The sequence below is a fragment of the Salmo trutta genome, chromosome 31, assembly GCF_901001165.1.
Source record: "Salmo trutta chromosome 31, fSalTru1.1, whole genome shotgun sequence".
In the NCBI taxonomy this organism is placed as follows: domain Eukaryota; kingdom Metazoa; phylum Chordata; class Actinopteri; order Salmoniformes; family Salmonidae; genus Salmo; species Salmo trutta.
The window spans coordinates 25,899,855-26,021,750 of NC_042987.1; the positions used below are offsets into that span (position 1 = coordinate 25,899,855).

A 121,896-nucleotide genomic window follows, 5' to 3' on the forward strand; every position below is an offset into this window, starting at 1 on the left:
GTTCAGCGCAGTCTGGCCACTCCGACGACTGTTGACTGGCGGGCAGCTCCGACAACTGTTGACTGGCGGGCAGCTCCGACAACTGTTGACTGGCGGGCAGCTACGACGACTGTTGACTGGCGGGCAGCTACGACGACTGTTGACTGGCGGGCAGCTCCGACGACTGTTGACTGGCGAGGCTGGGTTTACGCACTTGAAGGCTAGTGCGGGGAGCGGGAACAGGACGAGTCGGACTGGGTTGACGCACTTCCGGGTCCGCACGAGAGACAGGCGCTGGAAACCCAGGGCTATGGAGGCGCACAGTCGGTCTAGATCTTACCTCCTGCACAACCCGCCTTGGCTGGATGGAACTAGTAGCCCTGTACGAGCGGGGTGCTCGTACAGGGCAGACTGGGCTGTGCAGGGGCCTGATGGTAGCCGTGCGTAGAGCGGGAGTTGGGTAGCCTGGTCCTCGGAGGCGTACCGGCGACCAGATGCGCTGCGCAGGCATCCTCCTACCAGGCTGGATGCCCGTTCTAGCACGGCACCTGCGAGGGGCTGGAATAACTTGCACCGGACTGTGCGTGCATATGGGTGAGAGTGTGCTTCTCAGCGAAACATAGCGCTCTCCACCCCATACGCTCCTCCATATAACCACGGGTAGCTGGCTTCCGGCTCTTCCTACGCCTAGCCAAACTACCCGTGTGCCCCCCCCAAATTTTTTTATTGGGGGTGCCTCTCGTGCTTCTCCCTCAGCGCGTCCATGGCCTCGTACCTCCGCCTCTCTGCCTTGGCTGCCTCAATTTCCCACTGCGGGCGGCGATAATCCCCAGCCTGGTGCCAAGGTCCGGCCCCGTCTAGAACTTCCTCCCAGGTCCACTTCTCCCGCCAGTCCAACTCGAAGTCCCTCTGCTCCTTCCTCTGCTGCTTGGTCCATAGTTGGTGGGTGATTCTGTCACGGTTGTCGTCGGTTAAGGAGGACCAAAACGCAGCAGGTATGTGCAGGCTCATCTTGACTTTTATTAACTATCAAAAATGAATGTACAAAAAAACATGAACGATCAACAAAAACAGTCTGGTAAGGCACAAGGCTAACACAGAACAATCACCCATAAATAACAAACACAAACACACCCTAATATATGGGACTCTCAATCAAAGGCAGATAGACAACACCTGCCTTCAACTGAGAGTCCCAACCCCAATTAACCAAATATAGAAAACGACACACTAGACTCAACATAGAATTCATGAAACTCACCCAGTGCCCAAAACCCCGGAATACTAAATCAAATGCCCTCCTAACTCATACAACACCCCGAACCACATAAAACAAATACCCTCTGCCACGTCCTGACCAAACTACAATACTAATTAACCCTTATACTGGCCAGGACGTGACACCGATGGTCACTTTGAAAGAGCTCGAGAGTTCCTGTGTGGAGATGGGAGAACCTTCCAGAAGGACGACCATCTCTGCAGCACTCCACCAATCAGATCTTTATGGTAGAGTGGCCAGACGGAAGCCACTCCTCAGTAAAAGGCATATGACAGCCCACTTGGAGTTTGCCAAAAGGCACCTAAAGGACTCTCAAAACATGAGAAACAAAATTCTCTGGTTTGATGAAAACATGATTGAACTCTTTGGCCTGAATGCCAAGCGTCACGTCTGGAGGAAACCTGGCACCCTCCCTACGGTGAAGCATTGTAGTGGCAGCATCATGTTGTGGGGATATTTTTCAGTGTTAGGGAGACTAGAAGGTTCACCTTCCAACAGGACAATGACCCTAAGCACACAGCCAAGACATTGCAGGAGTGGCTTCGGGACACGTCTCTGAATGTCCTTGAGTGGCCCAGCCAGAGCCCGGACTTGAACCTGAACGAATATCTCTGGAGAAACCTGAAAATATCTCTGCAGTGATGCTCCCCATCCAACCTGACAGAGCTTGAGAGGATCTGCAGAGAAGAATGGGAGAAACTCCCCAAATACAGCTATGCCAAACTTGTAGCATCATACCCAAGAAGACTGGATGCTGCCAAAGGTGCTTCAACAAAGTACAGAGTAAAGGGTCTGAATACTTATGTAAATGTGATATTTAAGTTTTTTTAAATATATAAATTAGCAAAGAATTATTGGGTATTGTGTGTAGATTGATGAGGGAAAACTTGAATCCGTTTTAGAATAAGTGTCACGTCCTGACCATAGAGAGCTTGTATTTTTCTATGGTAGAGTAGGTCAGGGCGTGACTGGGGGGTTTTGTCTAGTTTATTTATTTCTATGTTTGGTTCTGCTACAAGACCATGGTGCTTGCCTACGGAGCTGTGAGGGGAACGGCACCTCCGTACCTTCAGGCTCTGATCAGGCCCTACACCCAAACAAGGGCACTGCGTTCATCCACCTCTGGCCTGCTGGCCCCCTACCTCTGCGGAAGCACAGTTCCTGCTCAGCCCAGTCAAAACTGTTCGCTGCTCTGGCACCCCAATGGTGGAACAAGCTCCCTCACGACGCCAGGACAGCGGAGTCAATCACCACCTTCCATAGACACCTGAAACCCCACCTCTTTAAGGAATACCTGGGATAGGATATAGTAATCCTTCTAACCCCCCCTGCCCCCCCCCCAAAAAAAGATATAGATGTACTATTGTAAAGTGGTTGTTCCACTGGATATCTTAAGGTGAATGCACCAATTTGTAAGTCGCTCTGGATAAGAGCGTCTGCTAAATGACGTAAATGTAAATGTAGTTTATTTTTTCTATGTTGGGGTTTTTGTCTAGTTTAAATTTTCTATGTTGTGTTCTAGGTTCTTTTTTCTAGGTTGGGATTTTTGTATAATTCCCAATTAGAGGCAGCCGGTCATCGTTGTCTCTAATTGGGGATCATATTTAAGTTGTTGTTTTTACCACTAGTGTTTCTGGGAGATTATTTTCAGTTAGTGTATGTTGCACCTCTTCGTCACGGTTTGTTGTTTCTTTGTTTATTGTAAGTCTTGCATAGTTTCACAGATAAATAAATATGTGGAACGATACACACACTGCACCTTGGTCTCATTCCAACAACAACCATGACAATAAGGCTGTAACGTAACAACATTTGTAAAAAGTCAAGAGGTCTGAATACTTTCCAAAGGCACTTCTGGAACAGGTTTATCTATTTTGAATGCAATTTGAATGGAGTTGATGGTGAGCGAGAAAGACTGCAAGAGAGTGCTTGATATTTGCGTGTTAGGCTGTTTTAAAACTTATCCGCTGCAACAACAAAAGAAATTACTAAATCTTTACAATTACAAAATAATGTCAGATGGGTAAATTAGAAGCATATTCTGTCTTTATATTACTGTAGCATAGACTATGCTGCAATGTAGGCCTAGCTGTCACCAGAAAAAAAAATGGGAAAAGAAAGCGATTTTGGGCATAAATCTCAATAACCAGGTTCCCGCCATTCAACCCTAACCTGGTGCCTACTACCATACCCCGTTCAAAGGCACTTAAATATTTTATCTTGCCCATTCACCCTCTGAATGGCACACATACACAATCCATGTCTCAATGCTTAAAAATACTTATTTCACCTGTCCCCTCCCCTTCATCTACACTGATTGAAGTGGATTTATCAGGTGACATCAATAAGGGATCATAGCTTTCACCTGGATTCACCTGGTCAGTTTATGTCATGGAAAGAGCAGGTGTTTTTAATGTTTTGTACACTCAGTGTATGTATAACGTTCTGAGCTGGATTACCTGTCTTTGCAATTAGTTTATTTTTGTTTGTGCTCATTAGCACATTTAGCTATCAGCCTCCATGGAAATTCGCTATCACTTGTGCTAATTTTGTTAGCATTCTGGTAATAGACTCCCACTGTTGTTTTTTGCTGTTTTAAACCGGTAATTCCGCAAATCCAGGGATGAGAGAACAATATGAAAATCTGGATACTGATCAACCCTACTATTTGGTTTAAATCTGACTTCAGACCAAACCTCTCCAACCCTGTTCTTGGAGAGCTACCATCCTGTAGGTTTTAACTCCAACCCTGTTCCTGTAGAGCTACCATCCAGTAGGTTATAACTCCAACCCTGTTCCTGTAGAGAAACCCTCCTGTAGGTTTTAACTCCAACCCTGTTCCTGTAGAGAAACCCTCCTGTAGGTTATAACTCCAACCCTGTTCCTGGAGAGCTACCATCCAGTAGGTTATAACTCCAACCCTGTTCCTGGAGAGAAACCCTCCTGTAGGTTTTAACTCCAACCCTGTTCCTGTAGAGCTACCATCCTGTAGGTTTTAACTCCAACCCTGTTCCTGGAGAGCTACCATCCTGTAGGTTTTAACTCCAACCCTGTTCCTGTAGAGCTACCATCCAGTAGGTTTTAACTCCAACCCTGTTCCTGGAGAGCTACCCTCCTGTAGGTTTTAACTCCAACCCTGTTCCTGTAGAGCTACCATCCTGTAGGTTTTAACTCCAACCCTGTTCCTGTAGAGCTACCATCCTGTAGGTTTTAACTCCAACCCTGTTCCTGTAGAGCTACCATCCTGTAGGTTTTCACTTCAACCCTGTTCCTGGAGAGATACCATCCAGTAGGTTATAACTCCAACCCTGTTCCTGTAGAGCTACCATCCTGTAGGTTATAACTCCAACCCTGTTCCTGTAGAGCTACCATCCTGTAGGTTTTAACTCCAACCCTGTTCCTGTAGAGAAACCCTCCTGTAGGTTATAACTCCAACCCTGTTCCTGGAGAGCTACCATCCTGTAGGTTATAACTCCAACCCTGTTCCTGTAGAGCTACCATCCTGTAGGTTTTCACTTCAACCCTGTTCCTGGAGAGATACCATCCAGTAGGTTTTTGCTACAACCCTAATCTAGCACACTTGATTCTAATAATTATTTGATAAGGTAGGTAAACTGAATCAGGTTAGTTCCAGGATGGAGTAAATCAGTTAAAAGTGACAGCAGCTCCTCCAACCACCATAGAAACCATGGGAAACTCCACTGCCTGTGTGATGTAACCATGTACGTATGGGCATACATACACACATATGTAGGATCTTCATTTGAGCCAGTTTGATACAGCAGGAAAATAATCCTACAGCAACAGGAAATGTAAATTATTATGTGGATTATAATTAATGCACATTTTTGTAGGGGTAACGGAAAATCAAGTATTACATTTCAAAGTGGAAATTACAAACTTCAGAAGCCTTTTTAAACCTCAAATACACTAAAACTTAAATGTCCTGCATTGCGGGGAAGTTCTGCACAGGGTGATCAAAGTAAGATCCTACATCTGTACCATCTAGAGACCATCTCAACATACATGTATACATTGTTTTGGCTCAGACAAGCTTACCATCTCAACATATAGGACATATTAACATTCCAGTGCCAATGCACTCAATGTCGATGATATGAGACCAATCTTAGTGGTAGCACGTTCTCGACTTCAGTAGGCTACAGCCTAACCTTCCTCTCTTACTCCAACATTTCCTGTTTTATCTGCCTCCTGAGAGTCACGCTGATGGGACGGACTAAAGAGTGAAGGTGTTGTTTTGAAAAAAACTCAACTGTGACACGACACTAGCTAATTCCCCTGTTGACGGCCTAGGAACAGTGGGTTAACTGCCTTGTTCAGGGGCAGTTCGACAGAGTTTTACCTTGTCAATTTTTACCTTGTCAGCTCGGTGATTCGATCTAGCAACCTTTCGGTTACTGGCCCGATGCTCTAACCACTAGGCTACCTGCCACCCCTGTATGTGTGTACGCCATGAATAGATTTGATTAGAGTTTTGGTGCTCTGAACTCGTTGACAGTGGACCGTTGCGTCCTCCTGACTGTTCTTGCAAACAGCCATATAAATTATCCAGCGTCGTCGTCTTCTCCTGACCTGTTAATTGATACCATCAAATGCTAGCATTGCATCCTTGCAGGATGACTGGGATTATGGGAGTCAACAGATTTTTGATTGATTGCAGAGAAAGCAAACAAGTCTCCTACAGATGCACAAGGCAACAGTCTCACGTCTAGTGCTGGTGAATTGTGATTGATGACAGCATTCTCCGTCTTCAATGTGTTTAGTTTCAGCTACTGAATACAAAGTGAAAGAACCAACTATATGGCTGTGTCCCCATTGGCAACCTATTCCATATATTGTGCACTACTAGTTCACAAAAGTAGTGCACCATGAAAGCAATAGGGTGCCATTTGGAATGTACAAAGTGTTCAAAGGTCTTTCTCTCTGGTTGAGTTTCAGCTACTGAATACATAGTGAAAGAACCAACTATATGCTCAAGTTCCTCTCTTGTTCTGCTGACCATCAACCATGGAAGCAAGTTCTCCAGTATTAGTTAATAAAAACAACACTACAGTATAAATGTGTTTCTGCACACAGTATCATCAGTAAAGGTGTTATATCTGCACACTGTTTGTTTAATCAGAGCAGCTAGCTCCTGTATTCCTGGGTTCCTGGGTTCTGGGTTCTGAACCTGTTGTTCAGAACCCAGTCCTCAGTGTATTGGGACTGTCACACAGCAGTCTAGCGTCACTAAAGTACAGTCCTGTCCTCCTGCACACTGGCTCACAGCCTGTACACAAACAAAAAGCTGAGCTACAGAGGAACAGTGTACAGCATGGGTAGACCAACAAACAATTATATAAATATATCACATCCAGGGGTTCATTGAGTTCAGTATCACACAGTGCGTCCAAAATGACACCCTATTCCCAATATAGTGCACACATTTTTTACCATGGCTCTGGTCAAAAGTAGTGCACTACATAGGGAATAAAGTGCCATTTAGGATGTCTCTCCATGAAGTTGGTAAACTCACAAAACCTCTCCCTTCAGGAATGAACTCCATCTTCATCTGTACTTCCTAGGTTTCCTGTTATTTCAACATAGTTTCTAATAGCTGTCATACCCCCCTCAGTCAACATGAACCCTTTATCTCTTCTGATCTGACTGTATGTGTCTAAATATCTGTCTGCCTTGCACACTCTCACTCTCACTCTCTCTCTCTCTCTCTCTCTCTCTCTCTCTCTCTCTCTCTCTCTCTCTCTGTCTCTCTCTCTCTCTCTCTGTCTCTCTCTCTCTCTCTCTCTCTCTCTCTCTCGACCTCGACCTCGACCAAGGGTAATATTTGCTAATGACTGTCCTGCTGCTATGGCAACGGGCCTAGTGGAGCTCCACTCTGAGCCCAAATGGCACCCTATTCCCTTTATAGGGGTTAATGGGCACTGGAGGCTATTGGCCCTGGTCAAAAGTAGTACACTTCATAGGGAATAGGGTGTCATTTGGAATACACATGATACCACCAGCAGCCAGGCTGTACAGCTACAGTAGCTGATCACTGGGCTGCTGCCTACCACTACCGTGATGATGCATTATGCAGCGGGATCATTCCCCACCACCACCCCATCCCTCCACAGTCAGTCATCCCATGTGTTTTAATCACCTCCACTGGTCCTCCAGTGCCGGTATGGAGGGAGGGAGTACTAGCCTCGCGAGCCACCATGATACAGTCAAACTGAAATTTGCAGTGTAAAATAATCAGACCCTATAGCAGGCTGCGGTTATCCTTGATGATGAGTGAAGGAGGCCTCATTGAGGTGAATGCTTGACTGTTGATAATTATTTTCATTAGGTTGTTGGCTGTTACCCAGCTGTAGCACAGCAGGTATACAGTAGCAGTGTAGCCTAGCCCAAAGCCTCCATCCCCCGTCTGATCACGTGAAGGTTACGGTTGAAGGTCCCTGTCTGGCTATTTCACCCTCAGCTGCCATAGTGACCAGATGACATGAGCCACTCTCCCATCTGTTTCACCCTCTTGACACGTGGCCGAGCAGAAGCAGCACAGATTGTGGCACCTGAATGACTTCACAGGCCCAGCACTAGAGGATGGACTCTGGGTGATCATGATGACTAGTCCCAAATGGCACCCTATTCCCTACAAAGTGCATTACTTTGACCAGAATCCTATGAGCCCCGGTCAAAAGTAACCATTATCACCCATAGAACAATGACTGGTCAGAGTAGAGCAGTGTGTGGATGCTCTGTTTTCAGACTTTTCAGGCAGGAAACAACTGCCATATTTCACTGTAAGTGGGACTTCATCTGATTATTTAAGCATGTGACATTTTCCTTTCCAATGTGACAAAATGAATGACAAAAAAACAACAGTTAGACACTCAGTTGTTTAATTAGAAACGATTAATATTTCATCATGGGACATTGTTTTATTACATATAAAACACTATTTATCTTAAGCCGCTACAAGTTCCATTCTATGGTTCCCTCCCTCCATGTTTAATCTCTCTTTCATTAAGACCATATAACAACACTGTGATACAGTGCAATCACTATGGCAAGGATCATAAAACACAAGCATGTAGGGTATTAATGAGAATCTGCCCATTAGTAGACCCTGTTGTTTAATGACATGGAAGACCTCCCTATAACATGCCATAACTCTGCTCATATAGCTTTTAACTTGCCTCAACCCTGGAGCAAAGAACTGTATCTGCCCTAAGATGTTAGATGACAAGGGACCCCAGGAAGACTAGGGACTCAATTAGATCCGCATCATGGAAGTTCAGCGCTATAGTGAGATTGAAATGTAAAGGTAATTTCAGATTGAGCCGACATATGCAGCGTTTACCGTGAATGCAGTCTCCGCAAATGCGAGAACATTGCCTTTAAATTTAAATTGAGCTATAGAGCTGAATTTACGTAATGAGGAATGAATCAAGCCCTAGCTGTCTCCATGGCTTCAGCTAATGGGGATCCTTGATGTCAGCTAAAGGGGAAACAGCAGGATGCTTGGCGGATGATACTGAGCAGAACCTCTGAAAAACATACAGAGAAATGTATCAACTAGACATCCAAGAGGAATATCAACCCATCAAAGTCCTTTGTGGGAGTTTTTCATCAACTGAAATAGGAGAAGTTCTTCCCATTAGCCGAAGAGAGGAAGAAGAGCTAGAGAGGAAGAGCTAGAGAGGAAGAAGAGCTAGAGAGGAAGGGTTGGAGAGAAAAATTGGAGAAGGGCTAGAGAGGAAAGGCTAGAGAGGAAGAGGCTAGAGAGGAAGAGGCTAGAGAGGAAGAGCTAGAGGGGAAGAGCTAGAGGGGAAGAGCTAGAGGGGAAGAGCTAGAGGGGAAGGGCTAGAGAGAAAAATTGGAGAGGAAGAAGAGCTAGAGAGGAAGAAGAGCTAGAGAGGAGGAGCTAGAGAGGAGGAGCTAGAGAGGAGGAGCTAGAGAGGAAGGGCTAGAGAGGAAGGGCTAGAGAGGAAGGGCTAGAGAGGAAGGGCTAGAGAGGAAGGGCTAGAGAGGAAGGGCTAGAGAGAAAAATTGGAGAAGAAAAGCTAGAGAGGAAGGGCTAGAGAGGGAAGTGCTAGAGAGGAAAGGCTAGAGAGGAAGGGCTAGAGAAAAGAGCTGGAGAAGAAGGGCTAGAGAGGAGGGGCTAGAGAGGAAGGGCTAGAGAGGAAGGGCTAGAGAGGAAAGGCTAGAGAGGAAGGGCTAGAGAAAAGAGCTGGAGAAGAAGGGCTAGAGAGGAGGGGCTAGAGAAAAGAGCTGGAGAGGGAAGGGCTAGAGAGAAAAATCATAGAAGAAGACCTAGAGAGGAAAGGCTAGAGAGGAAGTGCTAGAGAAGAAGTGCTAGAGAAGAAGGGCTAGAGAAGAAGGGCTAGAGAAGAAGTGCTAGAGAAGAAGTGCTAGAGAAGAAGTGCTAGAGAAGAAGTGCTAGAGAAGAAGTGCAAGAGAAGAAGGGCTAGAGAGGAAGGGCTAGAGAGGAAGGGCTAGAGAGGAAGGGCTAGAGAGGAAGGGCTAGAGAAGAAGGGCTAGAGAGGAAGGGCTAGAGAGGAAGGGCTAGAGAGGAAGGGCTAGAGAGGAAGGGCTAGAGAAGAGGTGCTAGAGAAGAGGTGCTAGAGAAGAGGTGCTAGAGAAGAAGTGCTAGAGAAGAAGTGCTAGAGAAGAAGTGCTAGAGAAGAAGTGCAAGAGAAGAAGTGCTAGAGGGGAAAGGCTAGAGAGGTAGGGCTAGAGAGAAAAATTGGAGAAGAAGAGCTAGAGAGAAAAATTGGAGAGGAAGAAGAGCTAGAGAGGAAGAAAAGCTAAAGGGGAAGGGCTAGAGAGGAGGAGCTAGAGAGGAAGTGCTAGAGAGGAAGGGCTAGAGAGGAAGGGCTAGAGAGAAAAATTGGAGAAGAAGAGCTAGAGAGGAAGAGCTAGAAAGGAAGAGCTAGAAAGGAAGAGCTAGAGAGGAAGTGCTAGAGAGGAAGTGCTAGAGAGGAAGGGCTAGAGAGGAAGTGCTAGAGAGGAAGGGCTAGAGAAGTAATGGAGAAGAAGCGCTAGAGAGGAAGGACTAGAGAAAAAAGCTAGAGAGAAGTAATGGAGAGGAAGGGCTAGAGAGGAAGGGCTAGAGGGGAGGAGCTAGAGAGGAGGAGCTAGAGAGGAGGTGCTAGAGAGGAGGGGCTAGAGAGGAGGGGCTAGAGAAAAGAGCTGGAGAGGGAAGGGCTAGAGAGAAAAATTATAGAAGAAGACCTAGAGAGGAAAGGCTAGAGAGGAAGGGCTAGAGAAGAAGTGCTAGAGAGGAAGAGCTAGAGAGGAAGAGCTAGAGGGGAAGAGCTAGAGAGGAAGAGCTAGAGAGGAAGAGCTAGAGAGGAAGAGCTAGAGGGGAAGAGCTAGAGGGGAAGAGCTAGAGAGGAAGAGCTAGAGAGGAAGAGCTAGAGAGGAAGAGCTAGAGAGGAAGAGCTAGAGAGGAAGAGCTAGAGAGGAAGAGCTAGAGAGGAAGTGCTAGAGGGGAAGAGCTAGAGAGGAAGGGCTAGAGGGGAAGAGCTAGAGAGGAAGGGCTAGAGGGGAAGAGCTAGAGAGGAAGAGCTAGAGAGGAAGGGCTAGAGAGGAAGAGCTAGAGGGGAAGAGCTAGAGAGGAAGAGCTAGAGAGGAAGGGCTAGAGAGGAAGAGCTAGAGGGGAAGAGCTAGAGAGAAAAATTGGAGAGGAAGAAGAGCTAGAGAGGAAGAAGAGGTAGAGGGGATGGGCTAGAGAAGAAGCGCTAGAGAGGAGGAGCTAGAGAGGAGGAGCTAGAGAGGAGGAGCTAGAGAGGAAGTGCTAGAGAAGAAGGGCTAGAGAGGAGGAGCTAGAGAGGAGGAGCTAGAGAGGAAGGGCTAGAGAGGAAGAGCTAGAGAGGAAGGGCTAGAGAGGAAGGGCTAGAGAGGAAGGGCTAGAGAGGAAGGGCTAGAGAGAAAGTGCTCTAAACACATTGTCCTTAAGCCACTATGAAACACTTCTATCTGTATGCACAGCTGGTTATATGATTGGGATTCCTAAAGTATACCTAAAGTAACACCTACGATGTTGATCTGGCTGGTGGAAAATAGTGTTCAATCTAAATGAGAGAGTGAACTAATGAAAAAGGTAGAATGACATTTCAGTGTGACATGTGTGACTGCTCAGTGCCGTGACATTTAGAGAAAAGCCCGGTAGACAGCCTGGGAGAAGGGCCTTATTGGTGTGGGATTGATACAGAATGAGAATGTGAAGCCTATCCCACCATGACTCTTTCCTCTCAGCTCTGGCTCTCTCGCCGCATGACCTAGCTATCTCTCATTTCTATCAAGGCCCAGTATGGTAGGACAGGATTGTGTTTCGCGGTGTGGAAAAGGCTATATTGTCATGAAGGAGTGTGATGGAAGGGAGGCAATAGACTGAACTGAAAGGCTAGTGTATGTGTGTGCGCACGCTCGCGCATAGATATGGGTGTGATGGACAGAGGTTCAGCGGATACAGACACAACAAAAAGGTCAGAGAGCCCGAGGAGAGGTCTGTCACATGGGGGGTTTATCCAGACACTCTACAGGAACACTGTCAGTCCCAGGAGAATGGATATATGACTGGGGCTGTGTCTAAAATGGCACCCTATTCCCTATTTAGTGCACTACTTCTTACCAGGTCCCATAGGGTCAAAAGTAGTAGGGTCCATTTTGAACGCTTCCTGGGTGTCCCGGCCTGCTCCGATAAACTCGCCTGCATCTCTCTGTCTGATGATAGGTAATAACCATGTAGTGACACTAGAACACAGTCAGATGGGAAATATGTAACATATGTTTCATATATCATTTGTTTGGATTTTCAACACTGTCATATCGGGGTAATGAAAATACATGACTGAAACAGGTTCATAAATTGGCTACATGCACTTTCTCAAGGTTGAGTGAGAATGATGACTATTGCATACAATGTTATAATGTGATATGTTTGAATCACCTGTTTTTATCACAGAGCACAAACTTATCATGGTTTAAGTCATATGTGATAAACTTCCAACCATTTTATACATTTGGTGAAAACAAATCTAGTCCTCTAGCTTGGCACTTCTCACAACATTGTCTCTGAGGAAATAAAAGAGAGAAAAGAGAATTTTGTATTGAGGTTTTATTTTGAGCGATGACTTGTTGGTTTATCTCTTTCTTTCTTCGTGTCCATTAATTTGATGGATGAGAAATACGCTGCTGTTACAGATCCTGTCTGAACTCAGGGGTAACGTCTCTGTGTTATTGTGTCATGAGTCATGTTGTCTGTCTTACAGAGGGAAACGAGGAGCAGTGAAGAAATGGTTCCACGGCTGTTCATTCCTCAATATACCCCCCGACACACACGCATGCACCCTCCACATGCACACACACACGCATGCACACACCATCCACACACACACACACACACACACACACACACACACACACACACACACACACACACACACAGACGCGCACACACACTCTCGACTAAATGAGTCATCTGGTGGGCTTCATGTTTGCCCAGAGAGAGCAGTTTGCTGCTGTTGCATTCTGGAGATGAGAGGGGCAAAGCCTCTCAATCCTCCTCTCTGTACCAGAAACCCATTTCAAGGTCCCCTGGTCTTAAACACCACAGGCTGGCTGTCTGTCAAATAGATATGCTGAGGTAGGGTGGACTGGAACAGGGCTGTGTCTCAAATGGCACCCTAGTGCATTATAAAGGGAGTAGGGTGCCATCTGGAAGGAAATAGGGTGCCGTTTGGGACACATCCCATTGTTTACTAGAACAACGGCAAGATGACACACAGACATGTTGACACAGGAGATTGGTTGACACACTCACACCCTCTAACTCGTTTTCTGTTCTCCTCTCTCCATTTCTCTCTTTCTTCATCTCTCTCTCACTGAACTAGGAAGGGATGGTGTATGTTTCATACATAACAGAATTGACAGAGTATTTGTAACCATTGAAAGTAACAATCACCAAAACCTGAATAGTGGATTTTCCAGGTGAATTTTGCTAACAAGTTGACAACCTTCACAATGTGTGTGTCTGATCTAGTTTATGTATGTGTTGCGTGAATTAAAGATTAGAAGACAGGTGGCAAGGTTGATAAGGAATGTATGTGTACTGTGGAAAAATACAGCTGCCTAAAGCGGGGTGGAGTTCTCTACTCGTGTGTGTGTGTGTGTGTGTTAATATAAAAGGCTTTGTACATTGTAAGGATTTCAGAGCTCTCATAAATAAAAGTTTTGACCCTTGTAGGCTGGCTATCCGTCTGTTTCATTCAACCAGAATCTTACATCCTCTGGGGGGCAGACTGAGTAGTTTAATTGAAGTTCGGTTTAAGAACATTGATAACTTAATTCACGTAACAGTATGTTCTTTATGTAAACATCACAATGTGTGTGTCTGATCTAGTTTATGTATGTTCTTCATGTAAACATCACAATGTGTGTGTCTGATCTAGTTTATGTATGTTCTTAATGTAAACATCACAATGTATGTGTCTGATCTAGTTTGTGTATGTTCTTTATGTAAACATCACAATGTATGTGTCTGATCTAGTTTATGTATGTTCTTTATGTAAACATCACAATGTGTGTGTCTGATCTAGTTTATGTATGTTCTTTATGTAAACATCACAATGTGTGTGTCTGATCTAGTTTATGTATGTTCTTTATGTAAACATCACAATGTGTGTGTCTGATCTAGTTTATGTATGTTCTTTATGTAAACATCACAATGTGTGTGTCTGATCTAGTTTATGTATGTTCTTAATGTAAACATCACGGAGGTGGACAGAAATGTCAAGTAAATGTCACAGGCATGATGTCATGCACACGGCAGCCTACAAGTGGATACTGATAAAAGCGATTTAGGGCTGCCGTGAATGGATGCATATTTGGCACAAGGGAAGGTCATATATTTGTATTGGGACTGGTGAGCTGACATAATTAGAGGCTACATTTATCCAATGTGCACTTAGCTCCACTGTATGAGTGTGTGAGCTTATACCATCTCAGGATAGTTTGCTTTCCTGATGATAGAGTACAATAAGCTTTATGGTGAGATGTCCTAACACACCCCTCATCATCCATTCTGAATACAGATGAAGACCTCGCTACCTCAGGGTTTTCCTGACTGGGACTGTCTGGACTCCAAACCAGTATTAACCCTGAACCCGACCCTTCTGGGCTCCTGGTATTGAGGTCCATGTCATCTCTGTGTTGAACTGTCAGTGATGTGGTAAATAGCCAAACAACATTCTAATGTTCTAGAAGGCCATCTGCTTTCAGAATGGAGACGGTCCTTTCCACAAGCCTTTACTGCTTGGCCGTCATTGCCAATGCATTCATTAGTAGTATAGCAGTATGGTCCATAAAGGAAATGTACACTTAAATGTCCAGTCAATGACAATAGCATCACCACAAAATGAGTGTCAATTTGCTTTTGTTAAGAGGTGTGGCAGAAAATTGCAATGGCCATCTTAAGTAACTGTAAATGTCATTCTCCTCAATGTTGAGTGTTGGGGATGAGTGTGACAGGCAGGCAGGGGTGATTCTGTAGTAGGCTATAATGAGTGTTTGTGTCCCAAATGAGTCCCTATTGGCTATGTGGTGCCCTACCTTTGACCAGGGCCCATAAAGCTCTGGTCTGAAGTAGTGCAACAGATAGAGAAAAGGGTGCCATTTGGGATGCATCCAATCTGTTCTCTTCCCTAGTCTGGTGTGTCTAGCTAGGTAATCACACTAATGCAACAGCCATGTACATACCTGTCATGTTGAGAAATCTTCCATGACATTTTTCATTCCATCATTCCTCCACTCTCATCAGTGGTCTGAGCGCTCCTGCATAATCCCCAGAAATGGGAAGAGGCAAAGGCTTAGTCAAACGATAGTGAATGTCATTATCACTTGTGACCAAGGGGAGATTTTTAGTGTGTGTGTGTGTGTGTGTGTTAGAGAGAGAGATTGACAGTGGAGGATAAGCTCGTGAGGGTTATTGATTGGAGGCCAGTAGAAGCTAGTCAATCACCAGTGGCCTAGATAGTGTTAGCAAAGCAGACTGTATTAATAAGATATCGGTCTTCTACTTTAACCACCTTGAGATGAGCGCTTTCAGTTGATTAAATACTCTTAAATTCAATCAGGGGTATTGATATTCTATATAATTGATGTAAGGTTTGAAATGAATGTTTTTTTACCAGAAGAATAGGCTGGACTATGGGAAGTAAGAAAGAGAGCAGCAAGAGAAAAATAATTAACAGACAGGTGGACGGACGGACAGACAGACAGACAGACAGAGAAAAGACCTGCAGTAGACATAAGGGGAGAGACAGAGAGGCAGTGAGTTGGGTGAGCAGGTTGAGTGAGAGGGCCTGAGTGACAGATGCTCCCTGAGGGAAAAGCTGGAGCTGGTGTGTGTTAACGCTAGCAGCTGATAGCACTGAGTGAGCAGACGGAGGGTGGTGTGTATTTGAGTGAGTGTGTCTGCTCATGTCCGTGTGTCTGTTTGTGCGTGCGCGCGTGTGTGTCCCCTACTATAGTATGAATATTATGAAGAAAAAAAATATTCAAGGTGTCTGAATTGTGAAAAACTGACTTTAAATGTATTTGGCTAAGGTGTATGTAAACTTCCGACTTCAACTGTATATCCCAACTATAGACATATATCCCTACTTTAGACCTAGATCCCTACTATACAGACATGTAGCCCTACTATAGACTTACATCCATACTATACAGACATATAGCCTTACTATTGACATACATTCCTACTATAGACATATATCCCTACTATACAGACATATTGCCCTGCAAAAGACATATTGCCCTGCAAAAGACATATAGCCCTGCTATACAGACATATAGCCCTATTTTAGACATATAGCCCTACTATAAAGACACATCGTCTACTATAGACATTTAGCCCTACTGCAGACATATATATCCCTACTATATACATATATAGCCCTACTATAGGCATACATAGTCCTACTATAGGCAGTCCCGTGTGGCTCAGTTGGTAGAGCATGGTGTTTGCAACGCCAGGGTTGTGGGTTCGATTCCCACGGGGGACCAGTACAGAATTTTTTTTATGAAATGTATGCATTCACTACTGTAAGTCGCTCTGGATAAGAGCGTCTGCTAAATGACTAAAATGTAAATGTAAAATATACAGTGAGGGGAAAAAAGTATTTGATCCCCTGCTGATTTTGTACGTTTGCCCACTGACAAAGAAATTATCAGTCTAGAATTTTAATGCTAGGTTTATTTGAACAGTGAGAGACAGAATAACAACAAAAAAAGCCAGAAAAACGCATGTCAAAAATGTTATAAATTGATTTGCATTTTAATGAGGGAAATAAGTATTTGACCCCTCTGCAAAACATGACTTAGTACTTGGTGGCAAAACCCTTGTTGGCAATCACAGAGGTCAGTCGTTTCTTGTAGTTGGCCACCAGGTTTGCACACATCTCAGGAAGGATTTTGTCCCACTCCTCTTTGCAGATCTTCCCCAAGTCATTAAGGTTTCGAGGCTGACGTTTGGCAACTCAAACCTTAATCTCCCTCCACAGATTTTCTATGGGATTAAGGTCTGGAGACTGGCTAGGTCACTCCAGGACCTTAATGTGCTTCTTCTTGAGCCACTCCTTTGTTGCCTTGACCGTGTGTTTTGGGTCATTGTCATGCTGGAATACCCATCCACAACCCATTTTCAATGCCCTGGCTGAGGGAAGGAGGTTCTCACCCAAGATTTGACGGTACATGGCCCCGTCCATCGTCCCTTTGATGCGGTGAAGTTGTCCTGTCCCTTTAGCAGAAAAACACCCCTAAAACATAATGTTTCCACCTCCATGTTTGACGGTGGGGATGGTGTTCTTGGGGTCATAGGCAGCATTCCTCCTCCTCCAAACACGGCGTGTTGAGTTGTCAAAGAGCTCCATTTTGGTCTCATCTGACCACAACACTTTCACTCAGTTGTCCTCTGAATCATTCAGATGTTCATTGGCAAACTTCAGACGGGCATGTATATGTGCTTTCTTGAGCAGGGGGACCTTGCGGGCGCTGCAGGATTTCAGTCCTTCACGGCGTAGTGTGTTACCAATTGTTTTCTTGGTGACTGTGACGTAGAAGTCCGTCACTGGCCGCGGGAAGCATTTGGTACTTTAACGCACGCACACATTCATCACTCCTCCCTGCTCCGTTATCAGATAAGTTAACAATGTGGGTCGACACACATGTTAACTTCTCTATCTTAGTACATACATTTCACACTTACGTCAGTAACCGGTTAGGGTATAAAGAAATAAACAGACAGTGTTCATATTTAAAATAAGCAATATTTATTATACTTAGATGTTATGGATGAGCGCGTTGTTTGTTCTGTTCCTCTCTCTCTCCATCTCTGTAGCTTCCGGGTATGCTGGAGAAGGACCCGAGCTAAGGGAATTGGGCTGACTTTGTAGTGCCTGTCCGGAATGGCTCATTAATGTAAATGGGCATGTTGGTTGACACTGTCAGTAGTGATGTAATTTTGTAAATGTTATATTGTGATGTTGTTTCATAAACGTGTTGCAATGTATATATTTTGGTATGTGTAGATAAATGGAAACTGTAGGTTGAATAGGTAATTGCTTAATTAATTAGTGTTAATTGTTCTGAGGGGAGGGGCTACCCCTAGAAAAGGAGCCTCTCTTTCAGTTCATTGAGAGGCATTTTGGATTGAGCTGTGGATGGGGCAGCTTTGTTTTTAAGCTGTCCCATAAGGTATACGTTTGATGGCAGTACTGTTGTTTTTGTTCCGGAATCACTATGTAAATAAACACCTTTGCACAGAAGAATTTTTGCGGCTCCGCCATCTTTTTATTTTTTATAGAGGTGAGGTTTTCCAGTTTAGCCTTCTGGCCTACTGTACGTGACAGTGACTATGGTCCCAGCTCCCTTGAGATCATTGACAACATCCTCCCGTGTAGTTCTGGGCTGATTCCTCACCGTTCTCATGATCATTGCAACTCCACGAGGTGAGATTTTGCATGGAGCCCCAGGCCGAGAGAGATTGACAGTTATTTTGTGTTTCTTCCATTTGCGAATAATCACACCAACTTGTCACCTTCTCACCAAGCTGCTTGGCGATGGTCTTGTAGCCCATTCCAGCCTTGTGTAGGTCTACAATCTTGTCCCTGACATCCTTGGGAGAGGTCTTTGGTCTTGGCCATGGTGGAGAGTTTGGAATCTGATTGATTGATTGCTTCTGTGGACAGGTGTCTTTTATACATGTAACAAACTGAGATTAGGAGTACTCCCTTTAAGAGTGTGCTCCTAATCTCAGCTCGTTACCTGTATAAAAGACACCCGGGAGCCAGAAATCTTTCTGATTGAGAGGGGGTCAAATGCTTATTTCCCTCATTAAAATGCAAATCAAGTTATAACATTTCTGACATGGGTTTTTCTGGATTCTTTGTTGTTATTGTCTCTCACTGTTCAAATAAACCTACCATTAAAATTATAGACTGATCATTTCTTTGTCAGTGGGCAAACGTACAAAATCAGCAGGGCATCAAATACTTTTTTCCCTCACTGTATAGCCATACTATAGACATATATCCTTACTATACAGACATATATCCTTACTATACAGACATATTGCCCTTCTATAGAGACATATATCCTTACTATACAGACATATTGCCTTACTATACAGACATATTGCCCTTCTATAGAGACATATAGCCCTACTATAGAGACATATAGCCCTACTATAGAGACATATAGGCCTACTATAGACCTATAGCCCTACTATAGACCTATAGCCCTACTATAGACCTATAGCCCTACTTTAAAGACACATAGCCGTAATATCTACATTTTTCCCTACTATAGACATATAGCCCTACTATAGACATATAGCCCTACTATAGACATATAGCCCTACTATAGACGTATTGCCCAACTATAAAGACACATAGCCCTACTATAAAGACATATATAGCCCTACTATACAGACATATAGCCCTACTATAGACGTATTGCCCAACTATAAAGACACATAGCCCTACTATAAAGACATATATAGCCCTACTATACAGACATATAGCCCTACTATAAAGACACATAGCCCTACTATACAGACATATAGCCCTACTATAAAGACACATGGTCCTACTATAGACACATAGCTACACTATACAGACTTATAATGCAGATCACCAGCAGGATAAGTGTTTGACATTGATATAAACAGGAGACATTACTGATAGACTGTTGGTCACAGTGGCTTGAGGTGAAAAGTAAAGAGTCTAAGCTTTCCCCTTCAAAAAACATAGTGATGTTGGACTTAGACTTATCTGTAAATATGGCTTATTACCTTGAAGACAGTAGTCAAGCTTTAAAACCACATTGCAATTCTCCAATAAAACAAATGGAATCAAGTAGATTATCAAAGCATTTGTTTCAGACTCAAGAGGAGTTCCTTCCTCCTCTTATTCCTCAGTTCTAAGAATAGAGAAATCAAAGGTTTCCCAATCGCCCCAGTTTTTGCCAAAATGTAATGACTTTCCTTTCCAGGTGACCTTTCAGCAGTGGCTAATATTAGCGCTGTACTCAAATCTCTGCAGGTCTCTTTTGAGAGGGGCGATGGGGGGAGATACCTCTTCTCTCCCCGTGGAGCATCTGTATGAACCAGACACACAGCAAGGGATAACGGCACAATGTTACGAACCGGCTCAGAGTTCGCAACAAAAGGGAGACAACGTGGAGACAAGGAGTATCAAAAATATATATTTATTAGATACCATAACTATCACAACCAAAAACAAGTTGTCTGCATGGAGAGAGTCTCCCCAATGACTGTGGAAGAGGTCTATTTATCCTGGGACACACCCGAGCCCAGGTGTTTCCCATCAAGCTGACGACCCTTCCAACTCCGCCCACCGGCATCCTAATAAGGAACAAGAGCAAAGAGAGAAAATACAGCAGACAGAGCGGGAGGGTCGTCACACACCCCCCCCATAAAACCGGGGACCAACAAGGGCCCCGGAACAACGTACCAGCCTCTGCGTCCCAAATTGACACAGGCCTCTGCGTCCCAAATTGACACAGGCCTCTGCGTCCCAAATTGACACAGGCCTCTGCGTCCCAAATTTACGAGAGGTTACATGTTCACCTTCCACTTGCCCCAGCCAACCTCCTTCTCCCCAAACCTCAGCAACCTTTGCGCACAGGAAGCAACGTTTAAGAGGAAAGGAGAACACAAGACCAGGAGGGAACAGACAGGAAAGTTAGAACATGACAAAACCAACCAATGGTCAGTCACATAACTCTCAGGAACAGGGCACACAAGAGACCGTATCTCCCAACGGTTCATAGTCACTTCTCAACGGTTCATAGTCACTCCAACGGTTCATAGTCACTCCAACGGTTCATAGTCACTCCAACGGTTCATAGTCACTCCAACGGTTCATGCTGAGCACACCAGACCACAACAAGAGAAAATACAATCACACCGGGCACCACAGAAAAGAGATGAGATATGGAGCTTCCCCAAAACCTACAATAACTCAACCCTAGTCTTCATGCAGATTTGCGGTGGGTAATTATGCACTGTAGCCCGCTGGCGAGGAAGTAACCCCCCAGCACGCTGGTAGATTCCACCAAGCCACGGATGTGCCCCCGAGACAACTGCTCAGTCCACAGACACCACACAAAAATAACAAACATTAACAATGCCCAACATATTCCAAAATGAAACACGTCGCTAAGCCTATCAGGGGAAAAAGGCTATAGCTCCGGGTAGTAAGTTTCACTACCCTATCCAAATCTCCCACTGAGGTACACAGCTGATTGTACTCACCTCAGACCAATGTTCCAACAGCGAGTAGAACAAGCATTTTCAGGCTAGGCAGGACCTGGAAACTAACCAATGTACTCTCTCCAATGCAGCACACAAACAAAATAACCAAAGGCAACCAGTACTGAGCACCAAACTCAAACTAACAAAATATACAAACAAAGCACCTCAATTTAACATACCTCCACGTTTTCTCCCAAACACAAGTTCAAGATCCCGGATGAGCTCCCACTTGTTACGAACCGGCTCAGAGTTCGCAACAAAAGGGAGACAACGTGGAGACAAGGAGTATCAAAAATATATATTTATTAGATACTATCACAACCAAAAACAAGGTGTCTGCATGGAGAGAGTCTCCCCAATGACTGTGGAAGAGTTGTCTTTATCCTGGGACACACCCGAGCCCAGGTGTTTCCCATCTAGCTGACGACCCTTCCAACTCCGCCCACCAGCATCCTAATAAGGAACAAGAGCAAAGAGAGAAATACAGCAGACAGAGTGGGAGGGTCGTCACAACAATGCCACAAAAACCAGGGGGAACCTTCCAACTATGGGTATCATACTGTATATCTGCCATTGTGCCTCTCAATACCCAGTAGTTATTGGTCCAATTTTATGTTAATATTGTGGCAGACGGCAGAGGGAGGTGAGGGGAGTTGTTATTGAGGGGAGATATCTGGCAGCCTGTTGACTCCACCCCCGGGCCTTATATGGAATTCCTGCCCCAACGAGGCAAGGCTGTGATTCGTTAAGCCAGGGAATGCTTGGGGATAAAGGTGAAGCAGCCTGCACAAAGGGGCAGAGTAGGCAATACCTGTGTGATTACCCGTTGTGAGCCCAACTTGGCCAGCGATCTCCAGCAGGTGACCGTAGTAGACGGAAAGCCCGTGGAGGGGGTAAGTCAAATAACCTACCCCCATTTTGCTATAAAGAAGAAGTTGCTGTATCAGGTCGTGAAGAAGAATGACAAATGTCTGGAGTTGTTGTTAGTGCCTCATCCCTTTGTACCATCTGTCCTGCAGTTGGCGCACTCCCACCTTCTATTGGCTCACCTAGGGGTGGAAAATACCTTAGACAGAATCAAGGCACAATTTTACTGGCCAGGGGTGAAGAAAGCAATGGAGGAATACTGCTGCAGTTGCCCGGAGTGCCAGCAGGTGGCTCCAAAACCACATTTCCGTAGTCCCTTAATTCCCCTACCCATTATTTCAGTTCCTTTCAGCAGGATCCCAATGGACCTGGTGGGACCTCTACCCAAGAGAAACTGAGGGCACCAATACATTCTGTTGATTTTGGATGATGCCACCGGGTACCCAGAAGCCATTCCCCTGCACACCATGGCCACCAAGGGATTGGCACATGAGTTGGTTATGCTGTTCTCCCGAGTAGGCATTTCTGGTGAGATATTGACCGACCAGGGCACCCCGTTCATGTCACGAATCATGAAGGAACTGTGCAAGCTAATGAGAATAACCCAGTTGCGCACCTCAGTGTATCACCCTCAGACCAATGGATTGGTGGAAAGATTCAATCAAATCCTGAAGCAGATGCTAAAGAAAGTGATGGAGGCAGACGGAAAGAATTGGGACCAGCTGCTACCCTACCTGATGTTCTCGATCCGAGAAGTTCCCCAAGCTTCAACAGGATTCTCTCCCTTCGAACTCCTGTATGGGAGACGACCCAAGGACTGCTGAACATGGCTAAAGAAGCCTGAAACAGCAACCATCACCCCATCAAACCTTGGTGGAGTACGTGGGAGAAATGAGAGATTGGATGGCAATCCTGTGGCCCCTGGTACGGGAACACATGGTGGAGGCCCAGGAGGCCCAAGCGAGGGTGTACAACAGAGGCACAACGAAGGGACTTTCAGCCAGGAGCCCACCTCAGAATGTACGTTTTTGGCCCGATGGAACGGGCCATATGAAGTAATTGAGAACGTGGGTGAAGTTAACTATAGGGTCAGACAGCCGGGACGAAAGCATCTGACCCAGATTTACCATGTGAATCTGCTAAAGAAATGGAATGCATGTGATGTACTCTACTCTATTTCCCCGAAGAAGGCTACCACAGAGACCGAGCCGGCAGAGGTGACAATGGCAGAGCAGCTGAGCCAAGCCCAGAAGCAGGAGCTGAGGGAGTTGGTCAGCTGAAACCAGGATGTGTTCTCCAGTGAACCAGTAGACAATGATCTGGTACAGCACCACATCGTCACTGAACCCGGGAAAAAAGGTGAAGTTGAGACCCTACCGCATACCAGAAGCAAGGAGAGAGGCTGTCAGGACTAAGGTAAAAACGATGTTGGAAGCTGATATAATCGAAGAGTCGAATGGTGAGTGGTGCAGCCCCATAGCATCGGTGCCAAAACCAGATGGCACCATTCAATTCTGTAAGGATTTTAGAAAATTAAATAAAATCTCAAAGTTCGACACCTACCCCATGCTCCAACTTGATGAATTAATCGAATGGCTAGACTGCCCTATTTATCAGCACGCTCGACCTGACAAAGGGTTACTGGCAGGTGCCGAGGCATGGGAGAAAACTGCTTTCGCCACCCCGGATGGTCTGTTCCATTGCAAGAAGCTGCCCTTTGGACTGAACGGGGACCAGGACACCTTCCAGAGGTTGACGGACCGGGTTCTCCGACCCCATCGGAAGTACGCGGCAGCATACATCAATGATATTGTGATCCATGGAAGTGAGTGGGAGACCCATCTAAACAAGGTGAGCACAGTAGTGCAGGCCTTACGGGAGGCAGGGCTAACAGCAAACCCAAAGAAATGTCGGCTTGGCCTGTGGGAGGCTGAGTACCTGGGGTACATGATTGGGAGGGGATGTGTCAAACCCCAGGTGAAGAAAGTGTAGGCGATTTGGGACGGGCCCCGCCCCCTCACCAAGAAGCTGGTACGCATGTTTGTGGGGTTGACTAGCTCCTACCAGAGATTTATTCTCCACTTTGCCTCCCTAGCCAGCCCCCTTACAGATCTGACCAGGAGCCGTTTGCCCGCCCAGGTGAAGTGGACCGAGGAGGCAGAAAAAGCCTTCCAGGACCTAAAGGGAGCACTGTGTTCCGGACCCGTGCTGGTGACACTGGATTTCTCCAAACCACTGGTGGTTCAGACCGATGCATCTGAAACAGGGGTGGGTCCCGTCCTATCACAGCTCCAAGAAGGTGAGGAACACCCAATCATGTACATTAGCTGGAAGCTGTTGCCACGGGAACAAAGATATTCCACGGTGGAGAAAGAATGTCTAGCAATCAAGTGGGTGCTAGAAACGGAGTATTACTTTTTGGGACGGCACTTCACCCTCGTATCGGACCATGCACCACTGGTTTGGATGTCACGGAATAAGGACAGTAACGCCTGGGTCACCCGCTGGTTCCTATCCTTACAGCCCTTTGCTTTCTCTGTCATCCACAGATCAGGTGCAGCCCATGGAAATGCCAATGCCCTCTCCAGGAGGGATGCTCTAGGGAGCTGGACGGCAGATGGCAGGGAGAGGTGAGGGGAGTGGTTATTGAAGGGAGATATCTGGCAGCCCGTTGGCTCCACCCCTGGGCCTTATATGGACAAGGCAAGGCCCCAACGAGGCAAGGCTGTGATCGATAAACCAGGGAGTGCTTGGGGATGAAAGAGGAGGCATCCTGCACAAAGGGGCAGAGTAGGAGAGAGCTAAGTGTGATGAAGAGTGGAAGAAGAGAGCAATACCTGTGTGATTACCGTTGTGACCTGGACTGTCGGACTACCTCCCTTGTGTAACGGACCGGATTGTCTGAGAACCCGAGTGTGATGATTACCCCTGGAAAATGGAACGACTTGTGGACTGTGAGGTGATTGGTGAATTTCCCCTTCTTCCCCGTGTTCTAAAATCCATAATCAACTTCCCATTTGCATTCTATTTGTGCTAATGGTGCATGTTTTGGTATTGAACTTGGTGACATGGAAACCCCACGCCCTTGAGCCTGCCACAATATATAGAAGGGATGGATACAAAATGATCATTGTGTAAATCAACATGAAAACATTTGAATCAACTACTATAGTAGTCATACTGTAGCACAGAAAGCACACTTGACATTTGGAGTGAAGAGCTTTGCTCTATGAGTAACAAGATGTTTGGAATGGAAGCACTGTGGTTATTTCTCGTCTTGAGACACCAGAGGACTTTGAATCACTGAGAAGGCCTTTGCTCCATCATTACTCCCTTCTGTCCAATCAGCAGTCAACAGTCAGGCTGTAGTAATGTGCTTCCCAAATGGGACCCTTTTTCCAACATAGGGCTCTAGTCAAAAGTAGTGCACTGAAGGAAGAGGGTGCCATTTTGGACGCATACGTAGTGTACACGGTCGCCATGGAGCCCCTCAGCTCATGGGGAGCCGCAGCCGTGTTCCAACGCCAGGTAGAAATTCCCCATCGTCCTTCACGCCATGCAGTGTTAATCCTTAGAGCAAACTTCCATATGTCTGGACAAACTTAATTAACACCAAACACTTCCAAACAGAGCTGCATTAGTCTAAGCTGATTTTTTTTCTTCTTCTAATTAGATCATTTTTATATGTGCGACAATGTTCAGGCGATGTTTAATGGCCATCGAATACTACTAACGTATATTGTGGTCTTCATTTCAATTCCTCCTCTGGCTTTTGCATCAGCCATCAGTCATCAGCCATCAGCCCAAGTGATGCAAAGCCACAGCACCAAGGCAATTAATCACTAAGTCATTAGCTATGCATCAATTACTCAAGACGCCTGCCACGTTTTTGATTAGAGTGAACGAATCATGGAAGGCTGACTAACTGAATATTTAACAGTCCGCTCCAATACGCTCTTTAATCCCTCTCTGTCTGTCGACCCCTGACAGAAGGCAGAGCACATCTGTCCATGATACAGGAACGTATTGATCAGAACAACCCTATATCGATAGACTGATACACATACATTCCAATGGTGGGTTCCCCAGTTCCTTTTGTCAGAAACTTAGTCCACTTGCTGCATGGTGCCCGCTCAGTATACCTGTCTGCCAGATACCTGTATGCTACTTCTTGTAGATTAAATCACATCTTTAGTTGGACAATAATCAGATCTGTAGCCCGTAGACTGTATGGTTCAAGTATCACTGCCCCTCCCCTGGGATGTGTGCTCACTGTGCTGCTATGGGCTGTGGTGCTATGGACCCACTCAGTACTCAATAGTGGTATGAAACATAACCCTGGGTATTTGTGAATAATTGTTCACTAGCCAGATGATAGAAAGTCATTGCTCATCAGTAGGGCCATAAACAAAAACAGATACATTAACAGTAAGGCTACATCCCTGGCACCCTATTCCCTATGTAGTGCACTACTTTGGACCAGGACCCATAGTGGGGTGCCATTTGGGACACAGTCATTGCTCACCAGACAAATTCATTGCTCATCAGTAGGGCCATAAACAAAAACAGATACATTGTATTACAATTTGATAATAGGACTGGTCCTGCATGAAATGGAATCTTCAACACCAATGGCTTTTGCAGATCAAAATGCTAATGTAGATGTGAATATGAAAATATAACTGTTGTAAAGCGGTAGTAATAGAGGACAAAAAAAACCAGAAATCTGTGGCTCTGTTCATCCTCATGTATCCCCCAAGGCCAGTGATATCCAAGTAGTGGTCCAGTGTAGATTGGATGAAGGGCACCTTCCGCGTGAAACACAGTTGGCGTCTGGGAATTGTCTTGCTTGAAGGCTTTAATGAAATTGATGAAAAGTACAGGCTTCAGTTCAGAAAAGTGTTTTTAATAAATAGAGCAATGGTTGACATGAATAAAGGTTCTCAAACATTAATTGGCACTCCCAGGTCTATTAAATACGTGGCAATAGCCGGGTGTAATTTCTCTCCATCACAGGCACTCAATACACTGAGTTCAAAGTGATTGCAGACGTTAATTATGTTCAAAAGAGCTGTGTTGTTTCATCACACTAGATTGCAGGCAAATGAATGGTAGCAGGGGTGGAAGGAAAACCCAATAGAAGCATCATTAACATTCTCCTTTGAGATACTCTCATCCAGGTTCAGTGTATTGTTCAATAATCACCGCATATTACTCTTCCTCATCTCAATACAGAACATGTAATTCCCTCCCAAAGGGAGAGTATTTTGTATCAGTGATATGAAGGACAAAATCATTTTGATGGAAACCTGTGAATCAACATTTTTCTGGTTCACCAAGGATTTTAAGTGATTCTAAATAGCTACAGTATCTCTCTGCACATGTAGTGTAAAAAAATTGCTCAGAAATGTACAGTTATTCATTTTGCAGTAAGTACCTGTTATTAGCTATTGTAGCAGGGGAGATTGATTATTTGGTTGTCTTTCAGAAAGGTTGCAGGATCACATTGCTGAGAATGACACTGCTTGTCTGGTTGAACAGACCTTGCAGCAAAGCTCAGCCCCCATGCCTTGTCTCATGTATCTCCTTCCCCCACCTCAGACACATTTCTGAAGCCCTGCATCGTTCAGAGCTGCACCAGGCATTGCTAAAGGTGTTCAGGCATTCGCCTCTCTCCTCCCATGTGTTGTTCAAGCACTGAAATGCTCCTCCTCCCATGTTAAGCTCTGGGCTCATTTTATTTATGTTAATTAGCATAAATATATTTTACCAGACACTCTTATCCAGAGTAAGTTACAGGAGCAATTAGGATTGAGTTCCTTGCTCAAGGGCACATTGACAGATTTTTCACCTAGTCAGCTCATTAATTCGAACCAGCGACCTTTCAGTTACTGGACCAACACTCTTAACCACTAGGCCACCTATATGTATATGAGTCCTCCTCCCCCCTCTCCTCAACCAAACTCCCATGATCCAATATGTAAATGTAATTGCAAATCAATGTATTTGGAAGAAGCTCTATCGTAATGACATCCCTGGGGTACCTGATGGTGAGCCTGTAGACTAAGGATCCTACTGAAGCCTCGATACTTAAGCATCACTGTAGGGCCTCTTGAACAATAAGCCTTAACAAACGTAGAAGGCACTCTCAACCAAAGTCATCTACCATGTTTATTAGAAGCCAAGTGTTAACTCTGAGATATAGGGTGATTTACATTTCCGACAACTGTCATATAACTGTTGTAAGTTACATTATGGTTAGTAGCCTATTATTTTCCCCTTTCCACTGAACTGACTTAATTCCTTATCAATGAAAGTTTCAACACGGTGTTCGTCAGGCTTTAATGATGAAGACCTAGTCAGTTTTTTTTTATTGTAAAGACCTGGTGGTTGAAATGTTATCTAATAATTTCACATGGTAGCATAAAACAAGCTGCCATAATGAGAGTAACTGTCTGTTGTGACACAGAGGTCTGCTGTGAATGAGAACCTACATGGTTATGTGTCAACAATTAGGGATTCTTGTTCACACTTTGCATATTGTATGTTGTGACGCAGCTGTCACCGTCAAACTAATGGAAATGTCACTCCTCTGAACGACACATGACAAATTGAATCTCTTGATCATTTGTTGTCCACTAAATGGAGTCTCTGGCCTCCATATCTGAAATAAATGAAATGCTTTTCTAGGATACACCAATACCTGGTCAAGCCAGGTTGATCTGATAGGGACTATGTTTGCATCCCAAATGGCACCCTGTGGGCCCTAGTCAAAAGTAGTGCACTATATGGGGAATAGGGTGACATTTGAGAAGAGCCCTAAAACTAACAGGGTACATGTTTGACACCAACCTAAATACAGTGTCATTTTATCGTTTTCACCCAAACCCAGCCAATAAGGGAACTGTATATTCTAGTACTGGATCTGATCTGCTAGCACGCAGCACTAATCATGTTAGAAACCAGTTCCCCCAGAAAGACACCCATCTGGTAAACACTTAGACTGGAACCATGCAAATGAACTCTGGCTGATTATCAGTTTGATGGATAGGGAGGGGAGGTGACAAAATTACAACTCACCTGTTGATGCTGTTGGGCTAAGTGATGAATATCGATATCGCCATGGAAACGGCAAGTTGCGTGTTTACTGTGCTGGAACTGGAATGTTAGGGTGGTGTGGGTGCCTGGGTGTGGAGGGGGTGGTGGGTGGATGTTTCAGAGAGAGGTGGCATAGCAGCACGGAGGGTGTCAAGGATTTGTGCATCCCAAATGGTTCCCTATTCCCGATATAGTGCACGGACCTGGTCAAAAGTAATGCACTACATAGAATAGGTTACCATTTGGGACTGAGCAAGGGTGTCAAGGATTAGTGCTCCAACCTGCCGGTGGTAAATAACATTGGCATGCTGATATTCCCCTGCTGGAAACCCCTCATATTTTAAGTGGTTACCTAGGAAACCAGAGCGAGAGAGAATGCCCCCTAATTTCATGTTGGACTCTGAGACAGATGAGCTCTTGAGTGCACAGGGTGGGTGGATGGGGAAAGGTTTGTTTTGTGGACATGTCTAGTATAGTTACAGTAAAATGCATGCAAAAGCACTTCATATACAGACAATCAATATAGGGCATAATAGCAACATAAACATGCTGTAACGCTCCTGTGTCATAGCTACGGTAAATGACGTACCTCCTCAAACTCTGCATAGCGGTCAAATTGAGTCTTTGAGATTGAGAATCAATCTACAGAGGATGATGTATTGTACAATGTCTTTCTTTTTCTCTTTCAATAATTCATTTGCCATTAATGTTCATCAAGAAATGACCTTGGAAAGTTTAGCTATCTCTAATTCTTAAAAGCGACCGCTTAATTCTCTAAATATTGAACAACAGCTTACAGCTTTAGAAATTCACTCAGGACTTGGAGGCATTCCATAATGAGAAGAAATCCCCCTGGTTCAGTTTCTCTTTACGCTGTATGTTCTACAGCAGACTAGAAATCAATACTGTATCAGTGGGAACGACATCTGTGGGAAGGCTAGGGAATCAGTACATTTAGGCAGTGAATGTGGATATCGGGAGACGTGTTTTCAAATGATCAAATAATGAGCATCTCCAAGAAATGTGAGTGTGTGTGACAGACGCAAAGAGTTCAGTAGATTAAACTCTGTCAAGTTGAATCCATTGAAAAGGTGTGTGTGTGTGTGTGTGTGTGTGTGTAAGTAAGGTTTTGGCTGGATTTCTGGGTTCATTCATAATGTATCAAGGAGAGTGCTCATAAAGTATTACCACGCTGATCATCTCTCGAGAGTTGTCTGGCACTGATCCCAGCTCTGCCGTGGGCAACACAGGGCAGGACACACTGGGGATGAAACCAAAGCACTTCTATTCAAATATTGATCCAACGCCAGAGGCTCCCACCTATTCAGACTCAAACTTCTGAAATCCACATTCACTTCATACAGCACGACAAAGAGAAAAACAGTGGCCATAAAGTGAACTGTATCAATGGAAAGGGCTAACGTCTATATCAATGGAGAATTGAGATGACAATATCATTTTACACACCTGAAGGTATAGGCTGCTATGAGTTGGTTTGTTATGTTTGATTGTGTTTTTATTACCCTGAATTGATTTATTTTTAAACACAATTCTATATAATCAATGTTATGAACACTGAAAGTTCTCTAGTTAACGTTTTCTCTCTGCAGACCTACCCAGGGATGGACTGGGACCAGAAATTCGCTCTGGCGTTTCTAACATGAACCATTTCTTTCCTCAAGGCCCCCACACCGGCCCATTTCTTTCCTCAAGGCCCCCACACCAGCTCATTATTTTGCTCATGGCCCCCACACCAGACAATTATTTTCCTCAAGGCCCCCACACCTGCCTATTTCTTTCCTCAAGGCCCCCACACCTGCCTATTTCTTTCCTCAAGGCCCCCACACCAGCTCATTGTTTTGCTCAAGGCCCCCACACCAGACAATTATTTTGCTCAAGGCCCCCACACCTGCCCAATTCTTTCCTCAAGGCCCCCACACCTGCCCAATTCTTTCCTCAAGGCCCCCACACCTGCCCATTTCTTTCCTCAAGGCCCCCACACCTGCCCATTTCTTTCCTCAAGGCCCCCACAACAGCCCATTTCTTTCCTCAAGGCCCCCACACCAGCTCATTGTTTTGCTCAAGGCCCCCACACCAGACAATTATTTTGCTCAAGGCCCCCACACCAGACAATTATTTTGCTCAAGGCCCCCACACCTGCCCAATTCTTTCCTCAAGGCCCCCACACCTGCCCAATTCTTTCCTCAAGGCCCCCACACCTGCCCAATTCTTTCTTCAAGGCCCCCACACCAGCCCGTTTCTTTCCTCAAGGCCCCCACACCTGCCCGTTTCTTTCCTCAAGGCCCCCACACCTGCCCATTTCTTTGCTCAAGGCCCCCACAACAGCCCATTTCTTTCCTCAAGGCCCCCACAACAGCTCATTGTTTTGCTCAAGGCCCCCACACCAGACAATTATTTTGCTCAAGGCCCCCACACCTGCCCAATTCTTTCCTCAAGGCCCCCACACCTGCCCAATTCTTTCCTCAAGGCCCCCACACCTGCCCATTTCTTTCCTCAAGGCCCCCACACCTGCCCATTTCTTTGCTCAAGGCCCCCACAACAGCCCATTTCTTTCCTCAAGGCCCCCACAACAGCCCATAGCCTCAAGACCCCACACCAGCCAATTTTCTTCCTCAAGGCCCCCATTATTAGCCAAATAATGATCACTCTTCACACCTAAAATATATATATTTAGACCGGCCCACTGGGCTAAAGATAGGGACCAGCCCATCTGGCATTTGCCTAAACTACCCTATTTCTGGATCTGGACCTGCCTCCAGTGAATCAGTAACTAAGTGAGTAAGTGAACCTCCACCTGTTCAACCCTCCATAGCCTAAAGAGTAGAAGACAGATGAGTGGCCTGAAACGGTCTGGTCCTAATGGACTGTGTGGATACAGCGTAATGAGGCGATGTGTCTTCTATAAAGGAGGGAGTCTATGGCTGTTGTCTTCATTAACCCCCAACACTGGGCTTGTGTTACATCATTCAGTTACAAAGCAGTAGGGAGAAGGTAGAGTACAGAAGTATTCCTAAAGGAGTTCTGTTGCTGGTAAATGTAATGAACCCCCAAGGGATTTTAACACTGAACTCCTGATGGTCTGTGGGTTAAACCAAACAGAATGGAAAAGCTGTGTAGTGTGTCTTAATTGTTTAATGGCCTAATGCTTGAAAGTGGACGTTAAGGATATGACTTATTCTCCATGTATTGTTTGAACGGAATTTAAATATGCATGTACAGCAGATGCTTCCACAAGACATTTCTGCTTCCCTGAAATTCCGTCTCCCAGTATTACTGACTGAGGTGTAGACCCAGGCTGCGTCTCAAATGGCCTCTATTTCCTGTATAGTGCACTACAGTAGAAAGGGAATAGGGTGCCATTTGGGACACACACCCTGTGAGCGAACTCACCTTCTCACCACCCCCATACCTTACCATGGAGAGCAGAGCTGAGCTGAGACCATCTCAGAGAGTGAACAAATGTGCTCCTTCAAAGCCCAGTAAACCATCAACTTAGAAACCACTGGAGCCAGTGGAGCAGGAAAGATGCATGGTCCTTTAAGCCATTCCAGCTCTGCTGTCCATGCGGTGAGACTGTAACCCGGCACTGTGGCACTACGCATCACATTCAGAATAAAAATGAGGTGAGGCAGCACAAAAATTGAAAATGTTGTCAGCTGGGAATGGCCGTTCTGGGTGATTTAGTAACTGTGCTGGAGTCCATTACTGCCATTTATTACGCAAATGTAAATACTATGGCAAGGTTGGTCAGGTGGTTGCTAGGGCTACTTTTAGAACTGTTGAGGGTACTAAACTGAAGTGAATGGGAGGTGTTATGGAAAATAAAGTGGGTTACTCACATTTTCTGTTTTCTGAAATGTACACCAACTGCTTTTAATATTGTCTGAATGGTATTAGATTGACATCAAGTAGCATTGAGTCACTCTATCTATGGCAAGTTGGCTTTGAAATGTAGATACTTTTTGGAAAGATCAGTTAGTTTCCACATTGAATTCATACAACATGATCCAGCAGCAGCAGGAAATGTGAATTATCGTGGGGATTATAATTAATGGACATTTCTGGTGTTGATACATTTGTAGTTAGGGCAAATCAAGTCTGACATTTTTAAATGGAAATCAAACTTTAGAAGCCTTTTTAAACTTTGAATACGCATACCAGTTTGAATTTCCTGCAACAACAGGGTGATCAAATGTAAACCCTACACCTGTACACTGTGCAAAATGTTTGTTTCTTGCAACCTGTAGAGCAATACACAATCCCAAAAAATAATTCAGTACATATTTACTCAGTCACTCAGTAAGAGAGCATCAACCAGCTGCCTTATCCCTTTGATAATTATATATCCCTTTGATAATTATATATCCCTTTGATAATTATATATCCCTTTTCATAATAATATATCCCTTTGATAATTATATATCCCTTTGATAATAATATATCCCTTTGATAATTATATATCCCTTTGATAATAATATATCCCTTTGATAATTATATATCCCTTTGATAATAATATATCCCTTTTCATAATAATATATCCCTTTGATAATTATATACCCCTTTGATAATAATATATCCCTTTGATAATTATATATCCCTTTGATAATAATATATCCCTTTGATAATAATATATCCCTTTGGTAATAATATATCCCTTTGATAATAATATATCCCTTTGGTAATAATATATCCCTTTGGTAATAATATATCCCTTTGATAATAATATATCCCTTTGATAATAATATATCCCTTTGATAATAATATATCTCTTTGATAATTATATATCCCTTTGATAATAATATATCCCTTTGATAATAATATCATGCATTGTGTATCAATAACAACCATGAACTCTAATGAAATCAACAATCATCTTATCTTGCTACTTAAAACTGAATTTCAGGAAAGAGGTTTAAGTTACCTCCTGATGGCAAATAGAGCCGTATTAAAGTCTCATCCTCCACAGTTTCCAGATTTGACACAAATGAAAACACTACAGAGGATCTTAATACTCTGACATAGCTGCAGGAAGTAGGGCTGCTGAGGGTGCTGCAGCACCCCCTGAAAAATCTGAATCCAAAAAATATAGAAATATTCTCTTTTTCACAAAGTACTACACTGGGTCTTTACTAGTCCCAGTGGATCAATATAGCCGTCTGTAGCGCGGATCCCCCAAAAATGTAAGCATCCCAGTGTAGCATCTACATTAACATTTTACATTTACATTTTAGTCATTTAGCAGACGCTCTTATCCAGAGCAACTTACAGTAGTGAATGCATACATTTCATTTCATGCATTTTTGTACTGGCCCCCCGTGGGAATCGAACCCACAACCCTGGCGTTGCACACACCATGCTCTACCAACTGAGCCACAGGGACAGCCACAGTATGAACTTAAAGTTGTGCTCTGCTGCTCCTCTCTTCCTTCTCTGTGCTCTTGCTCTACCCCAGGGGTGTCACACCCATTTTGCAACACGGGCCACGTTCGGTATTCACTGAGGTCCGGAGGGCCGCAAAAAAAATGGTCCTCTATCCAAGAGGTCTTCAACCTTTTCTTGCCCAGGGAACCCTCCCAGGCAAACCGGCGACCTAGGGAACCCCATCATAGAATACGTTTTAACAGGTCTTTTCTTATCATCAGGTATAATGGATAATGGAAAGGAGAAGTGATCAACATTTAAAAATGTATGGATTTGGTAGATTGTTTTAATGTCCATACATAATTGGAAGAGGAAGTGTAAACTAACACAACCAATAAGATAGAAAGGTAACTCCAAACACGTTTTCACTAAGATCAGCTATTTAGCTGGTTAATCAAAGGTTAGACATACATTTTTGCCAACACATGGCTAAGTCAAGAGAGCTAACCAGCAGCGCTTGTTGCAAAAGCAGTGTTCTAAAATGTTATTTGTCATATGCGCCTAATACATTGGGTGTAGACTTTACTCCAGTGATCCAGTCAAATACTCCAGTGAATGTAATTTGTTGAGAAATAAAGTAATTAGAAATAAAATGAATCTATTTTCTACTGTATGTAATTACATTTGTTTTTCTACTGTTGCTAGCGATATTTATAAAACATTTTAAATAAACACGTTTTTCACAACAACAAAAACAAAGTAATTTTTTTTAATGCAGACCCCCATGCAATGCAGACCGCCGGTTGAATACACCTGCTCTATACATCACTTTTGGCATTTTTGACGCTCCCTGAACATCTCCGCTGATCACCAGGGATTGGATCCGGGACGATAGACATAGAGCTCTAGTCAAAAGCAGTGCACTATTTAAGAAATAGGGTTCCATGTGGGACCCGGCCCAGTCATGGTGTGGTGTATTAGGCTACTGACACCATGCGAAGGCGTTCGATATATTTGGGCATGCTGATAGTTTGTTTGTTTCTTTGGATCCCCATTAGCTGTTGCTCATGCAGCAGCTACTCTTCCTGGGGTCCACACAAAACATAAAACATAACTAATACAAAACATTAATAGACAAGAACAGTTCAAGGACAGAGCTACATCCGTTTTAAATAAGAATAATAGAAGATACACATAAAGTCCTGTACTGACAAAATACTAAGGCCTATCTACAGTATTCACTGTTAATTATATACTGTACATGCCTATATACATATCAGCATACGTATCCATACATACACTCTTAGAAAAAAAGGTGTTATCTAGAACCTAAAAGGGTTCTTCAGCTGTCCCCATAGGAGAACCCTTTGAATAACCCTTTTTGGTTCCAGGTAGAACCCTTTTAGTTCCAGGTAAAACCCTTTTGAGTTCCACGTAGAACCCTTTCCACAGAGGGGTTCTACATGGAACCAAAAAGAGTACTACCTGGAACCATTAAGAGTTCTGCCTGGAACCAAAAAGGGTTCTCCTATGGGGACAGCCGAAGAAGCCTGTTGGAACCCTTTTTCTAAGAGTGTATCACACATATCAGCATACAAATCAGCATATACTGTACATATCATCAACATCCTCTGACACATGCTGTATTTCTGGAGACACTTTTATTAAAAGAACAACAGTTCCATAGCAAGTTCCATAGCAAGTTTTCATGCACATATGTCTTGAGCATATCATTAATCATGTCATAGGAAGGTGGGTGTTTAGGGGTGTTGGTTGGCAAATACAGAGTACCGTAGTAGGAAAATAGTTAACAGATTTACACTCTAAAAGGGTTACAAAAGGGTTCTGTCCCCATAGGGAGACCCCTTTTGGGTTCCAGGTGGAACCTTTCTTAGTCCAGCAGAACCCTCTATGGAAAGGGGTTCTACCTGGAACTTAAAAGGGTTCTTCAAAGGGTTCTCCAATGGGAACAGCCAAAGAACCCTTAAAGGTTATAGATCACAGGAGGCTGGTGGGAGGAGCTATAGGAGGACGGGCTCATTATAATAGCAGGAATCACATGTTTGAGTCCATTCCATTCATTCCATTCCAGCCATTACAATCAGCTCGTCTTCCTATAGCTCCTCCCACCATCCTCCACTGTTGTAGATTGCACCTTTTTTTCTGAGAGGGTAGAGTACTTAAGCTATCATACACAACAGCAATGTCATATAAGACTTATAATAAATTCACCATACAAACATTGATAACCAAGGCTCTGAGGAGGAAAATGAACATTTGAAACAGCTGTTACTTAAAATATGTGAGCTGACTTAAATCTCCCACAGGAATGTGTCACAGACATGAGAAGTGTTAATATATCACCCTGTAAGACCTGTCATGTAAATTATGTGAGGAAAGAAATCTTCTCAGTGGTGGTGATAGCTGAAATGACTGTATTTACAAAATATTTGGGATTAATTCACTAATTCAGCAACACCCTCAATGGTATTAGACACCATTTTGAAAAGGTAGGCTGTGGCCCAATGGCACTACTATTCCCTACACAGCAGAGGAGACAAGAGACTCATATATCCACTTCACATTCAAATCAGACTGATGAGACAACAAAAAGACAGGAGCCAAGGAAAGATAGAGTCGCAAATGAACTGTAGAAGGGTGCCTGGGTCAATGATAGAGATTAAACAGTGAGCTAAACCTGGATCCTGTGACAATGGGTCTTTTGGCCTGAACAGGAGGTTGCTTCCCTATCTGATCCCCTCGCTGGTCCCTGAAGCTCTAGGCTGCGTCCCGTATGGAACCCTGTCCTCTGTGTATTGCATTACTTTTCACCAGAGCCTTCATCAAAACTAGTGCACTACATAGGGAATAGGGTGACATTTGGGAAACAATCCCTAGTCTTGGCAGGGTGGTTCACCAACAGACAGCACCGCTGGCAGCTTGGCCTTTGTCTAAGCTGGGTGTGAAACGATGACAGTTCCCTGGATGAGATCCACCTCAAACACTATGTTCTTATCACGGCTATATGACCTCATGATGTGTCCAACCATAGAAATAGAATGATTATTATTTCAATGTGTCCAAATGTCTTCCTCTGCTAGAAATGTTGTGGGATTTGACTAGGTTAAAGGAGATCAAACAAGAGGTGGTTCTTGGCAGTAGCAGAAAAGGCTTCTTCCAAGGTTGTACTTATGTGATTTGCTCCATGTGTACAGGCGTGATTGTAGATATGTGTGTCTACATGGCTATACACCACTATGAGCGGTACCTTCAAGATGGCGTTCCACCTCAAGTCCACCATAACTGTGTAATGCATCACTGTCCCTAAGCCTGTAATTATGGTGATATGAATATGTAACTACAGAAACTGCTCCTCTCCTCCATCATTCCTGGCTTATTACCTGGCAGTCATTGAAAAATACACACACACACACACACACACACGTCAACATTGTGAATGTATTCAACCTATAGTTCAACCCACATTATCAGGAGGATTGACACCAACGGCGTAGCTGACCCAATGACTTACCATGTGGAAATACTATGAAGAACCCTCACAAGAGCCTTAACATCCCATTATCAGTGTGCTAACATGTGTGGCCAAATGGCACACTGTTCCCTGTATAACTAGTCCACTATATTTGACCAGGGCTCTGGTCTAAAGTAATGGATTACATAGTTCATATGGTGACATTTGGGACACACACATGGTGTAATTACTGTTAAAATATGACTAGGGGACAGAGTTGAGCTGTCGTGTGTGCGTGCGTGCATGTGTCTTTCGTAAATCAGTGGGGCCTAAAACATAAATGATGCAATTTATATTGATGACGTTCTGCCACCATTGAGGCCCTCGTGGCTTTGATCTACTCTCCCCAGAGAAAGAAACCCTCTCCCTCTTTCTGTCTTTCTCTCGCTCTTTCTCTCTCTCTCTCTCTTTCTCTCTCTCTCTTTACTCTCTCTCTCAGTGCTCTGCTGTTGGCTGGGTTGGGGGTTGGCTATTTTAGAGCTACAACAGACTCGTTGAGCAATTATGACTTTGATTATGTAATTACATAAAAGCAATAGATGGTCACATCTTAATGGCTAATTAAATTACACATTTAAAGCTAATTTAACGACGTCTTGCGGACAGTAGTGTCACGTCCTGACCAGTAAAGGGGTCATTTGTTATTGTAGTATGGTCAGGGCGTGGCAGGGGGTGTTGTTTCTGTGTGTTTTGGGGTTTGTTTGTTTCCAGGGGATATGTTCTAGTTTTCTTTTTCTATGTTCATTTTCTATGTGTGGCCGAGTATGGTTTCCAATCAGAGGCAGGTGTCTTTCGTTGTCTCTGATTGGAAGCCATACTTAGGCAGCCTGTTTTTTCCTTTGTGTTTGTGGGTGGTTGCTTTCTGTATAGTCTGTGAACCTTACAGAACTGTTGACTGTCGGTTTGTTATTTTTGTTTAAGTGTTCATTCTCTTTAATAAATATACGAAGATGAGCACTATACCCGCTGCGTTTTGGTCCCCTTTCATCGACGCCTATGACAGAACCACCCACCAAAAGAAGACCAAGCAGCGGGGTAAGGAGTTGGAGAGGAGGTATCTCGAGTCGTGGATGTGGGAGGAGATCCTCGATGGAAAGGGTCCATGGAGCCAGGCTGGGGAGTACCAGCGCCCGAAGGAGGAGCTGGAGGAAGCGAAGAGGGAACGACGGAGGTACGAGGCGTTGTATCCTCCTATTCAGGAGGTGAAGAGGCAGCCCCAAAAAACAATTGGGGGGGGGGGCATAAGGGGAGTTTTGCTAGGTCAGGGGGGAACCCTGACTTAACTTCCCGGGCATTTCGGAGGGAGCCATGGAGGAAACCAGAGCCGGTCGGGGAGTCAAGAGCGGATGACAACGCTGGATTCCGGAGAAAGGGACTGGTGGAAAGCGCACGACGGACCAGACGCACAGAGGGAGGAGCTAGGCAGTATGATGGAATGTGCACTATGTCGCCCACACGCACTCAGAGCCCGGTGTGGTCGATACAGGCTCCTCAACGTTGTCCTGCGGCAGCCAGGAAAAAGTGCGCTGGTGCAGCGTATCTGGCCTCCAGTGCGGCTCCTCGGCCCAGGATATCCTACGCCTGCTCCACGCACGATACCCTGCATTCCACAGCACAGCCCAGTTCGTCCTGTGCCAGCGCTTCGCCCTTGCCAGGCTAGAGTGAGCATTGAGCCAGGATGGGTTATGCTAGCTGTAAGTGTCAGACCTGCAGTGAGAATCCTGGGCCCAGGATATCCTATGCCTGCTCCATGTACGGTGCCCCGCATTCCCCAGCACAGCCCAGTTCGTCCTTTGCCAGCGCTCGGCCCTTGCCGGGCTATAGTCAGCATCGGGCCAGGACGGGTTGTGCCAGCCCTGAGCGCCAGACCTCCAGTGCACCTCCAAGGCCCAGTACGTCCTGTGCCTGCTACGCGCACTCTCCTTCCAGCGACGCTCCTCAGTCAGGAGCCTCCAGCGACGCTCCTCAGCCCGGAGCCTCCAGCAACGCTCCTCAGCCCGGAGCCTCCAGCGACGCTCTTCAGCCCGGGTCCTCCAGCGACTCCCCTCAGCCCGGGTCCTCCAGCGACGCCTCTCAGCCCGGGTCCTCCAGCAACGCCTCTCAGCGCGGGGCCTCCAGCGACGCCTCTCAGCGCGGGGCCTCCAGCGACGCCTCTCAGCGCGGGGCCTCCAGCGACACCTCTCAGCGCGGGGCCTCTCAGCGCGGGGCCTCCAGCGACGCCTCTCAGCCCGGGGCCTCCAGCAACGCCTCTCAGCCCAGAGTCTTCTGAACGGGAGCTACGCCCAGGGCCAGAGCCACCTCTGTAGTGGGAGGATTGGCGAAGGGGGGGTGTAGCACAGGAACCGCCATTGACAGTGGCCACCCTCCCTTCCCTCCCTTTAGGTTTGGGGTTGGTTTTGTGGGGGTTTTTGTTTTTGGAGGTGCAGTCGGGGTCTGCACCTTTGGGGGGGTACTGTCACGTCCTGACCAGTAAAGGGGTCATTTGTTATTGTAGTATGGTCAGGGCGTGGCAGGGGGTGTTGTTTCTGTGTGTTTTGGGGTTTGTTTGTTTCCAGGGGATATGTTCTAGTTTTCTTTTTCTATGTTCATTTTCTATGTGTGGCCGAGTATGGTTTCCAATCAGAGGCAGGTGTCTTTCGTTGTCTCTGATTGGAAGCCATACTTAGGCAGCCTGTTTTTTCCTTTGGGTTTGTGGGTGGTTGCTTTATGTAAAGTCTGTGAACCTTACAGAGCTGTTGACTGTCGGTTTGTTATTTTTGTTTAAGTGTTCACTCTCTTTAATAAATATACGAAGATGAGCACTATACCCGCTGCGTTTTGGTCCCCTTTCATCAACGCTTGTGACAAGTAGGTTCAGGACAAAAGCGATAAGAAGTGTATACAAATAAATATATATACAGTATACTGTATATATACATATACTTTTTACCAATAACAAAAGGGCACTTTGGAGACTGGTAGGGCAAAAGGCATGTGCTCTTCTCAGGTAGAGCCCTATCTGTGCATGTGCCTGATGGTATTCTACAGCTGCCATTAATCTTGTGTGAAACAGCAGTGGGTTCAAATTACAGCATAACCATATCATCTACTCGTGACTGCTGCTGCTTTGGTCATGTTTAGGATTATTATGTGTCTTTAAGTTGTGCATGATTCACTCTGATACATAGGAATGTTATACATTTGAAATCCCAAGGTAAGATCATTTTTCACCGCACACACACACACACACACACACACACACACACACACACACACACACACACACACACACACACACACACACAGTGTAATTCTGGCACATAAAATGTGTTACAGTACAATGACATGCCTTTCACTCAACATACTCAGTCCAGAATGACTGGCATTCAGAGATAGAAACCATGCCATCCTCTGCAGAGTCAATGGTGCCTTCTTCCACATAAGATATCTGAGTTCATATTCATAATGAGTCTCAGAGAAGAAGTACTGATCTAGAATCAGTTTTCCCTTTTAGATCATAATGAATAAGATTATATGAACAGACGGGACCTGACACTAGATCAGCACTCCTACTCTGAGACATTGTTTTAATTCGAGCCCTGAGTCCTAACACTGTTCCATGCATCCTTGCTGCCCTATGTAAATTGAGTAATTGAACACTAGTCACTTTAATAATGTTTACATACTGTTTTACCCCCTTTATATGTATATAGTGTATTCTAGTCAAGGCTTATCCTATATAACTACTGCTGTATACACCTTTTCTATTCATATACTGTCTATATACACCATGATATGGTTATATATTTATATTCCGGTTTCTGACATTGCTCGTTCTGCTATTTCTTTATTTCTTTATTATTAATCTTTTTCATCTGTATTATGTGAGTATTGTGTTTTTAGGTTTGTTACTACTCTGTATTACTGCACTATTGGAGCTAGAAACACAAGCATTTTGCTGCACCTGCGATAACATTGCAAATCTGTTTACACTTTGATTTGATTTAATTAGATTTGATTTGAACAGTGAGGACCATCCCCTGGCCAGACCATAACCCCCCCCCCCCACCACACACACACACACACCACTGCCTGCTCTGCTCCCACTCACCCCACAGGTTAACTGTTCCTCTGAAGGCACTGAGGCTCGTCCCCTGTTTCCTGCCTGAATTAACTGAGGGCTTTTGCTGTGGTTTCAACATGTTCATATGTGTTGTTCCAGAGCTTGCACAGTTATACCACGTTATTGTAGGTGCTGATATGGGTTTAAGATGTATTCCTGCAAAATGAGGATGTTACTCATGACAATATGGGGGGGGGGGGGGATGTTCATAGCCAGTGTGCTGATGATTGAGGTTCTTTCTTCCTCACTCCCTTCAGAGATAAAAAGCCTGCTTTTTCAACAGACTGTTGTGTGATGGTACTTTAGTAGTGGGCCTACGCACTCTCTTATAAGCAATAGGCTACAGAACAACTGTTAGGGTCATGGCAGCATTCTTAATAGGAACAGAAGACTGGCTTTGCACAGATCAAAATATTCCTCTTTATGTGTAGAATTGAAGTGGTGTTATAACAATACATATATAATATACTGATATTAAACTACTGTAAATGAATAAGAATTATGAGTATCCTATTTCATATGCAAGGAGCTATCAGTTAAGGAAAGCGTCAAGTGCATAAAGTAACAATTCCCCATAAACCCCTATGCCGTTGTTATAAGGGCCCATTGTTATATTTTAATCACTTGTTGTTTTTTTAATTTGTAACAGCTTAGGTTTCTTATCAAAATGAATGCCTTTGTGTGCAATGTCCATTATGTTCCTTCCTTCCAATTCAGCCCTCTCCCTCTGCTGTGCACGAGCGGGAGGAGGGCGCACCGGTGTCATTCGCTCCTGCCCACTCGTCTCATAGTGATCAGTCTGTGCGTGTTCGCGTCTTGGAGCTGGAATTTGGGGAGTGGAAATACCACTCACTGTTACTTTCACAGTAGGCGTCAAGTCGAATGAGAGTGACATTCTACTCTGTCGGTCAGTCAGCGCGCTTCGGAAAAGGGGCGAACCTTTACCGAACGGAACGCAGTCAAGAGGATTAGGAATTGGGTAGCCCGCTCGCACTCTCAGTACGCAGGTGTTTGTAGCTAACTCATGCCTTGGTTGATTTTTAGACGGGATAGTGAGTGTATGAGATATTACTGAATTCTGGAACTTTTTCGTTACATTTTTTATGTAAAAATATCAGTTTTCGATTGATACCTGTCGGGGCACTTTAGGTGACTGGGTTTTCTGAATTGTTTTCTACGTTTGGATTATTATAATTTTCCTTGGAAATGGCACATTCTTATTCTGGGAGAGATACACGACTTTCAGAGAGAGGAAACCGTAGTTGAATAATAACACAGGATGCTGCTTGCGACCTGAAGCACTCAGAACAATTTAGACATTTCTGAGACGTTTGTTATTTTGCTTTGCGCACTATAAGAAGGTGGACATATAAAGCATTTTTTTTCATTTTTTTTTTACACGTGTGTATTTTACAGCACAATGATGTATTGTGGATTTATACTTTTCTTTTCAACCGAACTCCTCTTTGTGGCTTCATTGGCTCAAATTTGTAAGTGTGGACGCTTGAAATATCATATTTTCTAACATTAGCCTTATTAAAAAAATCCTTAATTTGCACGATTTGTCATCACAACTCACCTGTTTTCGGGTCGTCTACAGAGGTGCATCTTGGCTACAGTAGGCTGGTGGGTTTTGCTGGGCGCATCTGTAGCTCTGTTCTCTAAATCAATTGAAAGTCAGGTTATCCAAAACGGGAGAGGTGTATTATTAGTTTATTTAAATAAAGGTGTCGTTCCGTCAACAGCGGAGAGAGGGAATACTGTACATTAATCAATTACTTTTGTTCTTGCAAAGCTGTTCGATGTCCTTTATCGTTTATGGTGTGGGTACGTGCGGGTTCTTTTGCGAGCATGTCTTCATATTTCATATGTTATTTACTATTCATGTAGTAAAAAAAGAAGGATATGAAATGACAAAGTACCCTATTTAGGATTCATAGCACATGCTTCACTAATAGTTTTGAAACAAGCACACGGGGTAAATGTGTGTTTTAACATTTCCCCTGGTTAATTATTTCCATGTAGGATTAACTGAGTGTTATCAATATTGTTTCTGAATGATCACACATCGTTTTTTTAGAGGGGAGACTATAGGCCTACGCATCACCCTACTGGTTTTCTTTTGTTATAAAACAAATTGTATGTGTAATTTCCCTGTTGAATAATTATCTCTATCTGTTTTTGTTTGCAGATAAATGTGGAGATAACATTGAGATAACCAGTGCAGATTATCTCACCTCTCCTGGCTATCCGACCTCATACCCTCCATCACAACAATGTATGTGGGTGATATCGGCCCCAGACCCAGGACAGAAGATACTCATCAACTTTAACCCTCATTTTGATCTGGAGGACAGAGACTGCAAGTAAGTAACGCGCTCTTTTCTGGATGAAGTGTCAAACTCTGCCACCTATTGGTCAAAATAAGAACAATATTCAGTATTTCAAAGATGTTTCACTTCCTTCCCTCTGGGGCCATACGTATCAGAGTAGGAGAGGTGATCTAGGATCAGGTCCCCTCTGTCCAAATTATTTATATTGATTGTTGTCAAAAAGGCAAAACGAATCATAAATCAGCACTCCTACTATGAGACATGTGATGCATACAGTACTGATCTGTACTGATCTGTATGTGACGAATGCAATTTGATTTGATCCTTTGAACATGAAAGAAAACTAGACTGGAGCATCATCCATTACTTCTGGATATTGGCATTTCAGAGGAAATATAATTGGAATGAAGCGTTTTGTTTTTGATATTTGATTTTATATATTTATTTTGCTGTGTAGTGCTGTCTACAATATTGTTGGGTCAATTATGTAATGTATATTTTGCCTAGTTGTGGGTGAATGTTTCCTAGTTCCTTTCTGGAGCTGTGCTATCTAGTCCTGATCATTGATTATGATTTGGGTTACACATACAGTATGACACATACAGTATGACACATACAGTATGACACACACACACCTACATACCTGCACTCTGCACCTCAGGGTAAGAATGCCTTCTCACAAAAGCCCACATGTTCACAATTTACCATAAATAAACCCATTTTTATTATGGTCCCTCTGTCTTTTTAAATGCTTCATAAACTATGTGTAAATCATAGGCTCACTGACTCGTGCTGGGGTCCTTAACTGCTATTGGATCACATTTCACCACCAAGGGACCTATAAAATGTTAGCAGTGTTTAGCGTTCTGACAGATCCTGGATAGTGTATATCTGTAAGGATAGTTGTTGTTCTTTGGAACCATGGTTGGAATACTTCCAGTTCCAACATGGAATGGAGGCATTCTCTAAGTTAATCATTAAGTTCTGTGTAACGGCAAACTAGCCTGTCCTAGCCTGTGTTTTTGACTGTGATGATAGGTTTACTCTAATATTTGTTGTGAGGATTTAGATTATAGTTCATAGTCATTGTTTGGCAGAAGTGAAAGTTGTGGTAAGAGACTAAATGTTTAAAATGCCAAATGAGGGGCCTTGGCTAAACCACAGTTTCCTAAGATAATTTTTTTCTCCCTCTATTAACATCTGCAAATTAAACTCCAAAACATGATATTTCAATATCATCTATAAAAGTCGTAGTTGCAACGGTTAGGGTCATTGTCCTACGGTGGTTCCACTCTTTTCAAATGTCTCCTTGTAATTCAAATGTATTGTCACAACTGAATTCCTTCCTTCAGATACAATGTCTGGGAAAGCTGCAGTGCATGGTTGCATCGCAAATGGCACCCTCTTCCCTATATAGTGCACTACTTTTGACCAAGGCCCTGGTCAAAACTTGTGCACTAAATAGGGAATAGGGTGCCATTTGGGTCGCGACCCATGAGGCGCATGCCATCACCACCCTATATTATTAATTATTAACACATGTTCCTGGAACATGGCTGTAATTAACTAGCTATCCAAATAAAGGATGCTTAAGTTCTATTTGCCTTCAAGCAGAGCTCTTGTACAAAACATCAGGGTTTTTTTTCTTCTAAGGAGGGGTCGGTCTATGCTACATTTTTATGCAATCTTGAGCTCTTCTCTTGATATCATAGTCGGAACTGACAACTTTACATTCCTTGAGTGGTCAGACATCTAAATAACATCAATCAAGCTTTTGTGGAGATGCTCTGGTGTCCATTCGATATGCCAATGTGGAGCAGTATCAAAGTCAGAGTCCCAAATCAGGCCCTGTTCCCTATTTAGCAAGCAAATCACACACTACTCCCTATGTGCCCTGGTCAAAAGTAGTGAACTATATAGGGAATAGGGTGCAATTTGGGACACAGCCCTGAGCCTAATCAAAGACAGACTTACCTCACACTGACACTAAAATAGCATGACCGATGAAAAAAAATCCCTCAACAGAAACTGGAGCAGAAGTCCATAACAAGACATATGGATTATAGAGTAATCAGAGACATATTTTGTTGAGGTTGTTTGAACTTTTTCCTCAAGCGTGCGATAATGACCAAGTTTTTACTCGCAAATAACATTTTCTTTCTCAGAATCTGAGTTTTTGTCTGCTTTCAATTATGCAATAGTGTTGTTGCAGCTACTTAGTACATGGAAAGAAAAAGAGTCTCAGAAATAACTTCCATGGTATGGCAGACTCTTACAGCACCGATCACAATAGTGACAGTAAAGACATGAAGACGTACACGGTAACAGAGCTACTAACGGTATTTACATACAAGGCGGGAGATAAACAAAGGATAACATGACCCTCTATGGCTCTAATATAATCAGTCTCTGTCACTTATAGAGTTTAGCTGTTAAAGACCCCTGTCAATTTCACTGTGACGAAATAAAGGGGAAATGCCCATGGAACTGAGCACAAACAAACAGATTATTGGAGTTCATAGCCCAATTTACTTCCTTAGAAACCAATCCTCAAACAAATCATGTTGTATCCAATAATACACTTGGCCTTCCTGTTTTTGCCTTCACTGCTGAGAAAATGTAAAACAAGATGTCGGAAAGAGTCATTCTACTTCAAATCAAATGTATTTATAAAGCCCTTCTTACATCAGCTGATATATCAAAGTGCTGTACAGAAACCCAGCCTAAAACCCCAAACAGCAAGCAATGCAGGTGTAGAAGCACGGTGGCTAGGAAAAACTCCCTAGAAAGGCCAAAACCTAGGAAGAAACCTAGAGAGGAACCAGGCTATGAGGGGTGGCCAGTCCTCTTCTGGCAGTGCCGGGTGGAGATTATGACAAAACATGGTCAAGATGTTCAAATGTTCATAAATGACCAGCATGGTCAAATAATAGTAATCACAGTGAACAGGTCAGGGTTCCATAGCCGCAGGCAGAACAGTTGAAACTGGAGCAGCAGCACGGCCAGGTGGACTGGGGACAACAAGGAGTCATCATGCCAGGTAGTCCTGAGGCATGGTCCTACGGCTCAGGTCCTCCGAGAGAGAGAGAGAAACAGAGAAAGAGAGAATTAGAGAGAGCATATTTAAATTCACACAGGACACCGGATAAGACAGGAGAAATACTCCAGATATAACAGACTGACCCTAGCCCCCCGACACATAAACTACTGCAGCATAAATACTGGAGGCTGAGACAGGAGGGGTCAGGAGACACTGTGGCCCCAACCGATGATACCCCCGGACAAGGGTACTTCTATTGAAACCAACACATTGAGGCTAAACCCATTGGTGAGCCCGAAGGTTCAAACACTAGGCTAAACCCAAATGTAAAGGGCTGATTGAACAGTGGGCTCGCTGTGCCGATGTAGTCGTCTCCTTGGAGACACTTCTTCCCTCCTCATAGGAAGAAGCACTGAACAACATTTTCCTCACCAAAATGAGTAATGATGATTCAAAGTGCTATCTGTGTAGACATAAACATCTCCTTTTCCTCTCCAAAAGGAGAGTAGATATGATTCAAAGTACTAACTGTGTAGTGTCTTTTTTTTCATATGACTTGGAGATGTCCTGTGAGTGAGGACATACTTGGGCGATTAGAAAGCTTGATGTTTTCGGGACACAGGGGCACTGTTGAACCATGCTGCCACCACATAGCTGGGGATTAGAAGGATCTCTGGTCTGGGGCTGTTTTTTAATGATTTGGGCTAGGCCCCTTAGCTTCAGTGAAGGGAAATCTTAATGCTACAGCATACAATGGCATTCTAGATGATTCTGTGCTTACAACTTTGTGGCAACAGTTTGGGGAAGGCCCTTTCCTGTGCACAAAGCGAGGTCCATACAGAAAAGGTTTGTCGATCTGTGGGGAAGAACTTGACTGGCCTGCACAGAGCCCTGACCTCATCCCCATCGAACACCTTTGGGATGAATTGGAACGCAGACTGCGAGCCAGGCCTAATCACCCATCATCAGTGCCCGACCTCACTAATGCTCTTGTGGCTGAATGGAAGCACAATGTACCAACATTTAGTAGAAAGCCTTCCCAGAAGAGTGGAGGCTGTTATAGCAGCAAAGGAGGGACCAACTCCATATTAATGCCCATGATTTTGAAATGAGATGTTCAAAGAGCAAGTGTCCACATACTTTTGGTCATGTATTGTACATACTTGCATGCATATATTAGATTTTACTCTGGTATACATTATATTATATGTTGTGTTTTTAATAATACCATTACCGATCATGAGCCTTGCCCCTTACTTTGCTGTAAGGGGTTGGGACAGACAGTTCCATTCCTGGAATGGCCAGGGCCCAGATTCACAAAATAATATAGTTCGTAAGTGAAATTCCTCAACAATATCTTAAGATTGAATCATTTTCTTACAAATTTCTTATATCTCGTTGAAAATCCTCTTAAGATGTTTGTTGCTAGGCAACTATTTTAGCTAGCTATCTAGCTAGCAATGGCAATCATGTAGCATATTGTTCTAAAACATGTTCTTGGGTTTAAAATAATCAATACTGAAACTTTCAGATTAAGTTTGTGAGTGAATTAAACATGTTCAATTGTTTTAATGAGCTTTTTCTTTCAATGCTCTGAGTTTAAGACAAGGGTTTAGCTATCTTGGAATGAAATACATTTCTAAAAACATTCTTTTCCAGAATCTAATTTCTTGTTAACTTTTTGCTTAAGGAGAAACATAAGAAATAGCGCAATAATATTTCCAAGAGCGATTTCGAGGAATAGCAACTTTGCTTAACTTTCTTCTTAAGTCTATTGTTAAGGAAACAATGGCAGTTAAGAAGTAATTCCTTCTTAAAAAGGTTTTGTGAATCTGGGTCCAGGCCCATGAGGGCACTCTATCTTCATGTATTTACTGTCACTATTGTGATCGGTTCTGTAAGAGTCTGCCATTCCATGGAAGTTACTTCTGAGACTCTTTTTTTCTCTCAATGTACTAAGTAGCTGCAACAACACTATTACATTACCCTGTACGGAAATAAATAGTTGGTGATTATATCGTGTCTTTTCGTGACATCGGCCTTTATATACCAATTTTAAAACAACCATATCAGAGTTGAAAATAGATTCTTGTAAAACCCCTCTTTACATAATCTCATAAATCTAAGAGTTTGCTGTAGGAATTTCCAGACAAATCCTAACTTAAGATATCTGGTGCTCGTGATTTTAAATTCCACTAAAGTTTCCCAATTACATCAATGAACGATTTGTGAACTTCAGAGTTGGGACTGGCATGCTTATCTGAAGTTATTCTCTCTTGAACTTCAAGTCGTGTAATTGAATCAAATCTAAATGCCAGGATGTAGGGTGATTACAGGACTAAATCCAGCCTGCAGGTTCCTAAACTACATGGATGAGGCACGTGCGTTAGTACGTTAGTCACACGTTATATCTCAATTGGCCCAAGGGGGGGCGCTGCAATATTTGTGGGGGACGACATGTTTACTCTTGCCTTGTTTTCACTTGTTGTCTGTAGTTGACATAACCTTTGTGGTATGACACGTATCAAATAAAACCACAGCTGCCGACCTACAGACTCCCAACCAGCAGTGCTGCTACTAACCTGGTCAGAGACCGTGACTGTCCCAAATGCACTCTATTCCCTATGTTTTGCACTACTTTTGACCAGGACCATGGGGAAGTAGTGCACTATGTAGGGTATAGGGTGTCCTGCTGGAGAGGAATGGTCCAGTGAAGGATACAGCCCTAATTGAATGATCCTCTCAGTGTGGTCAATGGACATTCCCACTGCCCCACTATGGTTCTGTGGTCATTGTGGTCAACCAGATGAAATACTTATTTAGACTGCTGGTGGTGACTTATAGAGCCATAGGCTAGTCAGCCTGATGGGCAGTCGTACTATGACCTCTTGGACAGACTTCTGGATTTCATCTGGATTCTCTCTTTTCTTATGACATTCCATTTCTCACTTTGTACTGTATGCACACTGAACTCTCTATACACTCCTCAGTTTCCTGTTTTTCTTCTCCACACGCCATCTCTCTCTCGATCTCTCTCTGTCTCTCCCTGTCTCTCTCTTTCTGTCTCTCTCTCTCTCTCTCTCTGTCTCTCTCTCTGTCTCTATGTCTCTATGTCTCTCTCTCGATCTCTCGATCTTGATCTCTCTCTCTGTATTGAAGCAGTGCACACCATGGACACCAAGCATTTTTTACCCCCGGTACAGTGGCACTGCAGTTGACCCATTTTTTAACCTTATGACTGGCTTACACTGAATAGCTACATCATACATAAACATAACAGAACAGCCCCAATTAGGGGCATGGTCTCCACAGGGATGCTGGCCCATGTTGACTCCAATGCTTCCCACAGTTGTGTCAAGTTGGATGGATGTCCTTTGGGTGGTGGACCATTCTTGATACACACAGGAAACTGTTGAGAGTGAAAAACCAAGCAGCATTGACAGAAACCGGTGCGCCTGGCACCTACTACCATACCCCGTTCAAAGGCAGCTCTAATTAATGGCACACATACACAATCCATGTCTCAATTGTCTCAAGGTTTTAAAAATCCTTCTTTAACCTGTCCTCTCCCCTTCAGCTACACTAATTGAAGTGGATAAGGGATCATAGCTTTCACCTGGATTCACTTGGTCAGTCTGTCATAGAAAGAGCAGGTGTTCTTAATGTTTTGTACACACAGTATATAAATAGGTATTATCTGTACTGTAATCATGCTTTGTGCAATTGTATGACTTTTCCTTTCTCAAGACCGTTGTCATGATTGTTTGGATGCATTTTCCCAAATAAATGTTGTCACTCACCACTTGGCTTACGCCAGACGAAACATTGTGGATGCATCCCAAATGGCATCATGTTCCCTATAGGGTGCACTACCTTTGATGGGTAATGCACTATATAGGGTGCACTACCTTTGATGGGCAGGGTGCCATTTGGGACAAAACCTTTGTGTGTTTTGTTAACCGACACACAGGCAATGGGTCTAAAATGTGCCCTTCAGTCATCTTCAGTCTAAAGTGCATTTTAGTAGTCAGAGCATCCGGAGGCCCTCTGCCTCCCTACTCATGAGCAGGCTGAAGTTCTGCACAGCCTAATGAAAACACATGTCAGATTTCAGTCTAACGAGCAGATTAATGAGGAGAGAGTTAAGACAAAACTCAGATTCAGAGAGGTGCTGCGCTGCAGTCTCACAGCTGCTATCCCTCTGTGGACAGAAAGCACCCCCTTCCAGATGTCTTCAGGACTTAGGAAATGCATCACAAGTCACAAGAACTGTGTACCAGACCTGGGTTTAAGGATTATTTGAAATCATTTCAAATACTTTGTCTGTGCTTGATTGAACTTGCCTGGCTTTCATAGACCAATAGAATAGTATCATAACTGCAAACCCAGCTCATCTGGCACTCCAGGCAGGCTAAAGCAAATGTTCAAGGTAATTGAAAGATTTCAAATAGTGTTTGAACACAGGTCTGCTGTCTACAGCATGTACACAGTCTGTCCCCCTTGACAGTGGCTTTCTCCAGAGTTCACTGTGAATAGTAATATTGTCAATTACCATGGCGACGTGATGTGTGTGTGTCTGTGTGTGTGTCTGTGCCAACAACAATCATGAGACACTGAGCAACAAACTCAATGAACTAATCAGTTAAAAATAGTGCCTTTTTACTCTGTTTGGATCATGTCATTGTAGCTTCAGGTGATTTCATAGTGGACAGAAAAGACCATAAGGATGCAGGGAGACCTCTTACCGCTGGGGTCAGGGTCCCTTAAGGGGTCAAAGGGGAGTCTGACGGTCACCCAGTTAGTGTCCTCAGGATGAGAGGATGAGCCGATGGTCTATATCACTTCAACATTGCAGTGGGTGTCTCAAATGACACCCTATTCCATATTTAGTGCACTACTTTTGACTAGGGCGCATAGGGCTCTGGTCAAAAGTAGTGAAATCTATACAGAATAGGGTGCCATTTGAGACTCATCCAGAGTCAGACAGACAGGAAGCCCATCCTCTGGAGCCAGGGTTAGGGTTAGCCGCCCACCAACAGCAGGGACCCTGGTGGATAATAACTCTCTATCACGAGTGGCATGGAGGAATGCCTTGTATCTGCTACCAACACAAGAACAGGCCCTTAGGCTGACCCCCCAGTCTGTCTGAACTCATAAAGCAGCATTGTTTATAGGAGAGGAGAGGACAGCAGACGTCTTTGATTCTTGACTGCTGAGACTCATTCTCGATATGGCTGTGGAGAAGTTGGAGATCAGACCTGCATCACAAATGGAACCCTATTCCTTATATACAGATATACTATCTTAATTTGATCACTCGCTTGTCACAGATTATTTTAGTGTATTCAAGGTTTAAAAAGGCTTCTAAAGTTTGTAAATTCCACTTTAAAATGTAAGACTTGGTTTATCCTAACTAAAAATGTAAAAACCCTACACAAGTATATATTATAATCCACATATTAATTTCCTGTTGATGCAGCTTTATTTTCCTGCTGTGAGAAACTGGTCAAATTAAGATAGGACATCTGTAGTGCTATAAGCCTTATAGACCCTGGTGATAAGTAGTGAACTATACTGTATAGTGAATAGGGTGCCATTTGGGATGGATATCAGGTCCCCCCGGCCACTCTTTTCTCTGTATACGTCAATGATGTCGCTCTTGCTGCTGGTGATTCTCTGATCCACCTCTACACAGACGACATCATTCTGTATACTTCTGGCTATTCTTTGGTCACTGTGTTAACTAACCTCCAGACGAGCTTCAATGCCATACAACTCTCCTTCCGTGGCCTCCAACTGCTCTTAAATACAAGTAAAACTAAGTGCATGCTCTTCAACCGATTGCTGCCCGCACCTGCCCGCCTGTCTAGCATCACTACTCTGGACGGTTCTGACTTAGAATATGTGGACAACTACAAATACCTAGGTGTCTGGTTAGACTGTAAACCCTCCTTCCAGACTCACATAAGCATCTCCAATCCAAAATTAAATCTATAATCGGCTTCCTATTTCACAACAAAGCATCCTTCACTCATTCTGCCAAACATACCCTTACAAACTGACTATCCTACCGATCCTTGACTTCGGCGATATCATTTACAAAATAACCTCCAACACTCTACTCAGCAAATTGGATGCAGTCTATCACAGTGCCATCCGTTTTGTCACCAAAGCCCCATATACTACCCACCACTGCGACCTCTATGCTCTCGTTGGCTGGCCCTCGCTTCATATTCATCGCCAAACCCACTGGCTTCAGGTCATCTATAAGTCTTTGCTAGGTAAAGCCCCGCCTAATCTCAGCTCACTGGTCACCATAGCAGCACCCACCCGTAGCACGCGCTCCAGCAGGTATATTTCACTGGTCAACCCCAAAGCCAGTTCCTCCTTTGGCCCCCTTTCCTTCCAGTTCTCTGCTGCCAATGACTGGAACGAATTGCAAAAATCACTGAAGCTGGAGACGCATATCTCCCTCACTAACTTTAAGCATCAGCTGTCAGAGCGGCTTACATTGCACCTGTACATAGCCCATCTGTAAATAGCCCTCCAACTACCTCATCCCCATATTGTTATTTATGTTTTTTGCTCCTTTGCACCCCAGTATCACTACTTGCACATTCATCTTCTGCACATCTATCATTCCAGTGTTAATTGCTAAATTGTAATTATTTCGCCACTATGGCCTATTTATTGCCTTATCTCCCTAATCTTACCTCATTTGCACACACTGTATATATACTTTCTCTATTGTATTATTGACTGCATGTTTGTTTACTCCATGTGTAACTCTGTGTTGTTGTTTGTGTCACACTGCTTTGCTTTATCTTGGCCAGGTCGCAGTTGTAAATGAGAACTTGTTCTCAACTGGCCTACCTGGTTAAATAAAGGTGAAATAAAAAATACATTTAAAAAACTCAACCGCTTGTATTTAGGAAGGGCTATAGGACTATCTATCACCACAGATGGTTATGTATCTATCTGGCCTTCCTCCTGTATCTAAACAGAATAAGCAGCGGACTGGAGCACAGCTGCAGTCTAAAAATAAGAGTTACTGCTGTGTGGCTGGCCGGCTGACCATGTGGATGGTATAGAAATATATTATTGGCATCTTCAAAATGATCTGCCAGGACAAGCATTAAAATGATCTGCCAGGACAAGCATTAAAATGATCTGCCAGGACAAGCATTAAAATGATCTGCCAGGGCAAGCATTAAAATGATCTGCCAGGACAAGCATTAAAATGATCTGCCAGGACAAGCATTAAAATGATCTGCCAGGACAAACATGAATGTCTAGATAACTGTGTTGTTGCTGTGCTATAATATGGATGAAAAAAAGCCTTGATCACCAATCATCATGAGGACTCCAGTCACCATGTTTCCATCTCGGGGTGTCAGACACTACAAGGCTGAATCCAGAGGTATTTGTGGCCAGCCGGCTGCAATCAGAAAGCCCAGTAAGCAGTGCTTTCCTTTCAGAGTATAAGTAACAGCTTGTTCCTCTCCTCCCTGTCTGTCCATCTGTCCAGGATGCGTCCCAAATATAAAGTATTCCCTATATATAGTGCACTACTTTTGAGCAAGGGCCATTTTCCTCTTACCTCTCCCAGGTATATGAGTCTCCTTTCTCAGGATTTAGACATGGGAACACCCTTTAAATGTTTGTTACACCTAAGGGTTACGCTGACTGAGGCATGGGGTATAGATAGTGACACATTTTATGTGGTTGGCCCCATAGGTTCGATTTTACTGTATTTATTTGTTCAATGCCAGAACAGACAGCTATTTGGTTATGTTGTGCTCATTAATAGTGTCTTTCACTGTTTCTGGACACCTTTGGTAGATCTTGTAAAATAACATTCTGTTGTTAAAGAGGTAATGATGGTGTATTGTTCTCCGACACCCAGCATGTGATCTACTGTGTGCGGCTGACATTCGCTATGCCATGTCGTGTCCTTAACTTCTCTGGGCTAGGTGGGACGTGACCATCCCACACTATTCAACAGCCAGTGAAATAGCATGGCGCGAAATACAAAACAGCAAAAATCTCATAATTTCATTTTCTCAAAAAATAACTATTTTACACCATTTTAAAGATAAGACTCTCGTTAATGTAACCACATTGTCCGATTTCAAAAAGGCTTTATGGCGAAAGCATAAAATTAGATTATGTTAAGACATAAACTTCACAAGAAAATCCACACAGCCATTTTCCAAGCAAGGACATGCATCACAAAAAACAAAAGTACAGCTAAAATACTCATCATAAACATTGATAAAATGTACAACAGTTATTGAAAGAATTATAGATACACTACTCCTTGACGCAACCGCTTTGTCAGATTTCAAAATAACTTTATGGAGAAAGCACATTGTTCAATATTCTGAGTACATAGCTCAGCCATCGAAGCAGCTACCCGCCAAGTTCTGGCATCAACAAAACTCTGAATTAGTATTATAAATATTCTCTTACCTTTGCTGATCTTCGTCAGAATGCACTCCGAGGATTCCTACTTCCACAAGAAATGTTTGTTTTGTTCGAAATACTCCATATTTATGTCCAAATACCTCCGTATTGTTTGTGCGTTCAGATCACTATCCAAAGGCATAACGTGCAAGCACAGAACCAGAGACGAAAAGTCAAAATGTTTCATTACCGGTCGTAGAAATATGTCAAACGTTGTTTACAATCAATCCTTAGGGTATTTTTAACATAAAACGTTGAAAATATTCCAACCGGACAATAGCGTATTCATTCAAGAAGAAAAAGAAGGATCGCACATCCCCAAGTCCTTTGTCCTTTGTCCTTTGTCCATCCACTCATTGACTGAGCTACTATTCTCTGCCCAGTAACAGGAGAATGATGGAAAAACTTTCTGAAGGCTGTTGACAGCCAATGGAAGCCTTAGGAAGTGCAACGTGACCCCACTGACACTATAGTTTCGATAGGGATTCAAAAGAAGAACTACAATTTTCAGATTTCCACACTTCCTGGTAGGATTTTTCTCAGGTTTTTGCCTGCCATATGAGTTCTGTTATACTCACAGACATCATTCAAACAGTTTTAGAAAACACTCTGAAGTTTCTATCCAAATCTACTAATAATATGCAAATATTTGACTCTGGGCCCGAGTATTAGGCAGTTTACTCTGAGCACGCTTTTCATCCAAAATTGAAAATACTGCCCCGTATACCCTAAAAAGTTAAGGGAGTCTGTCTATTATCCTCTGCCCATGTGCCTTGTTTAGCTTATAGTCAACTATGCAAACACAGAGTAATTGACACAACAGGCAAGAGATCCTCGCAATCAAACAATAACATCAATCACTCCTAACAGTAATTATGACACCAGTCTTTATACCTGACTGCAGTTTATTGGTCACAGACAGCTTAGGGCATAAATATGTTTCCAATGCTTAAATGAACACTCTGCGTTATAAAATCTATTCATTCTGTTCACAGCAGGCTTTATGTGACCTGTGGGAAGCATTTTAAGTGCCCTCTAGTAAAGCACTAGTGCCTAGCTTACAGTGATGTTATGTATGTATGGCATTTTATTCCTGTGCATCATGCCCCCCTTAGATAGACTTGTAAAAGCAGTGCCATGGGGAGAGAGTATGCAGATGGCTGCACACTTGGGGCTTTCATTGCGCACTGAGACAGCCCTATTAACCAACTGAAACTCTTTCCTCTCGCCCTTGTTAAATAGGAACTTAGGCTACAGCTACAGAACATATTGTCCAGTAGAATCGCTGGTTAGGTTTTTCATGCCCTCTTGTGAGGATGGTCTGGTAAATGCTTTGCACAAACACACAGACACCACACACACCAACACACTACAGTAGCAAGTCCATCTGGGGCTTGAAACCATAGTAGCCCTCTGGTCTACAGTAAGGATTTTCCTAACAACTCAACGTGCTAGTCTAACACCTTTATAGTCATATGCTAGTTGTGTTACCCTCCCTTCCAACAACTGTGTTCAATCCATCTTCCATCATCTGAAAGGCATCATGGGAATGTTTACAGGCCCAGCTTTTCTTTAATATAGCCACACACACACACACACACACACACACACACACACACACACACAGGGAATGACTCCTTCCATCCTCTCTTCTCACTGGGAGAAGTTAAGGTATTAGTTATTCCACTGACCTAGCCACGCTCAGGGTTAATCCAGCCTGCAGTGTCAAACAGGCTGAATACTGGAAACTGTCGACAGACGGACACACTGTCTCAGCTAGGTCCTGCCTTAGGGCAGAGTAGTGTCTCATCAAACAGTCAGACATACCACACACTTCTATGAGAATTTGGTCGGGTCGCCCAAAAAGTGACATATTGCAGCTTTAACCAAAGCCTAAAGGACTGTGTGTCCACAGGAATTGATGGAAGCGAAGGTAATTTCACCACCTAAAAATAGTAAAGCATCCTTTCAGTTTGCTGCCTATTCTTAATAAACTGTTCTTAGTAAACTGCTGGAGATGATTGTGTTTGACCAAATACAACGCTATTTTTCAGCGAACAAGTTAACTACTGACTTTCAATATGATTAACTACTGATTAATATGATCAATACAAGTGGATGCCAAAGATCCAACACTATTGGAATGCACTCTAGTTGATTGAGTAATAACCTGGGTCATATTACAGGCATTAGTCACAGTTAGAAGCTTCCTTTTGAGAGGACAGCTAGTTGCTAACCTGTCAAGGCAGCCAGAAAATAGACCTCTGTTAACATCACACACATTATCAAGCTTTGCAGACATATTATCCATTATCAGTTGCCAGAGAGGAAGAAATCCACTCAGGGAATTCACCATGAGGTTAATGGTGACTTTAAAACAGTTAGAGTTTAATATCTGTGATAGGAGAAAACTGAGGATGGATCAACAACATTGTACTTACTCCACAATACTAACCTAAATGACAGAGTGAAAAGAAATAAGCCTGTACACAATAAAAATATTACAAAACATGTCCTGAATACAAAGGTTTATATTTGGGGCAAATCCAAAACAAAAAATGACTGAGTACCACGCTCCATATTTTCAAGCATAGGGGTGGCTGCATCATGTTATGGGTATGCTTGTAATCATTAAGGAGTTTTTCAGGATTAAAAAAAGAAGCGGAATGGAACTACTGTAAGCACAGGCAAAATCCTAGAGGAAAACCTGGTTCAGTTTCCTTCCCACCAGACACTGGAAGATGAATTAACCTTTCAGCAGGGCAATAACCTAAAACACAATGTCACGGCTGTCGTAGGAAGGAGAAGCGGACCAAAGTGCAGCGTGTGTGTCGTTCCACATTTTATTTACACTGTGAATCTATGCAATACATAAACATAAACTGAAGAACAAAAAAACGCAGAGGTGAAACATACACTACTCAAAAACAATCTCCCACAAACCCAGGTAGAAAAAAAACCCTACTTAAGTATGATCTCCAATTAGAGACAATGAGGACCAGCTGCCTCTAATTGGAGATCAAACAAAACCCAACATAGAAATACAAAACTAGAACATGACAACATAGAAAAACTAAACTAGAAAAAAAAACCTGTCACGCCCTGACCTACTCTACCATAGAAAATAACATCTTTCTATGGTCAGGACGTGACAGTACCCCCCCCCCCCCAAAGGTGTGGACTCCGACCGCACCTAAACAAAAACAATAATAACAAACCCCCCCGTCCAAAGAAAGGGAGGGTAGGGTGGGTAACTACTGTCTATGGCGGCTCTGGTGCAGTACACATAACCTTCTCATCCCGCGGATCCTCCAACAGAGGAGGCGGCTCCGGTTCGGGGCGTAACCCCCGCTCCGCCGGCTGATCCCTCTGCTTCTGTGCCACCGGACTGTGGATCGTCATCGGAGGCTCCGGGCTGCCGGCCGCCGCCGGAGGCTCCGGGCTGGGGAACGTCGCCGGAGGGTCCGGACTGGGGAACGTCGCCGGACTGCGGCCCATCTCAGGAGGTTCCGGACTGCGGCCCGTCTCAGGAGGTTCTGGACTGTGAACTGTCGCTGGAAGCTCTGGACTGGGAATGCGCACTGGAGGCCTGATGCGTGGGGCTGGCACAGGTGGCGCCAGACTGGTGACACGCACCTCAGGGCAAGTGCGAGGAGCAGGTACAGGGCGTACCAGGCTGGATAGACTCACTGGAGGCCAGGTACGTGGGACAGGCACAGGATATACTGGACCATGGAGGCGCACTGGAGGTCTCGAGCGTATAGCTAGCACAACCCGTCCTGGCTGGATGCTTACTGGATGCTTACTTCCACCCGGCAAACGCGGGGAGCTGGCATAGGACAAACTGGACTGTGAATACGCACTGGCGACACAGTGCGCAGCGCCGGCGCAGGGTATCCTGGACCGAGAAGGTGAACTGGAGACCAGGAGCGCTGAGCTGGCACCACCCTTCCTGGCTGAATGCTCAAACTAGCTCGGCAAATGCGGGGCGCGGGCACAGATCGCACCGGGCTGTGAATTACTGCATAACACGGTGCTTGCTTCTTCACTCGCTCCCCACAGTAAGCACGGGGAGTTGGCTCAGGTCTCCACCCTGACTCTGCCAATCTCCCCGTGTGCCCCCCCCCCCACAAATATATTTGGGGGTGCCTCTCGTGCTTCCGTCGTTGCCGTGCTAGTTCCTCGTAACGTTGCCGTTCCTACCTCGCTGTCTCCACCTGCTTCCATGGCAGGGTCTTGTCCCCTGCCATTACCTCCTCCCAGGTCCAGGACGTCCTCCACTCTTTCCTCTCCCGGGCCCAGGATCCCTGCTCCTCCTGGGCACGCTGCTTGGTCCTTTTGTGGTGGGAGATTCTGTCACGGCTGTCGTAGGAAGGAGAAGCGGACCAAAATGCAGCGTGTATGTCGTTCCACATTTTATTTACACTGTGAAACTATGCAATACATGAAACTATGCAATACAAACCGTGATGCAGAGGTGAAACATACACTACTTAAAAACAATCTCCCACAAACCCAGGTAGAAAAAAACAAACTACTTAAGTAGGATCTCTAATTAGAGACAACGTGGACCAGCTGCCTCTAATTGGAGATCATCCCAAACAAAACCCAACATAGAAATACAAAACTAGAACATGACAACATAGAATAACTAAACTAGAAAAAAAACCCTGTCACGCCCTGACCTACTCTACCATAGAAAATAACATCAGGACACACAAGGCCAAATCTACACTTGAGTTGCTTACCCAGAAGACAGTGAATGTTCCTGAGTGGCAGAGTTACAGTTAAATCTGCTTAAAAATCTAGGGCAAGACTTGAAAATGGTTGCCTAGCAATGATCAACAACCAATTTGACAGAACTTGAAGATTTTTGAAAAGAATAATGTGCAAATATTGTACAATCCAGGTGTGCAAAGCTTTTAGAGACATACCCAGAAAGACTCAGAGCTGTAATCGCTGGCAAAAGTGATTCTAACATGTATTGACTCAGGGGTATGGAAATGAGATATTGTATTTAATTTCAATACATTTGCAAACATTTCTAAAAACATGTTTTCACTTTGTCATTATGGGGTATTGTGTGTAGACGGGTGAGAAAAAAACATTCATTTTGAATTCAGGCTGTAAGTCAAGGGATATAAATACTTTCTGAAGGCACTGTAGCTAGCTAATAACCAGACTTTTTTAATAGAATACTTTTCCAGAGACTTTCAAAACTTTCAAAACAACAAACCGAGCTCTCCTTTGTTCTGGGTTCAACATGTGACGTACTGAATGTGGGTGTGATGATGAGTCTTGATATGACCTACAAATATACAGGGAGTGAGTTCATGGTTCTCACAGCCTAGCTAACAGTCTAACTAACATCGTTGGTATAGACAAGAGAGACACTCACAGGACAAACTCACTCTGTCACTCCCCGGCCCTAAAATTAGATGCAACCCTACAAATGGTGTGTCTTAGAACAGAATGTAACATTGTGCCTCCCTGCTGGTGGAGACAGAAACAAATGGGTTTTCTTTCCCTCTCCTCCCACCCCCACTCCTTTAGCAGTTCAATTGGGCCAACCCCATTTTTCCCACTCCCTTCCCATAGGTTTTTTTGTAGGCTTTATTTATTCGCACCAAAGAAAAGAAGTGAAAGGCATAACAGTACAGATTAAAAACACAGGTAAAAACGGTGTGCTGGTGAGGTTGGAAGCCAAAAAGGGCTTATATGAAAACCACACCACAAATATAAGTACAAAAAAATGTCACTAGTTTGTTCAATCAGTTAAACAAAGCATACTCATTATAATTGTACATGATGTACTCAGTATACAAGAAAAAACATGTTTGATTATGTGTGTGCAAGTATGTGAGTGTGACAGTTAGGCTATATGGAAGCAGCCAGGCTACATACAGGCAGCCAGGCTACATACAGGCAGCCAGGCTACATACAGACAGCCAGGCTACATACAGACAGCCAGGCTACATATAGGCAGCCAGGCTACATATAGGCAGCCAGGCTACATACAGACAGCCAGGCTACATACAGGCAGCCAGGCTACATACAGGCAGCCATACAGACAGCCAGGCTACATACAGACAGCCAGGCTACATACAGACAGCCAGGCTACATACAGGCAGCCATACAGACAGCCAGGCTACATACAGACAGCCAGGCTACATACAGACAGCCAGGCTACATACAGGCAGCCAGGCTACATACAGGCAGCCAGGCTACATACAGACAGCCAGGCTACATACAGGCAGCCAGGCTACATACAGGCAGCCAGGCTACATACAGACAGCCAGGCTACATACAGACAGCCAGGCTACATACAGGCAGCCAGGCTACATACAGACAGCCAGGCTACATACAGACAGCCAGGCTACATATAGGCAGCCAGGCTACATACAGACAGCCAGGCTACATACAGACAGCCAGGCTACATATAGGCAGCCAGGCTACATATAGGCAGCCAGGCTACATACAGACAGCCAGGCTACATACAGACAGCCAGGCTACATATAGGCAGCCAGGCTACATACAGGCAGCCAGGCTACATACAGGCAGCCAGGCTACATACAGGCAGCCAGGCTACATACAGACAGCCAGGCTACATATAGGCAGCCAGGCTACATATAGGCAGCCAGGCTACATACAGACAGCCAGGCTACATATAGGCAGCCAGGCTACATACAGACAGCCAGGCTACATACAGACAGCCAGGCTACATATAGGCAGCCAGGCTACATATAGGCAGCCAGGCTACATACAGACAGCCAGGCTACATATAGGCAGCCAGGCTACATACAGACAGCCAGGCTACATATAGGCAGCCATGCAAAAAGTGGAGAGGTGGAACCCTTTATTAGTGTTCTTTAACCCACCCGAGGATGGGAACTTTTTCTTGAGAGTGGAACAGAGACAGCTGTCGTCATCATCAAGCCTGCTTAAACACAGCAGTCATGGGATTGGGAAGAGACAACTATACAGGATTCATAAAATACTGAACTGTGTTCACATTGAGAGTTCATTTTCATTTTAGTCATTTAGCAGACGCTCTTATCCAGAGCGACTTACAGCAGTGAATGCATCCATTTCATACAATTTCATAAAAAAAATTCTGTGCTGGCCCCCCGTGGGAATCGAACCCACAACCCTGGCATTGCAAACACCATGCTCTACCAACTGAGCTACATGTGGTTAGAGTAGATACTATTGGTCCACATGTCCAGGCCGTTATTGGAAATAAGAATTTGTTCTTAATTGGCCTACCTGGTCAAAAATAAAAAAGGTTAAATAACTAAAATAAATAAATGTGTTAGCAGTCTGGTTTAAACAAAGAAACCCAAACCCAGAGAGCTCAGCTGAGAACCCACACACACACACACACACACACACACACACACACACACACACACACACACACACACACACACACACACACACACACACACACACACACACACACACACACAGGTTCCTGAGAATCAAACTCCTGGACAAACTGATGAAGTAGCTATGTGTAAAGCCTAGGATATGGCACCCTATTACCTACAGTGCCTTCAGAAAATATTCATACCCTTGGACCTTTTCCACATTTTGTTGTGTTACAGCCTTAATTGAAAATGGATTCAATTGAGATTTTGTTTCAATTCGGTTTTTAGATTTTTTTACAAATAAATAAAAAATGAAAAGCTGAAATGTCTTTAGTTAATAAGTATTCAACCCCTTTGTTATGGCAAGCAGAAATAACTTCATCAAAGTATTTGGAAGGTCCCTCAATGGAGCAGTGAATTTCAAACACAGATTCAACCACAAAGACCAGGGAGGTTTTCCAATGCCTTGCAAAGAAGGGCACCTATTGGTAGATGGGTAAAAAAAAGGAGACATTAAATATCCCTTTGAGCATGGTGAAGTTATTAATTACACTTTGGATGGTGTATCAATGCACCCAGTCACTAGAAAGATACAGGCGCCCTTCCTATCTCAGTTGCCAGAGAGGAAGGAAACCGCTCAGGGATTTCACCATTATGCCAATGGTGACTTTAAAACAGCTACAGAGTTTAATGGCTGTGATAGGAGAAAACTGAGGATGGATCAACAACATTGTAGTTACTCCACAATACTAACCTAAATGACAGAGTGAAAAGAAGGAAGCCTGTACAGAATACAAATATTCCAAAACATGCATCATGTTTGCAATAAGGCACGAAAGTAAAACTGCAAAAAATGTGGCAAAGAATTGAACTTTATGTCCTGAATACAAAGTGTTATGTTTAGGGCAAATCCAACACAACACATCACTGAGTACCACTCTTCATATTTTCAAGCATGGTGGTGGCTGCATCATGTTATGACCATGACGCAGCCATGCTCAAAAGCAACCTCACCATACCACTCTATGAACATGTATTTTCCTTACTTGCAGTAGGTTGAGGCCCAGTGCTGTGGTCAAACCTCCAAACCTAAATAATGATCTATTTCACTATTGTTTAGCTATTGTTTAGCTACTGCAGCAGTGTTGTACAATAAGTAAGTCTTACACCCCTCTCTGTGTCGTCAGGTATGACTATGTGGAGGTGTTTAACGGTGGGGATGAGCAGGCTCCGACCCTGGGGAAGTTCTGTGGGAAGATAGCCCCCTCCCCCATCATCTCCAGCGGCAGCCAGCTCCTAATCAAGTTTGTGTCCGACTACGAGTCACCCGGGGCTGGATTCTCAGTGCGCTACGAGGTCTTCAAGACAGGTCAGCCTCTTTGGATACGGTGTTGAACCGTTTCTAAAGTATTTCTTACTATTATGTGTTATTACTTGTTTCACTCTGTTCAAATACAGACAAGGGTGAATCGTAACTTCCACCTAAGAGGAATTTTCACTAGGTCATGCATTGACGGCAATGGGAGACTAAGGGCCAGTTAGGATTCGCAGCTAAGAGGCTAAATATTTTGTTCAAGGTCTTACAAGCTGAAGTTAAAGCTACTTCATCCTTTCCTATACAACTAGCGTCAGTACTGTAGGTCACCCTTGTTGAAGCCAAATGAACCCAGGGACCCAGAGTCCCCCTGTTCTCTGAATGGCCCCTCGGGGGGCAGGATGCAGGACAGGGAGAGTACTGTAAACATTCATATCAGCCTTTAAAGGAAGGAACCCCATTCCCATATCCTTTATCCAATCCCTATTAGCCCGGCCAGTCTCTCTCTATCCAGCTGACTGAGAGCCAATGAGGACAGATCTGATAAGGAAGGTCCAACACACACTGACTCTCCTGAAAAGACCCCTCTCTACTACTCTTGGAACCAATGGTGGCCAGGTTAATTGTAATGGCTGGAATGGAATGGAAAGGTATCAAACACATCCAACACTCGGAAACCATGTGTTTGATACCTTTCCATTCATTCCATTCCAGTCATGACAATGAGCCCATCCTCCGATTTCTTCCTCCATCGGTCATCACTGCTTGGAACCCATTACCTGGCTGTCTGAGTCTCTGCCTGTATCTCTCCCGTCCACGCCTGGTGCTTGTGGTTGTTAGAGAATGGGGATGGATGCAGTACGAGCAGGTTTCCTGTTGTTGCTAAGTCTTCCTGCTGAGTCGTTCCTGCTGCCGTTTGGCTCTAGAAGTGCTAGTGGGAGAAGCTGGGACTTTTCCACTGTAGCAGCCAGTAAGGACAGGTGCAGGAGACCCCAGTGAGAGAGAGAGACAGAGGCACAGAGAGAGAGAGAGAGAGAGACAGAGGCACAGAGAGAGAGAGAGAGACAAAGACAGACAGACAGACAGACAGACAGACAGACAGACAGACAGACAGACAGACAGACAGACAGACAGGGAGGGAGGGAGGGAGGGAGGGAGGGAGGGAGGGTACGAGACGGGTGCAGGAGACCCCAGTGAGAGAGAGAGACAGACACAGAGAGAGAGAGACAAAGACAGACAGGGAGACAGACAGGGAGTGAGGGAGGGGGGGTACCAGACAGGTGCGGTAGCCCCAGGCTCATTTAGTTAATGCACAGTTTATCCTTGGACGCTCAGGGGTGACCTGCACATTAGATGAATGCTCTGGCAAAGAGAGGCTGAATCAGAATCTAGGACAGGGGTGTTGGGGGGGGGGGGGGGTGTTAGAGAGACGAATGTAGGTCCTCTTAACAAAGGGTGCACCCCGAATGGCACCCTATTCCCTATATAATGCACTGTTTTAAAAAAAGTAGTAGTCAAAAGTAGTGCACTATATAGGGAATAGGGTACAATTTGGAAGGCATACAAGTAATAATCATTTGTACTGTTATACACGTGTGTAAGTCCCCCTGAGACACCCACAGGGAGTGGGGTCACAGCCAGGATCATCATTGTCCAGCACCCCTGGAGGAATTAGGGTTCAGTGCCATGCTCAAGGGCACAGCAACAGATTCTTCACCTTGTCGGCTCCTGTATTTGAACCAGCGACGTTTCGGTTACTGGTTCAACACTCTAACCTCAAGGCTACCTGCCATATGTATGACTTAAAAATTGCACCTGCATTGGCCTGCCTATATAATCCCATGACATATTACATTCCACTCTTGCCACATTTAAAATCCATTACAGTCACAAAAGCATCTATGGCTCTTCCCTCTACGACTCTGCTCCCTCTACGGCTCTGCTCCCTCTACGGCTCTGCTCCCTCTACGGCTCTGCTCCCTCTACGGCTCTGCTCCCTCTACGGCTCTGCTCCCTCTACGGCTCTGCTCCCTCTACTGCTCTTCTCCCTCTACGGCTTTGTTCTCTCTATGGCTCTGTTCCCTCGATAGCTCTGTTCCCTCTATGGCTCTGCTCCCTCTATGGTTCTGTTCCCTCTATGGCTCTGTTCCCTCTATGGCTCTTCTCCCTCTATGGCTCTGTTCCCTCTATGGCTCTGCTCCCTCTATGGCTCTGCTCCCTCTATGGCTCTTCTCCCTCTATGGCTCTGTTCTCTCTATGGCTCTGTTCCCTCTACGGATCTGTGTCCTCTATGGAACCTCTATGGCTCTGTTCCCTCTATGGCTCTGTTCCCTCTATGGCTCTTCTCCCTCTATGGCTCTTCTCCCTCTATGGCTCTGTTCCCTCTATGGAACCCCTCTATGGCTCTGCTCCCTCTATGGCTCTGTTCCCTCTATGGCTCTGTTCTCTCTGTGGCTCTGCTCCCTCTATGGAACCTCTATGGCTCTGCTCCCTCTATGGCTCCGCTCCCTCTATGGCTCCACTCCCTCTATGGCTCTGTTCCCTCTATGGCTCTGTTCCCTCTATGGCTCTGTTTTCTCTATGGAACCTCTATGGCTCTGTTCCCTCTATGGAACCTCTATGGCTCTGTTCTCTCTGTGGCTCTGTTCCCTCTATGGCTCTGTTCCCTCTATGGCTCTGTTCCCTCTATGGCTCTGTTCCCTCTATGGAACCTCTATGGCTCTGTTCCCTCTATGGAACCTCTATGGCTCTGCTCCCTCTATGGCTCTGCTCCCTCTATGGCTCTGTTCCCTCTATGGCTCTGTTCCCTCTATGGCTCTGCTCCCTCTATGGCTCTGTTCCCTCTATGGCTCTGTTCTCTCTGTGGCTCTGTTCCCTCTATGGAACCTCTATGGCTCTGCTCCTTCTATGGCTCTGCTCCCTCTATGGCTCTGTTCCCTCTATGGCTCTGTTCCCTCTATGGCTCTGTTCCCTCTATGGCTCTGTTCCCTCTATGGAACCTTTATGGCTCTGCTCCCTCTATGGCTCTGCTCCCTCTATGGCTCTGTTCCCTCTATGGAACCTCTATGGCTCTGCTCCCTCTATGGCTCTGCTCCCTCTATGGCTCTGTTCCCTCTATGGCTCTGCTCCCTCTATGGGACCTCTATGGCTCTGCTCCCTCTATGGCTCTGCTCCCTCTATGGAACCTTTATGGCTCTGCTCCCTCTATGGAATCTCTCTGGCTCTGTTCACATTTAGGATGTGTAATATACTGTGACAAGCCAAGCAACGACTCTGGCTATGGGTCTATCTTTACGATGAGAGAAAAGTGACACTGGAAATTGTCATAAACTGTTCTCATGATGAAGACAAGCACCATTTGTGTTAAAGATAGCGTATCGCCAGGGTGACTGATGAATGTGGTTGTGTCCCAAATGGCACTCTATTCTCTACATTGTGCACTACTTTTGATCTGAGCCCTATAGGTCCTGATCAAAAGAAGTGCACTAAATAGGGAATAGGGTGCCATTTGGAACGCAGAACGATTGGAACACATCCGGCCGCCATATCCAGAGCTCCTCCCCTCATTGACCACATAATACGCACCAGTGGTCTTATAAATGATACACACTGGGTGTTCCACAGAACCATGAGACTATATCTGTCTAGGCCTCTCCTCTCACTATCGTTTCACTGACATTCCTCAAACCAAAAACACATGTCTGCTGGTTTTGAAAGACGGACATTTTTCCAGGACCACATCAAACTGTGGCTTAGACAGGGAAAGTTCTCCGTCCAAGTGGGTGGAGTTTGGCAGGAGGTTAGTTGATAGACACAATGTACAGGCAAGATCACACTCTCTCTCTCTCTCTCTCTCTCTCTCTCTCTCTCTCTCTCACACACACACAGACACTCTCTCTCTCTCTTTTATGTTGCATGCTCTCATGTATCAGAGGTCACATCTGGCCCGGCAACATGAGAGACACATCTCTCTCCTGTGGGTCAGTGACCCACATCAACACTGTGTGCGTCTGTCATCTCATCTTCTCTACAAAGATCAGTCAACATTACAACAGTAACCTTGGCTTGCACATGTCGCTTTATGACAGTCCACTGACTCCCTGGCTTTTGGACTGAGGTGAACCGTGTCTGTCATCATAGGCATCTTTGTGCAGACAAACTCTCCGTTGTGTCACAAATGTCTTGTACAAAACTCTCTGTTGTGTGAAACGTCTTGTACATCAGTTGTACAACTTGAATGTGTACAATGCAATAATGTGTACAAGGCCAGTGACTTTATCTCCTCACAGCGGGGAATGATACTCTTCCTGACTGAAGCTCATTGGGGTGGAGTGGGTGTGAGGGGTTTGGTGGGGGGGAGTGGGTGGGTGTGAGGGGTTTGGTGGGGCGGAGTGGGTGGGTGTGAGGGGTTTGGTGGGGGGGAGTGGGTGGGTGTGAGGGGTTTGGTGGGGTGGAGTAGCGGTGAGCGGTTAGTTGGAGTGGAGTAGCAGTGAGAGGTTAGTTGGGGTGGAGTAGCGGTGAGCGGTTAGTTGGGGTGGAGTAGCAGTGAGCGGTTAGTTGGAGTGGAGTAGCAGTGAGAGGTTAATTGGGGTGGAGTAGCAGTGAGAGGTTAGTTGGGGTGGAGTGGCAGTGAGAGGTTAGTTGGGGTGGAGTGGCGGTGAGCGGTTAGTTGGGGTGGAGTAGTGGTGAGCGGTTAGTTGGGGTGGAGTAGCAGTGAGAGGTTAGTTGGGGTGGAGTGGGGGTGAGCGGTTAGTTGGGGTGGAGTGGGGGTGAGAGGTTAGTTGGGGTGGAGTAGCAGTGAGAGGTTAGTTGGGGTGGAGTAGCGGTGAGAGGTTAGTTGGGGTGGAGTAGCAGTGAGAGGGTAGTTGGGGTGGAGTAGCGGTGAGCGGTTAGTTGGGGTGGAGTAGCAGTGAGAGGTTAGTTGGGGTGGAGTGGCGGTGAGCGGTTAGTTGGGGTGGAGTGGCAGTGAGCGGTTAGTTGGGGTGGAGTAGCAGTGAGAGGTTAGTTGGGGTCGAGTAGCGGTGAGCGGTTAGTTGGGGTGGAGTAGCGGTGAGAGTTTAGTTGGGGTGGTGGGGTGGAGTGGCAGTGAGAGGTTAATTGGGGTGGAGTGGCAGTGAGAGGTTATTTGGGGTGGAGTAGCAGTGAGAGGTTAGTTGGGGTGGAGTGGGGGTGAGCGGTTAGTTGGGGTGGAGTGGGGGTGAGAGGTTAGTTGGGGTGGAGTAGCAGTGAGAGGTTAGTTGGGGTGGAGTGGGGGTGAGATGTTAGTTGGGGTGGAGTAGCGGTGAGAGGTTAGTTGGGGTGGAGTAGCGGTGAGAGGTTAGTTGGGGTGGAGTGGGGGTGAGCGGTTAGTTGGGGTGGAGTGGGGGTGAGCGGTTAGTTGGGGTGGAGTAGCAGTGAGAGGTTAGTTGGGGTGGAGTGGCAGTGAGAGGTTAGTTGGGGTGGAGTGGCGGTGAGCGGTTAGTTGGGGTGGAGTAGCGGTGAGCGGTTAGTTGGGGTGGAGTAGCAGTGAGAGGTTAGTTGGGGTGGAGTGGGGTGAGATGTTAGTTGGGGTGGAGTAGCGGTGAGCGGTTAGTTGGGGTGGAGTGGGGGTGAGTGGTTAGTTGGGGTGGAGTAGCGGTGAGAGGTTAGTTGGGGTGTAGTGGCAGTGAGAGGTTAGTTGGGGTGGAGTGGGGGTGAGAGGTTAGTTGAGGTGGTGGGGTGGAGTGGCGGTGAGCGGTTAGTTGGGGTGGAGTAGCGGTGAGAGGTTAGTTGGGGTGGAGTGGCAGTGAGAGGTTAGTTGGGGTGGAGTGGGGGTGAGCGGTTAGTTGGGGTGGAGTGGGGGTGAGAGGTTAGTTGGGGTGGAGTAGCAGTGAGAGGTTAGTTGGGGTGGAGTGGGGGTGAGCGGTTAGTTGGGGTGGAGTGGGGGTGAGAGGTTAGTTGGGGTGGAGTAGCGGTGAGTGGTTAGTTGGGGTGGAGTAGCAGTGAGAGGTTAGTTGGGGTGGAGCAGCAGTGAGAGGTTAGTTGGGGTGGAGTGGGGGTGAGCGGTTAGTTGGGGTGGAGTAGCGGTGAGAGGTTAGTTGGGGTGGAGTGGCGGTGAGCGGTTAGTTGGGGTGGAGTAGCGGTGAGAGGTTAGTTGGGGTGGAGTGGCGGTGAGCGGTTAGTTGGGGTGGAGTAGCGGTGAGAGGTTAGTTGGGGTGGAGTGGCGGTGAGCGGTTAGTTGGGGTGGAGTGGCGATGAGAGGTTAGTTGGGGTGTAGTGGCAGTGAGCGGTTAGTTGGGGTGGAGTAGCGGTGAGAGGTTAGTTGGGGTGGAGTGGGGGTGAGAGGTTAATTGGGGTGTAGTGGCAGTGAGAGGTTAGTTGGGGTGGAGTGGGGGTGAGAGGTTAGTTGGGGTGGTGGGGTGGAGTGGCAGTGAGCGGTTAGTTGGGGTGGAGTAGCGGTGAGAGGTTAATTGGGGTGGAGTAGCGGTGAGAGGTTAGTTGGGGTGGAGTGGGGGTGAGGGGTTTGTTGGGGTGAGGTGGTAGGGGTGAGGGGTTTGTTGGGGTGAGGTGGTAGGGGTGAGGGGTTTGTTGGGGTGAGGGGTTTGTTGGGGTGAGATGGTAGGGGTGAGGGGTTTGTTGGGGTGAGGTGGTAGGGGTGAGGTTAGTTGGGGTGAGGGGTTTGTTGGGGTGAGGTGGTAGGGGTGAGGGGTTTGTTGGGGTGAGGTGGTAGGGGTTAGGGTTTTTTTGGGGTGAGGTGGTAGGGGTGAGGGGTTTGTTGGCGTGAGGTGGTAGGGGTTAGGGGTTTGTTGGGGTGAGGTGGTAGGGGTGAGGGGTTTGTTGGGGTGAGGTGGTAGGGGTGAGGGGTTTGTTGGGGTGAGGTGGTAGGGGTGAGGGGTTTGTTGGGGTGAGGTGGTAGGGGTGAGGTGGTAGGGGTGAGGGGTTTGTTGGGGTGAGTTGGTAAGGGTGAGGGGTTTGTTGGGGTGAGTTGGTAGGGGTGAGGGGTTTGTTGGGGTGAGGTGGTAGGGGTGAGGGGTTTGTTGTGGTGAGGTGGTAGGGGTGAGGGGTTTGTTGGGGTGAGGTGGTAGGGGTGAGGGGTTTGTTGGGGTGAGGTGGTAAGGGTGAGGGGTTTGTTGGGGTGAGGTGGTAGGGGTGAGGGGTTTGTTGGGGTGAGGTGGTAGGGGTGAGGGGTTTGTTGGGGTGAGGTGGTAGGGGTGAGGGGTTTGTTGGGGTGAGGTGGTAGGGGTTAGGTGTTTGTTGGGGTGAGGTGGTAGGGGTGAGGGGTTTGTTGGGGTGAGGTGGTAGGGGTGAGGGGTTTGTTGGGGTGAGGTGGTAGGGGTGAGGGGTTTGTTGGGGTGAGGTGGTAGGGGTGAGGGGTTTGTTGGGGTGAGGTGGTAGGGTGAGGAGTTTGTTGGGGTGAGGTGGGTAGGGGTGAGGTGGTAGGGGTGAGGGGTTTGTTGGGGTGAGGTGGTAGGGGTGAGGGGTTTTGTTGGGGTGAGGTGGTAGGGGTGAGGGGTTTGTTGGGGTGAGGTGGTAGGGGTGAGGGGTTTGTTGGGGTGAGGTGGTTGGGGTGAGGGGTTTGGTTGGGGTGAGGTGGTAGGGGTGAGGGGTTTGTTGGGGTGAGGTGGTAGGGGTGAGGGGTTTGTTGGGGTGAGGTGGTAGGGGGTAGGTGTTTGTTGGGGTGAGGTGGTAGGGGTGAGGGGTTGTTGGGGTGAGGTGGTAGGGGTGAGGGGTTTGTTGGGGTGAGGTGGTAGGGGTGAGGGGTTTGTTGGGGTGAGGTGGTAGGGGTGAGGGTTTGTTTGGGTGAGGTGGTAGGGGTGAGGGGTTTGTTGGGGTGAGGTGGTAGGGGTGGGGGTTTTGTTGGGGTGAGGTGGTAGGGGTGAGGGGTTTGTTGGGGTGAGGTGGTAGGGGTGAGGGGTTTGTTGGGGTGAGGTGGGTAGGGGTGAGGGGTTTGTTGGGGTGAGGTGGTAGGGGTGAGGGGTTTGTTGGGGTGAGGTGGTAGGGGTGAGGGTTTGTTGGGGTGAGGTGGTAGGGGTGAGGGGTTTGTTGGGGTGAGGTGGTAGGGTGAGGGGTTTGTTGGGGTGAGGTGGTAGGGGTGAGGGGTTTGTTGGGGTGAGGTGGTAGGGGTGAGGGGTTTGTTGGGGTGAGGTGGTAGGGGTGAGGGGTTTGTTGGGGTGAGGTGGTAGGGGTGAGGGGTTTGTTGGGGTGAGGTGGTAGGGTGAGGGGTTTGTTGGGTGAGGGTAGGGTTGAGGGGTTTGGGGTGGGGGGGTGGGGGGTTTTGTTGGGGTGAGGTGGTAGGGGTGAGGGGTTTGTTGAGGTGAGGTGGTAGGGTGAGGGGTTTGTTGGGGTGAGGTGGTAGGGGTGAGGGGTTTTGTTGGGGTGAGGTGGTAGGGGTGAGGGGTTTGTTGGGGTGAGGTGGTAGGGGTGAGGGGTTTGTTGGGGTGAGGTGGTAGGGGTGAGGGGTTTGTTGGGGTGAGGTGGTAGGGGTTAGGGGTTTTGTGGGGTGATGGGTGGTAGGGGTGAGGGGTTTGTTGGGGTGAGGTGGTAGGGTGATGGGTTTGTTGGGGTGAGGGTGGTAGGGGTTAGGGGTTGTTTGGGGTGAGGTGGTAGGGGTGAGGGGTTTGTTGGGGTGAGGTGGTAGGGGTGAGGGGTTTGTTGGGGTGAGGTGGTAGGGGTGAGGGGTTTGTTGGGGTGAGGTGGTAGGGGGTGAGGGGTTTGTTGGGGTGAGGTGGTAGGGGTGAGGGGTTTGTTGGGGTGAGGTGGTAGGGGTAACAGTGGTCTATATAAGCCCAAGTGACAACATTGTAGTTATGGCAACATATTGCTTGCTTTCAGATCCTCAACTGCTGTATGATTAGTGTTACAGACAAATACAGTGATTATGATGATAAATAACAGCATTAATACATTTAATACAAGCATAAAGCCATAAAACTACAGCCATGGACCCAAATATTATTTACCAAAACAGGATAAAGACATGCAAAGTTTAACATACAATGCATATTTTTTCCATCTTCTCATCAGGACCTGAGTGTTCCAGAAACTTCACCTCGTCTAAGGGCATTATAAAGACGCCAGGCTTCCCTGACAAGTACCCCAACAACCTGGACTGTACCTTCATGATCATCGCCCCCAAAATGTCCGAGATCGTGGTGGACTTTGACACGTTCGACATGGAGCCTGACACCACCCCTCCACCCGGGGCACTGTGTCGCTACGACTGGCTGGAGATCTGGGACGGGTTCCCTGCAGGTGAGAGAGTGTTCACAAACAGACCCCACAGAGCCCCAGGACAGCAACACAATTAGACCCAACCAAATCATGAAAAAAGATAATTACTTGACACACTGGAAATAATTAACATAAAAACAGAGCAAACCAGAATGCTATTAGTCCCTAAACAAAGAGTATGCAGTGGCAGAATACGTGACCACTGTGACTGACTAAAACTGATGGAAAGCTGTGTCTGTGTATAGACTCAGTGAGCATAGCCTTGCTATTGAGAAAGGCCACCATAGGCAGAACTGGCTCTCAAGAGAAGATAGGCTATGTGCACACTGCCCACAAATGAGGTGGAAACTGACCTGCACTTCCTAACCTCCTTTTAAAAAATATATATATTTCACCTTTATTTAACCAGGTAGGCCAGTTGAGAACAAGTTCTCATTTGCAACTGCGACCTGGCCAAGATAAAGCAAAGCAGTGCGACACAAACAACAACACAGAGTTACACATGGAATAAACAAACATACAGTCAATAAGACAATAGAAAAAGTCTATGCACAGTGTGCGCAAATGAGGTAGGATAAGGGGGGTAAGGCAATAAATAGGCCATAGTGGCGAAATAATTACAATATAGCAATTAAACATCCTGCCAAATGTATGACCATATTAGAGACACATATTTCCCTCAAATTACATAGATACACAAAGAATTTGAAAACAAACCCAATTTTGATAAACTCCCATATCTGTTGGGTGAAATACCACAGTGTGCCATCACAGCAGCAAGATTTGTGACCTGTTGCCACAAGAAAAGGGCAACCAGTGAAGAACGAGTAAATACAACCCATATTTATGTTTATTTATTTTCCCTTTTGTACTTTAACTATTTGCACATAATATGACATTTTGTAATGTCTTTATTCTTTTGGAAATGTTGTGAGTGTAATGTTTACTGTTAATTTGTATTGTTTATTTCACTTTTGTTTATTATCTAGTTCACTTGCTTTGGCAATGTTAACATATGTTTCCATGCCAATAAAGCCCTTACATTGAAATGAAATTGAATTGAATTGAGAGAGCGAGAGAGAGATTTGTTTCATCAGCCAGCAGCGCTGTTGTTTTTTATCCACCAGGCCACACAGATTGATTTAGCCCAGCACATTAAGGAGACAGGCAGAACCTACACTATTCATTGTCTACAATGATGTTGTTTCACTGGACCGCGTTGCCCAGTCTCCATTGTTGTGTGATTGGGTCTGAGGAGAATGGGAGGAAATGTACATTGACAAGCATCAGAGGAGTGCCTGGCTGAGCACATTGCTTTGTCTGGCTCCCTGAGACTTCTTCCTCTATACTAGGGCCTTGCCAGGCTAGGGCTTGCATCTCAAATGTCACCTTGTTCACTATTTAGTACACTACTTTTGACCAGATCGCAATGGGCCCTGCTCAAAAGTTGTTCACTTAATAGGGAATGGGGTGCCATTTGGGAAACAGCCCCTAGGAAGGGACTGACACAGCCCTATAGAAACATACAAGGACCAAACAATCACACACCTCACAGCTGGGTTAGTGCTGTAAACATGCCAGGCCGGCCATGTCTCTCAATAGACCTGTGTGTTTTCTGTCCCGGGGTCTGCCAACGCTTTGTGTTTGAGGTGTGTACATGTTTGACATCCCAGATGGTAGGCGACACAATGTATTTGAAAGGGAAACAAAAAGGAAAAAGGAGAAGCATCAGAGAATTCTTGACACATAATTGGAGATGAGAGATATTTTTTCTGTACCAAACCTGTTAAATATTGCCTGTGAACACGTGTTAATGATAAACACTGTGAACGTACCATAGTCTCTGCTACCTGACTTGTCACGTCTGTTTTTGACACAAGGTGTAAAGTCACAAACGAGGTGAGACCTGAGATCATCGGAAAGTTCCAACCTGTTATCCTCTAATGGTTGTCACACAACCACGATAGAATGTTTTGTCAGATAACAGAGTGAAAGTTAGTGAAACATTTAATGGAGGGAAGTTCATTCTAGAATAGAGACTTCGTGCAGTAAATTAGGCTATTACTACAGATTATAAACTGGTTGGTTCGAGCCCTGAATGCTGTTTGGCTGACAGCCGTGGTATATCAGACCGTATACCACAAATATGACAAAACATGTATTTTTACTGCTCTAATTACATTAGTAACCAGTTTATAAAGCAATAAGGCACCTTGGGGGTTTGTGGTATATGGCTAATATACCACGGCTAAGGGCTGTATCCTTAAGAACAGCCCTTAGCCATAGTATATTGGCCATATACCGCACCCCCTCGTGCCTTATTGCTTAATTGTAGAAAAGCTGAATCAATCACAACATGGGATATTGAAGGAAGTAATTGTGATGTTGTAGCTGTGATGGACTTTACATTGTTCTTTCTCTTCATTTCTCTCTTTCTCTTTCTTTCTCTCTCCCCTCTCTCTCTCTCCCCTCTTTCGCTCTCCCCTTTCTCTCTCTCCCTTCTCTCTTTTTCTCTCTTTCTCTCTCTCTCTTTCTTTCTCTCCCCTCTCTCTCTCTCTCTCTCTCTCTCCCTTCTCTCTCTCTCTCTCTCCCTTCTCTTTCTCTCTCTCTCTTTCTTTCTCTCCCCTCTCTCTCTCTCCCCTCTTTCACTCTCCCCTTTCTTTCTCTCCCCTCTCTCTCTCCCCCTTTCTCTCTCTCCCCTCTCTCTCTCTCGCTCTCTCTCTTTCCCCCCATTCTCTCCTTCTCCCTCCCAGTGGGACCCCACATCGGGCGGTACTGTGGTAACAGCAGTCCTGGCCGAGTCATCTCCTACACAGGGATCCTTTCTATGACCATCAACACAGACAACGCCATCGCCAGAGAGGGCTTCTCAGGCAACTACACCGTCAGAGAGAGGAGCCTACGACAGGGACCAGAGGGTTAGTATGACCTACTGCCTTACGGCCTAGGGCTGTTCGTAAATTTGCTCTGGCCATCTACTCCGATTTCAGAGCGCTCTCGTCTCAGTGTGCCAGAGCACAGAATAACTGACATATTTACGAACGTTCAACACGCGTTGAATATGTCAGTAAACGTCGGCAAAAATCATAATTAAATTGTTGCCAGCAGCACAGTTATAGTCACCAACGCTCTAGGTAACATGAAAACAGCCTAACCAGCTCTGCTAGGGCGAGTAAAATGGTCTGGAAGTAGCTAGCAAGCTAGCTAACTTTAGCCGGTTAGCTTGGGTGCTTGACTGCTGTTGTGAGGTCAGAACGCTAGGATCAACTCTCGGCCAGAGCGTCCAGTGTGCGCACTGAACGCTCCGAGAGCGAAACGCTCTGAATTTACGAATGGACAATCTGACAACACTCTGAATTTACAAACGCCCAGAGCGCACTCTGAGCGCAATCTGGCACTCCAGATAGAATTTACAAACACACCCACAGTAGGTGGGATGGGGGGAACGGACAATGTGTGTGGGACTGACTGGTGACATAAGGTCTGTTTAGACGCCTCTCATACACACAGAGGCAGGATGGACTTACAAGATCCCATCGCAGAGAATCCAAAACAGTCTCTGTCCTTTCTTCCATCTCTCCTCAGCACTCTGCTAATTCTCTCATTTCTATTCATACGTTTCCTTCGGTTCCATTCCCTCAGCAGGCATTGACAGAACATCCAAATGTCCACATATCATTGCAATCCAAATGAAAGACCTTATCAGAGACTATTTCAACAGTTCATGCGATCAAAGTCACAGTATGGGGTGTTTCCGACTGTTATAGATAAGATAACGTCATCGGGGAAATAGGAGGAATACTGATTTCTGAGAATGTTACATTCCAACCTTCCTCCCACGTAATGGAAAGAAGTATCTGAAGTTTTCCTAAAACAGTTTTAAGAACATTTAGGCACACACATTTCTACTACCAAACAGACTGATAGGGAACTAATGCTGTGGAAAAGGCAATGTGATTGGGTTCACCATGGAGCCTTCATTTCAATCTGTCACGCTTAGCTGGAGGCCTGGTGACAAGACCAGTCATCACTCTGCTCTGTGTGGGTCCACTGTGAAAACACACAGCTAGCCAGCCATGGAGTGTGTGTGTGTATTTATGTGTGTGTGTGTGTTTCTACAGCCATCTGGGATAATTAGAGATTTGTCTAACACCAGCACTGCTCTTAGCCATCCAGAGAAAGGCTATGCGGACAGATTTACAGTCTGATGGGAGCCGTGTGAGTGCACACACAAACACAAACAAACAAACACTCGCACACATTCCTTCAACCAGGGTCAGAGGGACAGGTCACAAGGCCCTAAATCACTGTAGGAGTCCGGGGGAATTTCAACATGGAGTCTGTTTGAGATGTTTTTGTACAACCTCCTGATGAGTTTTGGTCATCCAACATGAACATGAACACCAACCACTGGTATTTTACAGCTGTAAAGAGTAAATAAAAATGGGACCCAGTCCCTCTCTGCTTGGCACTCAGCATTAAGGAGATTGAATTGGGGGTAAGGCTACATGCATCAGGGCAGCGAACCTAACCTGAACCTGTGTTTGGGGCAAGGGTCACCAAACAGACACTAACAAAGACAGGCATTCGACGTACTACTCCGGGGGTGTTGAGAGTGAGGCATTTACAACCACGACTAATCAGAGGAATTTGGTGCGCTCTAACGCCTTACAGAATGTTCTGAATGGGTCATCTTTTAACATGTCCAGTTGAGATACACAATGCTCTTCTTTTCTTCTGAGCATTTCACTGTAAGGTCTACCTGTTGGATTTGGATTTGGATTTTGCGCAAGTAACTTTTAGTTTCCAGTAAAACACAGTTCATTTCCATTGTATTACACATGAATTGTCTTTGTGATTGAGAGCCTCTATGAGTCACACAAATACAGAGCCTCTCTTTAGACCAGTGGTATTCAAAATGAGTAACAAAAAACTAAGAGTACAGATTATTGTATGGGACAATATACAAATGTTTTTGAGAAAGATCATTAGACAAATACTATTTTATTGAGTAAATATATTTATTGGTTTCTTTCATTTTATTAAGAGATGAAAATGCAATGAATTGAAGGTTATTTGTTGATGTAGATTTGAGGTTACGAGAAATTATTTGGGAGAAAAATGGGGTCCCCTGAAATTCTGCCTGAAAAAAACGGTGTCCCTGCTGAAAAAGAGTGAACACTGCTTTAGACAGACACCACAGGACAGAGGATGGAGACTCATAGCCCTCACCCTAACCCTCACCCTAACCCTCACCCTAACCACAGCAAGTTGTTGTGTAACAACAGAATTGCAGTTGATCATTTGTTGATAATTGAATCGGTATTATGTAGATCATCTCTAGGGGAATATCCAAATAAAGTCTAACTCATGTTTTATTTCTCCTCTGACAGACTTTACCTGTCTGGAGGGCCTGGGGATGGAGTCAGGAGAGATCACCTCAGATCAGATCACTGCCTCCTCTCAGTACAACCCCAACTGGTCCCCAGAACGCTCCAGACTCAACTACAAAGAGAACGGATGGACCCCCTCAGAAGACTCTGCTAGAGAATGGATACAGGTAAGTGAGAGAGACAGCCCTGGGGCAGCTGGGTTACATGTGCGGTGTCTGAGTCCCAAACGGCACCCTATTCCCTTTGTATCCCTATGGGCACTGTTCACTACATAGAGGAATAGGGTTCTGTGTGTCTGTCACTGACATTACTTATCCTATTGGTGCCTATAAAACACTATGGCTGCATATTAAGCACTGGATTGAGCAAGAGTTGGGTATTCAAACTCGTTGGGACAGTGTGTTTAGTCCTTTACAGCTCCCTGTTCAGCTACTGTCATGTGAAGTGAGTGTGTGATTGTGTGTGTGTGTGTACTGTATGTGATTGTAGGTGTGCATGCGTGCGTGAGTATGATTGTGTGTGTGTGTGTGTGTGTGTGTCTGCGCAAATTTGATTGTGTGCGTGTGTGTGTGTGTGTGTGTGTGTGTGTGTGTGTGTGTGTGTGTGTGTGTGTGTGTGTGTGTGTGAGAGAGAGAGAGAGAGAGAGATTGTAGTAGCACAGGTCATGAGGTTGTTTGTGAATGATGCCAGACCTACAAAAGCCAGAAAATAAACAACACCAAGTCACAAACAATTATGATTATGATTGAGAGGCCAGACTGACTGGACTAGTTGGTGTTTGGGTTGATTGAGCTCCTACCTATGTACACTGTAAACAAACTGTCCAACAGGGACATGGCTTCTATAATCTAGTTTTGTATCAACAACAACCTCAGGGGAGGCCTCTTGTGGTAAATGCAGATTGTTATATGAGGCTGTTATGTAACACTACACACACACTCCAAACACTAGGAACTGAACATGAACATGTCAATCAAGATTTCACTAGTTTCACGAAACAGAACAGAATTCCAGGAATAATGCAGGGATTCTAATGTCTTTTAAAACAACCAAATGCAATAGCTGCTTTTAAGGAACTGATAGGAAAAAACACAACATGTATCAAATGGGACATCCTCCATAGTTTGACCGCATTGCATGATAATTCTGTTGTTCTTTGAATCATGGGATGTCGTTACATTACCACAGAATAGTGCAGTAACATACACTACATGACCAAAAGTATGTGGACACCTGCTCATCGAACACCTTATACCAAAATCATGGGCATTAATATGGAGTTGGTCCCCCATTTGCTGCTATAACAGCCTCCACTCTTCTGGGAAGGCTTTCCACTAGATATTGGAACATTGCTGCGGGGACTTGCTTCCACTCAGCCACAAGATTAGGCCTGGCTCGCAGTCGGCGTCCAATTCATCCCAAAGGTGTTCGATGGGGTTGAGGTCAGGGCTCTGTGCAGGCCAGTCAAGTTCTTCCTCACTGATCTCGACAAACCATTTCTTTATGGAACTTGCTTTGTGCATGGCGGCATTGTCATGCTGAAACAGAAAGGGCCTTCCCCAAACTGTTGCCACAAAGATAGAAGCACAGAATCATCTAGAATGTCGTTGTATGCTGTAGTGTTAAGATTTTCCTTCACTGGAACTAAGGGGCCTAGTCTGAACCATGAAGCCCCAGACCATTATTCCGCCTCCACCCAACTTTACAGTTGGCACTATGCATTGGGGCAGGTAGTGTTCTCTTGACATCCACCAAAAACCCAGATTTGTCCGTCGGACTGCCAGATGATGAAGCATGATTCATCACTCCAGAGAACATGTTTCCACTGCTCCAGAGTCCAATGGCAGCGATCTTTACACCACTCTAGCCGACGCTTGGCATTGGATACCCATTTCATGAAGCTCCTGATGAACAGTTCTTGTGCTGACATTGCTTCCAGAGGCAGTTTGGAACTCAGCAGTGAGTGTTGCATCCAAGAACAGGCGGTGTTCCCGTTTGGTGAGCTTCTTGGGCCTACCACTTTGCAGCTGAGCCGTTGTTGCTTCTAGACGTTTCCACTTCACAATAACAGCACTTACAGTTGACCGGGGCAGAAATTTGACAAATTGTCTTTTTGGAAAGGTGGCATTCTATGACAGAGCCACGTTGAAAGTCACTGAGCTCTTCAGTAAGGTCATTCTACTACCAATGTTTGTCTATGGAGATTACATGGCGGTGTGCTCAAATTTCATACACCTGTCAGCAACGGGTGTGGCTGAAATAACCAAATCCACAAATTTGAAGGGAATGCCACATACTTTTGTATATATAGTGTAGTCTGAAGGATGGGAAGGCACTCCCTCTTTCTTTTCTGGGAGAGGAAGAAATAGCCCCCCGTGGATTTGTGTGGACTGTGCGAATGACAGAGTACCCCTGGGAACTGGGCTGTTGTGTTCCTTACTGTAGCCTATCCTGGTAAAATCCCTAGAGTTTCTATATATTCCCCTCCGTCTTCTATAAATTAATGGCTAGCTACTTATAGCACACAAGCTACGGTGTTAGACTCTTTGAGCCACTTGGACATTTGATACACATACTTGTTATCTCTTTGAGAATCATAATCATGCACAGCATTGTATACAAAGTGCCCATCAACAAATCTGTAGAAATTGAAAAATGCTGAGAATGTTTGCCAAAAGGTGGACAGACAAGCAGCTTGAGTACAAACTAGAGGGGTTTTGGACAGTGTCCTGGACTGTCCTGGCAGGAAATACCTTGTTTCTCAGCTTCAGTCTCAGTCTCAACTTGATCTCCCAACCGAACCAGAGCCCTGTATTGCAATAGATGGCTCTGAATCGAACGTTCTGTCCAGCAACTGAACACTCTGTCCAGCGCCTCCTATTCTATCTGACATGAGCTCCGCAGTGGCCGGCCAAGCCTATTGGCCAGACTTCCTCTATGAAAAGACTGATGCTAATTATTCTCCCGTATTCCTAATTACTCCACACTTGGCAGTGCTAACACCCTGCGGTTGAAAATAAAACCCTCCGCTCAGGCCTTTAATGGAGAAAACAATAAGAGGCAGACACGGCTGCATTCATCAGCCAGACCTTCACTAAATGAGATTCAACAAAAACATTGGCACATCCTTCAAAACAGGATATTGGTGTTTTTATGGCGAGGAGAGGAAGAGCTTGTAATCAGCGCTAGGCTACTGTGACTGACTGCTGTGACTGACTGCTGTGACTGACTGCTGTGACCCACTTTGTCAGACCTCTCCGTGTTTTCTCAGGAAAGTGCTGTGCTGTAACCTTGGGTTAATACCGCTGAAGATCAGGACAGGAAAGGGGTTCTGACCACATGTAGGATTGTTGTCGAGGAAAAATACACTGAACAAGATTCCCTAAAGTGACAGGGTCAATCATGGTCAGGTCAGTTGAGATGTGAGCTGTCGGTTTTGGCCATGTTAACATATTCTACATGGACCAGCTTTGAATGCAATGTAAAGAGCTTATTACACATCTCTTCTGTTCAGTTTTGCTCTAACAAGGCAATTATGTTAAGCACTGCATACCACAGAATGCTTCAATTCTTCTACCATGACATCCAACATTCCAAAATAAAACTCACGCCCTGCCTATTTATACTACATTTTAGTGTATGATTCTGATATGTGCACATCGACACTGGATCATATGCGAAGAAGAACATTCTTCACTTTCTCTTAGGATGATGGGAGCTCCTCCAACAGTCTCTGAGGACTAGTTGTTTTCACTTTTCCTCTCTGTCCTAGAACAACATGTTCACTCACAGCACAGCCAGGTCCAAATGTGTTCTCCAGATGTACAGCCCTTTCCTGGTTCCCTACGTCACAGACCAATGACAAACGTTTCTCCTCAAGCAGTATACCTCTATAAATGTCTTCGGAGAGGAAGGAGGAAGGAAAGGAAACCTTTCCTGCATGAGCTTACTTCACAGGGTTCAATTACATGTCAATCTCACTACAATTCAACTCTTATGTACAACAATAACAGCCATGTTGGGGATTAATTACACACAGTGATGGGTTGGTAGTTTCATTCATACCTGTGGCATCTGGAGGAAACTGGCTATAGACAAGGGGCCGAGCTATATCCCTTTAATATAAAAGCCAAGATGAGGCAATGAATCAGCATAATACCTATATGGCCAAGGATTCATAACAAAGGAGTCGAAGCACCAATTCCTGTCCTCCACCATCCAGCCCACATTAAAATGACAACATGGTGAAGAATTGTATCCTGGAAATAGTATCAATAATATATAAACTGTCGACGCATGAATAATATAATTTTATGTAGTGAAGGCACACATGCATGAATTAGGTAACTCATTATATTCAGCTGAAGTAAGAAGAATGGAGCATTACTCTGTGTTCCAAATGGGACTGTGTTCCCTACACGGTGCACTCCTTTTGTCCTTTTGACAGGGGGCCCTAGTCAAACATAGTGCACTATAGGGAATAGGGTGCCATTCGGGACTTAGCCTCTGGCTAGCTGCACCATGCTGCGGAGTGGGACACTTACTGTAGCACACTTCATCATAACAAAATGGAAAATGATGTACCTAGAAAACACCTCATAATTCAAAGCCCCTAAAAGAGGAAGGCATAAAGTTGCACAGTTTTTTTGTCTATAAATCAATATTACCTCAAAGACACTCTAACGGTTCTTTTGGAGGATACTCTGAAAGAAAACACTTTAATTTGACAAAGCAAAAAAGCATGCCACTGACTCAAGACAAACGCACAGAAACAAACACATCTACACTATTATCACATAGCAACCAACCACGCTGTGCTCCAGCTACTTTAAAGCACATCAATAATTAATACACAAAGCCAACAGCAGCAGTGTAGCCAGCAGGCAGCCCTGCCCTCCATGCCCCTGTGCCCTTGAGAGACCAGGGTTGAGCCCCATATTCTATATATTGATCACTACCCTATAGGCCCTGGTCAAAAGTTATGCACTATAGGGAATAGGGTGCCATTTGGGATGCAACCTTAGAGGGACCAGCAGCTCAGGAATTCCCCAGACGGACAATTGAATTCCTCAGGCGGTGGAGCTGACTTCCTGTGGATCTGCCCCTGCTCCCAGAGGAAGGGCCAACGCTCCTGTACTCACCGTCAGGGGCATTGTGGGCCTTCCGACTGGTTTCATCCTGTCCGTCACAATTGTACTAGCAGGCCCCGCCCTGCTCAGAATGCAAGTCCAGCCTCTCTGTTTATTCATTCAGAGTGTCTTAACATGATCAACACTTACAACCCATATCTTAACTGACACTTTAGGGACAAACACTAGCGGCCCGGACAGGTAGCTCAAAGTGGCTTCTGTCAGCTCTTTTCTAACACGGTTAGTAGGCCTGTATTGCATGTTTGCAATTTTCTTCTTATAGGCTGTATATGATGAACAGCCAAATGCAGGACATTGAGAGCTGCCCTGTGCCCAAAAACTCGTTGGTTATTGTATTTGTTTGCACCTGAAGAAGGCTTCTGTGAAGTCAAAACATTGTAATACTTAGGTGCAGCAATATTCCCTATACAGACCTTTCATTTCTTTATATCTGTTTGTCCTAATAATGCATGAGCTAACAGGGTTCTAGCTAACTGGATGTTCTTGCCTAATTTGTGTTGCCAGGTGGACCTGGGATTCCTCCGTTTTGTTTCAGCTGTGGGAACACAGGGAGCAATCTCCAAGGAGACGAAGAAGGAGTACTTTGTCCACTCCTACAAATTGGACGTGAGCTCCAATGGAGAGGACTGGGTCACAATAAAGGAGGGATCCAAGCAGATGGTAAGACTGACTCATAAGATATAAGTTAAGCCTTTTTATATCAGCAGTTGTCACAAAGAGCTTTACAGTAACCTGCCAGAAGCGAGAGCACAATGGTCAGGAAAAATGCCCTAGAAGGATGAAACCCAGAGAGGTTGCAGAATAGTGATACATTGTAACTAATAGAAAGAATGAGTTCAGTCTGATTTGGACATCAAGACCACACATTTCACAATACATATTTCACAATACATATTTCACAAAACTTTAGGCAAGATTTCCTGTACTCTGGACAAATAATGCCAGAAAATAATTGCCATATTTTACACAACTGATTCAGACAGTTTTATTTAACAAAAGTGACTATATGGTCTAATATTCTGGAATAAAGCAGAAGATATGTTTCTTTTGGACAATAAAGTAATCTTGTTCTTGTTTTCCTCCTTCTTCTCCTCCTTCAGATTTTCCAGGGGAACCACAATCCTACAGAGGAAAAAAGGTCGTTCCTGCCCAAGCAGACTCTAGCCCGTTACGTCCGCATCAGACCCATGTCCTGGGAGATAGGCATCTGCATGCGCTTCGAGGTGTACGGCTGCAAGACATCAGGTACACACACACAGCTGCAGACATCAGGTACACACACACAGCTGCAGACATCAGGTACACACACACAGCTGCAGACATCAGGTACACACACACACACAGCTGCAGACATCAGGTACACACACACACACACACACACAGCTGCAGACATCAGGTACACACACACACACGGCTGCAGACATCAGGTACACACACACACACACACAGCTGCAGACATCAGGTACACACACACAGCTGCAGACATCAGGTACACACACACACACACAGCTGCAGACATCAGGTACACACACACACACACACACACACAGCTGCAGACATCAGGTACACACACACAGAGCTGCAGACATCAGGTACACACACACACAGCTGCAGACATCAGGTACACACACACACAGCTGCAGACATCAGGTACACACACACACAGCTGCAGACATCAGGTCAGACATCACCAGGCGGCTCTCAAACATACACACAAATGCACATATACGCACACACACACACACACAATTGCATAAGCATATTTTGGCTCTTCCTTTAACTTCTAATATAGACCATATACTGTTACCTGGTTTCCTAATAAGTGCTCTAAGAAATCTGATGGATTCTGTTCTTGGTTGTAAAGAAGAAGAATCACTGCTTCCTAAGCCGGTTGAGGGTCATGCTAGGTTGTTATTGTAAAAGTGCAATGGAAAAAGGCAAAAAGGCAAGTTGAGTCATCGTACATACAGTATTTACGATATTACAAAGCACAGCATATGATTCATTCCAGAGATCCATATCCTCCCTTATTTCTCTCAGCAGGAGAACATCATAAAGATGTTATTATACTCTTTCTCACTGCAGGGCTAGTGTGTGTGTGTGTGTGTGTGTGTGTGTGTGTGTGTGTGTGTGTGTGTGTGTGATACTGTACAAGGCCCAGGTGATTAAGAGTTTAGAATGACACAGGGAGGAAGTAGACAGTCTGTCTCTGTGTCCTCCACTTATATTTCATGCAGTGTACGCATGTGCACACACACACACACACACACACACACACACACACACACACACACACACACACACACACATATAGAGGGAGTTCCCACAAAGAGCAGTGGTAAAAAGAAATCACACACGAACTCACAAGACCTTAACACTGAATGACTGGGGAACTAGGGGGAGTTGATCTCCACAGGGAAAGCTGTTACACACTGTCTCAGTCAGACTCAGGATGTGTCTGAAATGGTATCCTATTACCTTATAGAGCCCATGAGGACACAGCAGCTTCACCCTGCCCCCTCTCTCTCGCTCTCTATTTCACAGACTACCCTTGCTCCGGCATGCTGGGGATGGTCTCCGGTCAAATCTCGGACGCCCAGATCAGCGCGTCATCGCACGCAGAGCGCGGCTGGGTACCAGAGAACGCCAGGTTGCTGACAGGGAGGTCGGGCTGGACCCAGCAACAGACCAGACAGCCCTTCCGGAACGAGTGGCTGCAGATGGACCTGGGCCAGGACAAGCTGGTCAGCGGCCTGCTCATCCAAGGAGGACGCCACAGGTAGGTAACATGGAGGTTAGATAGGCGGGTCAGCAACCGGAGGGTTCGAGCCAGTGTGTGTTTGTGTCTTTCGCAGAGGTTGGGATCTTGGCAGAAGATTATCTTCAGTGGCCTGTAGAATGGATTAATGAAGTATTCTTCTTCTTCTAGAGACAAGAATGTGTTTATGAAGAAGTTCAAGGTGGGCTACAGCAACAATGGCTCTGACTTTACCATGGTGAAGGAAGACAACAGCTCTAAGCCTAAGGTAAGGGAAGCAACCTGGGAATTCATGTTTGGTATCCTGTGTATTCATCTCCTCTCGTTTCAACGGAGACCCACAGATCAATAGGAAGTGGGGCTGTCAGAGTTAACTGTTTGTAATTTTAGTGCACACATTTTTTTTTCATGACGATTAAACACATTGTCTGAAAGTGTTCAAAATACATTGAAAACATCCACAATACATAATATATACAGCTAAAAACAAAAAACAACAATGCGATGTCTAAACAAGTTGACATTGAGGTTAAAGAAAGTGTGCTTTATCTATTTACCTGATTCTGCTTAGCGTTACTTTGGGAAAAATCAAGATGTCAATATTCTTGTAATGCTTTTTGTATGAACAATCTTGAATTACAGCTCAAAATCCTGTGATTAAAATATTTTGACAAGATTGATGACAAGAGTGCAACATATCCTGTTGGTAAAGTCAAGGATGAAATGTGTTTGTGTGCAAACCATCAGCACCTAGCTATTAAAAACATCCAGCAGTACTCTCCGTACTCTCTGTCCCCTTCATAAGACAGTCTGACTTCAATATCCATCTATTCCAGATGGTGCGACTTGTTTATGGTAGACAGAGGGAGATCTTATCTGTCCTAAAGTGCACCATATTCCCTATGTAGAACACGCCCTTGTCAAAAGTAATTTACTTATTACATAGGGAATAGGGTGCAATTTGGGACGCGGCGTTAGATATCCCCTGTGCCTTTTTCCTGTGTCTTTTTAAAAAGCTAATTTCCGGCCTCCAGTCTTCAAAGATGAACAAACAGGAAGTCTATTTCTGTGGCTTCAGCTATACATCCAGGGCTGGATCCCTATTCCCTATATAGTGCACCACTTTTGACCGGGGCTCTGGTCACAATTAGTGCACTATAAAGGGAATAGTGAGCCATTTGGGAGGCAGACAAAGTGTTTTTCAAACTGCCACTTCAGGCTTCACTTTGATTGGAAACATAAGAATCTACCCAGCAAACCAAAATTGGACCAAGGTTCCCAGATCCTGTCACAGAAGGTTCCCAGAACATTTGTTAAGTCACGGCAAACGTTGTCATAACACAAAAGCTGTCCAGTTGTGGTGATGTTTATATAATACATTCACTTGATGTTTCAAAAACGTTCCTAGAACACATTTAATCTGTTCTTTTTAGGTTCACAGAATGTTTAATTTGGTTGCGGGAACAGTCTGTTGAGAACAATCTGGGGACATCACAAAAGATAAGTTCCTAAAACACAAAAACTGTCCAGCAGTGATGAGGATTCTACAATGTTTCTTTTAGGGTGCAAAACACATTCAGGAGATGTTACAAGAATGTTCCCAGAACAGATTTAATCTGTTCTTTAAAGGTTCCCAGAATGTTTTATTAGGTTGTGAGAACACTCTGGTGAGAACATTTTGTGGACATATAAATACATATATTTAATCAAAAACATTCACTGAATGTTGTTTCAATGTTATCATCCTAATGTTAGATAAAACCCAAACTAGAACTTAATGGGAATGTTACCTAATGCTCTGGGAATGTTCCCGGTTAGCTGTGTAGGGTATGGCACCATGGTGGTAGCAGGCCTGGTGTCCCGGACATCATAATAACCTTTTCACAGCAGGGGCTAACTATTTTCACATGTCCTCTCGCTTAAAATACTATATTAAGGATATACTTATATTAAGGATAATAATATATTAATACTATATTAAGGATATACTTATATTAAGGATAATAATATATTAATACTATATTAAGGATATACTTATATTAAGGATAATAATATATTAATACTATATTAAGGATATACTTATATTAAGGATAATAATATATTAATACTATATTAAGGATATACTTATATTAAGGATAATAATATATTAATACTATATTAAGGATATACTTATGTTAAGGATAATAATATATTAATAATATATTAAGGATATACTTATATTAAGGATAATAATATATTAATAATATATTAAGGATATACTTATATTAAGGATAATAATATATTAATACTATATTAAGGATATACTTATATTAAGGATAATAATATATTAATACTATATTAAGGATATACTTATATTAAGGATAATATATTAGTAATATATTAAGGATATACTTATATTAAGGATAATAATATATTAATAATATATTAAGGATATAATATTAGTTTCATAACCCTGCTAGATCCTAGATGTCATTCTCCCAAAGATTTTGTTTTGATAGAAAGTGGATTATTTTTTCAATAGACTGGAGATGATCTTCCTCAGAGTGGGTGGGTGGGTGGTCAGGTGGGTGGGTGTGTGGGTGTGCAGTATGAGGTGGCTGAACTCACAGAGCAGTGTGTGGAGCTGACATTACCCTTCTTGTAATGTTTTGCCCCAAATAGCCCCCTATTTGGGGCTACTGTGCAGAGCTGGCATAGTGGGGATGGAAAACGGGTTTCTGTCTCGTAGTGTACGGTCTGGAAATGGTTTGGTCTTCATCACTGTTCTGTTCTCCTGGCTCTCTTCCAGATCTTCATTGGGAACCAGAACCATGACACCCCAGAGCTGCGTACGCTGGGCCCTCTGCTGACTCGCTTCCTCAGGGTCTACCCAGAGAGAGCCACCCCCGATGGCCTGGGGCTCAGACTGGAGCTGCTGGGCTGTGAGATCCATGGTGAGTTAGCACAAACATCTCAGCACACACACACAATCACAGCAAGACAGACAGACAGACAAATAGAAAGACAGACAAACATGTGCACACACACGCATGCACATTAATTGTCATGGCAACAGTTTTACTTAACAACGGCAGCAACAGAGTTGACTAAGCACACAAACAGATCTAGGACCAGGCTAGGGTTATTTCAGTATTAAAAGACCCCTCTGACAGGGTCTAGAGTTAGACATCAACCATAGTGACCACACACAGATGGAATCCCAGACAGGTTTCACTTACCTACTCCTAACTACAGACCTGAGACCTGCGTTAGTGGCAAGACTTGGGCAGTAGATATTTAGCCTTTGCTGCATGCTTGATGACTGTCGTATACCGTACCCTGCCTGTCATTTAGTGTGGGAAGTGTAATGATTGTGTTATGTGCTATGTGTTATGTGGGAGGGTTAGGACATGAAAGGCTGACGCGTGCCAGAGCAGGCTGCCCTGACTCTGGGCTGGAGGGGGAGGGGGGATGGACCAGTCACAGTGGGTGGGTGAGGGAGGGGAGGTGGACCTGTCATAGTGGGAGGGGAGATGGACCAGTCATAGTGGGAGGGTGAGGGAGGGAGGGGAGGTGGACCAGTCACAGTGGGTGGGTGAGGGAGGGGAGGTGGACCAGTCATAGTGTGAGGGTGGGTGAGGGAGGGGAGATGGACCTGGGAGGGTGGGTGAGGGAGGGGAGGTGGACCTGTCACAGTGGGAGGGTGGGTGAGGGAGGGAGGGAGGGAGGGGAGGTAGACCAGTCACAGTGTGAGGGTGGGTGAGGGAGGGGAGGTGGACCTGGGAGGGTGGGTGACGGAGGGGAGATGGACCTGGGAGGGTGGGTGAGGGAGGGAGGGAGGGAGGGAGGGAGGGAGGGAGGGAGGGGAGGTGGACCTGTCACAGTGGGAGGGTGGGTGAGGGAGGGAGGGGAGGTAGACCAGTCACAGTGGGAGGGTGGGTGAGGGAGGGGAGGTGGACCTGTCACAGTGGGAGGGTGGGTGAGGGAGGAAGGGAGGGGAGGTGACCAGTCATAGAGGGTGGGTGAGGGAGGGAGGGAGGGAGGGAGGGAGGGAGGGAGGGAGGGAGGGAGGGAGGGAGGGGAGGTGGACCAGTCATAGAGGGAGGGTGGGTGAGGGAGGGGAGGTAGACCAGTCACAGTGGGAGGGTGGGTGAGGGAGGGGGGGAGGTGGACCCGTCATAGTGTGAGGGTGAGGGAGGAGAGGTGGACCCGTCATAGTGTGAGGGTGAGGGAGGAGAGGTGGACCAGTCATAGTGTGAGGGTGAGGGAGGGGAGGTGGACCCGTCATAGTGTGAGGGTGAGGGAGGAGAGGTGGACCCGTCATAGGGTGAGGGAGGGGAGGTGGACCCGTCATAGTGTGAGGGTGAGGGAGGGGAGGTGGACCAGTCACAGTGGGAGGGTGACTGAGGGTTGGGGATATCTGGGTCTGGTATGGGGTATCTGGTTACCCTTGTAGGGAGGAGGATAAGAAACAGACGGTGGGGTAGTGGAGGGGAGAGGGGGTGGAATGGGTGGCAGGCGGCGTAGCAGTTAAGAGCATTGGGATAGTAACCGAAAGGTTTCTCATTCAAATCCCTGAGCCGACTAGGGGAAATCTGCTGACGTGCCCCTGAGCAAGGCACCTAACCATAATTGCTCCGGTAAGTCACTCTGGATAAGATCGTCTGATAAATGTAAAAAATGAGAGAAGAAGAAGAGTGTGGCTGGCTGCTTACATTCTCCAACTCCTTTTATCTGTCCTAAATCAATACAATCTCCACATCAAATAGCATCTGCATGTACACACTTACTAGGGAGCGGGCACACACACACTCACAAGGGCGCATCGGAAAATTGACTATGAGCAATCTAGTCCAATTCATTTTCCAAATCACCTTCACACCTTTATTTCAACCCCTCTGTTCCACCCCTCTCTGCCTGCATCGGACTAGGGTTTATCTGTAGTGATCATGCTACCAGTAGCTACCAGCCTCTCTCCATAGTCTCATGTTACAGAATAATTTCCTGTCTCCACCCAGACCATGTGGCCTGGAAGCCTGCTTGGTGTCACCATGTCAGACACATTACCATCTAAAACCCCATATCCCCTAATCCAATCACAGAAGGTTGACCTGTAGACGGTCTGCTTGCTACATCCTAACAGCAGAGGTATCATTTCCCTGAGGATTCTTATCCTCTCTCACCCAATTTCAATTCAATTTCATAGCTTTATTGGCATGGGAAACATATCAAATTTATTTATATAGCCCTTCTTACATCAGCTGATATCTCAAAGTGCTGTGCAGAAACCCAGCCTAAAACCCCAAACAGCAAGCAATGCAGGTGTAGAAGCACGGTGGCTAGGAAAAACTCCCTAGAAAGGCCAAAACCTAGGAAGAAACCTAGAGAGGAACCAGGCTATGAGGGGTGGCCAGTCCTCTTCTGGCTGTGCCGGGTGGAGATTATAACAGAACATGGCCAAGATATTCAAATGTTCATAAATGACCAGCATGGTCAAATAATAATAATCACAGTAGTTGTCGAGGGTGCAACAAGTCAGCACCTCGAGTAAATGTCAGTTGGCTTTTCATAGCTGATCATTGAGAGTATCTCTACTGCTCCTGCTGTCTCTAGAGAGTTGAAAACAGCAGGTCTGGGACAGGTAGCACGTCCGGTGAACAGGTCAGGGTTCCATAGCCGCAGGCAGAACAGTTGAAACTGGAGCAGCAGCACGGCCAGGTGGACTGGGGACAGCAAGGAGTCATCATGCCAGGTAGTCCTGAGGCATGGTCCTAGGGCTTAGGTCCTCCGAGAGAGAGAAAGAAAGAGAGAATTAGAGAGAGCATACTTAAATTCACACAGGACACCGGATAAGACAGGAGAAATACTCCAGATATAACAGACTGACCCTAGCCCCCCGACACATAAACTACTGCAGCATAAATACTGGAGGCTGAGACAGGAGGGGTCAGGAGACACTGTTGCCCCATCCGATGATACCCCCGGACAGGGCCAAAGAGGCAGGATATAACCCCACCCACTTTGCCAAAGCACAGCCCCCACACCACTAGAGGGATATCTCAACCACCAACTTACCATCCTGAGACAAGGCCGAGTATAGCCCACAAAGGTCTCTGCCACGGCACAATCCAGGGGGGGGGCGCCAACCCAGACAGGAAGACCACGTCAGTGACTCAACCCACTCAAGTGACGCACCCCTCCCAGGGACGGCATGGAAGAGCACCAGTAAGCCAGTGACTCAGCCCCTGTAATAGGGTTAGAGGCAGAGAATCCCAGTGGAGAGAGGGGAACCGTCCAGGCAGAGACAGCAAGGGCGGTTAGTTGCTCCAGAGCCTTTCCGTTCACCTTCACACTCCTGGGCCAGACTACACTCAATCATATGACCTACTGAAGAAATGAGTCTTCAGTAAAGACTTAAAGGTTGAGACCGAGTCTGCGTCTCTCACATGGGTAGGCAGACCATTCCATAAAAATGGAGCTCTATAGGAGAAAGCCCTGCCTCCAGTTGTTTGCTTAGAAATTCTAGGGACAATTAGGAGGCCTGCGTCTTGTGACCGTAGCATACGTGTAGGTATGTACGGCAGGACCAAATCGGAAAGATAGGTAGGAGCAAGCCCATGTAATGCTTTGTAGGTTAGCAGTAAAACCTTGAAATCAGCCCTTGCCTTAACAGGAAGCCAGTGTAGGGAGGCTAGCACTGGAGTAATATGATCAAATTTTTGGGTTCTAGTCAGGATTCTAGCAGCCGTATTTAGCACTAACTGAAGTTTATTTAGTGCTTTATCCGGGTAGACGGAAAGTAGGGCATTGCAGTAGTCCAACCTAGAAGTAACAAAAGCATGGATACATTTTTCTGCATCATTTTTGGACAGAAAGTTTCTGATTTTTGCAATGTTACGTAGATGGAAAAAAGCTGTCCTTGAAACAGTCTTGATATGTTCGTCAAAAGAGAGATCAGGGTCCAGAGTAACGCCAAGGTCTTTCAATTTTATTTGAGATGACTGTACAACCATCAAGATTAATTGTCAGATTCAACAGAAGATCTCTTTGTTTCTTGGGACCTAGAACAAGCATCTCTGTTTTGTCCGAGTTTAAAAGTAGAAAGTTTGCAACCATCCACTTCCTTATGTCTGAAACACAGGCTTCTAGCGAGGGCAATTTTGGGGCTTCACCATGTTTCACTGAAATGTACAGCTGTGTGTCATCCGCATAGCAGTGAAAGTTAACTTTATGTTTTTGAATGACATCCCCAAGAGGTAAAATATATAGTGAAAACAATAGTGGTCCTAAAACGGAACCTTGAGGAACACCGAAATTTACAGTTGATTTGTCAGAGGACAAACCATTCACAGAGACAAACATATCTTTCCGACAGATAAGATCTAAACTAGGCCAGAACTTGTCCGTGTAGACCAATTTGAGTTTCCAATCTCTCCAAAAGAATGTGGTGATCGATGGTATCAAAAGCAGCACTAAGGTCTAGGAGCACGAGGACAGATGCAGAGCCTCGGTCTGACGCCATTAAAAGGTAATTTACCACCTTCACAAGTGCAGTCTCAGTGCTATGATGGGATCTAAAACCAGACTGAAGCATTTCGTGTACACTGTTTGTCTTCAGGAAGGCAGTGAGTTGCTGCGCAACAGCTTTTTCAAACATTTTTGAGAGGAATAGAAGATTCGATATAGGCTGATAGTTTTTTGTATTTTCTCGGTCACTATTTGGCTTTTTCAAGAGAGGCATTATAACTGCCACTTTTAGTGAGTTTGGTACACATCCGGTGGATAGAGAGCCGTTTATTATGTTCAACATAGGAGAGCCAAGCACAGGAAGCAGCTCTTTCAGTAGTTTAGTTGGAATAGGGTCCAGTATGCAGCTTGAAGGTTTAGAGACCATGATTATTTTCATCATTATGTCAAGAGATATAGTACTAAAACACTTGAGTGTCTCCCTTGATCCTAGGTCCTGGCAGAGCTGTGCAGACTCTGTGTGATGTGTTTACATTGCCAAAGCAAGTGAAATAGATAAAATAAAAGTGAAACAATAAAAAATAAACAGTAAATATTACCCTCACCAAAGTTCCAAAAGAATAAAGACATTTCAAATGTCCCATTATTTATTTATAAATAAACATAAATATAGGTTGTTTTTATAATGGTGTTTCTTATTCACGAGTTGCCCCTTTCTTGTGGCAACATGTCACAAATCTTGCTGCGTGTGGTATTTCACCCAATATAAATGGGAGTTTATCAAAATGTGATTTGTTTTCAAATTCTATGAGTCTCTAATATGGTCATACATTTGGCAGGAGGTTAGGAAGTGCAGCTCAGTTTCCACTTCATTTTGTGGGCAGTGTGCACATAGCCTGTCTTCTCTTGAGAGCCAGGTCTTCCTACGGCGGACTTTCTCAATAGCAAGGCTATGCTCACTGAATCTGTACATAGTCAAAGATTTTCTTAATTGTGGGTCAGTCACATTGGTCACGTATTCTGCCACTGTAAACTCTCTGTTTAGGGCCAAATAGCATTCTAGTTTGTTCTGTTATTTTTTTGGTAAATTATTTCCAGTGTGTCAAGTAATTATCTTTTTGTTTTCTCATGATTTGGTTGGGTCTAATTGTGTTCCTGTCCTGGGACTCTGTGGGGTGAGTTTGTGTTTGTGAACAGAGCCCTAGGACCAGCTTGCTTAGGGGACTCTTCTCCAGGTTCATCTCTCTGTAGGTGATGGCTTCGTTATGGAAGGTTTGGGAATCGCTTCCTTTTAGGTGGTTGAAGAATCTAACGGCTCTTTTCTGGATTTTGATAATTAGCAGGTATCGGCCTAATTCTGCTCTGCATTCATTATTTGGTGTTTTACATTGTACACTGAGGATATTTTTGCAGAATTCTGCATGCAGAGTCTCAATTTGGTGTTTGTCCAATATTGTGAATTCTTGGTTGGTGAGCGGACACCAGACCTCACAACCATAAAGGGCAATGGGTTCTATAACTGATTCAAGTATTTTTAGCCAGATCCTAATTGGTATGTCAAATTTTATGTTCCTTTTGATTCCATAGAAGGCCCTTCTTGCCTTGTCTCTCAGATCGTTCACAACTTTGTGGAAGTTACCCGTGGCGCTGATGTTTAGGCCGAGGTATATATATTTTTTTGTGTCATCTAGGGCAACGGTGTCTAGATATCATTTGTATTTGTGGTCCTGGCAACTGGACCTTTTTTGAAACACCGTTATTTTTGTCTTACTGAGATTTACTGTCAGGGCCCAGGTCTGACAGAATCTATGCAGAAGATATAGGTGCTGCTGTAGGCCCTCCTTGGTTGGGGACCAACTCTCTCTTTACCTCTCTCTACCTCCAGAGCCCACAACTCTCCCACCGACCACGGCTGTAGCAACCAAGTTTGCTGTAACCACGTTCGCTGCCACCACAACCGCATCTGTGACCATGCCCACCCTGACGTCAGAGTGTGACGACCAGGAGGCCAGCTGTCACAGTGGAACAGGAGTGGAGGACTATGACACAACAGGTGCTGACCACCACCCTCCTTTTCTCTCTCCATCCCTCTATCCTTTCCCCTCTCTCTCTCTCACACACTCTCTCACAACCCCCCATTCAATTCAATTCAAGGGGCTTTATTGGCATGGGAAACATATGTTTACATTGCCAAAGCAAGTAAAGTAGATAATAAACGAAAGTGAAATAAACAATAAAAATGAACAGTAAACATTACACTCACAGAAGTTCCAAAAGAATAAAGACATTTCAAATGTCATTATGTATATACAGTTGAAGTCGGAAGTTTACATGCACCTTAGCCAAATACATTTAAACTCAGTTTTTCACAATTCCTGACATATAATCCTAGTAATAATTCCCTGTTTTAGGTCAGTTGGGATCACCACTTTATTTTAAGAATGTGAAATGTCAGAATAATAGTGGAGAGAATTATTTATTTCAGTTTTAATTTCTTTCATCACATTCCCAGTGGGTCAGAAGTTTGGGGCTGCGTTTGAGAGCAATGTCCTTTAGGGTCTGAGCGAAGGTGGACACTGCTGCCTTGTATAGGTGGGCCTGGTCATAAAGGCTGTTCAAGTCCCTGGTGGAGTGGTGGGCCAGGTAAACATTTGATTTTGAGGCACAGTCACGGGAAATACTTGCGTTTACCCACTGTATGGTAGCAGGATGGTCAAAGTAGAAGAAGCTTTTTCAATCACTCCCTTGAGTGCTGTGGCCACCCTTCCCTGCTGTGCTCTCAGGTGGTTTGTGACTGTGTGTATTATTATGTGGCTGGGTGACCCTAGTTGGTCCTCAGACAGAAGGTCTAGGGCGCGCTGGGTGACCCTAGTTGGTCCTCAGACAGAAGGTCTAGGGCGCGCTGGGTGACCCTAGTTGGTCCTCAGACAGAAGGTCTAGGGCGCGCTGGGTGACCCTAGTTGGTCCTCAGACAGAAGGTCTAGGGCACGCTGGGTGACCCTAGTTGGTCCTCAGACAGAAGGTCTAGGGCGCGCTGGGTGAACCTAGTTGGTCCTCAGACAGAAGGTCTAGGGCGCGCTGGGTGAACCTAGTTGGTCCTCAGACAGAAGGTCTAGGGCGCGCTGGGTGAACCTAGTTGGTCCTCAGACAGAAGGTCTAGGGCGCGCTGGGTGAACCTAGTTGGTCCTCAGACAGAAGGTCTAGGGCGCGCTGGGTGAACCTAGTTGGTCCTCAGACAGAAGGTCTAGGGCGCGCTGGGTGAACCTAGTTGGTCCTCAGACAGAAGGTCTAGGGCGCGCTGGGTGACCCTAGTTGGTCCTCAGACAGAAGGTCTAGGGCATGCTGGGTGACCCTAGTTGGTCCTCAGACAGAAGGTCTAGGGCGCGCTGGGTGAACCTAGTTGGTCCTCAGACAGAAGGTCTAGGGCGCGCTGGGTGAACCTAGTTGGTCCTCAGACAGAAGGTCTAGGGCGCGCTGGGTGAACCTAGTTGGTCCTCAGACAGAAGGTCTAGGGCGCGCTGGGTGAACCTAGTTGGTCCTCAGACAGAAGGTCTAGGGCGCACTGGGTGAACCTAGTTGGTCCTCAGACAGAAGGTCTAGGGCGCGCTGGGTGAACCTAGTTGGTCCTCAGACAGAAGGTCTAGGGCACGCTGGGTGACCCTAGTTGGTCCTCAGACAGAAGATCTAGGGCGCGCTGGGTGAACCTAGTTGGTCCTCAGACAGACGGTCTAGGGCGCGCTGGGTGAACCTAGTTGGTCCTCAGACAGAAGGTCTAGGGCGCGCTGGGTGAACCTAGTTGGTCCTCAGACAGAAGGTCTAGGGCGCGCTGGGTGAGCCTAGTTGGTCCTCAGACAGAAGGTCTAGGGCGCGCTGGGTGAACCTAGTTGGTCCTCAGACAGAAGGTCTAGGGCACGCTGGGTGACCCTAGTTGGTCCTCAGACAGAAGGTCTAGGGCGCGCTGGGTGAACCTAGTTGGTCCTCAGACAGAAGGTCTAGGGCGCGCTGGGTGAACCTAGTTGGTCCTCAGACAGAAGGTCTAGGGCGCGCTGGGTGTTTGGACACCAGAGTTTAGACACTCTTTTTTTTTTCTTGTATATATTTTCTGTTGTCAGGAGGGCTATCAAGGTGGCTGACGGGGGGACAGGGGGGTGCTCAGAGGGGATGCGATCCCTTGGGCTTGGGGTTCTTCATTTGTCTGTTCTGCTGTGGTGTAGACATGGTCAGGGTCTGAGGACTGTTCTGCTGTGATGTAGACGTGGTCAGGGTCTGAGGACTGTTCTGCTGTGATGTAGATGTGGTCAGGGTCTGGGGACTGTTCTGCTGTGGTGTAGACATGGTCAGGGTCTGGGGACTGTTCTGCTGTGATGTAGACGTGGTCAGGGTCTGAGGACTGTTCTGCTGTGATGTAGATGTGGTCAGGGTCTGAGGACTGTTCTGTTGTGATGTAGACGTGGTCAGGGTCTGAGGACTGTTCTGCTGTGATGTAGATGTGGTCAGGGTCTGAGGACTGTTCTGCTGTGATGTAGACGTGGTCAGGGTCTGAGGACTGTTCTGCTGTGGTGTAGACGTGGTCAGGGTCTGGGGACTGTTCTGCTGTGATGTAGACGTGGTCAGGGTCTGGGGACTGTTCTGCTGTGGTGTTGAGACTTTTGTCGAGAGCTGAGGTGGGCTGTTCTGCTGGCTTCTCTGCAGAGGTGACCACCTCGCTAATGGGTTGTTCTCTGTCACACGCCATCCCCCTTACCCTCTCCTCCAGCAGTCTGATCCTCTCCTCTAGTGCTCTGTTCTCCTGCTCTTTCTCCTGTTGAAGTCGTCTCACTTCAGTCCAGAGTACAGATATGTCTCTCTCCACCTCCAGCTCTCCAGGTCTAATTAAGGGGGTGTTGTTGTGCTGGACTGTTGTCTGGGTCTGTGCTGACTGGAGTGTAATCACCTGCTGTTCCAGCTCCACCTGCCTTACCTCCAGCTGGGTGAATTTATCCTTCATTTCAATGAGGGAGTAGTACTCTGTGCTGGGAGGTTGACTTTCCACTTGGGGTTGCTCGTCTGTGGGGTTATGTTATGAAGAGATCTGGTCTGACCCGCTTGGGTTGGGGGTATTTTTCTCAAGGGAGAGCTTCTCCTGCTGAGCTATTTCTTAGATTAGGTGAAAGTTCAGCTAAAACTGTTTACGGTTGCCCTGTACCAATACTGTTCCAGACTTATAGAGATTTATATTAGCTCACTCCAAGTCCTCGTTGTCTAGTATCCTGAGTTTCCACCCATCGGTAACACCCCCCCTCTTAACAGAGGGGTAGTGTGTTAATATAGCTCTGCACCATGCCAGGGGATGGTCTGTGTGGAAGATAAGGTTGCTTATGTTCCCATTTTTATAATAGTCAGCAATAATTCTCTTGATTTTGCATAAGGAGCTTCATTTTGTACTATTTTCTTGTCTTATTATTCTTTCCATACAGAGGGTACTGTATTTTAATTACCTCTGAACAGCAGGAGGGTGCTTCTAAAGCCTCTCCATTTGGTTGGGGCTCTACTGCCATTGTTTGGTTCAAGGGCCTTGACACCTCTCACTTCACACATCAGTGATAATTGAAGTTGTATCTATTCTGTCCAAGCAAGCTTGGTAGCATTATCATTCAGTCCTTATAAAGTAAAATATATCATTGTAATGTATTTTTCTTCTTGGCTTTTGAAAGTAAAAAATAGCTTCAGACTAAGCATTACTCACTCAGTTCCAGGTTGGATGGTGTTTTCAGGTTTCTGTTTGTTTGACAGAGCATTTGCTGTACAGTTTGGGAATAATAATCCTTGGGTGTAGGAAGCATTCCAGGTAATTCCATCCAAAGTCAGATTGTAGGTTTGGAGCTTTGATTTGGAGTGAAGGTTATGTTGTTTAGGGTAGCATCCTGAATATGTCCCTGCCAAAAAATCTAACTTTGTCTAACTCTAAATCGATCTATTTTTTAAAACATGCTGAACAATGTGGGAGCTCAGCTGCTCATGACCTCTCTCTCTCCATCCCTCCTTCTCCGCTAACAACCTCTATCTATCTACAGGATCTATTTTGTTTGCATCCCTGACTGTGCCCGTCTGTGTCTGACAGGTGGCACCACATTGGCAGACCCAACCCTGGAGGAAGAACTTGTGCCAGGTGAGAACGCCCATAAAGTACCGCCTCATTCACTTCATCCATCGATCTCTCTCTCTCTCTCTGTGCTTTGGCCAACTCCTCTGTTGTTTGTTAGCATGTTGGGTATGACAGAGACCAACAGTGGAGTTGGCTAAAGGACAAACAGATCTGGCAACCAGGCACAAAAGAGAAGGAACATTTCCGTTACTGTTCTAGATTGGACTACTTTCAGCGAGTGGCTGCCAAATCAAATTTGAATTTGATTTGAAATGGCGCCCTATTCCCTTTATAGTGCATAACTGTTGACCAGCAACCAGTCTTTGGCTTTGAGATGGAAAAAACTGAACTAGAGAAACAGGAACATTGGGTCTCAATGAACTGAGTAAAGGGGTCATATGTCAACAACCAGAGGGCCAAACAACAGTTATTTATTCTCTGACTGCTACAGCAACGTCTGAGAACTAAACAAACACTCTTTGTTTTCATAGCAGTAGCATTCATTTGGATGTGTTGGTTAATCACTGCCACCGTGTAATGTTTTGCCCCAAATAGCACCCTATTCCCTTTATAGTGCACTACTTTTGCCCAGGGCCCACAGGGTTACTGTGCAGAGCTGGCATAGTGGGGATGGAAAACGGGTTTCTGTCTCGTAGTGTACGGTCTGGAAATGGTTTGGTCTTCATCGCTGTTCTGTTCTGATGGCACTCCTCCCTTCTCTCTGGAAGGTCCCTTCACTCTTCCTTCTCTCTGGAAGGTTCCTTCACTCCTCCCTTCTCTCTGGAAGGTCGCTTCACTCCTCCTTCTCCTGGTACTAAACACGTGTTGGATCTGTGAATCTTTCTTTAGTCAAATATGAAATACTGTATCTAAGTTTGAGTGCCTTCAAGAGACTGTAAGGAAACTAGAAATTGTAATTTTTCTTAAGAAAAATTGTGTGCTTTCTTCAGCAGTCCGAAAGTATTTTTATGGTAGTGGAAGTTTAAATTGTTATTAGGAAATTAGAAATGACATGTTTTCACTTCCTTACCTCACTCTCTTTTCACATTGTGTAGAATAGTTGCACTCAGCCAGAGGAAACGAGCGTGGTTACTTACAAGGTTGACCTCTTTTCCAGAGTACCTGTGGTTTGCTTGTGACTTTGGCTGGGCGGGCAACCCGTCGTTCTGTGGCTGGACACTGGAGAAGGACACTGGTGCTGAGTGGATGATTCAGACCAGCGGGGCCCCCACCGTCCACAAAGGGCCCAACCTGGACCACACAGGTGGGTGGGAGGAGAAGAGAACAGAGTGCACACACACACACACACACACACACACACACACACACACACACACACACACACACACACACACACACACACTCACAGTAGTAAATATGGACTAACACAATGAACATGGACTCAGAAAATACTTTGCTTGTCTCTTAGCTTGTCTCTTACTCCCCTCTACAGGAGTTCCAGGGAACTTCATCTACATGCAGCTGGCTGCTGAGACCGAAATGGAAGAGGAGGAGGATGAGCAGGAGGAGGGGGAGACAGAGGTAGAGGAGGTGGAGGAGAGGATGGAGGAGAGGGTGGCACGCCTAGCCAGCCTGCCTGTCACCGCCCCAGACACCAACCTGTGTGTGTCCTTCTGGTACCACATTTTCGGGGAGCACGCTGGCACCCTGCACATCAAACAGAGGAGACAGACAGAGGAGGGGCGGGCGGAGGCACTACTCTGGACCGTCAGTGGACACCAGGGCAGCAGATGGAGGGAGGGACGACTGTTGGTGCCCCACTCCAGCATACCCTATGAGGTAAAGCACTAGGCTAGGTTACGAGTCTCTTCAAAATACAGATGTAGGATCTTAATTTGAGCCAGTTTGCTCCAGCAAGAAAAAAATCCTGCAGCAACAGGAAATGTGAATTATTATGTGTAATATAATTAATAAAACATACAATAAAAAAAGGAAAACGCTGCACAATGCTGTTCATGCTCCCAGGTGATTCTATTTACACAATGTTTTGACCCTTAGGTCTTCATCAGGCATCCAAGTTAATGGACATTTTCTGGGGGGTTTATATATTTTTTTCATATGGTAAAATCTTGTCTGAAACTTTAAAGTGGAAATTACAGAAACCTTTTTAAACCTCAAATACACTACAAGTTTTAAATGTCCTGCATTGCAGGAAATGTCTCCTGCAACAGGGTGATCAAATTATGATCTTACATCTGTAGGTTACGGGCCTCTTCGGCCTAGGTTACGAGCTTCTTAGACCTAGGTTATGAGCCTCTTAGACCTAGGTTACGTTCCAAATGACACCCTATTTCCTATGTACAGTAGTGTGCTACTTTTGACCAGAGCAGCATGGTCCCTGGTCAGAAGTAATGCACAATACAGGCCCTAGTCAAAAGTAATACACTATATAGCAGTATTTCACCTGTGTGTTTGTGTTGTTGTTCCTAGGTGGTGATTGAGGGAGTGGGAGACAGGAGCACAGGACACATCGCGCTGGACAATATAAAGATCCTGGATGGACTCACACCAGAGGAGTGTAAGGGTAAGTGTCACTGCTAGTGTTGAATATTTTCCTGGTATTTTGCAAATGTTCAATCCTGAGAATAAATAACTTTTTTCCCGGGTAACCCGGTATTTCCTGCCAAAACCGGAAGTGCCATTCAAAAGAATTTAAATAGGCCTATGTCTGAATTTGATTAGAGCTTTGAACAAAAAAAATCAACCCTGATGCTACCTGAGCCTGATGAGTCATACATTAAATGCATTTTATGAGCCCTACATTAAAGACATTTAATGAGACCAAGCCCAAAAAAGCCCAAATGATTGCGCCGTTATCCAATAGAGCAATTTTCAATAGGCATACAGTGCCTTCGGAAAGTATTCAGACCCCTTGACTTTTCCCCCATTTTGTTACATTACAGCCTTATTCTAAAATTGATTAAATATAATAAAATACCTCAGCAATCTAGACACAATACCCCATAATGACAAAGCAAAAACAGGTTTTTAGACATTTTTGAAAATGTATATATAAAAAAAGTATACCAGTTTAATTTAAGGACATTTTGTTACGTTACAGCCTTATTTTAAAATAGATAAAATATTACACACGATACCCCATAAGGACAAAGCGAAAACTGTTTTTTATACATTTTTGCAAAGTTATTTATTTAAAAAAAATGAAATACCTTATTTCCAGATTTGAAATTCAGCACAGGTGCATCCTGTTTCCATTGATCATCCTTGAGATGTTTCTACAACTTGATTGGATTCCGACTGTGGTAAATTCAATTGATTGGATATGATTTGGAAAGGCACACACCTGTCTATATAAGGTCCCATAGTTGATAGTGCATGTCAGAGCAAAAACCAAGCCATGAGGTCGAAATAATTGTCCGTAGAGCGCCGAAACAGCATTGTGTCGAGGCACAGATCTGGGGAAGGGTACCAAAAAATGTCTGCAGCATAGAAGGTCCCCAAGAACATAGTGGCCTCCATCATTCTTAAATGGAAGAAGTTTGGAACCACCAAGACTCTTCCTAGAGCTGGCCACCCGAACAAACTGAGCAAGGGAGGTGACCAAGAACCCGATGGTCACTCTGACAGAGCTCTAGAGTTCCTCTGTGGACATGGGAGAACCTTCCAGAAGGACAACCATCTCTGCAGCACTCAGGCCAATCGGGCCTTAATGGTAGAGTGGCCAGACGGAAACCACTCCTCAGTAAAAGGCACATGACAGCCCACTTGGAGTTTGCCAAAAGGCACCTAAAGACTCTCAGACCATGAGAAACAAGATTCTCTGATCTGATGAAACCAAGATTGAACTCTTTGGCCTGAATGCCAAGCGTCACGTCTGGAGGAACCCTGGCACCATCCCTACAGTGACGCATGGTGGTGGCAGCATCATGTTGTGAAGATGTTTTTCAGCGGCAAGGACTGGGAGACTAGTCAGGATCGAGGCAAAGTTGAACAGCGCCAAGTACAGAGAGATCCTTGATGAAAACCTGCTCCAGAGCACTCAGGACCTCAGACTGGGACTAAGGTTCACCTTCCAACAGGACAACAACCCTAAGCACACAGCCAAGACAATGCAGGAGTAGCTTCGGGACAAGTCTCTGAATGTCCTTGAGTGGCCCAGCCAGAGCTCGGACTTGATACCGATCGAACATCTCTGTAGCAAGACCTGAAAATAGCTGTGCAGCAACGCTCTCCATCCAACCTAACAGAGCTTGAGAGGATCTGCAGAGAAGAATGGGAAAAACTCAAAAAAATACAGGAGTGCCAAGCTTTTAGTGTCATACCCATAATGAATCAATGTTGTAATCGCTGCCAAAGGTGCTTCAACAAAGTACAGAGTAAAGGGTCTGAATACTTATGTAAATGTTATTTTTCAGTTTTTAATATTTAATAAATTAGCAAAAATTTCTAAACCTGTTTTTGCTTTGTCATTATGGGGTATTACGTCCTCTTTCTCTCTCTATTGTTGCTTCATTCCTTCCTCACTTTCAACAGTTAAATGAAACAAGTTTTGTCCTTATCTTCATCATTCTAATGACATGCTTGAATAATATATGACTAGAATTAGATGCATAAGGCTGTCACTTCTCTTCATAAAGATTGAATTGTTATGGGTCTGAATAAATAACTGCTTCAGCCTACCGCCATCGCGTGTTCGCTCTTCTTTCAAACTACCTGTGAGTTCTGTTGGCTGCTGTAGGCTATTTAACATTCAGCAAATAAGAGCTTGAGTTCATAGCCGCGGGAAGTAGTTTGGGGTGGGGGTGCTGTGATTTTATTGCCGTGGAGGAAGCAGAAAAACAAATATGCAGCTCCGAAGACGTCTATATGAGTCCGCTAATACAGGACTAGTGTGCACTACTTTTGTGAAAAGAGTGTTTACCAGGATTTGTAACTTGAGTCTGATAATTATCTGTGCAAAACAGTTAATCTGATAATACTTGTGGAATATAAAAATACTTGCTTGATATACAGTATGTTTTCCAGTTTCCTGAAATACTTTTTAAATGCAACTTATTTCTGCGTGAACTGAAATGGTCTATTCATTCATTTTCCATTTTAGTAGATACTCTTATCCAGAGCAACTTAAAATAGTGAATGAATACATTTTCATACTTTCTTGTACTGGTACCCCGTGGGAATCAAACCCACAACCCTAGCATTGCAAGTGCAACTGAGCCACATCGTCACAAACCACTTGATGTCTCAATGTACTCAATTACTGTAGTGTGCATTGTTTTTCTTCATGGTGATGGAAAGTCTACAGGTACAGACATAGATGACCAGCCTATGTACAATACAGTAACATTAACAGTAAGTGGTTTAGTAGGGATGGTAAATTAATATTGCACAAAAAGGGGTTGTTTTCCATGCTATTTGATCAAGAAAAATATTTATTTTGATGTGGCTGTTTTGTCTTTGCCCATAACTTTGCACCTTTTGATATAAATGCTGAAGAACAGGGTTTTGTTCTTTCTGGATTCCATTATAAAGACAATCACAGAGAAAGGGACAGGGCAACAACTCTTACAATTCCAACTATTGAATCCTGCAAGATACTGTTCTTTAATTATACAACTACATTTTTTGACAAAGCGGAGGTGCTGAATTCTTTTGCTTTTGCCTGGGCTACAGAAATCTATATTTGGTCCGCTAATTCTAAAAAAGGCCCATGCAATACTTTTGTGAAAAAATATTATTTTCAAATTAAAATATATTTGGATTTTACAGGGGGTGTTTCAGCACCCCTACTTCCTGTGGCTATGCTTGAGTCCATCTTCAAATAGTCTATTGGAATAAGAAATGCAAAAGAAAAATATGTCCAGCAAGCTATTCTAGTCTAGCTTTTCCTGCATGGGACTCTAAGAGCAAAGGAGCATTTTTTTAAGAGCATTTTTTTTAAGCCAGCGGAGCACAGGTGCGTGCATATTGTGCAAGTGACAGAGGCTATAAATTAGAAACTTATTATGCATAACCCATCATGAATTAGCTAAATATAAGGCTAATACTGCATTGAAAAAAGGTAGGATAGGACATCAATATATATATAGGGCTATATATCATCGCAGCTTGCTAACTGCAACCGAGTGGCTTCTGTTAGCTAACACCAATTAGCCTTTAGTTAGCCTCAAGCTAGGCCCATATACCAGCTAATTCTTGGACTACAATTCCTCTTTTGCCAATTGGCCTGGACCCTTTATTGTCGACACGTAGCCCCGCCGATCCATCACGGCTGGTCTGCCGACGTAATCGTCCGATGTAGTCTCAACAGGCTTTTCTGTTGCGATGTCGCTGACGACCCATCTGCTAGCCCCGGCCTGCTAGCTTTCTGAACGCCGTGTCTCCCGCTCACCTAGCGTAGTAGTGACTACCGAACGGCTCCCTGACTCACCTACTGCTGCTCATTGGACCCTATGATCACTCGGCTACACAGCTGATGCCCCCTGGACTGTTGCAATAACACGGTACCTCATTTTGTTTATCTGTCGGTCCCAGCCTCGAACTCAGGTCCTGTATGTACCTAACTGACCCACTCTACCCATTCATCGCCATTTACCCGTTGTTGTCTTAGCTCTCCCGATCAACACCTGTGATTGCTTTATGCCTCTCTCTAATGTCAATATGCCTTGTCTACTGCTGTCTCGGCTAGTTCTAATTAATTTATTTCACTGTAGAGCCCCCAGTCCTGCTCAATATGCCTTAGATTGCTCTTTTGTTCCACCCCCCACACATGTGGAGACCTCACCTGCCTTAATTGGTGCCTCCAGAGACGAAACCTCTCTCATCGTCACTCAACGCCTAGGTTTACCTCCACTGTACACACATCCTACAATACCATTGTCTTTACATTATGCCCTGAATCTATTCTACCACACCCAGAAATCTGCTCCTTTTATTCTCTGTTCCCAACGCACTAGACGACCAGTTCTTATAGCCTTTAGCCGTATCCTTATCCTACTCCCCCTCTGTTCCTCTGGTGATGTAGAGGTTAACCCAGGCCCTGTAGCCCCCAGTACCACACCTATTCTCCAGGCGCTCTCATTTGTTGACTTCTGTAACCGTAAAAGCCTTGGTTTCATGCATGTTAACATCAGAAGCCTCCTCCCTAAGTTTGTTTTATTCACTGCTTTAGCAAACTCCACAAACCCGGATGTCCTAGCCGTGTCTGAATCCTTTCCAGAAATAAGTCCCTCACTGTTGCCGCTTGTTATAGACCCTCTTCAGCCCCCAGCTGTGCCCAGGACACCATATGTGAATTGATTGCCCCCCATCTATCTTCAGAGTTTGTACTGTTAGGTGACCTAAACTGGGATATGCTTAACAACCCGGGCATCCTACAATCTAAGCTAGATGCCCTCAATCTCACACAAATTATCAAGGAACCTACCAGGTACAACCCTAAATCCGTAAACACAGGCACCCTCATAGACATCATCCAGACCAACTTGCCCTCCAAATACACCACTGCTGTCTTCAACCAGGATCTCAGCGATCACTACCTCATTGCCTGCGTCCGGAATGGGTCCGCGGTCAAACGACCACCCCTCATCACTGTCAAACGCTCCCGAAAACACTTCAGCGAGCAGGCCTTTCTAATCGACCTATCCCGGGTATCCTGGAAGGATATTGACCTCATCCCGTCAGTAGAGGATGCCTGGTTATTCTTTAAAAGTGCTTTCCTCTCCATCTTAAATAAGCATGCCCCATTAAAAAAAATGTAGAACTAAGAACAGACACAGTTGAAGTCGGAAGTTTACATACACCTTAGTCAAATACATTTAAACTCAGTTTTTCACAATTCCTGACATTTAATCCTAGTAAAATTCCTTGTCTTAGGTCAGTTAGGGTCACCACTTTATTTTAAGAATGTGAAATGTCAGAATAATAGTAAGAGTGATTTATTTCCGCTTTTTTTCATCACATTCCCAGTGGGTCAGAAGTTTACATACACTCAGTTAGTATTTGGTAGCATTGCCTTTAAATTGTTTAACTTGGGTCAAACATTTCGGGTAGCCTTCCACAAGCTTCCCACAATAAGTTGGGTGAATTTTGGCCCATTCCTCCTGACAGAGCTGGTGTAATTGAGTCAAGTTTGTAGGCCTTCGTGCTCGCACATACTTTTTCAGTTCTGCCCACACATTTTCTATAGGACTGAGGTCAGGGCTTTGTGATGGCCACTCCAATACCTTGACTTTGTTGTCCTTAAGCAATTTTGCCACAACTTTGGAAGAATGCTTGGGGTCATTGTGCATTTGGAAGACCCATTGGCGACCAAGCTTTAACTTCCTGACTGATGTCTTGAGATGTTGCTTCAATATATCCACATAATTTTCCTTCCTCATGATGCCATCTATTTTGTGAAGTGCACCAGTCCCTCCTGCAGCAAAGCACCCCCACAACATGATGCTGCCACCCCCGTTCTTCACGGTTGTGATAGTGTTCTTCGGCTTGCAAGCCTCCCCCTATTTCCTCCAAACATAACGATGGTCATTATGGCCCAAAGGTTATATTTTTGTTTCACCAGACCAGAGGACATTTCTCCAAAAGTATGATCTTTGTCTCCATGTGCAGTAGCAAACCGTAGTCTGGCTTTTTTATGGCAATTTTGGAGCAGTGGCTTCTTCCTTGCAGAGCGGCCTTTCAAGTTATGTTGATATTGGACTCGTTTGACTGTGGATATAGATACTTTTGTACCTGTTTCCTCCAGAATCTTCACAAGGTCCTTTGCTGTTGTTCTGGGATTGATTTGCACTTTTCGCACCAAAGTACGTTCATCTCAAGGAGACAGAACGTATCTCCTTCCTGAGCGGTGTGACGGCTGCGTGGTCCCATGGTGTTTATACTTGCGTACTATTGTTTGTACAGGTGAACGTGGTACCTTCAGGCGTTTGGAAATTGTTTCAAGGATGAACCAGACTTGTGGTGGTCTACAATGTTTTTTATGAGGTCTTGGCTGATTTATTTTTATTTTCCACTGATGTCAAGCAAAGAGGCACTGAGTTTGAAGGTAGGCCTTGAAATACATCCACAGGTACACCTCCAATTGACTCAAATTATGTCAATTAGCCTATCAGAAGCTTCTAAAGCCATCATTTTCTGGAATTTTCCAAGCTGTTTAAAGGCACAGTCAACTTAGTGTATGTAAACTTCTGATCCACTGGAATTGTGATACAGTGAATTATAAGTGAAATAATCTGTCTGTAAACAATTGTTGGAAAAATTACTTGTGTCATGCACAAAGTAGATGTCCTAACCGACTTGCCAAAACTATAGTTTGATAACAAGAAATTTCTGGAATGATTAAAAAGGTTTCTACCTAAGTATGTAAACTTCGGACTTGAACTGTATAGCCCTTGGTTCACTCCAGACTTGACTGCCCTTGACCAATACAAAAACATCTTGTGGCGTACTGCATTAGCATTGAATAGCCCCCGCGATATGCAACTTTTCAGGGAAGTTAGGAACCAATATACCCAGTCAGTTAGGAAGCAAAGGCTTGCTTTTTCAAACACAAATTTGCATCCTGTATCACAAATTCCAAAAAGTTTTGGGACACTGTAAAGTCCATGGAGAATAAGAGTACCTCCTCCCAGCTGCCCACTACACTGAGGCTAGGAAACACTGTCACCACCGATAAATCTATGATAATCAAGAATTTAAATAAGCATTTTTCTACGGCTGGCCATGCTTTCCACCTGGCTACACCTACCCAGGCCAAAAGCTCTGCAACCCCCGCAGCAACTTGCCCAAGCCCCCTGCTTCTCCTTCACCCAAATTCAGATAGCTGATGTTCTGGAAGATCTACAAAATCTGTACCCCTACAAATCAGCTGGGCTAGACAATCTGGACCCTGTCTTTCTAAAATTAGCCGCCGCAATTGTTGCAACCCCTATTACTAGCCTGTTCAACCTCTTTCGTATCGTCTGAGATTCCTAAAGACCCAAACTGTTACAGACCTATATCTTTCCTGTCCTGCCTTTCTTATATCTTCGAAAGCCAAGTTAACAAACAGATCACCGACCATTTTGAATCCCACCGTACCTTCTCCGCTATGCAATCTGGTTTCAGAGCTGGTCATGGGTGCACCTCAGCCACGCTCAAGGTCCTGAACGATATCATAACCGCCATCGATAAAAAACAGTACTGTGCAGCCGTCTTCATTGACCTGGCCAAGGCTTTCGACTCTGTCAATCACCGCATTCTTATCGGCAGACTCAACAGCCTTGGTTTCTCAAATGATTGCCTCGCCTGGTTCACCAAATACTTCTCAGATAGAGTTCAGTGTGTCAAATCGGAGGGCCTGTTGTCCGGACCTCTGGCAGTCTCTATGGGGGTGCCACAAGGTTCAATTCTCGGGCCGACTCTTTTCTCTGTATATATCAATGATGTCGCTCTTGCTGCTGGTGATTCTCTGATCCACCTCTACGCAGACAACACCATTCTTTATACTTCTAGCCCTTCTTTAGACACTGTGTTAAAAACTTCTTAACCTCCAGACGAGCTTCAATGCCATACAACACTCCTTCCATGGCCTCCAACTGCTCTTAAATGCACCCGCCCGCCCGGCTAGCACTTCCAGACTCACATTAAGCATCTACAATCCAAAATGAAATCTAGAATCGGCTTCCTATTTCGCGACTAAGCCTCCTTCACTCATGCTGCTAAACATACCCTCGTAAAACTGACTTTACTTTGGCGATGTCATTTACAAAATAGACTCCAACACTCTACTCAGCAAATCGGATGTAGTCTATCACAGTGCCATCCGTTTTGTCACCAAAGCCCCATATACTACCCACCACTGAGACCTCTATGCTCTCGTTGGCTGGCCCTCGCTTCATATTCGTCGCCAAACCCACTGGCTCCAGGTCATCTATAAGTCTTTGCTAGGTAAAGTCCTGCCTTATCTCAGCTCACTGGTCACCATAGCAACACCCACCCGTAGCACGCGCTCCAGCAGGTATATTTCACTGGTCATCCCCATTACCAACTCCTCATTTGGCCGCCTTTCCTTCCAGTTCTCTCCTGTCAATGACTGGAACGAACTGCAAAAATCACTGAAGCTGGAGACTTATATCTCCCTCACTAAATTTAAGCATCAGCTGTCAGAGCAGCTTACCAATCACTGCACCTGCACATAGCCCATCTGTAAATAGCCCATCCAACTATCCTCATCAACATATTGCTATTTTTCTGTTGCTCTTTTGCACCCCAGTATCTCTACCTGCACATCATCATCTGCACATCTATCACTTCAGTGTTAATGCTAAATTGTAATTATTTCGCCACTATGGCCTATTTATTGCCTTACCTCCCTAATCTTACTACATTTGCACACACTGTATATAGATTTTTCTATTGTGTTATTGACTGTACGTTTGTTTATCCCATGTGTAACTCTGTGTTGTTTTTGTCGCACTGCTTTATCTTGGCCAGGTCGCAGTTGTAAATGAGAACTTGTTCTCAACTGGCCTACCTGGTTAAATAAAGGGGAAATAAAATTTTAAAATAAAAAATATATATATATCAATCTAGAACAGGATCATCTATTTTGGATGGAGTTAATGGAGAGAGTGCTCAAGACTGCGAGAGAGTGCTGTGAGATGGGCTGTCTGTTCCCACCCTGAGCATTGATGATTCATCATGCAGAGGCCGTAGAGAAGCCAGATTTAAACATTGCATATAATTGAACAGTTCCATTTCACGCCATGCTGTATATAAATAATAAATATAAATCATTTATTATCATTGACCGGATTCCCGTGAAAAGGGAGTGGTTTTGGGCTGTAAATCTCGGTAACCGGGTTCCCACCCATCAACCCTAGTCACTGCCCACCTTGACTCTGCTAAGGTTGCAAATCCTATTGGAAGGGAACAGGCAGGAAATATGAAATCCTTCAACCAGGACTTCTGGACATCTTTGGGAAGGTAACCAGAATGGTAGTTTGTTACAATACTGATCCTGCTTATGATGTAGAACAACTTTGTTTCTCCCCCAGATCCAGATATACCAGAGGCTCCCACGTCCCAGCCAACAGAGATCTGCATATACCGTGAGTGCAGTACCTCACTGCTCATTGAGCTTGTAATATTTGTTTTAAATCTCTAACATTCTAAATTCGAGCTCATGCTAGGCCATATACTGTATGTATCCAGCTGTTAAAGTTTTTTTTAAGGATCTTCCATCCTTAACAACTAAAGTGAAGAGGGACAAGAAAGTAAAGAGGAGAGATGCTGTGTTAGAAGGGCGTGGGCCAGATTGAAACCCATGCCAGCACTGGCATACAGTACATGTGTGCTTTGAAGGCAGCAGTAGTAACTGCTAGTCTAGACCACCCCAGGCTACTAAAGTTGTTTTTTTCCATCTCTATTTCAGCGATGGACCCCTACTACCCAGAGGAAGTGGAGAATAGCGAGCTGGGTGGCCCAGGCAACATGCTGAAAACCCTGGACCCCATTCTCATCACCATCATCGCTATGAGCGCTCTGGGGGTTTTCCTGGGAGCTATCTGTGGTGTTGTCCTCTACTGTGCCTGCTCGCACGGCCACATGTCCGACAGCAGGAACTTGTCGGCTCTGGAGAACTATAACTTTGAGCTGGTGGACGGAGTCAAGCTAAAGAAGGACAGCAAGCTGAATGCACAGAACAGCTACTCAGAGGCGTGAGCGTCATCCTCTGAGGGAAAAGAACACAAGCAGCCTCATAGCTGGAGGAACTAGACCACTGGACGGAGGGTTGTGAGTTGTGACTCAAGTGTTATCCTATTCCTTATATAGTGCACTATGGAGGGGATAGGGTGGCATTTGGGATGCAGCTGGCTATAGCGATGGTGGGAGGTTGTGACTGAGCCATGCTATTCTCAGGAGCTGCAGTGAAAGGAACCTACCCGTAGTGGGCACTGTGTATAAATAAAACGTGTACAGCAAAAATTATTATTTTGTTTAGTTTTTTTGGTTGTTTGTTTTGCGACGTGCTTTGTTTTTCTGTAATCAGATGCTGGTGATGAGACCAATTGAGATGGAAGTATTTATCATGTTTTTGTTATTTTTCTTCTGGAAGGATAGGATATTTTATTTTTCATCAGAGGTCATTATTATTTCACAGAAAGAGCATAAAAACGTATATATTCACTATCCTGACGCGTGGCTCTTCTGCTGGCCATGTTATCAGTTTGTATGTCTGCATCGATTTGTGCATCTTGTTTGTGTGTGTGCGTGCATGTACGCATGCATGTGCGTGCGTGAGCAAGTGTATGTGCGTGCATGTGTGTATGCATCCAGAGGGTGCTTGCCCTGGCCCTAGACCTGTGTCTAGTTCCACAGTGCCTTTTTGAAAGTTTCTGTTGCCTTTTCTCCACTGATTCTGTTCTGGTCCTACCAGTACGTTAGGCATCGGCTGGTAGTCTGATTCTGTTTTGGTCCTACCAGTACGTTAGGCATCGGCTGGTAGCCTGATTCTGTTTTGGTCATACCAGTACGTAGGCATCGGCTGGTAGTCTGATTCTGTTCTGGTCATGGCAGTACGTTAGGTATCGGCTGGTAGTCTGATTCTGTTTTGGTCCTACCAGTACGTTAGGTATCGGCTGGTAGTCTGATTCTGTTTTGGTCATGGCAGTACGTTAGGTATCGGCTGGTAGTCTGATTCTGTTTTGGTCATACCAGTATGTTAGGCATCGGCTGGTAGTCTGATTCTGTTTTGGTCCTACCAGTACGTTAGGCATCGGCTGGTAGCCTGATTCTGTTTTGGTCATACCAGTACGTAGGCATCGGCTGGTAGTCTGATTCTGTTCTGGTCATGGCAGTACGTTAGGTATCGGCTGGTAGTCTGATTCTGTTTTGGTCCTACCAGTACGTTAGGTATCGGCTGGTAGTCTGATTCTGTTCTGATCATGGCAGTACGTTAGGTATTGGCTGGTAGTCTGATTCTGTTCTGATCATGGCAGTACGTTAGGTATTGGCTGGTAGTCTGATTCTGTTCTGGTCCTACCAGTACGTTAGGCATCGGCTGGTAGTCTGATTCTGTTCTGATCATGGCAGTACGTTAGGTATCGGCTGGTAGTCTGATTCTGTTTTGGTCATACCAGTACGTTAGGTATTGGCTGGTAGTCTGATTCTGTTCTGATCATGGCAGTACGTTAGGTATTGGCTGGTAGTCTGATTCTGTTTTGGTCCTACCAGTACGTTAGGTATCGGCTGGTAGTCTGATTCTGTTCTGATCATGGCAGTATGTTAGGTATTGGCTGGTAGTCTGATTCTGTTCTGATCATGGCAGTACGTTAGGTATTGGCTGGTAGTCTGATTCTGTTCTGGTCCTACCAGTACGTTAGGCATCGGCTGGTAGTCTGATTCTGTTCTGATCATGGCAGTACGTTAGGTATCGGCTGGTAGTCTGATTCTGTTTTGGTCATACCAGTACGTTAGGTATTGGCTGGTAGTCTGATTCTGTTCTGATCATGGCAGTACGTTAGGTATTGGCTGGTAGTCTGATTCTGTTCTGATCATGGCAGTACGTTAGGTATTGGCTGGTAGTCTGATTCTGTTCTGATCATGGCAGTACGTTAGGTATCGGCTGGTAGTCTGATTCTGTTCTGATCATGGCAGTACGTTAGGTATTGGCTGGTAGTCTGATTCTGTTCTGATCATGGCAGTACGTTAGGTATTGGCTGGTAGTCTGATTCTGTGCTGATCATGGCAGTACGTTAGGTATTGGCTGGTAGTCTGATTCTGTTCTGATCATGGCAGTACGTAGGCATCAGCTGGTAGTCTGATTCTGTTCTGATCATGGCAGTACATTAGGTATTGGCTGGTAGTCTGATTCTGTGCTGATCATGGCAGTACGTTAGGTATTGGCTGGTAGTCTGATTCTGTTCTGATCATGGCAGTACGTTAGGTATTGGCTGGTAGTCTGATTCTGTTCTGATCATGGCAGTACGTTAGGTATTGGCTGGTAGTCTGATTCTGTGCTGATCATGGCAGTACGTTAGGTATTGGCTGGTAGTCTGATTCTGTGCTGATTTGATTTTAGTCTGATTCTGTTCTGATCATAGCAGTACGTTAGGCATCGACTGGTAGAGTCTGATTCTGATCATAGCAGTATGTTAGGCATCGGCTGGTAGAGTCTGATTCTGATCATAGCAGTACGTTAGGCATCGGCTGGTAGAGTCTGATTCTGATCATAGCAGTACGTTAGGCATCGGCTGGTAGAGTCTGATTCTGATCATAGCAGTACGTTAGGCATCGACTGGTAGAGTCTGATTCTGATCATAGCAGTACGTTAGGCATCGGCTGGTAGAGTCTGATTCTGATCATAGCAGTACGTTAGGCATCGGCTGGTAGAGTCTGATTCTGATCATAGCAGTACGTTAGGTTGGTAGAGTAGGGTCAGATTGGCAGGATTCCATGCCATCCCTCCATAGCACATGACACATCCAACTTATTGTACATAGGTTTTAATATATTTGAGCGCCTTTATAAAAAGAGACAAAATGCTGCAGTATCCTTTCTTTGTGGTTTATGTATCATAGGCAATGTTATCTGGCTGTCATCATGTATGTAACAGACATTTTGTGTTGTTATTATGTTCCATTGGTGCTCTCCCAATGCTGCCTGGGAAATGAGGGTTATTATAGCCAATGGTTATGGCCTTTTGAGAGATGTTCAGATTCAGCCATGATCATCAGTACTGAGCCTTATTAATAGGGGCAACAATTGGCGACAAAGGCCTAACAAGGAGAGAGTGAAGAAGCCATCTGCTGTGTCTGAAATTGAACCATATTCCCTAGAGTGCACTACTTTTGACCAGAGCCCTATGGGCTATATAAAAGTCGTGTACTGTGGTAGTATTTGGGATGTAGACAGACAACAGACTGGGCAGCTGAAGCATCTCTACGAAGAAAATGCTATCACAGTGCTATGACAATACCTGGGACATTATGGGCCAGTTTCTCAGACATAGATTCAGAATCTCGTTGAGAATGCTTTTATGTCCTGGACTAGGCTTAATCTATGTCTGGGAAACCGGCCCTACATGTCTGTGGTGGAATGATGGCCCTTGATAGAATGAAAGAGACTCTTATGACGTCATGCTGTTTTCATGTACTGTAGCCTACATCCTCTTTGCTCTCCTTTTTGTCTGTATTGAATGTTAATGTGAAGAGTTCAGACAAAACAAAGTACTGTATAAAATGGCGAAGACATAGATCCAAGGTTTAATCAATGGATGTGATGTAGCCATACTGTTTGTTCCTTCCGCCAGGGTCTATGAGCTTCTATGTTGAGATTCTTTCATGTTTTCTTCAGGCGGGGTAGCTAGTTAAACAGATGTTTCATAGTTCTGCTTCGAGCTCATAACAGTTTTCCACATTCCATAGGATTAGAATGATTGGAATTAAAATGAGTCATTCTATTTCTATGGTTCCACCACTTGTAAAGGCATAATGCTTTGGTGTTGTCTTCGTCAATAGGAAAGGATTCTGCAGCACTAGATGTGAAAACAATGTTGCACTGATATATTTAAAAGATCTTTGTGTTGTTTATGATATTGACTTGTGAAAAAAGAGAGAAAGCAAAAGAAGGATAAGACAGTGTTACAGATAACTCTTTTATATGCTTTCAGATGATATAGTTCTGAAATGTACAATTATGGAGATGTTTTTCATTATTGAAAAAGCTATACATGTCTCTTTACTTACGTAATGTTTTACTTGGTATGTTATATCACCTTGTGTTTTTTTGTACTGTCACAAATGTCTGTGCCATTTTTTTTCTACAAAATGTTTGATTTTCAATACTGCTTCTGTAATTTGCCGTCCCAGATAAAAAAAAGAAAAAAAGAAGTAAGCAGTTGAGGCCTTAATGACTCAAGTAATGTTTCTTTACTTGGACTCCATCCCAAATGTCCCTATTCCCTATATAGTGCACCCATAGGGCTCTGGTAAAAAGTAGTGCACGATGTAGGGAATAGGGTGCCATTTGACTCCCTGGTCAGCTTCAAGACCCATCTGTCTATGTTGTTTCTGACTCTGATCAATGACTACTACATTCCAAAGAATTGGATCAAATAAATGTTTGAATAAGATTAATTATTTCAAATTGTTTTGGTTCAGAAAGTGATAATTGTGTATTTGCCCAATCATATACCCAGAGCTGTACCCTTTTAATGAGTCCTTTGTCATATCCACATTGAACACTGGAGGGCGGTGTTGTATAGAATGCTTTGTATGGCAACTGCACGTGACGGGCCACTCCAAATCAATAGCAACAAATCAAGTAATCTAGTGCATTGTCAGTGTGTTACAGTTTCTCACACATACAGTTATTAGGGTGTTACATTATCAAATACAGTGAATTACCAGCACAGCTCAGTTCCTGTAAAGTATAGTTGTTTACGGGTAGAGATACTGTACCAATGTGCAAAGAAGACGTGTGTGGTTAGAGTGAAATGTCCTGATAAAAACACCATCACCATAGAGCTATCAGACATAGAGCTATTCTTAATATCACCATAGACCAGAGGTTCTTAAGCTTTTTCAGCTCAAGACCCAAATTAGAAATGTGCTGTCCTTGAACTACCCAAATTCTATTTGCCATATATTTTTCAACTGTGCTGTGATGTTTCTCAAAAGTTCTGAACCTTTCTTTTCTCATAGATTCAACATATTGTAAATTAAAGATAAACATTTTTGCTAAGAGTATTACATTATTGATCGATTGACTATGACTTTTATAATCACCCAGCAGTACTATTTGCAGAGTTAGCTCCAGGTAAATGTTACAATTCTTCAGCCATTCCTGAACCTGTGACCAAAAACAAGCTACATATGGACAGTACCAAAACGATGTAATGATTCTGTCTCTTCCCAGCAAAATCTGCAGAGCTGGGATGGTTGTATCCCCTATATACAAGTCGGAAGTTTACAAACACTTATGTTGGAGTCATTAAAACTCGTTTTTTAACCACTCCACAAATTTCTTGTTAACAACGTATAGTTTTGGCAAGTCGGTTAGGGATCTACTTTGTGCATGACACAAGTAATTTTTCCAACAATTGTTTACAGACAGATTATTTCACATATAATTCACTGTATCACAATTCCAGTGGGTCAGAATTTTACATACACTAAGCTGACAGTGCCTTTAAACAGCTTGGAAAATTCCAGAAAATTATGTCATGGCTTTAGAAGCTTCTGATAAGATAATTGATATCATTTGAGTCAATTGGAGGTGTACCTGTGGATGTATTTCAAGGCCTACCTTCCAACTCACTGCTTCTTTGCTGGACATCAGTGGAAAATCAAAAGAAATCAACCAAGACCTCAGAAAAATGGTAGACCTCCACAAGTCTGGTTCATCTTTGGGAGCAATTTCCAAATACCTGAAGGTACCACATTCATCTGTACAAACAATAGTACGCAAGTATAAACACCATGGGACCACGCAGCCTCGTTCTGTCTCCTAGAGATGAACGTACTTTGGTGCGAAAAGTGCAAATCAATCCCAGAACAACAGCAAAGGACCTTGTGAAGATGCTGGAGGAAACAGGTACAAAAGTATCTATATCCATAGTAAAACAAGTCCTATATCGACATAACCTGAAAGCCCACTCAGAAAGGAAGAAACCACTGCTCCAGAACCGCCATTAAAAAGCCAGACTACGGTTTGCAACTGCACATGGGGACAAAGATTGTAGTTTTTGGAGAAATGTCCTCTGGTCTGATGAAACAATAATAGAACTGTTTGGCCATAATGACCATCGTTATGTTAGGAGGAAATAGGGGGAGGCTTGCAAGCTGAAGAACACCATCCCAACCGTGAAGCACGGGGGTGGCAGCATCATGTTGTGGGGGTGCTTTGCTGCAGGAGGGACTGGTGCACATCACAAAATAGATGGCAAAATGAGGAAGGAAAATTATGTGGATATATTGAAGCAACATCTCAAGACATCAGTCAGGAAGTTAAAGCTTGGTCGCAAATAGGTCTTCCAAATGGACAAGCATACTTCCAAAGTTGTGGCAAAATGGCTTAAGGACAACAAAGTCAAGGTATTGGAGTGGCCATTACAAAGCCCTAACCTCAGTCCTATAGAAAATTTGTGGGCAGAACTGAAAAAGTGTGTGCGAGCAAGGAGGCCTACAAACCTGACTCAGTTACACCACCTCTGTCAGGAGGAATGGGCCACATTCACCCAACTTATTGTGGGAAGCTTGTGGAAGGCTACCCGAAACGTTTGACCCAAGTTAAACGATTTAAAGGCAATGCTACCAAATACTAATTGAGTGTATGTAAACTTCTGACCCACTGGGAATGTGATGAAAGAAATAAAAGATGGAATAAATCATTCTCTCTGCTATTATTCTGACATTTCACATTCTTAAAATAAACTGGTGATCCTAACTGACCTAAAACAGGGAATATTTACTAGGATTAAATGTCAGGAATTGTGAAAACATAGTTTAAATGTATTTGTCTAAGGTGTATGTAAACTTCCGACTTCAACTGTATATAACATTCTATTGGTTGCAATAATTTTGTATAATAATTGAAATTGGAAAAACTCAAAGTTTTGAGTCCAGCGTCGTTTTGTGTATCAGTTCATAAACCATACACCATGAACTGGTACGTTGAAATCTCTTCACAACTATTTTGCAATCTACAGTGTATTCGGAAAGTAATCAGACCCCTTTTTTAGTTTTTCCACATTTTGTTATGTTACAACCTGTTTTTTTGTTTTTTTCCCCTCATCAATCTATACACTATACCCCATAGTGACAAAGCAAAACAGGTTTTTAGAGATTTTTGCAAATGTATTTTAAAATAAAAAACTGAAATCACATTTACATACCCTTTACTCAGTACTTTGTTGAAGCACCTTTAGCAGCGATTAAGGCCTCGATTCTTCTTGGGTATGATGCTACAAGCTTGGCACACCTGTATTTGGGGAGTTTCTCCCATTCTTCTCTGCAGATCCTCTCAAGCTCTGTCAGGTTGGATGGAGAGCGTCGCTGCGCAGCTATTTTCAGGTCTCTCCAGAGATGTTTGATTAGGGTTCAAGTTCGGGCTCTGGCTGGGCCACTCAAGGACGTTCAGAGACTTGTCCTGAAGCCGCTCCTGCGTTGTCTTGGCTGTGTGCTTAGGGTCATTGTCCTGTTGGAAGGTGAACCTTTGCCCCAGTCTGAGGTCTGTATCTCTCTGGAGCAGGTTTTCATCAAGGATCTCTCTGTACTTTGCTCCATTCATTTATCCCTCGATCCTGTCTCCCAGTCCTTGCAGCTCAAAAACTTCCCCACAACATGATGCTGCCACCAACGTGCTTCACCGTAGGGCGGGTTCCAGGGTTCCTCCAGACATGACGCTTGGCATTCAGACCAGAGAATCTTGTTTCTTATGGTCTGAGAGTCCTTCAGGTGCCTTTTAGCAAACTCCAAGCGGGCTGTCATGTGCCTTTTACTGAGGAATGGCTTCCGTCTGTCCATTCTACCATAAAGGCCTGATTGGTGGAGTGCTACAGAGATGGTTGTCCTTCTGGATGGTTCTCCCATCTCCACAGAGAAACTCTGGAGCTCTGTTGGAGTGACCATCAGGTTCTTGGTTACCTCCCTGACCAAGTACCCTCTCCCCCGATTTCTCAGTTCAGCCGGGTGGCCAGCTCTAGGAAGAATCTTGGTGATTCCAAACTTCTTCCATTTAAGAATGATGGAGGCCACCCTGTTCTTGGGGACCTTCTATGCTGCAGACATTTTTTGGTACCCTTCCCCAGATCTGTGCCTCGACACAATCCTGTCTCGGAGCTCAATGGACAATTCCTTCGACCTCATGGCTTGGTTTTTGCTCTGACATGCATTGTCAACTGTGAGACCTTATATAGACAGGTGTGTGCCTTTCCAAATCATGTCCAATCAATTGAATTTACCACAGTCGGACTCCAATCAAGTTGTAGAAACATCTCATTGATGATCAATGGAAACAGGATGCACCTGAGCTCAATTTCGAGTCTCATAGAAAGGGTCTGAATACTTATGTAAATAAGGTATTTCTGTATGGGTTTATTTATATATAAATTAGCAAAAAAATAAATAAATGTCCTTATGGGGTATTGTGTGTAATATTTAATCAATTTTAGAATAAGGCTGTGACGTAACAAAATGCGGAAAAAGGGAAGCAGTCTGACTACTTTCCGAATGCTCTGTATATCGCACAACTGTCCATTTACA

The 121,896-nt window shown here is 44.8% G+C and overlaps 1 protein-coding gene and 1 long non-coding RNA gene across 2 annotated transcripts; one reads left to right on the forward strand and one right to left on the reverse strand.

The window, feature by feature from the left end:
• Nucleotides 1-8,143: 8,143 nt before the first annotated feature.
• LOC115169256 (uncharacterized) lies at nt 8,144-12,248 on the reverse strand. The gene is made up of 2 exons (XR_003870829.1): nt 11,898-12,248; nt 8,144-8,808 (listed from the first exon to the last, which is right to left on the reverse strand). It is a non-coding gene; the product is annotated as an uncharacterized LOC115169256 (long non-coding RNA).
• Nucleotides 12,249-42,875: 30,627 nt separating this feature from the next.
• Nucleotides 42,876-117,765, forward strand: LOC115169830 (neuropilin-1a). The gene is made up of 18 exons (XM_029725838.1): nt 42,876-43,572; nt 44,274-44,448; nt 64,479-64,660; nt 73,589-73,816; nt 76,549-76,713; nt 79,189-79,355; nt 84,843-84,998; nt 85,439-85,583; nt 86,883-87,117; nt 87,268-87,364; nt 89,885-90,029; nt 96,428-96,595; nt 100,643-100,690; nt 101,784-101,930; nt 102,120-102,466; nt 103,118-103,211; nt 112,687-112,740; nt 113,064-117,765. The coding sequence occupies exons 1-18, from the start codon at nt 43,503-43,505 to the stop codon at nt 113,351-113,353; spliced, it is 2,913 nt and encodes a 970-aa protein (XP_029581698.1). The 5' UTR covers nt 42,876-43,502; the 3' UTR covers nt 113,354-117,765.
• The last annotated feature ends 4,131 nt before the right edge of the window (nt 117,766-121,896 follow it).

Coding starts and splice junctions, on each gene's coding strand:
- LOC115169830 (XM_029725838.1), top strand. CDS start 43,503: ATGATGTATTGTGGATTTATACTTTTCTTTTCAACCGAACTCCTCTTT. Junction 84,999..85,438: donor AGGAGGGATCCAAGCAGATG/GTAAGACTGACT, acceptor CTCCTCCTTCAG/ATTTTCCAGGGGAACCACAA. Junction 90,030..96,427: donor GCTGGGCTGTGAGATCCATG/GTGAGTTAGCAC, acceptor CTCTACCTCCAG/AGCCCACAACTCTCCCACCG.